Source organism: Apodemus sylvaticus, chromosome 19, assembly GCF_947179515.1.
Source record: "Apodemus sylvaticus chromosome 19, mApoSyl1.1, whole genome shotgun sequence".
In the NCBI taxonomy this organism is placed as follows: domain Eukaryota; kingdom Metazoa; phylum Chordata; class Mammalia; order Rodentia; family Muridae; genus Apodemus; species Apodemus sylvaticus.
The window spans coordinates 4,151,260-4,289,425 of NC_067490.1; the positions used below are offsets into that span (position 1 = coordinate 4,151,260).

The 138,166-nt window shown below is 56.1% G+C and overlaps 5 protein-coding genes across 5 annotated transcripts in view; 2 read left to right on the forward strand and 3 right to left on the reverse strand.

Annotated features, from left to right (window-relative positions):
- Positions 1 to 2,842: 2,842 nt before the first annotated feature.
- Bak1 (BCL2 antagonist/killer 1) lies at positions 2,843 to 11,208 on the reverse strand. Its single transcript, XM_052163495.1, has 6 exons — positions 11,110 to 11,208; positions 7,955 to 8,055; positions 5,377 to 5,512; positions 4,985 to 5,128; positions 3,563 to 3,743; positions 2,843 to 3,462 (listed from the first exon to the last, which is right to left on the reverse strand). Exons 2-6 carry the CDS (start codon positions 8,016 to 8,018, stop codon positions 3,355 to 3,357), a joined length of 633 nt encoding a protein of 210 aa, XP_052019455.1. The 5' UTR covers positions 8,019 to 8,055; positions 11,110 to 11,208; the 3' UTR covers positions 2,843 to 3,354.
- A 1,064-nt stretch (positions 11,209 to 12,272) lies between these two features.
- LOC127669492 (gametogenetin-binding protein 1) lies at positions 12,273 to 18,747 on the forward strand. The gene is made up of 6 exons (XM_052163496.1): positions 12,273 to 12,760; positions 13,666 to 13,790; positions 15,386 to 15,480; positions 15,582 to 15,798; positions 17,018 to 17,157; positions 18,481 to 18,747. The coding sequence occupies exons 1-6, from the start codon at positions 12,273 to 12,275 to the stop codon at positions 18,532 to 18,534; spliced, it is 1,119 nt and encodes a 372-aa protein (XP_052019456.1). The 3' UTR covers positions 18,535 to 18,747.
- A 21,188-nt stretch (positions 18,748 to 39,935) lies between these two features.
- On the forward strand, positions 39,936 to 104,799 carry Itpr3 (inositol 1,4,5-trisphosphate receptor type 3). Its single transcript, XM_052164615.1, has 59 exons — positions 39,936 to 40,011; positions 40,699 to 41,046; positions 56,090 to 56,160; positions 64,922 to 65,043; positions 66,521 to 66,607; positions 68,544 to 68,702; positions 68,896 to 68,994; positions 69,277 to 69,360; positions 70,977 to 71,123; positions 71,259 to 71,354; positions 71,585 to 71,635; positions 71,808 to 71,950; positions 73,467 to 73,566; positions 73,644 to 73,804; positions 74,032 to 74,173; positions 75,339 to 75,500; positions 77,101 to 77,273; positions 77,779 to 77,898; positions 78,434 to 78,616; positions 80,264 to 80,515; positions 80,598 to 80,742; positions 81,260 to 81,401; positions 81,835 to 82,034; positions 84,114 to 84,243; positions 84,618 to 84,675; positions 85,847 to 86,012; positions 87,107 to 87,268; positions 87,346 to 87,420; positions 87,758 to 87,883; positions 89,153 to 89,275; positions 89,677 to 89,877; positions 90,537 to 90,788; positions 90,929 to 91,054; positions 91,136 to 91,261; positions 93,171 to 93,291; positions 93,533 to 93,723; positions 93,894 to 94,042; positions 94,135 to 94,243; positions 94,365 to 94,455; positions 94,552 to 94,721; positions 96,330 to 96,504; positions 96,612 to 96,793; positions 96,904 to 97,104; positions 97,256 to 97,366; positions 97,718 to 97,813; positions 97,909 to 98,010; positions 98,093 to 98,179; positions 98,562 to 98,672; positions 98,755 to 98,947; positions 99,037 to 99,162; positions 99,528 to 99,700; positions 100,007 to 100,171; positions 100,549 to 100,741; positions 101,097 to 101,201; positions 101,282 to 101,409; positions 101,937 to 102,102; positions 102,523 to 102,683; positions 103,495 to 103,656; positions 104,048 to 104,799. The coding sequence occupies exons 2-59, from the start codon at positions 40,958 to 40,960 to the stop codon at positions 104,114 to 104,116; spliced, it is 8,010 nt and encodes a 2,669-aa protein (XP_052020575.1). The 5' UTR covers positions 39,936 to 40,011; positions 40,699 to 40,957; the 3' UTR covers positions 104,117 to 104,799.
- A 983-nt stretch (positions 104,800 to 105,782) lies between these two features.
- LOC127669911 (ubiquinol-cytochrome-c reductase complex assembly factor 2) lies at positions 105,783 to 117,576 on the reverse strand. Its single transcript, XM_052164156.1, has 4 exons — positions 117,412 to 117,576; positions 108,920 to 108,994; positions 108,246 to 108,315; positions 105,783 to 105,958 (listed from the first exon to the last, which is right to left on the reverse strand). The coding sequence occupies exons 1-4, from the start codon at positions 117,547 to 117,549 to the stop codon at positions 105,831 to 105,833; spliced, it is 411 nt and encodes a 136-aa protein (XP_052020116.1). The 5' UTR covers positions 117,550 to 117,576; the 3' UTR covers positions 105,783 to 105,830.
- Positions 117,577 to 128,307: 10,731 nt separating this feature from the next.
- Ip6k3 (inositol hexakisphosphate kinase 3) overlaps positions 128,308 to 138,166 on the reverse strand; it is an 11,748-nt gene continuing 1,889 nt past the window's right edge. Inside the window, exons 2-5 of the mRNA XM_052163509.1 lie at positions 134,531 to 134,729; positions 133,331 to 133,506; positions 132,004 to 132,179; positions 128,308 to 129,612 (exon numbers count right to left, since the gene is read on the reverse strand). Coding sequence (XP_052019469.1) covers positions 129,187 to 129,612; positions 132,004 to 132,179; positions 133,331 to 133,506; positions 134,531 to 134,729 — 977 coding nt within the window. The 3' untranslated portion in view covers positions 128,308 to 129,186. The remainder of the gene's footprint in view (positions 129,613 to 132,003; positions 132,180 to 133,330; positions 133,507 to 134,530; positions 134,730 to 138,166) is intronic.

Below are 138,166 nucleotides of genomic sequence, written 5' to 3' on the forward strand. Positions count from 1 at the left end.
GGATTTCTGAGTTCAAGGCCAGCCTGGTCTACAGAGTGAGTTCCAGGACAGCCAGGGCTACACAGAGAAACCCTGTCTCAAAAAAAAATCCTTTCCCCAAATTACTCAGTGTCGGCTATGTCCCACCTACTACTGTATATACTGAGATGTAGAGGATTCCTCCTGTCCAAGGACTGGACAGGTAAAGAGCTAGATACTAATGCGAGTCCTGGGGGGTGAGAGTCCCTGCGTCTTTCTTTTCTTTTCTTTCTTTCTTTTCTTTTCTTTTCTTTTTTTTTTTTTTTTTTTTTTTTTTTTTTTTTTTGTTGTTGTTGTTGTTGGTTTTGGTTTTTTTGAGACAGGGTTTCTCTGTGTAGCCCTGGCTGTCCCGGAACTCACTCTGTAGACCAGGCTGGCCTCATCTACAGGCTGGCCCTCCCAAGTGCTGGAATTAAAGGCCTGCGTCGCCACTGTCCAGCGGGAAGACGTTTTCTAATGAAACTGTGAAACTGTTGGGACAGATACCTAATGACATAAAATGTGCTTTTTTTTTTTTTTTTTTTTTTTAAAGACGGGGTCTCAACGTAGCTCAGGCTGATCTCAAACTCGCTATGTAGCCTCGCTATGAAATCCAGATGTATCTGGCACAAAGAAGGTACAATTTCAGGAGACCCACAAATGTTGAAGCGTAGGAGTTCGTGCTCCCGATTTAACCGCGGCACCTGCAGGGTCCATCTGCGCCCAGCAGCCTCTCAGCCTATTCCTTACTGGGCTCTTAATTTCTCACCCTCTGGTTTGGGCAGCTCTGGAAAGTAACTGGGGGTCAGGTTTGGGGCAACCTCCTCTTGTTAGGTGTGGAGGGGACCAGAGAAGTCAAAGCGCAAACCTGAGGCTCACCTTCCTTTGATTTCCAAACCGGAGAATGGCTAGAATAATTTAGCTCCTAAGCCCCGCCCACAAAGGGGGACGCACGCGCGTGTGTGAAGTGAAGCCTTGCCGACCATGTTGGACTCGGGCAGCCCTCTCGCCTTCTGTCTGTCGCCTCAGCGGGGAAGACCAGAGAGTTGCCTCGACATTCTGTCCAACTAAATCCGTGGCGGGCATGTGCTCGCGAGGCCGGCGACCCTCTCCTCCTGCTTTCAGGTAAAACCTCGAGCCAGTAACCTTGTGGAGAGTTCTAGCTCAATGTTCTTTGCTACCCGTAATGTGATTCTAAAAAGGCACCTGCCTTTCTGGAAGGTGGGAGTTATCGCACCCACCCGTCACATATCGTTCCAACATTAAAAAAAAAAAAAGTTCTCAGTATACACCCTGGTACACGGCGCCTCAAGTGTCAGCTTTGAGCTCGGCGTGGCGGTTCCATACATTCGTCCAGTCCCCAAGTACCGTGGGCACACTGAAGGCAGGGAGAGCTCAGAGCTAACCCAGGCCAGTGAAGGTGCAGCTTCATCAGACCTCTTGGACTGACTGGTCATGTGACGGCTGGGGAGGGTGTCAGAAACACAAACGGGGTGCCCAGGACTGAAGGGAAAAGGAATCTTTATGAATTTGGGAACATTTCAACGCCCCCAGTTTGTTATTTTTATCCCCCTCTGGCTGCCTCTCTGTAGGGGCATCCATGCAACATCAGAACTCCTAGGATCAAAAAAGCCCAGCGTGTGTGTGTGTGTGTGTGTGTGTGTCTGTGGGGACATGGGGAACCTGGAACTGGAACATTATGTCCCAGGCAAGAGTGTGAAAAGGGCCTTAAGGGCTGGTGTGGGCTGTGGCTCCTGTAGAGAGGTAGCTACGGGGGCCCCTGGAGTGGTGCACCTCCCTGCTCAGCTCCCCGGCCAAGGGGTCCCTGGCTTTCCTTGCTGTGGGAAGTCACCTGGACTACAAAGAAATAAGAAAGCTGTGGGCAAAGGCCTGGGCTTGATTTCCACCCCATGTCAATGACTTACACACACACACACACACACACACACACACACACACACACAGAGTGGTATGTGTGACCCCATCAAACATGCACAGAAAAAAAAAGGGGTGAAGAGCCAGCCGGTGGGGTTGTCACAAAGGGTTGCCTGGGGTTTGTCCTGGTTTTCCAACCATCTACAGCTTCATACCCTAGGATCTTGCGATCTCGGCATGAGGACGTAGGTAATGTACTATGGAGTCGGATTACACCGGTGAGTCCGGCTTCCCACAGTCTAGCATACGAGAGGTAGTGGAGTGTAAAGATGCCAGGTGAGGTGTTGGGGGCATTGCACAGTTTATTTCCAGACACAGAGGGGGAGGTGGGGGAATCCATCTGCCCCCCCTCCCCCTGCTACATTTGGCTTAATTCAAACTTCTCAACCCTCACCCCTACGTTGTGCAAGACAGAGAAAAACACCCCCCCACCCCACCCAAAGGAGGACCTAGGCAGACAAGGAACATATGGGTGATGGTGGGGTTCAAGTATTCACAGGTTGCAGGGGTGGGGGTCACACGGCACCCAGATCCACAGTTGCTTCTGCTGGTGTAGTTCTCTAGCGGGGAGTGAATGCCCGCCCCTTCCCGTCATAGAGACCGAGTCTGGGGCTCTGCAGTCCGTCTAGAAGGCCTCCTCCCCAGCAGGCAGGCTCACCTGAGGGCCCTGGGGACAGGGTGAGGGTCTTCCCCTACCCACTCAGTTGGAGCAGGGGTCAGGAGGGGACACAGGTTTGGAGGACCTTGATGGACGTGTTCAAACAGCTGTGGTCCGAACTCTCACCTCTGCCCTCACTCTGGGCCTGGCGGAATCCCTGAGAGTCCAGCCGCCAAGGCATAATGGATCAGAATGGACTGGGGAAGGGGACAGCAGGGGGAGGGGGAATAGAGGTGGGGAAGGGGAAGATGAGGTGGGTGTGGGGCCGGAGTAGGTCATGCAATCTCCTACAGCGGCTCCTATCCCTGGGAGCTGCTGTATGGAGGGCCGGGATAGCGCTTAGCTTCCTTCTCAAGCTCTGACCTTCCAAAGTAGCAGGAGTCCTGGGAACACAGGTCAGAACCACCGGTCCCCACGGCTCTCAATGTTCTGACTTTGGGCACAGTGGGAGAGAAAGGGTGGATTGCACCCAAAGGGTAGTACAAAAACAAAGCTAGCTTTCTGGGAAATAGTGGCCCAGCCTCTGGGGGAGGGGGGGCAGGGTATCAGTCAGGGCAGGGTTCTGTAGCACCATGCAGTGTTGGGGTAGTCATGCTGCCTCGATGGTCCCTGGGCAGTGGCTCTCCGAAGCAGGGGTGCCTGTTTGCTAAAGCGCCTTCGCCCTCAGAGGAAGGAGGGGGACCGTTGGGGGGGGGCGGGGTAGGGAGAGGTTTAGTCCAGGCAGGCATGTGGCTGGGGGGCCCCAGAGGGGCTCCCCCCGGGAGTCATGATCTGAAGAATCTGTGTACCACGAATTGGCCCAACAGAACCACACCAAAAATCACCATCATTCCGTAGAGGATGGGGTCTCTACGCAAATTCAGGGCTGCCACCTGTCAAGAAAAAAAAAAAAAACCAAAACCAAACCGGTGGGTTATAGTGTCCGGGCGGGGGGCGCCGCAGCAGGGGGATGTCCCAAGCCCAGGCACTCACCCAACCGCCTCTCTGCGCGATCCATCTGGCAATGTAATGGTGCAGTATGATATCAGCCAAAAAGCAGGTCACCTGGCCCAGGAAGCCAGTCAGACCGCGCTGGTAGACATACAGGGCCAGACGGTATCCAAAGCCCAGGAGAGCCACCACACGGCCCCAGCTGATGCCGCTCTTAAAGAGGCTGTGGGCCAAGAGTTTCATCAATCACGGAGAGCCTGCCTTGGGGACCCCGTCCTGCCCTTCCTCCTCCACCCGACGACCTCCAGCCCATCCCCCCCCCCCCCAAGATGGGAAGCTACACGACTGAGCTGCCAGTCCGGTTCAGAAAGTCTGCCTTGGCCTGGCTGCCCATCAGGAAGAGCCTGGCTTTCTAGAAAGGAGACAGCTGGGAGGGAGAGGAGCTGCCACTGGTACAGGGGGGTGGGGGTGGGGCAGAGAGGGAAGAGGGAGCAGATAGGTGACAGGGCGATTACCTGTGCAAGCTGCTGCTGGCCTGGCAGCCCGAGGGACAGCAGAGAGAAAAGGACAGAAGAGATTACGACAGATCCTGAAATCGCAGGGGCACGGGTGGGGCCTGAGAGCAGGGGCGGGGCCCGAGAGCAGGGGCGGGGCCTGAGAGCAGGGGCGGGGCCTGAGGGCAGGGGCAGGATGCGCCACCTGCTTCTTCTACTGCCACCTTTAGATCTAGCCTGTCTCTGACTCCCTAGTGTAAGGAAAAGGACGGTGCTGGGCGGCACATGCCTATGACGGTGGCACTTGGGAGGCCGAAGCAGGATGATCAAGAGTTCAGGGCCAGCCTGGGCTACATGAGACCCTGTGGGGCTGGAGAGGTGGTTAACAGCACTGGCTGTATTCCAGAGGACCTGGCTCTGACTCCCAGCACCCACAAGGTGGCTCACAACTGTCTGTAAACTCCAACCCCAGAGGCCGCCCTCTGGCCCCTTCAGGCACCAGGCACACAAGTTGGTGCGCACACATACACGCAGGCTAAACACTCATGCATGTAAGATAAAGACCAAGCAGCAGAACTCAAGCCAGATCGGGTGTGGCGTCAAAGCGGGAACGCTGATTCCGGGTCCTTTCCTGTTCCCTAGGTTTCACTGTGGTGGCCTGTGACCAGCTGGGATGAACCGGAATCAGATGACCTCTTAGATGCCTTCCAGTTGCGATTGGGCTGACAGAAGTTGATGGCCCAACCCTCTTCAATAAGTCCCAGCCTGGCTGCCAGGCTCCCGGAACATCCCCACCCCAGGGCGCTCGTCATTGCCACTAGAGTTCCTGAGAGATCCCGGCTCGTGTGCAGAAGAGGGTGAGTGAGGACCAGAGCGGGACAGGAGGGGATCATGTGAGAGTTTACCCTGACACTGCTCCCCAGCCAGTGAGCCCGTTTCTCGTACGCGGGGTTGAGTGATGGGCTGGTACCTGGAGGCGATCTTGGTGAAGAGTTCGTAGGCATTCCCGGCCGTGGGCTGAAGCTGTTCCAGTAAATTCTGGAACTCTGTGTCGTAGCGCCGGTTAATGTCGTCTCCTATGAGAGCAAGCTGCCGACCCACCTGACCCAAGACGCTGTAGGGACGAGCATCAGTCAGGGAGCCGGAAGTCTGCACTGGGAACCGCAGCTGGGGCAGAGAGCCCCGCCCCTGGGGTGGGGCAGACTTTTACCCTAGCCCCATCTGAAGGTCCCTGGCAGAGTTATAGACAAGACAAAGGGCAGGCTTGCACTGCAGATGGGGCCCCCACTCCGAGAAGCCAGGCTGAAGGGAGGCAGTGACCCACAGGGCTCCCAGGACCCGCGCCCCAAGGCCGGCACTTACCTGTTGGGTTCCAGGGACAAGTTGTCCATCTCGGGGTTGGCGGGGGCGGCCGCCCCCTGGGTCTCTTGTTCCTGCTGGTGGAGGTAAAAAACGTAGCTTCGAAAGACCTCCTCGGTGTCCTGGGCAACCTGCTGTTCTGCAGATCGGAGCTGGGAGTCAGCAAGGGTGGGCTGTCCCCAGCACCCTCCATGGTCACATACCCCCACCCCACTCCCCCTCTCCCCGTGAGAGCATTCAGCACCTCCTGAGAGTTAGTCCTGGCACGTGGGTGAGCTCCAGCCTGCAGACGGGGAAATTGAGGCACGGGTGGCTGGGTCATGTATACAGGGGTCAGGTCTGGGTGTGTTTGCCAGACTGAGGGAGGGAGGCCTTCTTCACAGTGACCACACCTTCCAGTGCCCTCCCCCACTGTCCGTCCACCCCAATGCTTGTGGGTAAGTACATGCATCCATCCCACTGTTGGCTGTTTTCCCCATTATCAGCACCCAACTGCCCGGCTGTCCAGGAATCCTCCAGGGCATCAGCACCAGACTGGGGCCTTCTGGGGTTTGTGCCTTGTGCCGCCCGGGGGTGGGGTGGGGGGGTGGGGGGTGGGGAGCTGGAAAACTGGGACCTGGCAGGGGACCTAGTCGCACAAGGCCCCCTGTGGTCTCTGCCCACTCTCGAGTCCACTTTTTGGAAGAGCCTGCTGCAGAATGTTAGCCCAGACTGGGCTGTGATGGGAGCTCTGGTGTCTTTAGACCCCCCAGTCACGCTCTATGGGTGCTTGTGTCCTAATCCCAGGTGTGGGGTAGGGGGCCATGTCAGACTGTCCACAGCATCTGACTGTGACGGTCTCCTGCTCTAACGGGACGTGGTTTGTGCCAGCAAAGATCTTGAATTTTGGGGACTCTGGAGAGCCCTGAGGGCCTGTGGCAGCTGCGGCTGGTTCATTGCGTTGTTCTCCCTGGACTGCTGGATATTCTGAGGACCAAGATTGCCCTTTCCCCAAGGAACTCAAAGACCCTACCAGCAGGAAGTGCTCCATTTTGTTGGCTGAAAGAGGTCTGTGCCCCCTTTCCTGTCTAACCTTCTTTCTCTCCTACCTAATGTTGGAGGTTTGGAAGGAGTTAGGGTAGAAAGGGACGTAGCCCTCTGTAGGTTACTTCAAACTGATTAGGGTCAGTGGTTTCCTTGGGGCAGGTCCGGTCTTCCTTGATAGAATATCCAGCAGTCCAATGATAGCAGCAAGGGGGGACCGGCAGTCACCGCCACCGCCACCGCTGCAGGCCTTCTCGGAACGCTCAGATTTATAACCTCTCCAGAGTCCCCAGAACTAAACTATCTGCAGCTGGCAAAAATCACATCTCCCCAGAGTTCAAGACGATCCTAGTTAGCAGCTAGGGACCCGAAATGAAGCAGCCACATATGCCACACCTGGGATTAAAATGAAAACATATTCATATAACATAACTTTTAAAAGATGAATTTCAGGGCTGGTGAGATGGCTCAGCGGTTAAGAGCACTGACTGCTCTCCTGAAGGTCCTGAGTTCAAATCCCAGCACCCACATGGTGGTTCACAACCATCTGTAATGAGATCTGACTCCCTCTTCTGGGGAGTCTGAGGACAGCTGCAGTGTACTTATATACATAAAACAAATACATAATTCTTTAAAAAATTGATTTCAAGATTTATGTTCCTATGAGTACTCTATTTGCATGTATGCCTTCATGACAGAAGAGAACATCAGATCCCATTACAGATGTTTGTGAGTCACCATGTGGTTGCTGGGATTTGAACTCTGGACCTCTGAAAGAGCAGCCAGTGCCCTTAACCGCTGAGCCATCTCTCTAACCCACATAAATGGGTTTTAAAGAAACAGAAATCTCACTGCAGGGCTCCTGAGCTGTCCTGGGTGGGACGTGGCCCGAAGTCCTGGGAGTGCAGGAAATGGGAAGTGCCAAGCTGAAATTGGGGAGCCTTTGCCCAAAGAGATCAGTCAAAGGAGAATGGTTTGTTTTTTACTGTTTTGAGACAAGGTCTTGCTGTGTAGCCTTGGCCAGCCCGGAGCTCGATAGGTAGACCAGGCTGGCCTCAGATTCACAGAGATCCTCCTGCCTTTGCCTCCCTGGTGCTGGGAATAAAGGTGTGCACCCGCAAGCCCTGTAGGGATGGGCGGTTGTTCTGAGGCGGGGGTTCAGTTTGCCTAGGCTGACCTGGGGGGACTGCAGACATGAGCTACCACACCTAGCTCACACAGACCTGTGCTATGAACCCCAAGTCCAGGGACCACCCTGGCCTCTCTGCCCAACCGCTCGAGAGAAGAGGAAGGTCAGCCATTGCACTTCCCCTCCTGACTGTGGGGAGCCAGGTCACTTCCTCCTGTCTTCCACTGCAGGGATGCGGCAGCCGGGTGGGCAGCCGGACGGGGTCCTTCTGCCTCCTGCCTCCTTCCCTCCCTCCCTCCGCCTGCCCCTGTGCCCCGAGAAGGCTCAACACTTCACACACACACATGCACGCACGCGCACACACACCCCAGACCCATGCTCCTCAGAGTCTTGTGCTTACGAGGTGCTAAGGGGCAGGAGGACCCTTACCAGAAGGGGACGGGGACTCATCGCAGTCGTCCTTTGGAGGACCTGGTCCTTGTCCAGATGCCATTTTTCAGGTCTTGGTGGAGAGTACTGTCACTTGTCACCTGCAGACAGGTGAGAGAAAGCAGAGGTGAGGCAGGGGGTGGTGACGTATGACTTTAACCCCAGCACTCGGGACGCAGAGGCAGGCAGAACTCTTCATTTGGAAGCCAGCCTCGTCTACACAGTGAATTGCAGAGAGGACAGCCAAGGCTATACAGTGAGACTCTGTCTCAAGGAGAAAAAAATGGAGACTGACCCCAGAGCATTGCTCTGGTCACTGTGGAGCAGGGCACCCCGCTTCCTCAACTGCCTGGAAGACCGTGCAATCCTCTAGGACTGAAGTTCTGCCCCCTTGAGGGCCTGGTGGTATCTCTTGGGAGCAATTTGAATCCAGCACTTGGTTGCACTCCTCCAGGGGAAACACGAGGACCATCGAGGCAGCCTAGCAGCCGGGTGAGGTCAAGGCCCTGAGGAGGCTGTGGCTGTACAGACCTCCGGTCACGCTTTTCCAGTCACTCCCTAACAGCAACGTAGAGCTGCTCTCAGAGATTGGTGTGTATACGTGTGTGTGTGTGTGTGTGTATACATGTGTGTGTGTATATGTGTGTATACGTGTGTGTATACATGTGTGTATACATGTGTATGTGTGTGTATACGTGTGTCTGTGTATGTGTATACGTGTGTGTATACGTGTGTGTATATGTGTGTGTACGTGTGTATGTGTGTGTATACGTATGTGTATGTGTGCATACGTGTGTGTACATGTGTGTATAAGTAGTGTGTCTGTATGTGTATACGTGTGTGTGTGTGTGTGTGTGTGTGTGTGTGTGGTGTGTCCTTCCTGGGGTTTCTGAGACCGCCTGTCCCTTCCTCAGCCTGCTATCTCCCAGACATGAAGGTCTTCCTCCAGGGTCTACCTCCCCATAACTGGTAGGACATGCATGTTTTCCAACAGGGCCTTTGGGCAGCAAACTCTACCACGGACTCTGGCCATGTAGGAGAACTTTGCTGTGTGTTGTGTTGAAAATGCCCATTCCTGGATGGATGGGATGGGATACGGTTTGACTCTAGGGTTTGGGAGTCAGAGAATCCTGGAAGTCTGCTCTATATCTGGAGTCCCAGGCTAGCCAAGGCTATGTAGTGAGACCTGGTCTCAAAAAAAGAAAAGAAGGAAAGAAAGAAAAAAAAGAAAAGTCCCATACCCCAGGGGCAGCCTGTGCTGTGGTGCCTGGTTTACAGATCGGAAAAACAGAAGCAGAAGGAGATGGACACCTGGGCCACGTGGCCAGAGAGAGACGTTTGTCTTGCAGAGTTATTGTTTTGTTTTTAACATATATATTAAACACACACTCACACATATATGTAGCGTGTGTGTGTGTCACTTGTCCCCTGCAGACAGGTGAGAGAAAGCAGAGGTGAGGCAGGGGGTGGTGACGTATGATTTTAATCCCAGCACTTGGGAGGCAGAGGCAGGCAAAACTCTTCAGTTGGAACCCAGCCTGGTCTACACAGTGAATTGCAGAGAGGACAGCCAAGGATATACAGTGAGACTCTGTCTAAAGGAGAAAAAAATGGAGCCAGGCCCGAGTGTTGTCCTGGTCACATAAAATGTGTGTGAAGGTCAGGGGCCAGTTGGTGAGTTTTTGGGAGTGGGTTCTCTCCTTCCACCACGTGGGTTCCAGGGATAGAACCTGCGCTGTCACACTTGGCCGCAAGCTCCTTTACCTGCTGAGCTATCTCACTGGCCCAGATTTCTTTTTCTTTTTGACACAGAGTCCCAGGGCATCTCTCTCTCAGATCACTGGTTAGAAGTGAGCTGGGGTCTCAGTCCTCCATGGCACCCCACTGTTGCTGCACACCGTGTGTCGATCACACCGTGTGCCAGATCACACCATCCACTTTGGTGCTAGCTGTCTTCTTTTGGCTACTGGTTTATTTATCTATCTACCTACTTATCTATCATTTATTCATTTCAGACAGGTTCTCTCTAGGCAGCCCCAGGAAAGGCTTGTATCCCCGATCCTCCTGACTCAGGGATTGGCTAGCTGGGGTTAGGGGTGCTCTCTGCCACGCTGTGCCACCACGCCCAAGCCGTGCCACCACGCCCAAGCCTGTTTTCCTCTTTGACCTGTCTCAGAGTACAGTTAGTTCCTGAGGCAGGATCTTTCACTTTCAGTTTGCACCCTTCAGAGTCCCCCCCTTTCTCAGCTGCCTCTGTCACCCCAGGAAGCACTTCATCGCTGGCTGGGGACGGTGGGTTTTTAAAAGTTACTCAGGCGGGCACTCTCTGAAAAGGGGTGGGGGCCTGGCTCCCCTTCACCTCTCGTGGATGGAGACAGGGTGAACAGACCTTCCTGTCTTCCCTCAGGGCCGGGCCTCCTGAAGACAACCCTCTGCTTCACGTAGTCTGCCCAACGGCTCCTTCCGGGATTGGGTGCTCTTCCTGATACCCTGTAATCCCAGGCCAGCAGGGCCAGGGGACACTGACTCCATCCAGATCTCTCCATAATAATAATAATAATAATAATAATAATAATAATAATAATAACAATACTAATGTTTTAAAACCAACCTGGAGGCTTACTGTTGGAGAGCAGGTTGAGTCTCAGAAAAGCCCCCCCCCCTCATCCCCCCCACCCCCCCCCACCCCCCGCAGCCTGTGCTGCCCTGGGCCACCTGGCCCCCATCCAAGTGGCCTTGACTTCCCATTACTACTGGCTGGGCCCAGGATGGTCCTCACATCCAACTATTAGGCTGTACTTAGACTCGTTCTTGGGAGGGCAGGGGAGCACGTCCTGGGACAGCAGGGGGTATCAACTGTACAGTTTCTGTCTCCGTTCACATGACCTTGACCCTCCCCTCCTTCCAGATAAATAAAGTCCCAGTTGCCTGGCATCCAGGGCCCCCAGAGCCTGGACAAGAAGGGACATTCTGATGCATAGCCGGAGGCCCTGTTTGGCTCATGCCTTCAGCTTGCCTGCCTTTAAGGATCAGCCAAGGAAGCCACCTCCAGGGCTCCCTCGTCAACGGGGTGCACGGGGTGCTTTCTGCCCCACCCTGGGCCGGAGTTGCCGGGGATTAGGGAGATGGGGATTGGCACTGGCTGCAGGGCGTACCTGAATGACTCTGCTCCAGATGTGGGCTGGCTCAGCCGTCCGAAGACAAAAGATCCCGAAGGGCTGCTGCTGGCTGCTTCCAGGGGCGAGGCTTCAGGCCTGCCTGGCAGGAACTGGGATCAGTGAATCCATGGTGCTGGATGCCGCCTCGCCTCGGGTCGCCTCTTGGCCCAGGAAACCTCGCGACTTTGTGACCATAGAGGAGCTGGCAGCTCCCGGCAGTGATGAGCGCCCCCTAGAGGACGTTCTTGGTGGCCGCCGGATGCAGACGCACAGGGAGGCTGCTGCCTCTCCGGAGGGAGGTCCTCCGCCAGGCCTGGAAGCGGCGGCTCTGCGGCCTCCCTGCCTGCCCTGTCCCGGCAACGGGAGACGCTTTCTGTTCTCGGCCTTTCCCGTCTCTGATTCCGGGGCCTCCTCTTCCATCTTCTCCTTCTAGCGAAAAGCAAACCAACAACCAACAACAAGAACCAGGATGGAGCGGAGGCTGGCAGAGCCGGCCCGCAGTCCCAGCCTTCAAGAGGCTGAGGCAGGAGGATTGTGAAATAGAGGCCAGCCTGTGCTACATAACACCGTGAAAGAGAGGAGGAGGAAGAAGAGGAGAAGGAGGAGAAGAGAGGAGGAAGAGGAGGAGGGTGGTGGGCTCAGAATTTGCGCTGTCCTAGGTCCCTACAAGCCGCCAGGCTTCAGGAAACTGATCTCACACCCAGAATAAACAGGAGTTTATGGAAAGGAACGAGCGAGGGAACTCGTGTTTTCAGCGTCTACACACACACACACACACACACACACACACAGAGACAGACACACACACACACACACACACACACACACACACACACACGCACACACCAGCCTCTCTATCTGCCCTCAGCCAGGCTTCCAAGGCCTGTGCGTGCTGCTGGGTCCCGTCTCACCATTCCTCAGTCTCTGGCCTTCCTCCGAGACCCGCAGAGCTGGACCCTGGCTGGCTCCTCATGCCCGGTCTCCTGCTCCCAGCAGCAGGCCCCCCACCCCCACCCCAGGCTCCAGTTACCCTCCCCCACCCACCCCCACCCCCTCGTTGCCTTCTAGAACTCCTGGAAGTTTCCAACTGGAGGTTTCTACTAGCAGTTGGTCCTGGGCTGGCTGCCATGACTTCTCCCTGAGTCCGGGTCCCTCTCAGGATGGCAGCCCCAGCTCGGACCCCTCGCTCACGGATCTTAGGCTGTTCCTCCATGTTGCGCTTTCTCCGAAGCCTGGTGGGGAGTAAGGGAGGTTCTAAGAGCACGAACAAACCCCTGACCAGGAGCCAGCCCAGCTCCTCACGGGAGCAAGATGTTGTCTCCCCAAAGATGGGCCGCCAGGGAGGTCGTGGGAGGAAGGAGCCCCGGCCCAGGGTCAACTCGGCAGCCTCCTCTAACGGGAGGAGGGAGCCCCCGCCCAGGGTCCTCTCTGCAGCTCCCTCCAACCCGCGGCGCGATGCCTTTGAGCTGAGCACAGGGGACACAGGGTCCCAGACCCTCACCTCCAAGGAGGCCCTGAAGCCCAGGGCCCAGGGTGTTGAGGTAACATCAGTTCCCACCAGAGGAACCTGGGAGGTTCTGGAGTACCTGCCGGAGAAGAAAGGAGAGGAGGAAGAGCCAGCAGGGGGGATCCCCGGGGCCTCAGACAGGTGAGCAAGCGGCTGGGGTAGCCTGATCTAGACAGAGCACAAAGAGGATACAGGCATGAGGGCCGTGAGTGGAAGCCCATGGCTGCACAGGGGCCCTGAATAGTGAAAGCCGTGAGGGACGCCAAGGGAGGGAAGGGTCAGCAGGTAGGGCTGTGTGAGGGGAGGCTGAAGGGTAGAGTCAGCACCACAGAGGGAGCTGAGGTGTGGCTCAGGGGTGGAGCACCGCCTTTTCCAGGCCCTGGGTTTAGTCCCCAGCACAACAAAAACAACCAACCAGGCAGTGGTGGCACACACCGTTAGTCCCGGGACTCAGGAGGCAGAGGCAAGCAGATCTCTGCTTTGAGGCTAGCCTGGTCTACCGACCCAGTTCTAAGTCAGCCAGGGCTATACAGGGGGGAATTCCTGTCTTGAAAACAAACAAACAAACAAAAAACTCACTCAAACAAACAAACAAAACCCCACAGCCGGGCAGTCCTGTAATCCCAGCACTCAGGAGTCAGAGGCAGGTGGATCTCTGAGTTCAAGGCTATCCTGGTCTATAGAGTGAGTTCCAGGACAGAGAAACCCTGTCTCAAAAACAAAGCAAACAACAACAACAAAAACAAAACAAAGTATACTAAAGATGAGGAAGGGGTGCAGTAGAGTCTGGACAGAAGTGTGCTCCAGCCTGCACCCCTTCTTTTCTGCATGGCTTTCTCTCCCACTGGTCTTAGCAGCCTGCTCCCTGTGCAGGAGGTGCCTAGCTCCCCACGTCCTAAGTCCCCAGATGTGGTAGGAAAACCCCTCGGTTAGATCCCCCAGGGCATAGAGCTGGTCCATGGAGAGACTCAGGGTGCAACGGGCTTGGCCACATCAGTGGGAGTCCCCCGACCTGTCCCCACACCTGACTGTAGCTCTGGGTTTAGGGAGCACTTTGGCCAGGCCCTGGAGGCAGAGCCAGGATGCCTGCAGTGGACTCCAGGCCCGCTGGCGCTCACCCCTGGGGCCTTCAACAAGGATGAAGAGGATGAACACTGCCTAATTGAGTTTGGTAAGGATGCAGGTGGGAGGGGCAGAGGGGAGCGGAAATGGATTCCTCTCCTCTAGGACTTGGGGGGGGGGGGCGGAGAGCCCAGCGGGGCTGGAGACAGAACCTGCTGTTGGAACCCCACTTGTTCCACGTCGCGTCACGTGACGGTGGAGCATTACTGAGCATCCCTGCCCACTCTCCTCACCCACAAAATGGAACCGGACGGCATTGGCCCCTGAGGCGCCTTACAAAGATCAGTGAGGTGTCAAGGGCTAGACCATGGCTGAGCACACAGTAGGGCCTGGCGCACAGTAGGCATCGGGTCGCGCGGAGCGGAGCCCTGTCCGGCGGCTCACTCCAGCACTTGGAGGGAGGCAAGGGGGCTGAGTTCAGGGTCAGCCCAGCTGCTCCGAGGCGCCGAGCTGCAGGAGGTGTGAGCACACCGTGAGCTGCAGGAGGTGTGAGCACACTGTGAGCTGCAGGAGGTGTGAGCACACCGTGAGCCCCTGGAGTGCTTTATTTACTGCGTTTAAACAAAAAACAAAAACCTGTTTCTAGTTGTAGTGTGACCCAGCCGTAGCACACATCTTTAATCCCTCAGCCTGGGAGATAGACAGCCCCTTAGTACACACCTTGAACCCAAACGATGATGGTAAAGTGAGTTTGTAGAAGGAAGCAGACATGTTTGAAAGCGATGTCTAATTGAGTGGCAGACGAAGTGACGAATTGGAGAGATATTTGACAGAACAGGATATGCCCAACTCTCACAAGAAGAGACAGGAAAGGGAGGCTACGTAAGAGGGGAGGAGAGAGACAGAGAGAGGAGGCCGTTTTAACTGGGAGAGTTGTGCAGAGACAGGTTGAAGAGAGAACATGTCAGACAGAAGTGAGGACAGGCAGACCAGAGAATGAGGAGGAGCCAGAAGGTTCGAACACGCTGCCAACGTTAGGAAAAGGCCAGGCAGAGTCACCCAGGAGAAGCCGAGAGAAGTCAGATCGAACCAGTCTTCTTGGAGAGGAGGAGGAATTAGAGCCAGAACAGCTGAGTTGAACCAACCAGCCAGAGCTCAGAAAGGACTAGAAAGGGTGAGGTTGCTCATCAGCAAGTCTCAGGGGCTGAGAACATTCTAGGCCTAGATTAGAACATACGGAATCCAGACGCTTCCAGGACCAGGCCTAGGTTAGCTAGCGATGGAGGCAGTGAGCCTCGGAGGTGACAATTACATCAGAAGAATAAAAGTTACTTTTACTGCGATACACTTCACTCTACAAGTAAAATAGTATCAATAACAAAGCTAAGTGTAGCAGCGCACATCTGGGATCCCAGGGGGCGGAGGCCGGGAGGTCAGGAGTTCAAGGCCAGCCTTGAATGAGGTGTCTGGAGAACACAGAAGAGCAAATCAAAAAGTAAGAAGACCAGGGGACACCACGGGTCTTTAGGTAAAGGACATGACTGCCAGGCTCGAGCCCTAACTCGACGAGGTGTGTGTGTGGGGGGGTGAGAACCCCCGTACACACACCCAGGCCGTGGTATGTGCCGTTCCCCTCCCCCTCCCTCTGAGACAGGCGCCCATCAACTTGCGGCCAGCCTCACTGAGAGGTCACTCCCTTCACAGGAGACCTCAGGCTGTCCTCTTGCAAGGCGGGGTCCACCCCGTGGAACTATCTCCTTGGCCTGTACAAGCAGCTCCAGAAGTCAGCCATGGCCAAGGTCAGTGGGGCCGGGTCCCCTCCCCCACCGTTTCCTGGTTTTGGGGAGGAAGGGGACACAGACCTAGAGTCCCGATCCCACCCCACCCACCCCCTGCACAGGCTCAGAGACCAGCCGCGCCTCCGTTTGCTCTCAAGGATGGCTTGCCCCAGGAGGAGAAAGAGGAGGAAGAAAGAGAAGAAGCGGTGGATGAGAGCAGCCTCAAGTGGTGTGCCCCGCGCGCCCCCGGCGACGAAAGCAGCCTCAAGTGGTGTGCCCCGCGCGCCTCCACCTACCAGTCGCCGCTGCAGAAGACATTTAGGTCCACAGACACAGTGGGTAAGTGCGTCGAGCCACAGGAAGCCCGGCTTCGGCCGGCGGCTCAGGGAAGAAATGCGAGCACTGACCACCAGGTGGCAGCAGAAGACGCACGCTGACTGGCTTTTGACCGGCTGGTCTGATGACCTCCGCAACTAGAGGGGACCCAGTGTGGACCGCTCAAGCACCCCCCACCCCGGCCCCCACCCCAACCCCACCCAGCTCCAAGCAGAGAACCAAGGCTTCTGACTGCTGGGGGCGAGGGTGCCCTCCAGACTGGTTTTTGCTTTGCTTTAGCATCAGACAGTAGCAGTCGGCTCCTTAGGCCTGGAGAGGTGGCGAGGCCTCCGCAGAGAGGACCCGAGTTCAGTTCCCAGCACCCGTGTTGGGTTTCTCCACACTGCCTGTGACTTCAGCTTCAGACCATCCGACACCCTCTTCTGGCTTTTGTAGGCAGCTGAGCAGATACACACGTTAGAAGAAAAAAAAAAACCAGTATAAACAATAATAGCAAAAATACCCCCAAAATACTGTTTATGTTTATACAGCCATGACTGGGACCATTCTTTTAGAAACGTGAACTGACACTTCTGCAGTGGCTGCCATTAAGAACTCCACTGACAGCATGGGAACTGAAGCCCAGATCACACAGCCACCAATGACAGAGCTGGGACTCCAGCTGAGGCGGTTGGTGGCAGGGCCTTCCCATGGACGTCCTGGGCTCTGCCTGCCCCACACTCTGGAAATGCCGGGGTGGAAAACTCCATCTGTCTGACCACTCAGTCCCGTCGGCCGCGCGGCCTCATTTGCCCACACACCAGCCAGCTGACCCGGGAATGCCTAGTCCTCGGTGCCTGAACCTCGGTGCCTGAACCTCCTTCAGCTCTGAGGACACAGCGTACTGGAGGTGGCACCAGGTCCCACACTGTCCTCGCCTTTAGACTCTGATCCCAAGCTTAGGGGTCTGCCCATGCTTTTGGCCAGCAGGCCGGCAGGAAAGGGTTGTGCGACACCCCCCAACCCCCATTCATGGCCAAATAACTTGTTTGGGAGCCTCATGGAGTTTAGGGTCTGAGGGATCTGTTTTTTTTATTGTTTTAGACACGGTCACTAAGTTGTCTGACTAATCCTGAACTTGTGATCCTCCTGATGGCCTGTGGGTGCCGGAGGCGATGTGTGAGAAACGGCAGAGACCAAGTACCCGTCCCCACGGCCCACAGCCCATCTCTTTGCCTTGAAGGTTTCGTGGAGTCGGAGCTGAAGAAGATTCTGGCAGTGCAACGAGAGGCTCGCCTCTGGAAGGTGGGCAGCACCGAGGGCCGGGAACTGCTGACCCAGCCAGACATAACGCTGGAGGAGGCTGGCATGGTGGACGGCCAGGTATGCCCGACATAGACGCACACACAGACAGGCAGACACACACACACACACACACACAGGAACCAGTATTGTCCCTGTTTTGTTTTTGGTTTGTTGAGATGGGTTTGCATGTAGCCCAGGCTAGCCTCACTTATGTAGCTCAGGCTGGCCTTGGGCTTCTGCCCCCTCCTATCTCTACCCTCCCTGACAGGGAGATTTGTCAGGATGGGCTAGCACACAAGAATGTGGCTCTCCTTCTGTTCTCTCTCATTCACACCAAAGCCTGCAGACACACAGACACAGGCTCTGGGGGAGGGACCCCCAGATCATCCCATGCCAGTTCAGCCAGTTCAGAGGTGCTTTCCCTCCATTGTGGTTCACAGAAGGGCAGAGCCAGGGCTCACAACCAGAGTTTAGCCAGGCCTTCCTGCTGTGTCACGTTGACTTGGTTGGGTCTTGGCTGGGCAGCGGGGACTCCACAGCGCTGGGATGCAGTGGCTTGACTCCGCCAGGCAGTCACACCTGCTGGGCTGAGGATGTACTAGACCTGCCCACACCATGCCCGTGCCCCAGGAGCCCGATGCCCCACATCCCTAGCCACGGAACCCGTGTGGGCATTTAATTTTCCCTTCATACTGAGGGGCTCCAACCCCGGGACCTGTTCTCCTCCAGGACCTTGTGAGCCTGCCTGTCCTTGACATCCTGGGCACAGGTCGGGTCGTGGGCTAGCACTGACAGCCAGGAAACTGGGGAGTTTCTGGATAGTACATGCCCTGCCCCCGGCTGCTCTTTGGGGGCCAAAGCTGCATCCTCAAAGCCTCCTGTAGCTTTCAGAGTCCCGTGTCTCCCCACACATCCTCCTCCTCGGCCCTTAGGACCACATGCTAAGGGCGACAGAACCCGCTGCTCAGCTTTTGGGGAGTGCCAGGGCCCTGGGGGGTGTTCATTGAGGCAGCCATAGGTCCATCCAGATAGAAGAAAGTCTGCAGAATCACCACCCCTCCCTCTCCCTCCCCTACCCCGTACCCCCACCCCCCTCACCCCCACCCCACCTCCACACACCTCCCCCCTGCCACGCCTGGGACAGAGGCAAAGGGAAAGAAAGGGAGGAACCAACTGTTAGGGCCTCAGGCTTCCAAGGACCCAGGTTGAAGGAGAAGTGTCCGTGTGTCATGGGGGTAGTGGGCTCAGTCTCGGGGAACCTGGGCCAGCTCTGGGGTGGTGGGGAAGGTCTGGGAAAGGTGGTGCTGGGGTGGGGCAGGGGTGGAGATGTGGGGAGACTAGGTGGGGCAGTTCCGGGAGGCAGAGCAGGTAATGTCTTCTCTCACCCGTGTCTGCCCACAGCATCTGCTCCTGGAGGAAATGGACGAGATGGGCAACTGGCCCCCTCCGGAGTGAGGCCCGTGCTGGCAGGAGCCCACCGCGCCCACACCCCTGGGACCCCAGTCCTGCCCGTGCCTCATCCTGGGACACGTGCCCGGAGTCCCTGGGGCCCTGGGGTTGGGGATGAGCGAGCGGCATCCTGTGTGCGCGGTGGGCCGGCCCAGCACCGTCCTTACCCGTCAGACTCTCGCAGATGATGTTATTAATAAAAGCTTAGTTTGACATTCACCTCCTGGGCCGTCTGTCCCGGACCGTGTCCCCTCCCTCACTCCTGGAGCGAGCCAGATTATTGGGGTCTCCAGCCCCCAATGTGTGCCCACAGAGCAGCTGGGCTCCAGGGAAGGCAGGAGGGATGGATTAGGCTAACCCGGGGGGTGCTGCAAGCCAGGCCAGCCAGGGGGAGAGTTCCCAGGCTGCACTGTGTCCTCCCCAGGAGGATCCGGGAATTCTCCGGGACAGGAAGCTCCTGCCCAGGCAGCCCAGGGACAAAGCCAGGAAAGGGGCCCTGAACTGTGGGGACCAGGGAGGGCTGCAGGGGGCCGGTGAGGAAGGGTTCCCTGAAGTTGGCATGTGTTCCAGTGTGCCTTTCTGTTGCTGTGATAAAACACCGGCCAAAAGCAAGCCAGAGAGGAGAGGGCTTATTTCGTCTCACGGCTTACAGTTAGTTGGCGGTGGAGAGAAGTAAGGGCCGGAACTCAAGGCGAGAACTGAAGCAGGGGCCGTGGAGGGCAAGCCGGTCATGGAGGGCAGCGCCTGCTGGTTTCTCTCCTCTGGCTTGTCAGCCACCTTTTTCTCTTTTTAAGATTTAAGTGCTGGAGGGATGGCTCAGTGGTTAAGAGCACTGATTGCTCTTCCAGAGGCCCTGAGTTCAAATCCCAGCAACCACATGGTGGCTCTCAACTATCTGTGATGGGATCTGATGCCCTCTTCTGGAGTGTCTGAAGACAGCTACAGTGTACTCACATATAACAAACTTTTAAGATTTAAAGTGTGTGTGTGTGTGTGTGTGTGTAGGTGCATGTGTGAATGTGTGTGCGTGTGCACTTGTGTGTGTGTGTGTGTGTGTGCACTTGTGTGTGTGTGTGTGTGTATGTGCATGTGTTAAGTTCAGGTGACCTCAGCATCCAGAAGAGTGGAACAGACGCTACAGACAATTGTAAGGGCCCGATGTGGCGGCGGAGGCTGGGAACTAAACTCCCCGCAGCAGCAGGAATATGGATGGGCTCCGCAGCCCCTCGGCTATCATTCTGTGTACTACAGGCCCACCTGCCCAAGGATAGCACTGCCCACCCACGATGGGCGGGGGGGGGGGGGCAAGGAGGCTGGCACTGGTTAGCAATCTAGAGAATGACAAACACACCCACGGGCTAATCTGATGGAGGCAATTTTTGCATTAACGCCCCCTCCCCAGGTGTGTCAGATTGACAGCCGAAGATGTGACCGCTTGGGACAACAGCTCCTGGACTAGATGCTGGGTTCCCCGGTCATGGCTGGGTAACTCAGAAATCCCAGGTAGGGGAGGTTACAGGGGTGACGTGGGTGTAGAGGCATAAATCCAGGAAACTTGGGTATGGAGGGGGTCTTCAGCCTGGTTTCCTGGGGCACCGGGAAGTAGTGTGGTCCCGGAGGTCTCTGTGATGATCTCGGCAGAGTCTGTTCCTCTCCTGGACCTGGACTCTGAGCCTCCCTGAAGGCATGGGGAGAGCTTGTCTTGTGCCACCCACATATCCCACCTTCGACTGGCCGGAGAGCTTGCAGCTCAGCATGGAGATCTGGGGTGGCGGGGGGTTTCAGTCAGGCCGGTCCCCCTCCCCCTCCCAGGCTCTGCTGCTGAGTTCTGGGATTACAGGAGTGCCACCATGCCAGTCTTGGCCACGTGGGAAAACGGCAGTGGCCAATCGCAGTGGTGGCAGCCCACTGTTTGCTGATGCCTAGTGGTGGTGGGGCCACAACCTCGGGGTGGTAGAACCCTGCAGAACTCACTATAGACCCGCCTAGCTCACTGAAGGTGGGCTCCCCATCTATCCCCCCCACCCCCACGCTGTCACTGTGGGGGGATGTAGGGGATGGTTGGAGACAACTAGGGATGCTTGGGGGTGGGGTGGGGTGGGGTGGGGAGGCAGCAGGAGCTCTCCCCAAGGCTTTGGCCAGGCCCTGCGGAGGCCTTGACTCAGAGTCTAGAGCTGGAGGCTGGTGGAGGGCCAGCCGCACTGAGTCAGCCAGGAGGCCTGCCTTGTGACCGACCGACCGCATGACTCACCTGTGCCCAGAGTGCTCTGCGAATCACTTCCTTCAAGTCGGGGCGCTGCTGGGAAGGGTGAGGCAGGGTTCTTAGGGATGTATAGACCCCTCCTCCCCCAGAGGCCGAAGGCTTGGTTCAGTGTGCGGACCCTCAGCCGTTAGCTCATTCCTCTCTTCCGTGTCTGTGGGCTAGCTTCACGGCTCAACCTACGTCAGGATTCCTGTGAACCAGAGACTGAGGGGAAGGGATCTGGGTGCTGGTGCTGTCGGTGTGTGTGTGTGTGTGTTGGTGCAGACATGAGGCCTCTCCCCAGCCTGGGGGGCGGGGTGGGCTCCAGGGCTGGCTTCTGAGGGAGGCCTGGTTTGGCACACATCCTAAACAAGGAGCTTCTGTGGAGGAGCGAGTCCCCGGCAGTGCGTGGAAGCCCGCAGACATCCCGGGTCCAATCCGGAGACCAGGAGCATCTCCACGCTGGTTGTGACAGCCTGGAGGCCTTTAGGTATCACGTCACGCCAGGTCTGAACTCCCCTCTGCGGTGCCCAGCACACCAGGCAGGGTGCAACCTCCAGTTTGTCACTGTGACCAACGGGGCTGTTAGGGGCAGAGAGTGCTGGGCCCATCAGACTAGGTCTCTGCTATCTCTGTGTGTCTGCCTGTGCTTGTCTGCGGCAGGGCAGGGCGGCAGGGTGGGCGGCGTGTCTCACGAATCATCACACGTCTGTGCTGTGGAGGTGGAAGGTAATGAAAGCAGCTCCAGGCCACCCCTTGGCCTGGTCGGGACGTTAGCGCAGGCCTCAGCTGGGGTACTTGGGAGCTAGGGCCTGGCAGGTAGGCAGGACCTCCAGGTGAGCTGCTGCCCCGGGGCTCTGCCGGCCAGGGCAGGGGAGTGAGCGGCCACCTGCAGAATCCTCTCCAGCTGGAGAGGAGGAGGAAGTGAGGATGGGGGGGTGGGGTGACAGGACAGGACACATCGGGCTGGAAGCCACTCCCAGAGTAACAACTCACGTGACTGCAGACCAGCCCCACCCCCACCCCTGACTGAATCCGTGTTGTGTTTGTAGGTGTGAAATGGGAAAAACCACAGACTCCTCATGGCTGGCCAAAAACCTGATCCTGTGCGCTCACAGATCACCCTTAAACGAGAGAGCTTGCCTCCCGTGCACGTGGCCCTGAGTTCGGGCCCAAGCACAGCTGGTGCTGGGATACCCTGGGGGACGGAAGCCTGAGGGTCAGAAGTTCAAGGTCACTCTTGGAAAGCTAGAGAATTGAGGCTGCCCTGGGCTCCCTGAGATCCTGACTCCAAAATGAAAAACTTTCAAAATGAAAACAAAAACAAGACCAAACCAGAATGGCAGTAAGTTCTAGAAGGAACCTCAGGGCAAAACCATTAATAATCACTGGCACCCCAGCCCTGTTTAAGCCCTGAGAAATGGTACAAGACTCAGCTCAAGGTCTTCCATCTTTGGCTGGGCTTGGGGCAGCACACCTGTAAACCCAGGAGTTGGAGCCAGCCTGGGCTGCCTGTCACCCTCTCCCTGTCCTGCTCCAGATGAGTTTGGTTTCCCTCTGAAGGCGTGTGCTGCTAGGGATGCCCCTGGGCTGTAGCCCCTCCGCCCTGTGAAATGATCTAGTGCCCTGAGTGGTGCCCCTGCCCGGCAGAGCGTGGACCCCCGCCAAGCCTGGCTCATGGGCACCCAGTGCCGGAGAGCGGTGGGAGGGTGCAGGCCACACAGCAGCTGTGGAGGAGCAAGTGCACCCACCCGCACCACCGAGGCCACCCAACCGTGCAAGTTTCTGCTTGGAGCTTCCGGTGAACACAGCCCGTTAATGGATTGCAGGAGCTCCTGTCTGCTAATGAAGTTCCAGTCAGAGTCCTGAGCCAGTCAGGGGGGAGGGGCTGTCCAGGAGGAGGCAGCAGGAGCCATGACTGGGAAGGTGGGGAGCAGGGGCCCATCCAGAGGCCTGAAGGTGAGGCCTCTGCACCCAGAGCCATTTTCCCCTCCTTGGATGCGATGGCCTTGAAATGATGTTCTTCTGCCTCTGCCTCCCAGACGCTGGGTCAGCGGGCAGGCAGGTCTCCCCAGTCAGTTCCCTCAGGTGACAGGGCCTTGTATGGCCACCTCAGAGTCTGGACAGGGCCCTCAGTCACTCCAAACTCCTCTCACTACCCATGGAGCTGGCCGGCTCAGCCCAGCATCCTCCGCTCTGGGGCGTCCAGCCTTCACTCCAGTGAGGTCAGGGTAACACAGGTTCCCTATTCTTGCTGTGCATGAAGTCCCCCGGGGTCCAGGCAGGCTCCAGGGCTATCGGGCTGTTTCCATGGTACCCTGGCAGGATGAGTGGGTGGTCCCAGGGGGCCTTCTGGGATAGGTGTGAAGTGGGGGGCACCAGAGAGTGAGTCTGTCTCGCTGACCACTTGGCTAGCCTACTCACAGCTGCATCCAAACTTTACAGCAGCGCTGCCCGTGCCAACCTAAGTGACTCAGCTGGCATCTTCCGGGCGGCAGGAGCTGTGGAGGGATGTCCGTCAGGGAGACTGGCAGGGTGAGAGGCGCAGTGCAGAGGCAGCAGCCTGGCCAGGTGCAGTCTAATCCCGCAGTGAGGAGGGGAGGGGAGAGGAGGAGGGTTGAGAGTTCAAGGTCATGGGCTGAGTGAGTCTCAAAGCTCCTACTGTGTGAGGGGGTTGAAGTACCCCCCCACCCCCCGCCCGAGCTCCAGGAGGCCAGCTGCCCCTGTAGATCGGCTGTGCGACAACCGTGGTCTTCACTTGCCCTAGACTTCAGTTTCCTGTCTCTCTCATGTTACTAGAGACCTCCACGCACACCAGAGCAGAGAGTGGTGGCTCACACACAGGCTCTGTGGTAACCAGAGACCTCTGTTTGCATAGCAACCCTCTGTCCAGAGCCCTGGCCCCCCGTTGTCCCTGTCACCAGAGTATGCCAAAGGCTGGCGAGGCCCCTGCCTCTTCCTGGGTCTTCAACCCCATCTCTGGTGGTTCTTGCCTGGTCCTGGGCATACACACGGGGATTCTCGGACCACATTTAGCCCACTCCTGCCCCTACCCCAGGGCCTTTGCACCTGCTGTTCATTCTCCTCCCTTGGAGGATCTGTGCAACTCCCAGAGATCTCTGAAGTTTCTGCTCTGCATCCTCCCTCCTTCCCTACTCCCCCCTCTTCCCCCTCTCCCCCCTCTCCTTCCTCTTGGTGGTGCCAGGGAAGGAACTCAGGATCTTACGCATGCTAGAGCAGTGGTCTGCCTGAGTATACTGCCTTGAGGTGGGGGTATTTTTCAGTTTTTCTTTTTTTCTTTTCCTTTAAAAACCACTCTACATAAAGAAAAGAAAGCCCCTGCTCCTCTTCACATTACGTTAGAGGCAGTGTCACACTGTGGGGCCCTGGCTGGCCCATAATCTACTCTGTGGCCCAGGCTAGCCTCGAAGTTGCGGCGATCCTGTGTGCTGAGGCGTCAGGCACAAGCCACCCTGCCGTCTGTTATTTTCTGTTCTTGTGTTTTGCCTGGCCTGGCTGTATTTGATCACTGTCGTCTCCTAAGTGACGGCTACTGTCTGTCTCGGTTGGAGCCTCAGCTTCCAGGGATCATACATTACCTGTTTTAACTGCTGTGGTTTCTGAGCCTAGAACCAGGTTATCTGACACAGGCAACATGTCTGTCTGTCTGTCTGTCTGTCTGTCTGCCTCTCCCCTCCTCCTCACCTTCTTCCTCCTCCTCCTCCTTTTTGAGACAGAGTCTTTCTGTAACTCTGACTGGCCTGGAACTTGCCATATAGACCAGGCCGGCCTCAGATACACAGCCATCCGCCTGCCTCTACCTCCCTAGTGAGTGCTGGGATTAAAGACACACACTACTACCCCCAGACAAGTTGGTCTTGGACCTTGGCCTGACTGGATGGATGGATGGATGGATGGATGGTGGATGGATGGTGGATGGTGGGTGGGTGGATGGTGGATGGTGGATGGATGGATGGATGGTGGGTGGGTGGATGGATGGATGGATGGTGGGTGGGTGGGTGGATGGATGGTGGATGTATGGATGGTGGATAGTGGGTGGGTAGATGAACAGGTGGATGGTGGATGGTGGATGGTGGGTGGGTGGGTGGATGGATGGATGGTGGATGGATGGATGGATGGTGGATGGATGGATGGATGGTGGGTGGGTGGATGGTGGATGGTGGATGGTGGATGGATGGATGGTGGGTGGGTGGGTGGATGGTGGATGGTGGGTGGGTGGATGGATGGTGGATGGTGGGTGGGTGGATGGATGGTGGATGGTGGGTGGGTGGGTGGATGGTGGATGGTGGGTGGGTGGGTGGATGGTGGATGGGTGGATGGTGGGTGGGTGGGTGGATGGTGGATGGTGGATGGTGGGTGGATGGTGGGTGGGTGGGTGGATGGTGGGTGGGTGGATGGATGGTGGATGGTGGGTGGGTGGGTGGATGGTGGGTGGGTGGGTGGATGGTGGGTGGGTGGATGGATGGTGGATGGTGGATGGTGGGTCGATGGTGGATGGTGGGTGGATGGTGGATGGTGGATGGTGGATGGATGGATGGTGGGTGGGTGGGTGGATGGTGGATGGTGGGTGGGTGGGTGGATGGTGGGTGGGTGGGTGGATGGTGGGTGGGTGGATGGATGGTGGATGGTGGATGGTGGGTGGGTGGGTGGATGGTGGATGGTGGATGCTGGGTGGGTGGTGGATGGTGGATGGTGGATGGTGGGTGGGTGGGTGGATGGTGGATGGTGGGTGGATGGTGGGTGGGTGGATGGATGGTGGGTGGATGGTGGATGGATGGATGGTGGATGGTGGGTGGATGGATGGATGGTGGATGGGTGGATGGATGGATGGTGGATGGTGGATGGTGGATGGTGGATGGTGGATGGATGGATGGATGGATGGTGGATGGTGGGTGGGTGGTGGATGGTGGATGGTGGATGGATGGATGGATGGTGGATGGGTGGATGGATGGTGGATGGTGGATGGTGGATGGATGGATGGATGGATGGTGGATGGTGGATGGTGGATGGTGGATGGATGGATGGATGGATGGTGGATGGTGGATGGTGGGTGGGTGGTGGATGGTGGATGGTGGATGGTGGATGGATGGATGGATGGATGGTGGATGGTGGGTGGGTGGTGGATGGTGGATGGTGGATGGTGGATGGATGGATGGATGGATGGTGGATGGTGGGTGGGTGGGTGGTGGATGGATGGTGGGTGGGTGGGTGGGTGGATGGTGGGTGGTGGGTGGGTGGATGGTGGGTGGTGGGTGGGTGGATGGTGGGTGGTGGATGGTGGGTGGTGGGTGGGTGGATGGTGGGTGGTGGATGGTGGGTGGTGGGTGGTGGGCACATGAGCGGAGGACGGTTGGTAGGCGGAGGGGCGGGACATGAGAAAACATCATGCGTGGAGAGAGGAAGTGAAAGTGTAAGAGAAGGAAGCCAGAACGGGTTCATGGGGTTCATGGCGCAGGGCACAGAGTCATGCCCTTCCCAGGCCCTTCTGCCCTGATCTCCCACGTCCCTCGCTGGGCTCTGCCCTGCTTACCCTGGCCATGGCCGCTCCAGCCGGGCAGGGGAGCAGGCCTGAACAGAGTAGCTCTTCCTCTCGGATATGGAATAACACAGCTCCCATCTGCAGCTGAAGGACAGGCTGAACCCCTGCTCGGGAAGTGCCTGAGGGCTTGGGTGGACTTTGGGAGTGGCCACTGGGCTGCAGGCACTTGGCGCTTGCAGCCCGGCCATAGCCTGTCTGGAGGTCTGCACAGAGGTGGGCAGGGCGGGGCGGGGCGGGGCGGGGCAGGTACAGACTCACCCCAGGCTCCCTGCCCCAGGCTCCTCAGAGCGTGCCAGTGGTAGCCAGCTGGGCCTTCACTGGGTTTCCTTGTCCCTGCTCCCTGTGGCTGGCCACGTGCCACCAAGAAGCTGTCCGCATCTAACGGCTCTGTCGCTCTGAGTCTGAGAGCGAGCGAGAAGGTGCCAGCCTCCCCCACAGGCCTAGTCTCTAGTTCAGCACTTTCAGGAACTGAGGCCCTCACTGTCTCCAGTGAGAGGTGTCAGCCATGATGGCTCTAAAACCCAGCTCCTAAGTGAGATGTGGTGACCCACAGCACTGGGAGGCTGAGGCAGAAGTTCCGGGCCAGCCTGAGAGAGAGAGAGAGAGAGAGAGAGAGAGAGAGAGAGAGAGAGAGAGAGAGAGAGAGAACACACACCACACACACCACACACCTTCCTCTCTGACATCTTTGGTCCCCAGAGATTGGTCTGTGTCTCTTTCTGCTCTGTGGACAGAGTGTTTCTCTAGCTAGCAGGCACGAAGCCCTGGGTTGAATCTGCAACCGTCAAGGCTGGAGCCTCATGGTGCTGGTGCACGCCGGCAACTCCAGTGCCCAGAAAGAGGAAGAGGAGGAGGAGGAGGAGGAGGAGGAGGAGGAGGAGGCTGGAGAGTCAGAAGTTCATGGGCTATATGAGATCCTGTCTCAAAAAATATCAGCCGCCCTGAGCTTCTAAAGCTGCGGGAGCTAAGCAGGCTTTAGGCTCCATTCAGCCCAGGCCAGAGCCACCAGCCAGCGGCAGGCACAGCCACGGTGCATACCCAGCACAACTGTGCCTGTAGGCTGGCTCTGGTCCTCACTGGCTGCTGATCATGTGACACACAAGACTCCCTAGCAAGAAGTACCCTGGCAGGACCTTCCAGACCTCCTGATGTACAGAAGTTTGTGCAAAAATGAGTTGGTGGTCTCACACGATTAAGTTCCGCATATTCATTATGCAGTAGTCGCCAGGGGAACATGGCCCCCAACACACTCTGGAATCCCCCATTCCCACCTTGTCTGCCAGTTAGAATCACTCCTGGGCGGGACCCAAAGCCAGGAAGACAGGGAGCTGGTAGGCCACTCCTTCAGGGCAGCAGGACGTTCTGAGCTCACCCTGAGGCAGGGGGTAAGCCACCTCTGAGCCAGCCGGCAACTGTGGGATTCCAGCTAACAGGGGGCTGCGACGCGGAGGCCACTGGGGGGAGGGCACCACCTCTCTCTCTCTTGCCCCATCTGTGACAGCCATCTGTGAAAGGCTTTGCTCTAGCTCTGGTAGAGTGGCTGGGTACAACCATCAGGCCCAGGAGTGGCTGAACTCCAGAAGCAGAAGCAGGCTTCAAGCAGATCACAGGTGCCTCTTCCTCCCCTATCTCAATTGTGTGTGTGTGTGTGTGTGTGTGTGTGTGGGCGCGCGTGCTCTTGTGTTCTAAGACAGGGTCTCACATAGCCCAGGTTGGTCTTAAATTTACTACATAACCAAGGGTGATCTTGATCCTCTGATGCTGGTTACTGATCTGCTTCTGTCTACCAGGAAGTCCTCCCTGTTGTCTGCCCCCTTTGACTGCTATGCTCTATCCACGGTGACAGAACTATTGTAGTGGACTCTAGAGTCTCGTGGAGCCAGGGCATAGTTGGTCCAGCATGTGACCCACAGACTGGCACCCGGAGAGAAGCACCTGGACGCAGAGAGGCCCCGAGCTGAGGGTGGAGGAGGCTGCCTGGGCCCCTCTGGGAAGATGGAGACAAAGTAGAGATCTAGCTGTTGAGGGATGAGCTGGGAACACAGATCTTGGTGGGGTTCATGTTCTGAATATTTGGGGCTCCCCTCAATCACCATGAGGACAAAGTCCTCTGTCAGCTGCCCTCCTGGGGCCTGACTTAGGAGACCCTATAGATCAATGTTTCTCGACCCGTGGGCCATGATCTCCTTGGAGCTAAAGACCTTTCTATAGGCGTCATTCATCAGACATCCTGCGTATCAGATACTTACGTTATAACTCACAACAGCAAAATTGCAGTTATGAAGTAGCAATGAAAATAATTTTTTTTTGTTTTTTTTTTGGATTTGGTTTTTGTGAGACAGGGTTTCTCTGTGTAGCCCTGGCTGTCCTGGAACTCAGAAATCCACCTGCCTCTGCCTCCCAGAGTGCTGGGATTACAGGCGTGCGCCACCACTGCCTGACAATGAAAATAATTTTATGGTGGGGGGGGTCACCACAACATGAGGAGCTGTATCAGAGGGTCACCCTATTAGGAAGGCTGAACCCACAGATATAGTTCGAAGCAAGTCTGGGCTACAGGAGACCCCATTTCAAGTAAGAAAGAGAACAGACCCTGCTTGCCGAAGGCCAGCATCAAGACAGGACTGAGGCTGAGGGTCACAGTGAGCCGGACACTTCAGGAAGAGAGACTCCAGTCTCAGCTCAGAGGGTGGTTCCAGTGTCCTCTGGACTACCTAATCTTTCGACTCCAGGTTGAGGGGTACAGTGCTCTGTGGGAACCCTCTCTGTCCCCTAAGAATCTACTTTTAAGGCCTCAAGGAGGCTGGCCACCTAGGATGATCTATTCCGGAGACCCTGCGATTCTGAGCTCTTCCGTTCGCTGTAGTTGGGTGACACTGTCAGTCAGGCTGGGCATGTGGGACAAATGATTAAGTGGAGCGTGCTAGAGGAAGAAGCCAGGAGACCTGCACTGGCCATTGGCCCAGCACTTCACAGAAACCTTCTAGAATCTTCCCTGCCTCGGGGCTTCCTCGCTCTGCGCAGGACAGGCTGGGATTAAAGTCCCCAGGCTGGCACTGACCCAGGGCAGGCAAGCAAGAGGATAAGGACCCTGCAGGCTTCTCCACCCCTGGGTGGGACAATCTGATTCCCCACAGCCTGAGCGCTACCAGCCAACAGGGCGAGTCCTGGGGCCCCACTGGGCCTGAGCTTCTCAAGGTCTCCAGCATAAACCATTCCCCAAGACACAGCCTGAGAGTCTGATTTGGGGGAATTTGAATGAGGTGAGATCCCAGTTTCTCACTCTGAGACTCCCAACAGACTAACCACTAATCTCTCTGGGCTGGGTTTTCCTCACCGGCCAAAAGCAATCTCAGTGGTGCCAGACGCGGATTCAGGAAGTCCCTATGGATTTGGCACGGAGATCGCTCTCCCAGGGTTGGGAACTTCTGTGAGGTACTGTGCGGGTGTCCACACCTTTGACCTTGTCAAAACCCATGGAACTGACCACACGGGAAACATTGCCAGAGGCATCGGCTTGTCAGTCATAGTGAGCTGTCAGTCAGTCACGGCAAATGCACCACCACGAGAGGCTGCAGTAGATCCGACCTTGGGAGCACCACATTACGACCCCCCGGACCCTGGGATAGCTTCATGTAGCCCAGGCTGGCCTCCAGTTCACTATGTAGCCAAGGATCGCCTTGGATTCTGATCCTCTTGCCTCTATGTCCCCAGTCCTTGGATTGCAGGCATCACCCACCCAGTGGAACCTTAAAATGTTCTAAAAACAAAGTCCAGGCAAGGCTTTGGAGGCCCGGAACCCCGCACTTAGGAGGAGGCACAGAGGCGGGAGGATCGGAAGACACAGGTCATCCTCGGCTACATGGTAAGTTTGAGGCTGAGGCAAGCCTGGGTTATGTACAACCCTAGCTCAACAACAACAAAGATAAAAAACAAATCCCTTTTATTTTTTATTTTTGTTTTATTGTTTTGGAAACGGAATCTGAGCTGGGTGGTGGCACACGCCTTTAATCTCAGCACTGTGGAGGCAGAGGCAGGCAGATCTCTGTGAGTCCAGCCTGGTTCACAAAGCGAGTTCTAGGATGGACAGTGCTGCATAGTAAGACCCTGTCTCAATCAAACAAAAACCCCAAGATGTTTATGGTACATGCATGGGTGTTTGCGTGTCTGTATGGCTGTGTACCATGAGCACGCAGTTCCCTCGGAGGCCAGAAGAGGGCGCTAGCTCTACCTGGAACCGGCATTGTATGCAGCTGTGTATGGCCCATGGTTTTAAATGCTTTGCCTGCTCCCTGGCCCTAGCCCTGTTGGACCACGAAGCCTCTCTCAACTCCCCTTTAGCTCCAATGCTTTCTCCTTTCAGCTTCGCTTTTGGAGTTTTCCACTCCTTCCCGCCCCAGGATCTTTGTACAAGGCATTTGCCCTGTCTGGCTTGTCCGTTAAAGCCCTGGCTTCTCCCGGAAGCCTCAGCCTCTCCCTGCCCATCCCCTATAGCTCGGGCCTCTCTGGGAGCTCCAGTCACATGTCACCACACCCACCGGTACGTCCAGGGCGCACAGTAAAACTGCATGCAATTTAGGGGAGTGACCCGGATCTGCACCAGAACCCCAATTCCAAGAGGGTGTGTGCTCACAGGGTCCCAGGGCGCTCGGCACTTCCTTGAGTGGCCAGCACACATTGCAGCCCCCGCCTCCCACAAGAGTCTTAGCTCCGGTAGTCCGAAGTTGGGGTTATTTTCTCTAGCCAGAGAGCCCCTTCCTGAGAAGGGTTCATCAACTCTTCAGGCCTGAGGTCTGGCAAGGCAGCCCGCGGCTCCCAGATCCCCAGAGATCTTACAGCTCCTGGTGTCTGGCTGGAGTCAGGCTGCACTTTACCGGGCCTTGCAGGGAAGTCTCCTGTTCTTCTCATGAAGGCCTGGGAGCTGGATGGGGGTGTGGGAGGGAGAGGCCGGCTGTTCTCCATCTGGCCCGAGGCCGCCTCTGCTGCCCCAGGACAAGGGCCCCAGTGTCTGCCCAGCTCCTGGACAAACAGCAGGCCTTTCTCTCCCTGTCTCCACTAAGAGTGCCTGGGCTGTGACCCGTTCCTGCCCCCTTAGGAGGGCACGGCACACCCTCCTCCTGTGCCCCTCCCCCCACTTATAAAGGATCTAGAAACAGGCCAGTCAGCTTGGTGTGGGAGAGGGCCTGTTGAGTGGATGACCACGCATGTTTTAACAGTTTTCAGGCCAGGCCAGGCAATCTGGGCAAGGCCGACTTGAATGCTTCCTGCCTGCCTGCCAAGGTAGGTGTGGGCGCAGCTGGAGGCCAGAGCCAATCCCAGGTAGACTTGGCATCAGTGTTTTGCCTCCTGTCAATCAAGGTCTGCTCCTGCCCAGCCAGGCCCTGGGAAGTTCTCCAGGTAGTTTTCCTTTACTACAAATGTCCAAGGCCCAGGACCCTTGTCTTCTCTGAGTCCTTGGAATGAGGCACAGAGACCCGGACATACCCAGGGACGCCTGTGAGACCCCTCCCCTGGGAGCTCCCTCCAAGCCCATCCGGGTATCCAGGCTGAGGGTAACCAGAACTGCCATCCCATCCACTCCCCAATTCAGACACGTGACTCAAGGCGTCAACATCTCAGCCTAGATTCCCGACATCCTTGCCAGCCTGTGATGCTTGTCACCAGCATCATTATTGAGTGATCGAGGGGATTTGGGGCCTGGTTTGTGGAGCTCTTGATAAAGTTGAAAAAGTTTCCTGTGGTCAAAAGCCCCAGCCTCATTCATCAGTACAACCCAAATTCCACGACTAGATTGTGTTTTTAAAAATGTAAGAGCCTGGTGGTGGTGGCACACGCCTGTAATCCCAGTACTCTGGGAGGCAGAGGCAGGCGGATTCCTGAGTTCAAGGCCTGCCTGGGCTACAGAGTGAGTTCCAGGACAGCCAGGGCTACACAGAGAAACCCTTGTCTCGGAAAAAACAAAACAAAACAAAACAAAACAAAAAAGGGTGTTTGTGTGTGTTTGGTATTTGGTGTGCATCTGCATGTATGTGTGATTCATGTACATGTGTATTTGAGTATGTGTGTGTTTTGTGTGCATGTATATATTGTAAATATTTGCATGCACATATGTATTTGTATATTTGTGTGCATGTGTGTGTTTGTGTATATGTGTATATCTGTATTTGTGCACATGTGTGTGTATACTTATGTGTTTATATATACATGTGTGCATTTGTGCACATGTGTGCATGCATGTGTACACGTATATACATACATGTAAACACACATGTAAACACATATGAAAACACATGTGTTTATGTGTGCATGTGCTTGTGTGTACATGTATGTGCATGTGTACATGTATGCATGCACGTATGTGCACATATATGTAAACACATATATATGTTTATGTGTGCATATACATGCCAGAGGCTGAGTCAGGTGTCTTTCTGCATTGCTCTGGAGACTTGATCTTTCCCGATCATGGAGCTCGTTGATTAACAGATTGCCTGACAGATCCTCCTGTTGCCCACCGAGGCCAGGGTTACAGGCTCACACCCCTGAGCCCAGCTGTCTGTGGGGGCTGGGTCCTCACATGCACTTGAAACCTCTCTGCCGTCTCCCCAGCCCCATTTATTTCCTCTTCCCTTTTCTTTTGATTTGTTTTGAACAAGCTCTTGCTATGTAGCCCTGGCCTGTAATTAATAACTAATTTTGCTTATTCATTTGCTCATGTGTGTATGGGGGGAGGGGAAGGAGCACCAGTGTGTCACACCATGCATGTGGAGGTCAGAGGTCAGCATACAGGAGCTGATGTGTCTCCTTCCACCGTGTGGGTTCTGGGGTGGGGCGCTCCGGGGATAGGCAGGCTTGGTGAGCCATCTTGGAGACCCTGTCATTTCTTTCAGACAGGGTCTTGGTGTGTCACCCCGGCTGGACTCTGCGTTGTGGTTCCTCTGCCTCCACTGCTGTAATTACAGGCGTGAGCCGCCACACCCAGCGGACAGAGTGCCGACGGCCCCAATCTGTAGAACAATGGCCTCCACTAGACTCTTGTATGACTCTCCAGACCCACTGCCCACACCTGTGCACTCCCTTTGACCTCCGACCTCTCCCCACACCACAGCGGGCTGTGCTGGGAGGGTGGCGGGGGGCGGAGTTACCCAGCTCCCCTTGGGCTGTCTGCAGTCTGTGCCAGGTGGGAGGCTGGAGGGCCGGAAGAGAAAGATGTGGGGGTGTTTGTTCCCTGTCTGCCACACCCAGCTTGGCAGTGGCCTGGCTCTTGGGATCCTCTCCCTTGGGAGGTTGGTGGCCTTTCGGTGGCACCCCGGCTCCAGGGCACCCCGCCATGTTGGTTACCCCTTCACCATGTCTGTGCCTCTCTTGAATCAGTCCTGGGCACGTGTGGCCGCTGATTAGTGACACTATTGTTTCCCTGGGGACACTGAGACACGGAAAAGGCTTTTCTTTACAGCAGTGCGTGGCTGCCACTGCTGCTGTGATCTGACAACAGGCGTGGCTTGCACTGTGTCTGAGATGGGCTATGCATGGGAAAGTTCAGGGTCAGGCATTGTGCGGGACAGCCTGGCATAGGGGCGGCCTGATTTGGGGCCTTTAGAACCAGAGTCTCAAAAGGCCCCCTGATGGGGAAGGGTGGGGTGGGGCTGTCTTCAACACCAACAGCCAGTCCCAGCCCTCGGTCTCTTACCTCTTAAGTTCCTGGAACCACAGCTTGTGGTCCCATCTTCCGAGTTCCCGTGCATCAGGAAGGTGGTCACCCACCGTCTGCAAGAAATAGATACTTCAGTGAGGGCATGGGGTTATGGGAAACGCAAGCCTTCCCGAGACACTGAGCGTGGATTTCCATGTGTGGGTAAGGGCACGAGTGAAAGTGCCCTGCACAAGGGAGCGGGCGGGCTCCCCGGGATCCTGCACACCCTCCACTGTGGCTCCCTGCTGTGGGTGGGGTGCCCGACCAAGGCAGCTGATGACATAGGGAAGGAATTCTCTGGGAACCCAGCGGGCCTGCACTGGCACCCCACCCACGGGGGTGACCCAGCTGGTGGCTGCCACTTTGAGTCAGCCAGGGCTGGGCCCCGCCCCCTTCCTGGTTTCGCCCATCCTGGTCCCGCCCCCTCCAGGCTCCTCCCCTCTCCTGACGCAGCAGTCAGGAATAGAAGAGACCCTTGAGAACAGTCTGTCATCTGTCCCAAAGCACGACTGTGTGGGTGGTGGTGGCATGTTCTCAACCGTCCCAGTTGCAATCAGAGGGGCCCCCGAGGGACAAGCCAGACCATGGTGACACCTGGGGTGGTGGCAGTGCTGTGAAACCTATTTCCTGGGAGGACCCTGGATCTCGGATTCTGCTCTTACAGTCCCACACAGCAGAGCCGGGGCAGGTCTCCGGGAGTGTGTGTGGGTTGAGGGGACACTGGTCCGGGCTTCCAGACTGACCCCTCGATACCACTGTCCTCTTCAGAACTCAGGGAATAGTCTGAGCCCCTCTCCCACACCTCCTCATCTCAGCCTGTATGGGAGGTGGGCCGCCTGCAGGGTCTGCCTGTGGGCACTCTTTGGTGTGAACTTTTTTTGAACACTCTTTTTGAACCTTTGGAAGTAAGCTCTGCACTCACATCATGTGGAATTAAAAAGAAAAAGAAAGAAAGATGATATAAAATTGCTGGATTGGTAACTGTAGGCCTGCAGTCTCAAAGGTTCCAGAATCGTATTCGAGAAGGGTCATAGGTTCAAGGTCTGCCTGGGCTCTAGACCGGGGTTAAGGGTTAGCCTGGGCAACACAATGGAGATCCTGTCTCACAATATGAAGTTTTAAAAGACAGCTAGAGGGTAGCACAGAGTCAGGGCGTTCACCTGTCATGCCTGAAGCCTTGGGCTTCTATCCTCAGTACCAAAGTCTGGCTTCTGGGAATTCCATTTGTGGATCCCAACAGCATCAGCCGTCCTCTGCCTGCTTCCTGGGAGAGATTCTCTTGGGAGATGGGACTGTCAACAGGTACTAGGAGACACCCAGCCATTGAGGATGGGCCTGGGCCAGGCTGACCTGTTTCTTGCAGGGTGAGGGTGGGTAGGGGGTGGGGGTGGAGGTGGGGGCTGTGCAGGGTAATGCCTTTCCTGGGTCTGAAGTTGGTCCCAGCCTGATGGCCACCCAGAAGAGCTGGGCTGCCATTCCCCCATCCCCCACTCTTCTGGAATCTCCGGCAGTTCCTCCCCCAGCTGGGGCTCCCAGCTCCCGGTGGGGAGTTGGTGTCAGGGTTAATTCATGTCCTTTCTGGTTCAGTTCCACTTAAATTCACTAAACCTTTCTGTGAGCCTGGCCCAAGGACAGAGTGAGGCAGACAAGCCGTACTCCCTCTGGAGCCTCAGGGTCTCCTGTGGAAGCAGAAAGGAGCCACCACTACAGCCCACGTGGTCTCTGACAGTGGGAGAATGGAGTCGGTAAAAACAGGGCCGGTCACAGTGCTGGTGAGGATGTTCCCTCAGCAGAGCAGGCACAGACCTCCGAGGCCAGCGGAGGCCTGTCATCCATTAAAGCAAATCTACCTTCTCTCTCTCCCTCCCTTAATTTCCTTTTAGAGTTGTTTACTTTCGTGTACGAGTATTTTGTACATGGGTATGCTCGGATGTGGACCATGTGCGCCTGGGACCTGAGAAGATCAGAATCTGGCATCAGATTCCCAAGCTCGAGTTACGGACGGTTGATGTTGTGTAGGACGTCCTCAAGCCAGCGACCTCCGTCACAGGGAGTTCTGCTGGGCCTGCTGACTCTACATTTCCTTACTGAGGGGAAGACTGTGGCATTCTCTCTTGAGTATCCAGCTGGGTGGGTGGGGGGGGCACCTCAGTCTACACTGGCAGTTGTTAACTTTCCTAATGCTGTGACCCTTCAAGACAGTGCTTCACGTTGTGGTGACCCCCGACTATAAAATTATTTTTTGTCGCTGTTTCTTAACTATAATCTTGCTACTCTTATGAATCACAATGTAACTATCAGAGATTATCCGATATGTGACCCCCTAAGGGGGTCGTGACCCCACGGCTGGAGAACTGCAGATCTAAGCACCTCACAGGAAAGCTATCCACTCTGCTGAGTACTTCTCTTGGGCCTGCTTTGAGGTCACCTGTGCTCTGTCCCAAAGGCTGAAAGACTCATTGGTTCCCCTGGGTGAATTTTGGTAGACTGGAATCTCTGATACTGATTTTTGAGACAGGATCTTTACTCTACAGCCCAGGCTGGCCCAGAACTCATAGGTGTCCTTGTCTTTGCCCCAAGAATGTTGGGTGGAGGTGTGTGCCCTGTGGCTCTCCTGGACTCTGGCTTTCCCCGTCTTTCTTGAGACAGTGTCTCTGGAGGCCTCGGCTGGTCTTGGGCTTCCTCAGTAGCTGAGGAACTTCTGACCTCCCGCCTCTACCTCCTGTGTGTGGAGATTACACCAAGGCTGGGTGACGTGCTGCGGGGATGGGACCCCGGGCTCCGTGCCCGATAGGCAAGCGCTCTGTTGATTGAGCTACATCCCTGACCCTATTCATGGGCTCTGCATTGGGCCTGAGCATGCTTCCTCTTGAAGGCCAACTGGGTATCTGCAGAGGACACAAGAATGGGAAGGGAGAGACAGTGGCCCCGCCCACTGGGCTGGGTTCTGCAGACCCTGTCCTGTGGGCAGCAGGGAGCTAGCCATTCATCAGAGAGCTTCAAGCTGCAGGGCCACAGGCTGAACCGTCTGGAGTCCATCTGCTCTTTCTTTCTTTCTTTCTTTCTTTCTTTCTTTCTTTCTTTCTTTCTTTCTTTCTTTCTTTCTTTCAAATTTATTTATTTATTTTATGTATGTGAGTACACTGTAGCTGTCCTGCCTTCAGACACACCAGAAGAGGGCACCAGATCCCATTACGGATGGTTGTGAGCCACCATGTGGTTGCTGGGAATTGAACTCAGGACCTTCGGAAAGCAGTCAGTGCTCTTAACCACTGAGCTATCTCTCCAGCCCCCTGTTTTTTCTTTAAAGAGGGTTCTTGGTAGGGAGCTAGGTTCTCAGGTGGTTAGCACACCCTACCACTCAACTGCACACCGACCCCACCATCTGTTGCATTAAAAAAAAAAAAAAAACCTGACTGAACTTTTCTTTAAACCAGCACCACCTCAGATTTCCATAAAGAGCTCATAGTGGAGCTGGCTTGGCAGGACCAGGTGCCTGGTCTGAGCCCTGGGGTGCTCCTGTGGAAACAGCCTCGTGTTCCAGAATTCCTAGAGGCAGTGGGCGAGGCAGGAGCCTGGCAATGGATCTCGCTCTTTGGACTTCTCAGTGGGATGAGGTTTGCTCCCTGCCGCTGAGTTTTCCTGGTTGACAGAGACATGGAGGCTCAGAGCATCCAGGCCCGGAGTGCAGGGTCGTCCTCCGCCTGGCTCTGAGACAGTGGCTGAGTGTGGCCACACAGAAGGACCAGGCAGCCAGCGGCAGTGGCTGGAGTCTGGAGTAGTCGCCAGAGAGCCACTGTTCAACCTTTGGCTTTTTATCCTCCAAGCTCAGGGAAGGAGAAATAGGCAGGTTTGATCAGATACCGGTGAGGAGCAGAGGCCCTGCACATAGTAGGCGTCTTAATTACTCTTCTCTTACTGTGAATGTGTGTTTTCCCTCTGGAACTCCAGGGAAAAAGGAGAGGCTGGAGGATCTGTCCTGGGGCCTGGCCCTTCCCAAGATGCCGCGGTCTGAGAACCTGCGTCAGGAGCCCTGACTGTCTCACACACTGGAGAGACTGGAACCTGGTGGGTGACTGGACCGTATGGTGTTGCTTCTCAGGGCTGTGGTCATCACTTTTTGGGAGAGTCCACTAGATAAGGTTTTTTTTTTTCCTTTTCCTTTTTCTTTTTCTTTTCGAGACAATGTAGCCCTGGCTGTTCTGGAACTCTCTCTGTAGACCAGGCTGGCCTCGAACTCAGAGATGTGCCTACCTGAATGCTAGGATTAAAGGCATGTACCACTGCTTGGCCAGATTGGTTTTTTTTTTTTTTTCCTTTTAAGTGGTAGTTTACAGTTTATTGGATGCATGTGCCGTGTCGTTTTTTTGACAACTGGACACAGCCAGAGTCATCTGGGAATAGGACCCTCGGTTGGGAAGATGCCTCAATCAGACTGGCGGTGGGCAAGCCTGTGGCGCATGCTCTTAATTCCTGGCAGATGTGAGAAGGCTCCAGAACACTGTGGGCAATGCCACCCTGGGGAGGTGGCAAAAAGAAAGCAGGCTGAGCAAGCCAGTAAGCAGCTTCCTCCTCGGTCTTGGTCTTCGCTTCTGGTCCTGCTCCAGGTCCCTGCCTTGGCGTCTCGTGATCACCTGGGACCCGAAAGCCCAACGAGTCCCTTCCTCCTCAGGCGCTTCTGGATAATGGGTGTTCTGTCACAGCAACAGAAAGCAAACTCGGGGACACACACACACACACATGCACACACGCACACATACATGCACACATGCACACACGGAACCGTGGGTTCCTTGCCCATCAAGGCATAAACGGGGCATGGCAGAACATGCAGGAAGATCACCACTGTGGAAGTCTTGACTGCATGGGACATTGATCTTTGTGTGTGTGTGTGTGTGTGTGTGTGTGTGTGTGTGTTTTAAAGCCACCTAGTAAAGACAAGCATTCAAAGCATTGTAAAAATACTGTTATATATATATGAAGGTGTGAGGCTTGGGCCAGATGTAGAATTTGTGTGACCGTGGGCACTAGTGACTCGGACATCCTGGAGTTCGTACCTTTATCCAAGTTCTTGGGGTCTTTATGAACTTTGGTTTATTTGCTTATGTGGAGTTACAGATGGTTGTGAGCTGCCATGTGGGTGCTGGGAATCAAATCCCTGTTCTCCGGAAGAGAAGCCAGTGCTCTTAACTGCAGAGCCATCTCATCAGGCCCTGTTTTTATCTTTTTGATTAATTAACTTTTTATTTTATGTGCATTGGTGTTTTTTGCCTGCATGTATGACTGGGTGAGACCCTCAGACCCCCTGGAACTAGAGTTACAGACAGTTGCGAGTTGCTGTGTGGTTGCTGGGAATTGAACCTGGATCCTCTGGAAGAGCAGGCAGTGCTCTTAACCACTGAACCATCTGTCCAGCCCAGTTTTCTTTTTATTTGAGGCAGGCTCTTGTGTGCCCTAGGTGAGCCTCGAACTTACTTACTATGTGGCTTGTCTTTAACTCCTCGTCCTCCTGCCTCTACTTCCCCATTAAAGGCTTGGCTAACCACTCCCATCAGTTCTAAGGGTCTTGGTAAAAATCCCACGCACTCAAGAATTTTCTCGGTGCAGGTCGGCAGCTGTCTGACGGCTGGCGGCTGTCTCCACCCCTCCTGGGTTTCTTCCTGCTTCTGTCTCCAGTCCCCTCCTCCTTTTCTCCCAGGGACAAACGCCCCCATTCCCGCCCCTCAGGAAATAAGGGAGGGGAGGGGGAGGGGGAGGAGGGAGCAAACGTGACCGAAGGGGGGCTGGTGGTGACGGGGGTGGGGGGGGGGGCATTCTTATCTCAGGAGTTCAAACCAAAGCACTAGGAAGCAAACGCCCAGCCTCCGTGGCGCAGAACAGAAAGTAGTCAACTTGACGTTGAGTCTGAGGGCCGAACTGAACTTCGTGAACAAGGGCCCGCCTCGGGAACTTGTTTCAGTGGGCGCTGGGGTGCACCATTAACTAGAGGTAATGCTCTCCCCCTCCCGGTATTATTTATTTTAAAGCAAAGACAGAAGGAGCCAAGAGAAAATGGAGCCAATTCCTTCTGGAGAGGGAGAGGCTGAACTGATTCGGAAGTTGGATCTCTTTGTACACAGGAATGTGGGGAGAGAGAAAGAAAAAAAAAACCCAATAACAACAATAAAAAACCCAAACCCACCCCCATTGCTTCATTTCTCCTCCAAGTCCAAGCACTTTCTATTGTGCAATGAAAGGACTTTTCATGTTGAGAGAAATGAATCCTGATTTGCAACGCTAAGGGCTTGAGCGCGCATCCAGGCGCAAGACGGTTCTCAGCTGGGCGCGGTTGCCGCAGGGTGACCGTGGCCAAGTCCCCGGTGTGTTCAGCCACGCGTGGGCCGCAGGCTTGGCGAGCTGGGGATCTCGGAGGGTGGAGAGCCCCGAAGTGTAGCGCGGAGCCGGTGGACAGCCGTCTAGAGAGCGCGCTAGAGCCCGGGGGTCATCTGGTGGCACGCTGGGTACTTTTGGGGGTGCAGGCGTGCACGCGCGCGCGGTGTAGCAGAGGCCAAGCCCCGGGCGCGGGTGCACGTGGGAGCCGCGGCGGGGGCGGGGTGGGGTGTGGTCTCCCCGCCTCCCAGGCGGGATTTGCATGTGTGTGGCGGCCCCAGACTTCCTGCTCTTTCCCGGCTGCAGGTACGCGCGGGCCGGGCCGGGCTGGAGGGCTGCGGGCGCGCAGAGACGCGGGCACCTCCTCACCCGGACCCCGGCCGCGCCGCGCCTCCTCGCTCTCCAGTGGCAGCTAGCCTACCCCGGCCGTCCCAATCGTACGGGTCGGCGGGCTGCGAGGTGGCACTGCGCCCCTCTCCGCCCAGCGCGCCTTAGTCCTCTGCACCGAGCCTGGCAGCTCGCTCCTGGGCGACCTTGCCGCCTCGAGCCCAGGAGGGCCGAAGCCATGAATGAAATGTCCAGCTTTCTTCACATCGGGGACATTGTGTCCCTGTACGCCGAGGGCTCCGTCAATGGCTTCATCAGCACTTTGGGGTGAGTGAGCTTAGGGCAAGGGGGGGGGGCATCGGGGCTATGCTACCAGCTGCTTGTCTCCCAATGTCCGTCCTCTGCCCCCGTGTTAGAGGCTTGCTTGGACAGCCCAGTCTCCAGAAGCGAGGGGTCGCTGGCTCCCCTCTCTTAGAGAAAGGAAGTGCTCTGTTTGCTCAGGTAGTAGTCGGGTGCCCCGGGGAGTTCCAGGAGGCGTCAGGGCCCACGAAGCCCGCCACTTCTGGCACACTCCTTTTCTTAACTCTTGGCTGAGGGGTTTGCACTTCCTCTGCAAGTGGTCCTCGGTTGGTGCAGGTGGCTGGGGCCTGAGTTGGAGAGGCCCTGGGTGTGCTTGTCTGGGATTGGGGGTAGGGTGCTAGGGTTGGCCCAGCCGGGAGCCTGGCACGCACCTCTGTAGCCCCATCTTGAATCGGCTTATTTATTTAATTATTTGGAGGGGTAGCATCTTTTCACCCTCCTTGTGCCCCATCCCCTCTTCAGTGTTTTCTTTACCCTCCCTGTCCAGGCAGCCCAGGTCCTGGCCAGCTGGCCCCCCTCTCGCTGCCCCCCCCCCCCCCGGTCAATTTCCTGTGTAGCTGCTCTGGCGCCCCTGGGTCCCTGGTCCCAGGTTCTCTAGAGCACTTTACAAACATTAATTAATTCTGGCTGTCACCCCCCGGGGTCCAGGCTGGATAAGCAGGGAATTGATTCCATCCCATGCTGGTGCCAGGCCTAGCTGGTAGACTTTAGAATCCCTGTATCTTATTCAGAGAGCCCCTGGGCACCTTGCTGCTGCAGGACTGGAGGGAGAGCATGGCAGGCTGGGATCTGGTCTTTTTGCACCATTTTTGGGTGGGTGAGGCGGTGGTGGCTAATGTTCTGTGGTCTCATCTTTTCAGAACTATCCAGCTGCCCAGAGGGTGACTCCTCTCTGGGGGGCTTTGGAAGTGTGTCAGGAATTCTCATTTCAAAGTTAGCCCTGCAGGTGGGAGGCTCCTGGCCGGCCCCTTGTTCTCTCCTCTCGGTGACTGGAATTCAGTGTGCGGCCAGTCGGGAGGAGAAACCTCGAGGGCCCCTCTGCCTGAGGAGGCTGAGATGGGAGTTCCAGCTTCCCCCTCTCCTCCCAGAATCCTTCAGGCTCTCCTACACACCTCAGGGTCAGATGGAGATTCCTACACACACACCTCCCCATCAGATTTCTCTTCCGAAGTTGCCCAGAGCAGAGGGGCGGAGCCACATCTGGGCCGCGTCTCTGCAGGCCTGGCTCAGAGCCCTGCCAGGGCCCTTCCTGGGGAGCTCCAGGGGAGCTGCGCAGTCGGCACTTCATGTGCCACTGTGGGACCCGGTGTGTGTTGGGGGGAGGGGCAAAGCCAAAGGTGGGAGTCCTGACACCCCCAACTCTGCAGATTCTTGGAAGAAATAGACACATTTTGTTGATGTGTCTGGCTCAGGGCTGGGCATGGGCTGGTTAAACACCTTGAGGTTGACAGAGCAAGGAAAGGATCTAAGGTCCCTTTCTCTGTATTCCCACAGCCTCCTTCATCTGGGTATCCCTCTGCGGTGCTCCGCTCCCCCCCCCCCTCTCTCTCTCTCTCTCTCTCTCTCTCTCTCTATATATATATATATATATATATATATATATATATATATATATATATATATGTAAGCACATACCATACACAGTTTACACAGTTGCTGTCTTCAGACACCAGAAGAGGGCATCAGATCCCATCACAGATGGTTGTGAGCCACCACGTGGTTGCTGGGAATTGAACTCAGGACCTCTGGAAGAACAGAACAGTCAGTGTGCTTAACAGCTGAGCCATCTCTCCAGCCCCTTCTCTCTTTTAAAAATTATTTCATGTGTACGCATGTTTTGCCGGCACGTATGTCTGTGTACTGTGTGGGCGCTCCATGGCTGGAGGGGCCAGAAAGCTCATTGGATCTCCTGAGACTGCAGTTATAGAAGGGTGTGAGCCACCGTGTGGGTGTCGGAGATGCACCCAGGTGCCATGTCTCCAGGTGCCCCCCTTCTCCCCCCTTCCTCCCCAGCCCCCCCCACCCCCCACCCCCGTTCTTAGGACACTTTCTTCCTCTTGGTCCTTCCTGCCCCAGGAGCTGCTACTTTCAGTCCACCTGGACCTCAGGGTAGGTCTCAGGGACATCTGAGAGCCCTCCACCCCAGGGTACCCCTTCCTGTGTACTTCCCCACCCACCCCGCCAATCCCCCAGAAAGCCTGGCCCCAGCGCAGGCCTTGGCCTCATCTCTGCTCACTTCATTCTCCCGTGCACCAGAAGCTCAGGTGCGTTTCCTGGAACCTCCCCCTGAGTCTCTTGTCTCTTTACCTTTGCTCCCCTGTGACTCCCTGAGTAAATCTGCCCCACCCCCTGAGACCTGGCCCCAAGTGGCCTCTTTTGAAAGAGCTGAGACCCTACCTTCCAGGGCAGAATTAATCCTGTTTTGTTTTGTTTTGTTTTGTTTTCTGTGACATTTCGAACTGTTCTCTGGTGCTCTCCTGGCTCCGTGGACTCCCTGTAGGCCCAGCTAATGCTGCACGCGGCGCAGGGTCGGTGCGCTCTGGGGACGTGTGGGCTTCCTGCTTCCAGCTTAGAGCCAGTGAAGAGGGATTGACAGCACTTTTACCATGTCCCCCAGGAACTTGTAGATCCTGTGGAGTGGGGTCTACAATCCCAGCACTTGGGAGGCAATGGTTGGTGGATTGAACGGCAGCCTCTGCTATATGAGGAATTGAAGGCTAGCCTGGGCTACAAAGTGCTTGTCTTCGGAAAAAAAACAAGGCAGACAAACAAACAAAAAGGTCAAGCTTGCTAGACACACAGACTGTAAGAGACTGCACACTCAGTCTGACTGAGCCAAGATCTCCATGATTCTGTTTCCTTTTCTGCGGAGCTGGGAGTGGAACCCAGGTTTGAGACAATGCGATCCGTACATACAGGTTCAGTTCCCGCGCACTGCCTCTGAGCTATACCCTCAGCCTTCGATGCTGCGTTGTAATGACAGTCCCAGGGCCAGGAGCATGGCTCTCTGAGTCTCTCTGCTCCTCTTACTCAAGTCTGTCTGCCCCCACCCATAACTCTGCTCCCGCAGCCTTTCCCGGGGCTCCTGGTGCCCAGGGTTGTGAACCCTGGGCCTGGTGTGATGGAGGGGCCTGGTCCGTCTCAGCGCCCAGTGTCTGGCATTCAGTTAGAGAATGTGTTGAAGACAGGCAGCCTTAGTGGGCAGGAGGCTGGCCCAGCTGGGGGTGGAAGGGGGCTCTGGTTGAGTTGGGAGGTGTAGCAGCTTGGGGTTTGGGGCCAGAGCACTTAAAGAGACAGCCTGTCAGAGCCGCCCGGGTAATTAGAGGTCCCAGGAAGATTGTATATTAACTGGGTTGGGAGGTTGGGAGGGGTCTGGGGAGTGGATCTAGCAGGCCCACACCTGTCCTTGGCAGGGAAGCGTGGCCACAGCTGGCCTCGCCCCTCACCCAGGTGGAGGCGTAAGAGGCCAGAGCTGGAGCCGCGGATGGGGAGGAAGAGGGGAGGGTTGAATGGTTCGCGGCCAGCTCTCCCTTACAGGAACTCAGGGAGGACCTGTTAGGTCCCATCTGGTTCCCTGGAGACCTTTTAGTGTCCCCAGAGTGGCTGCAGGCCCCCCAGGGATTGAGTTGGGGGTGCAGGTGAGCTAAATTGTGAAGAGGCATTTGTCAGGGAGACTTTGCTATGGGGCTCACTTTTGAGGGGATGTGCACCCCTGGACCTGGGTCACCCTACCGTGGGGTAGTCAGCACATAGGGTCAAGAGGGCCCTGGCCTCCTCCTGTAGCATTCACTGTCTTTTTGTCCATACCTAACATGTCTTGGGAGGAGGGGTGCTGAAGGAGAAGACCCTAAGTGTGGGGAGCCTCAGGTTCCCAGAGCCATGCCCCTGGCTCCCACTCCATCAGTAACTGAGTGTTTCCACAACTCTTACCTTCTCAGAGTAACTGCGTCCTGTCTTCCCCGCGCCCCCATGCTGGGACCAGGCCTCGGGCTCTGCCAGAGGAATCACATCTCTAGTACGTCCTGCGCATTCACACACACTCTTTTAAATCTTTTCAATTTAATGATTTAATTTAATTTAATGATTTAAAAGATGTAAATCATTAAATCTTTTTAAAGAAAGATTTAGTGCTGGGTGTAGTGGTGCATGCCTTTGATCCAAACAGCACTCAGGAGGCAGAGGCAGGTGAATCTCTGAGTTCATGACCAGCTTGGCCTACAGAGCAAGTGTCAGGACAGCCAGGACCACATAGTGAGACCCTGTCTTGGAAAAAAAGAAAGGTTCAATTGTTTGTGTGTGTGTGTGTGTGTGTGTGTGTGTGTGTGTGCATGTAAGTGCAGGTACTCATGGAGGCCAGAAGGGGGCGCTGGATCCCCTGGTGCTGGAGTTAGAGGTGACTCAGAACTCTTAAATGAGTGCTGTGAACTGAACTGGGGTCCTTTGTGAAGGCCGTACCTAGTTCTAACTGCTGAGCCCCCTCTGCAGCCCCATCCTGTACCTTCTCTAAGGTGCTCAAGCTGTACCTGCAAATGTCTTGGATGTACATATCCTAAAAATTTCTTATTAGCTAAGGACTTGCTAAAACAAGTAAACAAACAAAGCAAACACAGTGTAGTTCCCAGTTGGGTGTGTGGCCCAGGTCTGCCATCCCAGCTCCCCAGGAGCCCGAGACAGGAAGCTTGCGAGGTCAAGACCTGTCTGGGCCACAGAGTAAGTTCAAGGGCACCGAGGGGACTCTGTGAAGAGAGGGCTGGGGTCGGTCGGAGCTTGGTGGCCAAGCACTGGTGTGCTTGCTGAATGTAGCACTCAGTGCCCTGGGTCCGGCCTCCTGCACTGGACTGCGCCTCCCCGTTCTGTGGATAGAACTATTTTCTTATGACTTCTGGGGTTTGTTTTTGTTGTTGTTGTTGTTTTGTTTTTTTGTTTGTTTGTTTGTTTTCCGAGATAGAGTTTCTCTTGTGTAGTCCTGGCTGTCCTGGAACTCACTCTGTAGACCAGGCTGGCCTCGAACTCAGAAATCCGCCTGCCTCTGCCTCCCAAGTGCTGGGATTAAAGGTATGCACCACCACCGCCCGGCTTCTTAAGACTTCTGAAGTTACTTTTTTTTTTTTTAATGTACGTATGTATCATTGTTTTGGAAGCCTTTTCTGGGTTATGTCACTGAAGAGTGTAGCACAGGCGAGACCCCTCCTAGACTAGGCCGTCTGGCCTTTTGACGCAGCCTTGCTTTGTAACCCTGGCTGACTTCAGAACTGTGGCTCTTCCAGCCTCGGTGCCCCACAGGTTGGGATCACAGGTGTGCGCTGTCTTTCTCAGTCTCCTTACCGTGCACCCAGGGCTTGGGTTCCTAAGCAGGCTGGGAGAAGCCTGTCTGCTTGGTCGGCCTGAGTCATTCAGCAAACGTTCATGAAGTGCCTACTGGGTGCCAGGTCTGAGTTGTAGTGTGCTGCACCTGTGCAGCTTGGTAGGTCACTGGGTCCCTTTGAGGCTTAAGCAAGACCTTGTCGTCCCTGGAGGAGGGACGGTCCCTCCCCAGCTGCCTGCGGTCCTCAGGTATGTCTGAGATCTGCCCTGGCTTAATTGTGGCTTCATTGGATGGAGGCACTGTATTTGTGTTCGTTAGCCCTAGGCAGTGGGTTAGCCTTAGCTAATCCTGTGGGTTAGCCTTAGCTAATCCTGTGGGTTAGCCTTAGCTAATCCTGTGGGTTAGCCTTAGCTAATCCTGTGCTTGCAGACTCAGGTTTTGAAAAGTTTTATATATGTATATATATTTCCCGGAGGAAATACGAAACAGCTCAGATAATGCCTGTTGGCGGTGCTGCCGCGGCTGTGGAATGTCCTTTCTGGGCCACGGACCTCGTGAGCACGCACAGAAGCCTTTCCAGACAAACCAAGCTGAGTCCCGGTTTGTATCCTGTCTTGTGGACATGTCTGCCCTCTCCAGAGCTGACACCCCGTTGTGGTGGCACAGAGTCACATGGTAGCAGGCTCTGTGACTCATGAAAGCACTCCTGGTACCTGCCTGCTATGCGGGCTGCCTAGCAAACTTCAGATTTTGCCCCGAGCATCCTGAGGCTCCCATGTTCGGGCACCCGTTTCGCTGTCCAGATGGAGATCAAAGGGAAGGCCTGCTTTTTGCCCATCAGTTGGCTCCTAGGTTCGTGCTGTGCTTTTTGTCTGCTGGTGGAGGCAGGACTGTGCCACCGAGGGTCTGACCCAGTTCGTGTCACGTGTTTATGAGTGTTGTGCGGCTGGTGGGAGTGAGAGCCTCCGCCCTCTTGGTTGGGCGTGGTGCAGGTCCCATACAGCGGCACTTGGGTGTGATGTCCCCATGGGGTGACTCGAGCAGAGAGGGGGCCACATAGGGGTCTGCAGAGGACAGACCCATCTCAGCTTCTGCCTCAGGACTCTAGGGTCTCGGGCTGAATCCAGCCACTTGGCCTCGAAGAATCCTGCTTTAGTCTGCTGCCCACGCCGCCTTGCCCCACATTCTTGACCCCGTGTCCCCTCCCTAGCTTGGCCCGATGGGTGGTGGCTTGGGCTGGGGTGTGTGGAGAGAAGCAGGGTTGCAGGGTGGGGACAGACAGACGCACCAGCTCTGCTCTCAGCTTGGGGGCAGGTTTCTGGGTTTCGATAATCTTGTACACACAGCTGGGATCTCCGCGTGTCCGTCCACTTCTAGCCCTGCCCTCTCGAGTGCACAGCCCAGGGCCCCTCCCCAGGAGCAGGGGCTGCAGTGGGGAAGGGAGGGGCGGAGGCCCCCCAGCAGGCAGGCTGACTAGCCCAGAGCCAAGCTGCTCGGCGTTGGCACCAGACACCCGACACGACACTGAGAGCCTGGGCCATGAACCAGAGGAAGCCGCGGGAGAGGAGTCGGTGGGGCAGAATTGAGTCGACTGTTGCCCCTCGAGTGGCGGAGGGTGTTGGCTGAGTAGCACTCTCATTACTGAGGCTTGTCCTTGGGGTGACAGGACGGACTTACCGCCTGACGCCATCTGTACAGAGGCTTTCAGCCCGCAGGTGGGCAGAGCCGGAGGGGCGGCAAACACAAATCTCAGCCCCAGCTGCGGCAGGTGTCTATTTGATTAGCAAATCTTGTCCCTTGTCACTCGACCAGCTGGCCATCTGCCTTTCCTCCGGCCTCCGCGACAACCGGTCTCCAGGTGTCCAACGGGAGGCTCATGGATCAGAAGAGGGGAATCAAATATGTCTCGAGGTGACGATAGGGACGGGGACGGCTGTGGTTACAGACCTGTCAATCACTCCAGGCTCCGCTGACCCTTGAGGTCCTCACTAGCAGCTGAGAGTCACCTACCTTTCAGGAAAAGATACCTGTAGGCGGGACGGGGGACTGGGGCTCAGGTTGTTTTCGGCTAATCTGTGTTACAAGAGACCTTGTCCCAAAACAAAAAGCCCCAACTCCATCTGTGTATGTGTTTAATCCTGGCACTCAGGAGGCAGACACAGGTGGATTTGTGTGAGTTCCAGGCCAGCCAGGGCTATAATGGTGAGACCGTTTTTCAAAAGAAAGAAACGCGCTTACGTGTGCCCCAGTGCTGGGTCCTGGCAGCCTCCCGTATTCTCTTAGTCCAGTGACCTCATTGTGTCTTGGACTTCGTGGTCCCACATGGCCAGTGTTTGGCCTCTGAAGCCTTGTATCCAAACCCAGGGCCTGTGCACAGCTCCCGCTTTCCCACTTGATGGACTGGTCCTCAGCATCTATTTTGGGGTTCCGTGTCACTCAGTTTCCTTGAGAATTCTGAGGTAGTCGGGAGATGGGGTGCTGGGCCTGAAGTTCTGCCCTGCTGAGGATCCTCTCAGCCTCAGTTTCTGTGCAGATGGGGCAAGGGGAGCATTGCTTCTGAGTGTGGATCGCGGGCCTGGGGGGCTGGGACCTGAGGTGTGGGCAGCCTTCACAGAAGCCCTAAACACAGGCCCTGCGGCTAGCCTGCACTACATAGCCCAGGATAGAAGGATGGGGATCCTAGCAGGAGGAGCCCAAGGGAGGAACCAGCTTGCTCTAGAAAGCCATGATGTCTCCCCAAAATACTCAAGGAGTCTGCACCCCAAGACCTTGGCCTAAGAGAGGAAGCTGCACCCCAGGGCCTCTCCTGCCCAGTGATCCCTTCTTTCCTCTCCCACTGCCTGCCTGTCGTCTCTCTTCCCCTTGGTCCTTACAGATGTGTCTTTTGTGCCCGCAGCTGCCCCCCTGATCCTGAGCCGGGAGCCCAGGCCTTTGGGCAGAGCTCTCGGAGCTGGAACCCAGTCTGCTGGGCACAGCTCAGTCACCTTTGCTTCCCTCCCTGAGGCCAAGGACTTGTTGTTCTCTCTTGTCTCTGAGCTCCCGGAAGCTACAAGCTATGCTGCTATTGAATTCTGTATGTCCCATAGGCTGCCTGGCCCATCGGATGCCACAGGGCAGCTTCTTGGTACAGACAGGCATAGGTAAAGAAAGGGATGCTTTGGGGCTGGAGAGATGGCTCAGTGGTTAAGAGCACTGACTGCTCTTTCAAAGGTCTTGAGTTCAAATCCAGCAACCACATGGTTGCTCACAACCATCTGTAATGAGATCCAGCGCCCTCTTCTGGTATGTCTGAAGACAGGCACAGTGTGCTTACATATAATACACAAATCATTTAAAAGAAAAAAGAAAGGGATGCTTTTTGGGTAGAGGGGGGCAGGATGTTGCCTGAGATCCTAGCCAGTGAGCCCGAGTTCCTTTCCCAACATTCAGATCCTATCAGCAGGTGCGACCCTGACCTCCCCTGACCCCTCTAACTCCTCCCTCTAGTCTTAGATTGCCTACTGTTGGCAGTGGGCTTCCCCAGGGTCAGTGGTTGTGGAGGGCTAGCCTGTGCCTCAGGCTGAGGTCAGGAGACTTGGGCTGGGAACTCCCACTGTGCATACCCTCTCGTGTGCAGGACTGGTTATAGTTCTCTTTCCCGGGTCCACTGTGGATGGAGGGGGGTCTTGGAGGGCTTCCCTCTGTCCTGTGCTATTGGTGGCTGTACTGGTTGGCATGGCTTTGAGTCAGGTTCCCCAGAAGTCACTGCCCCGCCTTTATCTGGAGCCTTTCCTTCTCTCTATCTAATCTCCAGCCAGCTCCAACCCACCCCGCTGCCTTCCCCTTGGCTCTACCTGGGTCTCAAAGTCCACCATGCGCCATGTGGGCCTTGCAGGCCCTGGGTGCAGCCTTCCTCTCTTAGATCAAGGTCTTGGGGTGCAGACTCCTTGAGCATTCCAGGGGGAGACATCGTGGCTTTCTACAGCAAGCTGGTTCCTCCCTTGGGCTCTTCCTGCTAGGATCCCCATCCTTCTATCCTGGGCTATGTAGTGCAGGCTAGCAAAGGGCCTGTCTTTAGGGCTTCTGTGTGGCTGGGGCCTGGCGGACAGGTGTAGACCTGTCCCCTGGGCATTTAGCAGGGTGGGCATGAGCTCCCTGAGGGCAGATCACACCCAGTGCATCATGGATCTCAAAGAAGCTTTGCTGAGCCTGACCAGGTGTGTGTGTGTGTTTGTGTGATCATGTGTGTGTGATCATGTGTCTGACTAGCTGGGTGTTCCAGGTGGCTCCCACCTTTGGGTGAGGCTCTTCAGAGCAGATGAGGAGAACTGACCATAAGACCAGGATGCGGGGTGGGACCTCAGACAGAGGGATCCTAGTGGAAGGGTCTGACCTGAGAGGGGAGCAGAGCTGTGGAGTTACTAGGCTTGGGTTCTGTGCCAGGTGTGCACACGTGGCTGTCCACCTGGGAGAGGGCAGGGACGCTACACCCAGAGATGCGGTCCCACTGGGTGGGGAGGAGTGGGGGTGCCTCTGTGGGTTTCCACCCACCCCGGGCATCTGGCCTGGGCCCAGTGTTCTAGCCGTAGCAGCTGAGGCAGGCCGGGGCGAGGCCGCGCTCATCGCCCTTGGTGATAGTGGGCGGTAGGTCGTAGGGAGTTTCACTTTGCCACTGGGTGGGGTCTGTGGGACCAAGGCCCAGCTGGCAATCTGGGGACACTTTTCTAGGCTGTCGCCATAACTTACCTGTCTGGCGTCTTCAGGCCTGCTTCTGGTCCCCAGTTTCCCGTCAGTCCATCTGTCTGATAAGGGCTTTCCCATCATCTCCTAATGGCATCTCCCCCGCTCAGACCCCTCCTTCATCAGGTCAGGCTGCCTCACTTGTACTGCTCAGGAACAGTGGAAGTGAGGCTTGAGAGACCTGTTGGGGTACCCCGGATCCGTAAACACTATCAAGTAAAAGGGGGTGTGGCTAGAGTGGAGAGAGGGCTCAGCAGTGGTTAAGAGGGAGTGTTCCTTTTGTAGAGGATGGAGAACTGGAACTTAGTTTTCAGCATGAGTACAAGGAGGCTCACAACCCCCTCCAGGGCTTAATGCCCCCTATGGGTTGCACGGGCACCTGCACAGGTGACAAACGTGACATACACTTACACATACACGTGAGTTTATTATTACTCCCTCCCTCCCTCCCTCCCTCCCTCCCTTCCTTCCTTCCTTTGGTCATTCTTTTTCTTTTTCTTTTTTTTTTTAAATATTTTATTTATTTTATGTATATGACGTACACTGTAGCTATACAGATGGTTGTGAGCCACCATGTGGTTGCTGGGAATTGAACTCAGGACCTCTGCTTGTCCAGCCCAAAGGTTTATTTATTTATTATATGTAAGTATACTGTAGCTGTCTTCAGACACACCAGAAGAAGGCATCAGATCTCATTATAGATGGTTGTGAGCCACCATGTGGTTGCTGGGATTTGAACTCAGGACCTTTGCAAGAGCAGTCAGTGCTCTTAACCACTGAACCATCTCTCCAGCCCTCTTTTGGTTTTTTGGATTTGGTTTTTTGAAGACAGGGTTTCTCTGTATAGCCCTGGCTGTCCTGGAACTCACTCTGTAGACCAGGCTGGCCTTAGGCTCACAGAGATTCCCCTGCCCCTGCCTCCTGGGTGCTGGGATTAAGGTGTGTGCCACCACCGCCCGGCATTTTTATTAATTTTTTTAATGCTTATTTTCATGCATGTGGAGGGATGTGTTACCCACGTATGTCTGTGTAGCACTTACAGGCCTGGTGCCGGTGGAGGCCAGAAAAGGGCACTGAATACTTTGAGGTACAGATGGTCGTGAGCCACCACGTGGGAGCTGGGAATCAAACCTGGGTCCTCTGGAAGAGCAGCCACTGAGCCATCTCTTCAATGAATAAAATAAAGCTAAGAAAGAAAGAAAGAAAGAAAGAAAGAAAGAAAGAAAGAAAGAAAGAAAGAAAGAAACAAAGAAACAAAGAAACAAAGAAAGAAACAAACAAACAAAGAAACAAACAAAGAAACAAAGAAACAAACAAAGAAACAAAGAAACAAAGAAAAGAAAGTCAGTGGGGTCTCATCCTGAGACAGCCTCTAGGGTTTATTAGGTGGAGCCCAGTAGGGCGCTGCCGCCAGCTCCTCTGCCCCCCTTTTCTGTCTCCACACTCTTGGGGGCAGCTCTTCCATGGCCGCCATTGACCCTGTGTCCTGTAGTGCTAGGCTGCAGTTCTGGGCTGCTTCTCTTTGCACGTGTGTGGCTCTGTTCCTGTCTGGGCAGTGTCATGTGGCCTGCCTACTCTGAAGACCCTAGGCTCCGTGTGGCTATGGGTGTTAGAGGCTAAACCAGTGAGGACAGGAGCAGAGAGATCCCTGAATGGACCAGGCTGCCTTGTGTGGACCGGGCAAACATGTGTGTGTGTATTTGCATGGCCTGTAGGAGTGACCTGGAAAGGGTCTCGGGATGCCGGGCAGGGTCCTGGGTTTCACTGGGGAAAGGGGTCTCCAACCCTTCCTTCCCTCTGTTCCTACAAGGCCTTGTCTACCAGCCAAGAGTGGGCAGTGGGCCCAGAGTGCCTCTATATCCTCCTGTGTTCTGTGACTTCCACGTTTCCTGATGGCTCTGGCACCCTTGGCGGGGGTTTTTGTAGGCCCTGGTCAGTGTCCCTCCCCTCCCCCGGCGCAATGTCTGTATCCCCTCTTCTCTGGCTTTGCCGAGAGCCTGCCAGCTGCTCTGACTCACAGATGTCGATGTCGTACAGGAAATTCTATGCATTATTCAAGACCTCAGCGGCTCCTGCACACCTGGTCTGATAGACTGCGCTCTGACCTTTCCTGACTTAAATCCAGACAAAACCCGCCACCCTGGTACTACCGGCGGGACCAACAGGGATCTCTCTTGTTATTCTCCTCAGTGTGTGACTTGTCTTTTCAATGAGACTTTAACTCCCGAGTTGGGGACCCTGCCCTTCCATCTCATGTTCTTCTCTCGCCGCTGGTAGAATGGATTCTTTCACCTACTCAGTATGCGTTCTGTGTGGCCTGCTCTGCAGGTCTGGGCACAGGGGATGCGGAGGGTAAAGTACACGCCCCATCCCTGTGGAATCTACACATCGATCACCAGGCATCGAGCCGCCAGGTCGGAACCAGAACAAAGGAAGGCGGGGGCAGCCTGCCACGAAGCAGTGCAGATTATATTGTTTATTTATAGGGTAGCTCAGTATCATGTAGCCCAGGCTGGCCTCTATGTATCGAGGGATAGATAACCTTGAACTCCTGATCCTCCTGCCTCTACTTCCCAAGAAGAGGTGCGTGTCACCGAACCTGGCTATAGATGTAAAAGGATTGGGTGGTGGGCGTGGGTCCTTTGGGCTGAGACTTGCAGGAAGTGTGGGTACCTGGAAGCAGAGCATCCTAGGTGAGGAAGAGGCGGGGCGACGGTCCCTAGGAGATCCGAGAAGCAGCCCTCCCCCCAGGCTGCCGGGCTGGAGCCGGCCTGGAGAAAGTGAGAGGAGAAAGTGCGTCTGTGGAGGTGGGCACAGCTTAGGAAGCCGATCTCCTACCATGCCTGACCCGTGGATCCAGCTCAGGTGGCCAGGTGTGGCTGCAGTCACCTCTTCCCATTCATTCCATGGTTCTGGGGGATTCTGAGCAGACAGGGTTTCTCTGTGTAGCCCTGGCTGTCCTAGAACTCCCTCTGTAGACCAGGCTGGTCTGGAATTCAGAGATAGATCTACCTGCTTCTGCCTCTCAGGAGCTGGGATTTAAATCATGAGTCACCACGCCTAAACTTATACTTTTTTTTTCTAATCAATTTGTGATGTTGACAATGGGGCCCAGGACCTCTGTATGCTAAGCAGGTGCACCCCAAACCTTGATTTCTTTTGGTTTCTGTAGGGAGCAGGCTAGCTCGGTAGGAGGCAGGCAGTTGACAAGGCAGCTCCTGACGTTCAGTTGAGAGTGCAAGGGCCTGGTCTAGCCTGGTGCCAGAAATCATGAGTGAAGGCTAGATTCTTCTTTTGTTGTTGTCTGAGGCAGGGTCTCACACAGCCCAGGCTGACCCGAAATTCACTGTGTAGCAGAGGATGACCCGATTCTGACCCTCCTCCATCTACCCGAGTGCTGGGATGACTGTGCCCGGTTTGTTTCAGTGCTGGGTTGAACCCAGGCATACTGGGTAAAGACTCTCTGCCAACTGAGCTGTTTTAGCCAATGTGTTTGTAAGAGCGGGATTGTCACAGACTGGGATGGGAACTGTATGAGGACCGCTTGTGGAAGAGCGGGAGCCCAGCTGTGCTGATGTTCCTTCCAACCATTTGACTTGTGAAGAGAGCGTCCCTGGGACAGGAGTGTGGAAGTTACCAGAGAACCTTAGTAGCCCTTTGGGGCTGTTCATGGGGACAGAATGACTTGTGACAGGTGTGCAGATGGGGAGGGAGAAAGCTCGGGAGGCTGGGAGGTCAAGGAGCCTGTGGCACCTTCTCTGCCTGCCACTGTGGAGGTCTCTGAAGCACCTGCTAGCACTGGGCAGCCTGCCGTGGAAGTCCAGTCCTGTGATGTCAACCTTTCCAGACTCCTGCTCCCTGCTCAAAAAATGGGAACAGTAGCAAAGTGGTTTTAGAAAATTAAGTAGTGTATGCATTATCAGGCAGCCTTCTAGCTCCTCGGCGCCAGCCGGGTGGTCCGCATTCCAACCAAACTCCAGTACCATCTGCATGGAGTTAGTGCCAGATGACAATGACACAGGCCAAGAGCCCTACCTCCCACTCCGGGTGCCAGTCACCAGTCTCTGGCTTTTCTGATTGGCAGCTGTGAATTCAGGAACCCTGTAACATGATTCACATCGGAGACCTGCTACAGACTGCTCATAGAACTCAGCAGGACTCTTACTGTGGCCGATGAGACAACTTAGTTGGTAAAGGTGCTTCCCTGGAAGTTTCACACACACACACACACACACACACACACACACATACACACGGTTTGTGGCCACTGGGTACAGTGACCACATCTCAGAGATGTGAGTGCCCAGGATACTGGGATCAACTGGAGGCTTTGCAAGTATCCTGAGGTCACAGACAGTTTGTGGAGGTCACACCTCAAGGCCTTGTTAGCCAACACTAGGAGTGCGGAGTGCAGAAGTGGCATGGGCTTTGCCTTTTGCTTTGTGACTTCAGGCAAGTCATAAAGGGTTTATGTGCAGTTTTCTCCTTGGTAAAATGGTGCCAATGGCTGGTTCTTTGCTGGGAAGTTGGCGGGAATTCAGGAGCAGTTGCTACACAGGATTGAGCGTAGATCTGGTCTTCACAGTGGTTCACGATCGTCTGTCCCAGAGGCTGAGGTGGAGGAGGGCTCGAACCACGGATGGACAGAGAGATGGATGGGTAGATGGACCGAGGCATGTGGGTGGGTGGATACATGGAGGGGTAGGTGCAGGTATAGATGACTGATTGATTGATCGATGCCTGGGTGGATGTATGGGCAGATGGGTACTTGGATGGGTGGGGAAGGTGGGAATGGGGACAAAGACGGGACATCCTCCAGGGATGCAGGATTCAGTCCCCAGCCATGGCTAGAGGAAGGAATTTCAGACCCTAGCTTGGGTCCTGGTTGAGTCTGGGAAGAATGAGGTTTATTATCCCGTCTGTCTATCTGTCTGTCTGTCTGTTGTCTCTCTTCCCGCCCTCTAACCTGGCTGCTCTGTCTCCTAGGCTGGTGGATGACCGTTGTGTGGTGGAGCCTGCAGCCGGGGACCTGGACAACCCCCCCAAGAAGTTCCGAGGTAAGACCTCCATTCCGGTTGTGAGCGTCCCTCCTGAGCCCGGGGTCCCAGACCTCGGTTGGTTGACGCCAGTCTACCTGAGACCACCCTCTGTGGTCTGTGTTGGCCTGGGCCCCGACCGCATTGTCTTGGCGGCCTGGTACATTTCTGCTTTTCCGTCCAAGGCCACACCCCCTTCCCTGGCATACCCACTTCTGGCCAAGGGCCCAATCTTTCCTGAGTTCCCTGCCTCTCACGCTCACAGGGCTTTCTTTGTCTGCACGCCCCCCCCCCCCCCGCTCTCTCTGTCTCTCTGTGTCTCTCTCTCTGTCTCTCTGTCTCTGTCTCTCTGCCTCTATGTCTCCCTGTCTGTCTGTCTCTGTCTAAGGGAATAAAGCTGGGAAAGACAATTGCTCAGGCTTCAGGAAGCCCAAAGGAGCACTCGGCCCTGTGCCTCAGTTTCCCCATGTGTGAGGTGAAGGGACTGGACCTTTTAACTCTGAATATGCACCTGCCTCTGGCTGTGTGTGTGTGTGTGTGTGTGTGTGTATCCTCCTGGATAAAATTACCCCAGAGCCCAGGCATGGCTATGTCCTGTGACCCTCAAGTGTTGTCCCTCAAGGGGCCTCCTATCCTCCATGGAAGACGGCTCCGTAGCCCCCGCAGTGACAGGGTTGGATGCAGGGATAGCCTGGTTGTTCTTGGGCCAAGCAGGGGATTACCTACAAGGGCTGAGGCTGACATACGCCAGACAGCTGGTGCCTGGGCGTGGTGGCAGCAGGCAGGAACACGCCAGCATGACGCCACCAGGTCTGCAGAGCGGTTGCTCTTCTGGGACAGGCTAGTGGAAGACGTCATCAGCCTTACTGCTGGCCGGGGTGGGCTGCTTGCCACTGGGGCCCCTGGCCCGCAGAGGGCCCCACGGCAGTTCTTCTCCACGCGTGCTTCTACCCCTGGACCGCTGTGTCAGGGCTTCGTCTAAGTCGATGTCAGAAGGTGAGGTGTGCCTCGGCAGCCGTGTAGGCGTGAGCCTTGAGCCCCACCACCGCCGCCTTCCTCTGCCCCGTTACGGTTTCTGCATTGTCCACGCTCCCTGCTCCCTCCGCTCCGCCAGCCCCCTGCCCCGCAGAGTGGCCAGCCAGCCATCGCCTCCTCACAGCGGTCCCCTCTGCCCTGCCTGCCCTCACCCATCGTTACACTCAGCTCCCATCTCCGGCTTCCTCTGACTCCCTGGCTCCTGCTCCTTCTCTGTTTGCTTTTCTGCATCAGTCGAGCCCAGCACACTCTGCGTTCTGTGTAACTCGCCTCTCGTTCTCCCCCAAAGCCTCGTCTCTCTTGGACTTTTAGCTGGCTGAGTTCAGATTTTCTGTGTAGCCAAGATGGTTCTGAACATCTGATGCTTCCCAGTGCTGACATTTTTACCACCGTGTGTTTGTGTGTGTGTGTGAAACACCTGCTGGTCACAGTACACATGTGGAGGTTAGGGAATTTTTCTTTCCTGGCCTGGGGATTGAACTCCGGTCGGGCATGTGAGTTAAGCTCATCACCCGCTGAGCTACCCAGCCCCTGGCATTCTGGTTTGAGATTTGTGTCCCTTACCAGATGTTGACTCTGCCCAGGGCAGGATTTTAGTCTTTTTTGTGTTTCTGGTTTTATTGGCAATTTCTGCCTCCTAGCTCGTTGGGCAAGTGGGGAAGGGAAGGGGAGGAGAAGAGAGAGGGGAGGGTGGGAGGGGCAGGGAAAAACGAAGGTCCCCTGGGGTCCCTGGCTGCTGCCAGCACAGGGAGGGACTGTGTACACCGAGGTGTGTACCGTCAGCCTGTGGAGTGACTGGAAGGTGACGGAGAGGTGGGCGTGGTAGGGGAAGATATGCCCTTGGCTTCCAGTGGACAGTCTGGGGCCAGTTTTTGACAACAAAAAGGAAAAGGCCACTGAGAAGAACAAATACTCCTCTGCCTGGTACTCTTCCCATGCCTCCATCTCTCATTTCCCAAGACTTGGGAACAGGGACCCCGGAGAGCCTCTCGGCCTCACTAATTCAGTTTATACAGCGAAGTGTGACAGGGACCCAGGCTCCACTTGGTCCTGCTGAGGCCGGAAGGACGCTGGTCTCAGACAGGATCTGTCCTGTGCGGCTCCCAGAGGAGCATTAGAACTCGGGACCAGAGATGGAAGCAAGTTCCTGCCCGAGGCCCGCCATTTGTGGCTTTCCTTTAGCACCTCTGTGGTGTGTGTGTGTGTGTGAGAGAGAGAGAGAGAGAGAAAGAGGGGGGTGTCACAGCAGACATTTGGAAGTTGTCAGGTGGGTATCAGACTGTCCTGGGAACCCCAGGTGTTCTGCTCTCCTGTCTCCGGGTGCGCCCAGTCCCTGCCCACAGCTCACTGTCCTCCACGCCTTTTCAGCCCCCACCCGGGTACCTGCTGACTCCCGGGTTCTTCAGGCTGGGCCAGGAAAGCCCCGTGTGCTTTGGCTCCTTGTGTGTTCTCTCGGTTCTAGCTGTCGCTTGCATCTCCCCAAGCCTCAGCTTGTTGGGAATTCTTTCCAGACTTGGCAAGGGATGCCAGTCTGCTGGCGCTAGAGGGGCGTCCACAGCCCAGCCCCCCGACGGCCGCCCTGTGCTGCGGGTATTGATCCGCGTGGTACCCCCTTCCTTAGCCCTTCCCCTCTTCCTCCTGTGAGGGAGGGGACCGCAGTGTGTGTTGGGGGGACAGGCAGCCCTGCTTCAGGGGAAGCCCAGGGTTTTAGGCACAGACACTGGACCTGTGGGCTGCGGTCTTATTGCCCAGACCAGTGTGGGGAGGAGCATGCGCTGCCTTCCTCTGCTTCCATAGCTGGGTGCTCCTCCCTCAGTGTTCACCCCTGCTCCTCCAGAGTACTCCCCAAGCCCTTGTGGAGGTGCTCAGTGGAGGAGCACTTGCCTAGTGTGCAGGGAGCTGCGTCACACAAACAAACACAAACATACTTCAGAGCCGGGTGTGGTGACTCATGTCTGTAATTCCATTGGTCAGGTGGCTAAGACCAGTGGACCATGGGCTCCACACGCCTTTAATCCCAGCACTGAAGGCAGAGGTAGGCGGGGCTCCGATTTCCTGGTCTATGTAGCAAGTTCCAGACCTGCCAGAGCTGCACAATGACACCCTGTCTCAAAAACCAAACCAAACCAAAAAAACCAAAAAGGAGAAGGATCAAGAAAGACACCAGAAATAGTTTTTGGCTGCCGTGCGCGCGCGCGCGCACACACACACATACAGATAACACACATAGACATACAAATATACACATGCAGATACAGACACACACAGACATGCCGGAGACACATACAGATACACCGATACACACAGAAACATACAGACACACATGCAAACACACAGGTACAGATAAATACACAAAGACACACACAGACACAGAGACATATACAGACATACAAACACACATGTAGATACACAGACACACAGACATACAGATGATACACAGGCACACACGCAGGCACACAGATACACACACAGGTATACAAACATACATGCAGACACATGGACACAGATACACACATGCAGGAGTCACATACATACAGATACACCGATACACACACAAACATACAGACACACATGCAAACACACAGACACAGATAAATACACAAAGACACACACAAACACAGAGACATATACAGACATACAAACACACATGTAGATACCCAGACACATAGACACATACACAGACATACAGATACACAGGCACACAGAAACACACACAAGCATACAAACACACATGCAGACACATGGACACAGATACACACATGCAGAGGCATACACAGACACACACACAGGCATACAAACACACATACAGACACACATGAGGACACAGAGACCCAGATATACATGCACAGACACATAGACATACAGAAATACATACAGACACAAAAACACACACATGCAGACAGACACACAGACATACATGCAGACATACACACCACACACACACACACACACACACACACGCACAGACACAAACATAGACATATACACAGATGAGCATACATGCAGACACACATACACACACACACACACACACACACACAAGTTGGTTCTGTTATTCAGGGCCCTGGTTTAAAGTGCTTGCCATTCTGACCTAGGGGCAGAGCACAGTTTTGACCTGTGTTACAGAGAAACCTCTGTGTAGACTCATTGGCCTGCCCTGCTGTCCTGCCTGTGTCTGGACCCTAATTACTGTATAGCATCCATTGCGAATCTGCGCACTGCCTTACCTCTGGGTGGTGCTGAGGTCAGTTCCCATTCACGTCTGCTGGGCTCATGTGCAGGTTTCTTTGCTAAGTTCCCATGAGAGGTTTTACTCAATGGGAACAAGACTCCTCTTTCCTGGGAAATGACCCTGAAGTTTTCCAATGGGGGCGGCCACCTTAGTACCCCACGGACTCGTGCATGGGTGAGGAGTTTTGAACCAGTTCTGTGGACTCTTATTTTGAGCTAAGGTCTCCCACACTGACCTGGACCTTGCAGGCTTCCAGCCTCCTCCTCCCTCGTGCTCAGGTCACAGGCGTGCGACCAACGTGTTTGGTTGCCTGGGGTGGCTCAGTACCAGTGTAGTTCCTTCACCCCACCAGTAGAGGGCACACTCTCATGGAGTGTGATATTGTATTCTGCCTGCTACGGGCAGTTTGTGGAAGCCCTGACACATGGAGCCACCTCCCAGAACCCCACATCTGGAGAGCTGCTTGCCTGGCATTTGTGAGGCCTTGGGTTCAATTCCTAAAAGTTCAGCCCCTCCTCTTAAATACTTATTTTATTATTACTGTTATTGGCTTATTTATTTAATTTTTATGAGACAGAGTCTCATTATGTAGTCTTGACTGGCCTGGAACTTTCTACGTAAACCAGGCTGGCTTTAACTCGCAGAGATCACGGGCATCTGCAGAGTGCTGGGGTTTAAAGAGTGTGCTTCTGATGGATTCCTTTTTGTCTATGAGGCAAAAACTCCTCCATGCTTGTCTGTGTGTGCAGTCCCCATGGCGGCCAGCAGGGGGCATTGGAGCATCTGGAACTGGAGTTAGAGAGTGACCTAGATTTTCCGCAAGAACAGCCAGAGCTCTTAACTGCTGAGCCATCTCTCCAGGCCCCATTTCCCCTTTTTCATTTAAAAATTCTTCGTGTGTGCGTGTCCCATTTTGTGGGGAAAATGATGTGAATATTAGTGTTTTTAAAATTCCAATTCCATGGTTTTAATTATTTAGAAAAAAATTACTTATTTTTAATTATGGTAAAATATACTTAACAAAACAATCTCCATTGCTGGGGATTGGAAAGATGGCTCTGCAGTTAGGAGCACTGGCTGTTCTACAGAGGACTGGATTTCGCGTCTGGGACCTTGCACGGCCTGTAATTTCAGCTCCGGGGACCTGCGCTCTCTCCTGGCCTCTGCGGGCACCTGTAGTCATGCGCACAGTCCATACCATGCTTAAAAGTAAAAAAGACACCTCTTAAAGAAAACAGAAAGATCTACTCTGTGTCACACAGACACACACACACACACACACACACACACATGATCAGGGTGGCCTTGAACCCCTGATCTTTCATTCCCACTCCGACTTACCCATTCTGAAGCACTCAGTTCTGTGGTGTTCCACGGTCCTCCTGCAGCCATGGCTTTGCAGGGGGCTGTCACCCACCTCCTCCGTCTGCTTTTTAGGAACTTCCTGTCAGTGGAAACTGTGTGTCCTTTTGTGCCTTGTCTGTGTCATTTGGGGTAATGTCCTTGAGGTACATCCATGTCCTGTGTGTGGTGAGGGTCAGGTGTGTCTCTGTCTGTCTGTGTGTCTGTCTGTCTCATTCTTGTCTGTTTCCAGACAGGGCCTAATTCTGTATTCTCGCAGAGGACCAGAGTTCAGTTCCCTCGTCAGACAGCTCACATTGGGATCCGACAGCCCCTTCCTGCCTCAGGCACCTGCACCCACATGTGTACCACACCCCCACAACACAACACACGTAATTGAAAATGAAGTCTTACAAAACTAAGTTGGGTAGACAGTGGGAGGCTGGGGAATAGCTCCGTGAGGAGAGGCGTTTACCACCAGCCCCGACAACAGGGGTCCTGAGGATGAAGTGGGGCCTCAGTATCCGGGAAGCAGGGGGACAGACAGACACCAGCTGCGTCCTAAGGGATGAGGCCTCATATATGTGGGGTGCATCTCAGTAGAAGGGCCACCTGCATGCTGGGGGTGGGCGGGAGGTGGGCTTGGCACGGGGCCATGGAGGCTTCTCTGCTTAAGGAATCCATGGTTACCCTCCCTCCCCCTCCTCATCCTCCTCCTCCTCCTCCTCCCTCCACCCGCACCTCTCCCCTCCCCCTCCTCCCCTTCCTCCTCCTCGTCCTCCTCCTTGTCCTCCTCCTCGTCCTCCTCCTTCTCCCTCCACCCGCACCTCTCCCCTCCCCCTCCTCCTCTTCCTCCCCCTTTCTCTCCTCCTCCCCTCCTTTTCCACACCGCTCCCCCTTCTCTTCTTCCTCCTTCTCTCCCCTTCACTTCCTCCTCCCCCTCCTCCCCCTCCTCCTCCTCCTCCTCCTCCTCCTCCATGAAACTAGCCTTTCTGGACGTCCCCCCTCAATAGTTCCGGCACCTCTGCACCCCATAGCCTGATGGGAGAACGTATCTGTTTTAGATTCTCAGGGCCTGATAGCCAGCTCTGACCTGAGAGAGGGCCATGACCTTAGGGAGAACAGGATGGGTCTGTAGGAGGAGGGAGGACCCTGTCCTGGTGACTTCTTCCTGTCCCCTGGCCCCATGCCCTGCGCTTTCCCGACACAAATCTTCTGTTGCCCCCAGAGTCTGTAGTCTGATGATCAGCGGTCCTCCCTCCCCCAGGCCATGACTCTTCCCGTGTTGGGGTGCTCCCCGGGCCCAGGCTGCCTGCTCTCTCTCTCACACCTGCTCATGCGCGCAGCCTGTCAGCCCCGGAGAGCATCCGTCCCTTCCATCAGACTTTAGGCCTTTCCAACTGAGGCCTCCTTTGGCTAAACAGAAATTCAGGATACTGTTTCCTGGAGTTTGGGCTTACAAAAGTCACAAGCTTTTATTTTATTTTTATTTTTATTTTTTTTAAAAAAGATTTATTTATTTTATGTATATGAGCAGGCTGTCCCTGACACACCAGAAGAGGTCCCATCACAGATGGTTGTGAGTCACCATGTGGTTGCTGGGAATTGATCTCTTGACCTTTGGAAAGGCAGCCAGTGCTCTTAACCACTGAGTCATCTCTCCAGTGTGTCTCCAGTCATTTTTCCCCCAGTGTGTCTACACTTAGAGATGTATTTCTGATATGATTGTGTGATCATTTCTCAAATAAGGAAGCTGCACACAAAAAATACCAGTTAGAGTCCTCATGAGGCCAAATGAGGAAAATCAGCCAGATACTCAAAAACGCCACAAGGAGATGGATTGGCAAAGAGAATGAAATTTACAATCCCAGAAAGACAGAAGAGAAATGGGAAATACCAAGATAATATATAAATATTCTAAGAATTAATAACATGTAAATGGTTTAAACTCACTTAGACATTAGTAATCAGTAAAATGAAAAAAATTTATAATATTTTTTTATGAAGCCCCAACTACTATCATGATGCAAAATATGATGTTTATGTGAAAGTTGCTTAGACTATGATCATATGGTTAGGTTTACAGTGAATAGCTGAAATTTCATCGTATGTCGTGGTTATATTTTATTATCGATTTTCTTAGGTTAGGAAAGACCTAGAGATTAGTGCAGCATCCTTCTGAGTACACTTGTATCTCTCTAGTCAGCAGATTTATCTCTGGAAGAGTCACAGGAGCCTGGCAGTAGCAGTTGGCAACTGTGGGAAGGATGACTTAGTAGAAAAAATGTATAACTCGGATCATGCTTTGGGGATGTATCTGTAAGACTTCTCATATGAATGACCGGTATTTTGTTTCTTGGTCAAAATGAGAATTTTGGTAGCAGTGTGTGTTTCTGGACCCCGAGTTCGTCCTGACCGCAGTCCAGGGCCTGAGAGGCGTACCTTGTTGAGCCGGGGTCCCCGGGAGTGCTGGTGTCTGTCTATAGGGCGGCGGTGGGAGACACTGGAGGCCAGCGGTCCAGAAGAGAAGGGGAGCCGGGTCTAGCCTTACGGTTGGATGTCTCAGTCATCCGGGAGATGACGACAAACCAGGGAAGCGGGCGGCTGTTAAGGGATAAGGCAGGTGTGAACAACTGTCCACACCGCAAAAGCTTGCTCGATGGCACGGAGTGAGGCCAAGAGCCTCTGGTAACCTCGCTAGAGGGAGAAGGGTGTCTGTCCTCCCTGAGGTGACACCTTCTCTTCTACCCTGTTCCCCGAGACCCCAGTGTGTGTGTGTGCACGTGTGTGTGTCTTTGCACGTGCGTGGTACCAGGTGTCCTTTCTTATCACTTTCTATCCTTTGAGGCAGAGGCTCTTTTTCTGTTTCAGCTCAGCTGAAAGGCCTGAGGCCCACTATTCCATTCCCCTCAGGGCTGGGGTAACCGTGTTGTGTGGATGCCCCCCCCCTTGCCCTCTTTGTTACACGGATGCCGAGTTGCATGTCACACGATGACTTAGCAACTGTCACACTCCTGCGTGCTGAGCCATCTCTTCAGCCCCGAGGCATCAGTGGCTACCCTTTTCTGTCCCCTACCACCTAGTGGCAGGAGGCTGGGAGAGGTGGGGACACCGGGGTTCTGCCAGGAAGCCCTGAGCTCTGACTGGGCTCTTATCTCTTGCCTTCCTACCTAGACTGCCTCTTCAAAGTGTGCCCCATGAACCGCTACTCTGCACAGAAACAGTACTGGAAAGCCAAGCAGACTAAACAGGACAAAGAGAAGATCGCCGACGTGGTGTTGCTGCAGAAGCTGCAGGTATTTGGGCGCACAGTAGGGCCTCTGGGCGCACAGTAGGGTCTCTGCTCGGCAGTGCAACTGGCAGCCTCGTGTACATCACAGGGGTCTCGAGGACGCTAATTGGTGAGGTTGCTGTAAAAGGCCACGAGTTGGGACAAACAGGAAGAGAAGTGCCCATCTAGGAACCCTGAGGCTGTACAAATCCTTCCTGCCACTTACAAGAAGGGCATAGCCCTGAGTCAGCACATATGACTCAACAATTAGATTTGAGCAACCCAAACAGCCGCTCGGACCGTCTAGTCTCTCTTGGAAGCGTGTCTCCAGGGAACTTAATTTGAGAACCGTGGGTCTAACCTTAGCTACCATTTGCTTTATAGACCCGGAACTCAGAGGTCCCTGACTCCCCTCTGCCCACACTGTGTCTGGAGTCCAGCTAAGGCAGCCCCTAGGTCTTTGACTCCTTTTGTGTTTCTTGGTCACGTGTATAGGGCTGAGGTGCTGGGCCTGCTGAGGGGCCACGGCTCCTGTGGGTGGAGACTCAGCTCACATCCTGAGTCTCCCCTAACAGCGCTCAGGTCCAGCCCTGGTCTTGACATCGGCAGTGGGAAGCTTGGACCAGGGTCAGCAGCTTGTATATGCCTCTGAGCCCCTTGCCCTGAGGGCGTGGGACTAAAATAGGGTCTGGGTGGATCCCTCCCTGTGGCTGTGGCCTGTCTGTGGAGGGAGGGCTGGAAGGGCGGCCCGAGCTCTGGTCTTGGTGGGGCTGTCCCTCAGGCTGAGCTGAGGGCTCACGTCTGAGCCCCAGGGTCAGAGCCCCATACTGTAGCTTTGTGAAGGGTTGTGCAGTGTATGCGCGGCCCTGCGGCAGCCTCTGTAGCCCTCTCTGACTTGGTTTACCCTAGGCCTGGTTTTAGCACTGAGGGGGAGGGAGGGCAGACACCACTGTCTCAGGGTGTGCCTGCCTGATGGAGGAGGCCTTTCCTCAGGGAGGGTCTGGGTGGAGGGCAGATTAAAGAGGCTCCCCTAAGGTAATGGGGCCCGCCTGAGCCCGTCATCAGGAGGGGAAAGGTGGGGATCTCTGGAGTGGGTGGGGGGAGGAGTGGGAAGGGGCCTTTGTCAAGCTTAGCCTGAAGTGGAGGTGCCTGGAGAATGGGGGTTGGGGGTGAGGAGCACGTTCAGGTTTAGGTTGCTGTGTCAGAGGCACGAGGGTCGAGGAAGGGGCCCCCAGGTTGGGGTGCGCTGTCCGGCACTGGCTGCCCTCTGCATTCCAAGTCTCAAGCATTGCTTTAGTGGGAGGGATTTTGCCCACCCCTGGAGGGCCTCCAGGTTGCAGCACCTGAGACAGGTCCGAGGTGAGTATGAGCCTTGGTGCGTGTGTGTGCATGCACACACATGTACGCATGTACATGGCATGTGTGTGTGCACACGTGTGTATGTGTGTACATGGCGTCGTCTCCCTCTGGAGCAGCTTCTGAGCTGCCTTGTGTGTCTGCAGCACGCAGCCCAGATGGAGCAGAAGCAAAACGACACAGAGAACAAGAAGGTGCACGGGGACGTGGTGAAGTACGGCAGCGTGATCCAGGTGTGGCACGCTCCCTGCCTGCGTGTGCATGCGTGTGCGTGCGTGTGTGCGCATGTCTGTGTGTGTGCATGTGTGTGTCTGTGTCTGCTTGTGTGTATGCATGTACATGTGCATGTGTGTACGTTCATGCATGTGTGTGCATGTATATATGCATATGCACACGTATGTGTGTGCTGTTGTGTGCACACGTGTGTGTGTGCTGTTTGTGTCTGTGTGTGCATGCATGTGTTTGTGTGTGTCTGTGTATGTGTCTATCTCTATGTGTGTGTCTGTGTGTATGTCTGTGTGCATGTGTGTATGTGTACATGAGTGTGTATGTGTGTGCATATATGTGTGCATGTGTATATGTGTGTGCATGCATATGTCTATGTGTCTGTGTGTGTGTCTGTGTGTGGATGTGTATATGTGTGTGTGTGTACTTGTGCATGTGGGTACCTGTATGTATATGCATGCATGTGTGTGTGTGTGTGTGTGCGATTTGTTTGTGTCTGTGTGTGTATCTGTGCATGTGCATATGTGTGTGTACATGTGTGTCTCTGTGCATGTGTGTGTATGCATGTGTGTCTGTGTGTGCATGTGTATATGCCTACATGTGAGTGTGTCTGTACGTGCTTGTGCATGTGTGTATGTGTGTGTGTGTGTGATATGTGTATCTCCAACTGCAATTCTGTACTGTGCTCAGGGGAGTGTTTGTAGCTCAGGGGTCACGAGCACATGTGGAACTAGGTTCTCATCTCAAAGTGTGGCCCTGCCATTCCTGAAGGGCTGTGACCTCAGACACATTCGTTAACTCTTGCCTCATCTACTCCATGTGTAACCACCCAGCGGGGACTGGGGACCCAAGTTAGATTTGCAGCAGCTTACAAGTACCTGTAAGTCGAGTTCCAGGGATCGAATGCCCCCTTCTGGCTGCTGTGGGTACTGCATGCACATGGTAGCTAACACATCCATGCATGCAGGAAAAACCTTTGAACACATAAAGTGAAAATACATAAATCTTAAAGCCGCCAGCAATCGTGTTTGCTAGATCAGGATTGACGGAGGCGCTGTGGGAATGAAGGCAGACAGGCACCTTCAGAAGCAGAATTGCCGTTTTAAAAAGAACAACCGAAGTCTTTGAGGAAGGAGACTGTGCATGTGGTGTGCTGTGGTGTGCTTGGGCTTTACTGGGTCCGTTCCCCTTGGAGAAACCTCTCGGAGATAGTCCCCCCTCTGATTAGAAGCTTCTGGACCCCACAGCCCCCCAGCGCTATCAATGGCGTCAAGCCCGCCTAAGGCTTTAACCCTTCATGGCTTGCCCTGGGGATTGTTGTTGTAAGAGTCTCCCGGGGCTGGGGATGCAGCTCATTCGGCAGAGGGCTCGCCTGGTGTGAGCAAAGCACCAGGCTATCCCTCACATCCCGTAAACGGGGCACGGGTGCTCGCCTGTGATCCCAGCGCTCAGCACGTGCGGGGAGGAGGGTGAGAAGTCTCAGGTCATCCTGCACTACGTTTGGGGAGAAGATGACAGCAGCTAAGGCATAATTTGCGTTTTTCCGCGGAGGTTTGGGATGAGCCGGGTCCTGTGCATGCTTGGCAGGTCGTCTCCCGCTGAGCCGCACCTTGACCTGGCATGCGGTGTTAAGACTGTTTCTGTGTGACAAGGTGTGCATGCTTGTGGTTGTTTGTGTCACTGTGTATCCGCCTGTGATGACATGCCTGACACCCCGTGTGACCAAGGGCCCAGCGTCGTCCTCCCCCTCCCCCTCCCCTCTTTCCCCTCTTCCTCCCCCCTCCTTTTCCCCCTCCTCCTTCCCCCTCCTCCCCCTCTTCTTCCTCCTCTCCCTCCCCTTCCCCTCCTCCCCCTCCTTCCCCCTCCTCCTCCCCCTCCCCCTCTCCACTAAGGGCCTGGCCTCTCAGGCCTGGTGACCTCACTCCAGCCCCACCTGTGCCTCAGCTTCTGCACATGAAGAGCAACAAATACTTGACGGTGAACAAGCGGCTGCCGGCCCTGCTGGAGAAGAACGCCATGCGGGTGACGCTGGACGCCACGGGCAACGAGGGCTCCTGGCTCTTCATCCAGCCCTTCTGGAAGCTTCGGAGCAACGGAGATAATGTGAGCACAGAGGGACCGGGCGGAGCTGCGGACCACACTCCAGACGGACTGACTGACTGACTGACTGACGGACACAGAGCAGAGGGACTGACTGACTGACTGACTGACTGACAGACGCAGAGCAGAGGGGGAGGACCCTGGTGGGAAACGTGCCTCTGGTCTCACCTTACCTTGCCCCTGCTGCCCCCCAAAGGTGGTCGTGGGGGACAAGGTGGTCCTGAATCCTGTCAATGCCGGGCAGCCCTTACACGCCAGCAACTATGAGCTTAGTGATAATGCAGGCTGCAAGGAGGTGAGTGGGGTCCGGCGTGTCCTGAGGCTGGGGGTTGGCCACTAGTCTCTGCCTCGGCTGCTGCAGCCCAGGGCCCTGAGCCTCAGTTTCCCAACCTTGCCCCCTCCTCGGGGCGGGGTGTTTGATTTGATCTTTACCCCACTGCCTGGCTGCCGCAAGGGCCCGGCCTCACCCCGCCTGGGATGGCTTCCCCTTTCGCCCTCCCCTCCTTGGCCTTCCGCATCGTCCACTGTAGGCGACTGTCTCTGCCAGCTGTGCCACCAGCCTGCATGCCCCCTACAGGTCAACTCTGTCAACTGCAACACCAGCTGGAAGATCAATTTATTCATGCAGTTCCGAGACCACCTGGAGGAGGTGCTGAAGGGGGTGAGTCCGGCGCCCCTCCCCACGGCCCCTTCCTCTTCCTGGGGATGACTGCCTGGCTCTGCACCCTTTCAGCCTTCCTACCCCCAGGAAGTCCCCCCAGGCCCCCCCTTTGCTGTCTGGTTTTTGTTCTGTGGGTCCCACGTCGGTGCGGTGCCCTGAGCTGTGGCAGGGAGAGGCTGCTCCTGCCTGCCGTCAGGGGTTAGTGCCTCTTCTCTGTCCCCCACGGGCCAGTGTGTGCACTGGGAGAGGAGGAGGGGCTGGGGAAACAGCTTGCTACACCCACAGTGAATAAATGCTGAGTGGGGGGGATGTTTGTGAAACCTAAAAGCCAGGTTTCTGATGGAGAGAGAGGAGGTTAGGGGTGGGGTAGGGTGTGAGGCCCTCCAGTTGGACTAGTCTGGGGATCTGTGAGGATGCCAGGCCTCAAAGCAGGTTCCTTGAGAAGGGCGCCTTGCCCAGAGCCCCGGGCACGCTGTTGGCTTCTTCCAGGCTGTGTCCACGGCTGCCACCCTCGTCCCTCTGATGGTCCCGGCTCTCCCCATCAGCCCAAATTGCTCAAATGCTTCCCCTCTCTGTCCACTGAGCCTTCTCATGGTCCAGGCGTCGGCCAGAGCCCCCTCCCCAAAGCCTCCCTGTGGCGCATTCCAGTCCTCGGGCTCAGCTCCGTGTCGTGCCCACTGCAGCTTCTGGCGAGGCTGTCACGGAGCCGGGGTTAGAGTCCAGGCAAGCTAAAGCAAGGCCTTCTCGTCAAAGCCCCTCTGCGTCTTACTCTGCACTGCACGCCCAGCGTCCCTGGGTTCCGCTGTACGCACAGGCACAGGCAGATGCAGTCTGTGTACGGACGCCCGATCACTTCCGCCTCTACCTGACAAGTGTGTCTAGAGCCAGGTTCAGTGCGGGAAGCCAGTGCTGCTAGGTGATCCTGGGGTGGGGGCCATGCTTGAGAACCTGCTGAGTGGCAGCCACAGAGGGAGGGACTCAGGAACTGACCCTGTGACTGAGGCAGGGGCGCGCCCACTCGTCCTGGTTGCGTGGCTCCAGGCAGGAGGCCGGCCATCTCTGCTGAGGCTGTAAAGTGTGCGACTTCGTTAAACCCGTGATAGGGTTCTTTCCGTTTTCTAGAAGAGACAGCTGAGGCTCAGGAACGTTAGGGACTTTTACAAGCCTCTCGCTGCTTGTAAGGCCCGGGCCAGGAGTCAGATTCAAGGTTTTCTAAGGCCTGGAGGTGAACAAGCGTGGCTACTGCCCTTCGGCCACGGTGGGGAGTGAAGGAGATGGTGTGGGGGTTCCCAGTGACCGGCGGAAGCGGCTGGGGAAGGGGTGGCCCAGCGCTGGGAGGCTAAGAGGGAGCCGCCTTCCGGGACTGGCATCAGAGGAATTTGGAAGTAGGTAAGGGACCGAGGTGCCCGGTGGGTTGGACTGGGGGAAGCTGAGGTAGAGGGCGGTCCAGTACCGGGCTGCCCTGTGGCCGGAGGCGTCCCACTCTCCGCTCACCTCCCTGGAAAAGCAAGAGGAGTCCTGCTGGCCACATCTGAGGGACTGGGCAGCGCTCAGGGTCCCCGAGCCTGAAGGCGTGGCTGTGAGCGGCTGACTCCAAGTCCTAACCCCGCCCTCAGGGAGACGTGGTGCGGCTGTTCCACGCAGAGCAGGAGAAGTTCCTGACCTGTGACGAGTACAGGGGCAAGCTGCAGGTGTTCCTGCGGACCACGCTCCGGCAGTCCGCCACCTCGGCCACCAGCTCCAACGCGCTCTGGGAGGTGGAGGTGAGACACCCCAGCATCCTGGAGGATGGAGAGCCCTCCCTTCCTTCCCCTCGTCCCTCTTAGCCGAGTGGGCGGGACCCCCACGGGTCACCGCCCAGGGCCCCTCTTCTCCACCTCACTCTGGCGCGCCCCCAGGTGGTCCACCACGACCCCTGCCGCGGGGGAGCCGGACACTGGAACGGCCTGTACAGGTTCAAGCACCTGGCCACGGGCAACTATCTGGCTGCTGAGGTGAGTGGGGGTGCACGTGGCATCTGCGTGTGCGGGGGACACAGCTTCCCTGTACGTGCTTGCTCACGCATGGGCACAGGAAGAAGGGGGTTCTCCTGGGAGCCATGTGGACTTTGGGCCCGATGTAGGCACCTTGCTGGGAAATACCTTCTGGGGTGACTCTGTGTCTGGTAGGGGGTGCTGATCGTGTCTAGTAACCACCCCCCCCCCCACCTTGTACGCCTGTTCAGGAAAACCCCAGCTACAAGGGTGACGTCTCGGATCCTAAGGCAGCAGGACCGGTAAGGACCAGAGCAAAATGGCTAGAGAGGGATGGGGGTGGGGAGGTAGTGGTGTGGAGACCCGAGGGGAGACCAAGGAACTGGGGAAAAGGTGGGCTGGAGGGAGGAGGTTGCTCTGGTGGGGCCTGAGAGGAAGGGCTGGGCCTTGCCTGACCTGGTGTTCTCATCCCAGGGGGCCCAGAGCCGCACAGGCCGCAGGAACGCAGGCGAGAAGATCAAGTACCGTCTGGTGGCTGTCCCACACGGGAATGACATCGCATCTCTCTTCGAGCTGGACCCCACCACGCTGCAGAAAACCGACTCCTTCGTGCCCCGGTGGGTGTGTGCCGCCCGCCCGAGGCCATGTGTCTCTGGGGCCCCTGGGAGCCACAGTTCTGAGCCCCATTTGCAGCTGGCCTGTGTGCAGGACCGGCCTGTGGGCTGCCCCCAGGTCTTCCTCATGCGTAGCATACAGATGTTCCTTAGGTCCAGCTGGGTGCTCCAGCGCAAGGTGTGTGCGTTTGTCTGCAGCCAGGCAGCCTGGAGGAGCCAGACACTGTCTGGGGAGGTCAGATTCCCATGCCTGTAAGGCCCCACCAACCCCGAGAACGTAGGTTGTCCTGTGCAGAGGTTTCCCGAGGCTGGTGCTGCAGCTTGGTTGGTCGAGTGCTCGGCTGGCCAGCACGAAGGTCCAGGTTCCATATCTATCCATATATAAGCCAGGGAGGTGGCTTGTGCCTGCAATTCCAGCTCGCAGGAAGTGGAGGCAGGAGATTATCTTCCACTGCAGAGTGAGCAGGAAGCCAGCCGGGCCTCCAGGAGACCTTGTCTTTATATATTAAGAAATAAACGAAAGGCAATATAGCAGGGATGCGGAGATGATTCTGCAAAAGTATGAGGGCCAGAGTCTGGGTCTTCAAATCCACTCGACAGCGAGGCAGGAGGGAGGCCTGCCTCCTAGCATGACACTGGGCATCTTTGTGGCCAGCATGGCTATTTAGACGCTGCAAAGTGTTGAGTTCCCAGTTCAGCAGACACCCCGCCTCTCTGTAGAAGGAGGAGGGCGATGGAGGGAATGACCCAATGCCAGCCTCCAGCCATGAGCACACACATGCACTCAAATCTGTCCACCCTTGTACACGTGGGAACACATACACACACACACACACACACACACACACACACACACACGTGCATGCCTCATAACAAAATTGTGTGTCATCCAGGCCTTAGTGTCTTCTATCCGTGAGACCTCAGGTCCCTGCCTCCACCACCCACTTCAATCTGTCATCTGTAGATAGGAACATCAAGTGTCTGTCACTAGGATTCCTGGCAATTAATGAACTGTTAGCCCCTTGTCTGTCTTTTTTGTTTGTTTTTGTTTTGTTTTTCGAGACAGGGTTTCTCTGTGTAGCCCTGGCTGTCCTGGAACTCACTCTGTAGACCAGGCTGGCCTCAAACTCAGAAATCCGCCTGCCTCTGCCTCCCAAGTGCTGGGATTAAAGGCGTGTGCCACCACTGCCTGGCAAGTCCCTTGTCTCTTTCTTACCTGACACTCTTGGGGGGTTGCTTTGTCTAGGTAAATTCTTGCCCCACGTTCACATTAGTTTAAGGGTACACCAAGGTCTGTGTGCCTTGAGAGCGTAGCAGCAGGGACGGGGGGGGGGGGTGGGGTGGGGGGGAGGGGGGCCCATTCTCGGTGCCCGCACTGTGAGGTGTGGGGTGCAGAGGAAACGGATGCTGCTGGGGCATGGTGAGCAGAGCAGCTGCGGTCCACGGCACCCTGGCACACCCTGACACACCCTGACACACCCTGGCTCACCCTGGCTCACGGGCTGGTCCGCTCACCTAGGAACTCGTACGTGCGCCTGCGGCACCTCTGTACCAACACCTGGATCCAGAGTACCAACGCGCCCATCGACGTGGAGGAGGAGCGGCCCATCCGGCTCATGGTGCGGGCCCTGGTGCGTGGGGCTGGGGCCTGGACCGGAGCCTGTTCCTGGCGCTGTGCTGACCCTTGTCTCTGCAGCTGGGCACGTGCCCCACCAAGGAGGACAAGGAGGCCTTTGCCATTGTGTCGGTCCCCGTGTCAGAGATCCGTGACCTGGACTTTGCCAACGATGCCAGCACCATGCTGGCCAGCGCTGTGGAGAAACTCAATGAGGGCTTCATCAGCCAGAATGACCGCAGGTGCGCCATGGTGGGGTGGGGCTGTGGGCAGTGTGGGGTCCAGGGGAGGGGGCAGGCTGTGGGGCGTTTCCTAAGAGCAGCGTGGGAGAGCCTGTGAGGAGGGGGCTCATGCGGGGCTGGCAGCAGGGTCAGAGCGCGAGTCTGTTTGCCAGTGTGAGCACATGCTGGCCGGGCCCCCCTGGGAGCTGCCCCTCAGTACCTCATGCTTCTGTTGCTGCCTTCGCCAGGTTTGTCATCCAGCTGTTGGAGGATTTGGTGTTTTTTGTCAGCGATGTTCCCAATAATGGGCAGAATGTCTTGGACATCATGGTCACCAAGCCCAACAGAGAGCGGCAGAAGCTGATGCGGGAGCAGAACATACTGAAGCAGGTGTGTGCGCTCCTCAGGGGCTCACGGCTCTCCAGAGGGGCTCACGGCTCTCCAGAGGGGCTCACAGCTCTCCAGAGGGGCTCACAGCTCTCCAGAGGGGCTCACGGCTCTCCAGAGGGGCTCAGGGCTCTCCAGAGGGGCTCAGGGCTCTCCAGAGGGGCTCACGGCTCTCCAGAGGGGCTCAGGGCTCTCCAGAGGGGCTCAGGGCTCTCCAGAGGGGCTCACGGCTCTCCAGAGGGGCTCAGGGCTCTCCAGAGGGGCTCACGGCTCTCCAGAGGGGCTCACAGCTCTCCAGAGGGGCTCAGGGCTCTCCAGAGGGGCTCACGGCTCTCCAGAGGGGCTCACGGCTCTCCAGAGGGGCTCAGGGCTCTCCAGAGGGGCTCACGGCTCTCCAGAGGGGCTCACAGGCTCTCCTCAGGGGCTCACGGCTCTCCAGCGGGGATCATGGTTCTCCAGTGGGGCTCATGGCGCTCCAGACGGGATCATGGGGGGCTGAGACCTCTTACTGAAGGGGTAGTATGTGTGTGTGTGTGTGGGGGGGTCTCAGTAGGAGAGCATCTTACTGGAATCTTCCAGGTAGGGTCTGGGGTCAGGCTAGGTTAGAGTGCCTGCTTAGAACACGTCAGTAAAGAGCTGGGGGCATGGATCTTTGGTAAATGCCTGCCTAGAATGTTCCAGCAGGGGTCTGGGAATATGGCTCAGTGATAGATGCTAGAATTGACCAATGAGGAGCACTGGCTGTGGATCAGGGGTAGAAACCGGGGTAGAGACCTTGCCTAGATCCAGCCACTGGTAGAGGGAGGGATTTGACTCTGCTAGAGCACGTGAGACCCACGAGGAGCCAAGGATGTAGATCAGGAACAGAGCGCTTGCTTCAACGCATCCAAGGCACGGGCGAGGCGCTGTCCCTCGCACTGGAGGAAAAATATCTGAGCCGTGGCTTACGCACCCGAGAGGAATCGGCTCATCCTGACCTCCCCTCCTGCAGGAGAATGGTGGTCCTCATGGAGGAGGAGGACCTTGGGGGGCAGAAGCCCGCAGAGGCTGGAGGCCCGCTGAGCAGGACGCTCTGGGCTTCTGTGAAGGGAAGCTGTGGGGTCAGGGCTCCCGGGATGACAAGGGCAGGCAGGATGGGGGAGTCCCTCTCACTCTCTACACCCCTCAGATCTTTGGCATCCTGAAGGCTCCATTCCGTGACAAGGGGGGTGAAGGACCACTGGTGCGGCTGGAGGAACTGTCTGACCAGAAGAACGCCCCCTACCAGTACATGTTCCGCCTCTGCTACCGGGTGCTGCGGCACTCTCAGGAGGATTACCGCAAGAACCAGGTAGGCACTGGGTGGTCCCTGCAGTCCCTCCTCAGCAGGGGCCCCTGCGGGCACAGAGGCTGGCAGCCAGGCACCGTTAGGCACCGGGTACAGGAGAGTACCAGATGGTGGGGCTGGTTTCTGGGGTGCACAGAGCCGGCTCTGGGCTCTGATGTTAACCTTCTTAAAATACTGCTTTTTTTCTCTTGTCGCCTTTTGGTTTACTGAGACTGTGTGTCTCACTGTGTAGACCAGGCTGGCCTGGAACTCACTACGTAAACCACGGAGAGATCCACCTGCCTCTGCCTCCCGAGTGCTGGGATTAAAGGTGTGCCAGCCACCTCCTTGAGTAAAATTCATGTGTGAACCAAGTTTTCAGTATTTATTTTGTGACATTTAGCCAGTCTTGCTAGGCAGACAAGGCCCTGGTAGGGGCAGATCACAGCTTAGAAACCCTGTAAGGTGAAGCCACTCGCTCACCAGCCCTGGCAGCTGCCTCTGCCTCTGCCCTGATATGGGCTTCTCAAGGCTATTTTCTCTCCAGGGTAGACTCCTCTCCCAGGCTCACAAAATAACTGAACACGGGACAGAAGCCTGGCCTCACAGCCTTAACTGTGCCCCTCTTTAGCTCAGATTCTGTCCTGGATGAATGCTCGGTTCAACCACCTATTCCATTGTTATTTTGGTTTTTCAAAACAGGGTTTCTCTGTGTAGTCCTGGCTGTCAAGGATCTCACTCTGTAGACCAGGCTGGCCTGAACTCAGAAATGGCCTGCCTCTGCCTCCCAAATGCTGGGATTAAAGGCGTGTAGCACTACCACCCAGCTCCACCTATTCTGTTATTAAAGAGACCAGCAATGGTGAAAAGCAGAGAAATAGGAGAGGAAGGAGAGAGAGAGAGAGAGAGAGAGAGAGAGAGAGAGAGATTGAGATTGATTTATTGAGTGTGGCCTCGTTAGTAAGAAAGACAGCAGATAATGGGGTTTAGTGACCCCAAGTCTGTCTCTGGGTACCGACCTGTGCTCTACATTTAAACAGATGAGAGACTGGGACACAGGGCCAGAGCTGAAGCATCCCGGGGTCTCAGCCCAGGTCCCACAATAGATTACAAGACCATGTGGTTCAGGGTGTAGCCTTTGCCATCTAGATGATTGCTCTTATCTTGGGGGACCTGGTCCTGCAGGTGCACTTGCTTGGGGACCCTTTCGGACCTGTCACAAAGATGGGTCAGTCCTGGTGTCCCTGCCTGGATTGCAGGATGGCTCCAGAGGCTAAGAGGTTAGGTGGGGGAGGGGCAAGCAAGTCTGAGCCACAGCAGAGACAGATGAGGCTGGCTAGGGGTGTGGCTCAGTTGGTAGACGCACCACAACCCCCTGGGTGCATTCCCAGTGCCATCTAACCTGGGCATGGGTGGTAAATGCCTGTAATCCCAGCACCCTTAGAGTAGGGGGCAGGAGGATCAGATGTCATCTCAGCTCTGCAGGAGACAGACTGGGAATGAAGGCAGCAACACCAGGTTCAGTTAGTTAGCACTGTGTTGGTCCTGGTGTGGGGTCAAGGCTCCGCCCCTTGTCCACGGCCCACCCCCGTGACTCCACCCACCCGCATCTGCCCGCCCCCAGGAGCACATAGCCAAGCAGTTTGGGATGATGCAGTCCCAGATTGGCTACGACATCCTGGCTGAAGACACCATCACTGCCCTGCTGCACAACAACCGGAAGCTGCTGGAGAAGCACATCACCAAGACGGAGGTGGAGACCTTTGTCAGCCTCGTGCGCAAGAACAGGGAGCCCAGGTGCCCACCATGCGCACCCTGCCTGCCTCCCTGCTGCTGCTGCGGCCTTCCAGCCTCTGGCGATGGCTTGGTTTTGAGACGGGTCTCTCTGTCCAATCCTGGAACTCGCTCTGAAAACCAGGCTGGTCTCAAACTCACAGGTTCCCCTGCCTCTGCCTCCCGAGTGCTGGGGTTAAAGGCGTACGCTACTGTGCTGGGTTTCTGACGCTGATTGTTAACTGCATGGTGTATCGCTGCCTCTCCGGTGCTTGGGGAGCGGGGTGTGTGTGTGTCTCAAATTTAGCTCCATGTAGTCATAATAGATGCAGATTTCCATACACATGGAGAACCCCAGGCCCCCCCTGACTGAGCCGGTGCCTCCTCTGACCCCCGACGCCATCTGTTCTTTACCCTGACCCACGGAGGTGTCACGAACTGCCTACCGCCCCGGACATCTGGGAAGGAGTGTGGGTGAGGCTTCTGGTGCAGGGTCTGAGTCTCTTGTGGGCCCTGTTGACCCGCCCAGATTCCTGGACTACCTCTCCGACCTGTGTGTGTCCAACCGCATCGCCATCCCTGTTACCCAAGAGCTGATTTGCAAATGCGTGCTGGACCCTAAGAACAGTGACATTCTTATCCAGACCGAGTGAGTACCAGCGCCATCCCCGGGAGTGGGGGTCCCCGGGGCTCAGGTTAGCACTGGCATTCTTGTTCTTTGTAGATATGAGTGTAGTGCCTGTGGTGCTTTGGGGGTGGGGTGGGGTGGGATGGGGTGGGGTGGGATGGGGTGGGGTGGGGTGGGGTGGAGTTGGGGTGGGGTGGGTGGAGTTGGGGTAGGGTGGGGTGGGGTGGAGGTGGGGTGGGGTGGAGTTGGGGTGGAGTGGGTGGGGTGGGGTGGAGTTGGGGTGGGGTGGGTGGAGTTGGGGTGGGGTGGGGTGGAGTTGGGGTGGGGTGGGGTGGAGGTGGGGTGGGGTGGAGTTGGGGTGGAGTGGGTGGGGTGGGGTGGAGTTGGGGTGGGGTGGGTGGAGTTGGGGTGGAGTTGGGGTGGGGGCGCTGAGGGAAGCAGTTTAGAGACCCGGGCTGTGCTCGTCCCAGCCCTGGGTTGGACATAGTTGGACCTTCTCGAGTGAGCACGGGGGTTCCGCGTGGCCAGACGCCCCTGACGGCGCTGCCGTCCTCAGGCTGCGGCCGGTGAAGGAGATGGCTCAGTCTCACGAGTACCTCAGCATCGAGTACTCAGAGGAGGAGGTGTGGCTCACGTGGACGGACAGGAACAATGAGCATCAGGAGAAGAGTGTGAGGCAGCTGGCCCAGGAGGCGAGGGCTGGCAACGCGCACGACGAGAACGTGCTCAGCTACTACAGGTGCCCTGCCCCTCCCCCTCCCAAAAGTCCCAGTGCTGGCAGGGGCCTCCTGCTCCTTGTCCTCATACTTGCGTGTGTGCGCGCGCGTGCGTACGTGTGTATGTGTGTGTGTGTGTGTGTATGTGTGCACGTGTGTGTGTGTTTGCACGTACACATGCATATGTATGTATGTATGTGGGTGCATGCATGCATGCACACGTGTGCATGTATATACGTGGGTGCATGCATGTAGGTATATGCGTGTATGTTCATGCATGTTGTGTGCACACATATGTATGCATGTATTTGTATGTGCATATATGTGCCATGACTCAGGGTTCTCTTTTTTCCCCCACTGTGTGGTTTACCAGGGCTTTGGCGGCAAGCACCCTTTACTGGTTGAGTCATTTGACTCTGTGTGTGTGTGTGTGTGTGTGTGTGTATGTGTGTTTGGATTTGCTTTTTTCAAGACAGGGTTTCTCTGTGTAGCCCTGGCTGTTCTGGAACTCACTCTGTAGACCAGGCTGGCCTTGAACTCAGAAATCCGCCTGCCTCTGCCTCCCAAGTGCTGGAATTACAGGCGTGCGCCACCACCGCCTAGCCTGTTTATTTTTTATCTACTTTTTCCTGTGTGGATGTTTCCCGTGTGTATCTACATCTGTGACCCATGTGCATACCCTGGGACTGGCGTTACAGTTGCGAGCCGTCACGTGGGCGCTCGGACTTGAACCTGGGTGCTCTGCAAGAGCAGCTTAACCAGGGAGCCCTCTCTCCAGCCCCTTCCTTTTTTGAGATAAGATCTCTCTGTGTAGACTTGACTGCCCGCTAAGTCACGGCAGTGCTGCGGCCCCTGCAGGGGTCTGGGGTCATCACACCTGGCCTCTTTGTTTTACGTTTTCTTTTTGTTTTGGTTTAGTTTGGTTTTTGGTGTTTTTGAGACAGGGTTTCTTCGTGTAGCCCTGGCTGTCCCAGAACTCACCGTGTAGACCAGTCTGGCCTCGAACTCATAGGGATCCCCCTGCCTCTGCCCCCCAATTGCTGGGATTAAAGGAGTGTGCCGCCACTGCCTGGCTTATTTGTTTTTGAGACAGCATCTCATTCTTTAGCCCAGGCTAGTCTTGAACTCAAGGTGATCCTCCTGCCTCATCCTTCCAAGGGCTGGGATTATAGGTGTGGGTGACATGTGCTGCATGGATTGTACAGAAAGCTCTCGCTAACCACAAGCTGTGCTCCGCGCATCTCTCTCACCTCACAGCCACCCGGGGAAGTAGGTCACACTGTCCCCTGCAAAGCTGGGACCAGCACGGAGTGGAAGCTGCCTGGTGTCTCAGGGCTGAGCTACCGTGCCACCCAGGGTGGCCTGGCTCCAGGGCCCTGCCGGGGAATGGGGTGTGCGGAGGGGGCCTGATGTCACTCCCAGCGAAGCCTCTGTTATCTCTCATCTGAGCCTCTCGCGGGCTCTTCCCTCCCTCCCAGCCGCCCGCCCGCTTCCTGTAAGGACCTGTCCCAGCTCAGCCAGAAAATACCTGCCCTCCTTTTCCAGGAGGGGCCACGTCCTCTCTGTGAAGCGTTGGTCCTTTGCCACCTGGTGGAGTCTTCACCAGGGCCACGCTGGTCACCTCCTGCCTCTGCCCCAACTGCTGTCCTCTGACCCGGCGCTCCCCGCAGGTACCAGCTGAAGCTGTTTGCCCGCATGTGCCTGGACCGCCAGTACCTGGCGATCGACGAGATCTCCAAGCAGCTGGGCGTCGAGCTGCTTTTCCTGTGCATGGCGGACGAGATGCTGCCCTTTGACCTCCGTGCCTCGTTCTGCCATCTGATGCTACATGTGCATGTGGACCGCGACCCCCAGGAGCTGGTGACCCCCGTCAAGTTCGCCCGCCTCTGGACAGAAATCCCCACGGCTATCACCATCAAAGAGTGAGTCTGGAGGGTGGGCGGGTGGGCGGGGCGGGCAGGGGCGGGGCACGGGGAACCTCATGTCTCCTGCTTCCATCTCTAGCTATGATTCCAATCTCAACGCCTCCCGAGATGACAAGAAAAACAAGTTTGCCAGCACCATGGAGTTCGTGGAAGATTACCTTAACAACGTGGTCAGCGAGGCTGTGCCCTTCGCCAACGATGAGAAGAACATACTCACCTTTGAGGTGGGCTGTGGATCCTCGGGGGTGGGCGGGAGCGGGGCCGTGGTCCTCCCCCTCCCCACATCCCCACTGGACCTTGGTGATCAGGGATGGATTGAAGGATCCACGATCCCCTATTTCTGGTGTCTTAAGCCCAGTTATCCTTCAGATAGCTGAGGTCTCCCCCCAATGAATGCCCTCCCCCCATTCAGTGCTTGGCTGAATCCACCCATCAACCAGGGTCCTGCCTTCATCCTGGTTTTCTCTGACCCATTTGGACCCGAACAGAGCCACAGTCTCCCACTGAACAATCATGACCTTAAAAACCATGACCGCACCAAGTACACTGGTCTAACCCCACAAAGCCACAAATCTGTGTTGGCCCTCCCTCTGCCCCCCAAACCAAGCCAATGTGTGCAGTAGCCACACACATCCCACTACCACGTTTACCCCTCACAGCCACGCCTCCGCGTAGGTCAGCTCCACCCACTCACCTCCCTTGGCCCCACCCACTCACCACCCTGGCCCCGCCCCTCCACAGGTGGTCAGCCTGGCGCACAATCTCATCTACTTCGGGTTCTACAGCTTCAGCGAGCTGCTGCGGCTCACGCGCACACTGCTGGGCATCATTGACTGCATCCAGGCACCTGCAGCCATGCTGCAGGCCTACGAGGAGCCTGGCGGTGAGTGAGGCTTGGCCGCCCACTCAGTTCCCTCCCGGTACCCCCAGGGCTCCCTGCTTCCCGGCCCTGCCTCAGCCCCCTCCATCGCGGTAGCTCAGGGGCTGGGAAACTCTGGGGTCCGGCTTGGCTTTGAGGATAATGTGACCAAGCACAATGACTGTGAGAGAGCTGTCAGCCCAGCCCGCGGGGGTCTGCGCAGGGCCCCCCAGTCCCTTATGCGGCTCCCCACAGAGGATTTGCTCATCTCTGCACACTCCTGCTGCCTCTGCCTTTGGTCCGTTGTCCCGCCCCCCCCCCCCCCCACGCTTGGTGTAAAGCTCGCCTCCCCCTGCAGGCCTGCCTGGGTTAGCCCTGTCCCTTCTTAGCAGTTGCCTCCCAGTGGTCAGAGATTGGGAACCCTGCTGTCCGGTGACCCCACTTTTATGGCCCACAGGCAAGAATGTGCGGAGGTCTATCCAGGGGGTGGGGCACATGATGTCCACCATGGTGCTGAGCCGCAAGCAGTCTGTATTTGGTACCTCCAGCCTGCCTGCTGGAGTGGGTGTCCCCGAGCAGCTGGACAGAAGCAAATTTGAGGACAATGAACACACCGTGGTGATGGAGACCAAGCTGAAGATCCTGGAGATCCTGCAGGTGCTGGGCAGGTGGGTGGGAGGTGTGGGGTGGGGGCGGGTCACAGGGTCACAGCTGGCGATCTTGGAGATCCTGCAGGTGCTGGGCAGGTGGGTGGGAGGTGTGGGGTGGGGGCGGGTCACAGAGTCACAGCTGGCGATCCTGGAGATCCTGCAGGTGCTGGGCAGGTGGGTGGGAGGTGTGGGGTGGGGGAGGGTCACTGGGTCACAGCTGGCGATCCTGGAGATCCTGCAGGTGCTGGGCAGGTGGGTGGGAGGTATGGGGTGGGGGAGGGTCACTGGGTCACAGCTGGCGATCCTGGAGATCCTGCAGGTGCTGGGCAGGTGGGTGGGAGGTGTGGGGTGGGGGCAGGTCACAGGGTCACAGCTGGCGATCTTGGAGATCCTGCAGGTGCTGGGCAGGTGGGTGGGAGGTGTGGGGTGGGGGAGGGTCACTGGGTCACAGCTGGCGATCCTGGAGATCCTGCAGGTGCTGGGCAGGTGGGTGGGAGGTCCCGGGGTGGGGGGGCCACAGGGTCACAGCTGGCGATCCTGGAGACACTGCAGGTGCTAGACAGGTGGGAGGGAGGTCCCAAGGCAGGGGTCACAGGGTCACAGCTCAAGATCCTGCAGACACTGGGCAGATGGCTGGGAGGTCCAGGGTGGGGGTTCTCAGGGCCACAGCTAAAGATCCTGGAGATCCTGCAGACACTAGGCAGGTGGCTGGGAGGTCCAGGGTGGGGGTTTTCAGTGTCACAGCTGAAGTTCCTGGAGATCCTGCAGGTATTGGGCAGGTTGATGTGAGGTCCAGGGTGGGTGATCCCAGGGTCACAACTGAAGATCCTAGAGATTCTGCAGGTGCTGGTCAGGTGGGTGAGAGGTCCTGGGGTCGGAGTAACAGGGTCACAACTCAAGATCCTGCAGGTGCTGATCAGGTGGGTGGGAGGTCCTGGGGCAGGGGTCACAGGGTCACAGCTCAAGATCCTGCAGGTGCTGGTCAGGTGGGTGGGAGGTTCTGAGGCAGGGGTCACAGGGTCACAACTCAAGATCCTGCAGGTGCTAGTCAGGTGGGTGGGAGGTCCTGGGGTAGGGGTCACAGGGTCACAGCTCAAGATCCTGCAGGTGCTGGTCAGGTGGGTGGGAGGTCCTGGGGCAGGGGTCACAGGGTCACAGCTTGAGAGCCTATAAATCCTGCAGGTGCTGGGCAGGTGGATGGGAGGTTCCAGGGTGGGGGTCACAGGGTCACAGCTGAAGATTCTGGAGATCCTGCAGGTTCTGGGCAGGTGGGTGGGAGGTCTGGTGTAGGGGATCTCAGGCTCACAGCTTGAGATCCTGGAGATACTGCAGGTTCTGGGCAGGTTGGTGGGAGGCTCTGGGGTGGGGGTCACAGGGTCACAGCTTGAGATCCTGGAGATCCTGCAGGTGTTGGGAAGGTTGCTGGGAGGTCCTGAGGTGGGTGTCAAAAGGTCACAGGGCTTTGCCAGGTTATCCAGCCCAGCCGTCATGGTTCTTGGGCCAGCACCACTGACACTCCTACGCAGACATGCTGCTTCCTGGAGAGGGATTAATGGGGGAGGGGGAGTCCTGAAGAGGGATGCTGTCCTTATAACCAGAGGGCATGAAGGTGACAGAGTGACCATAGGGAAGTCAGAGGTGGGGCTTCTGTCCCGTGAAGATAGAGGTTAGTTATGGGCATCCCTATACCCTGGGTCTCGGCACCTCAGTTTTCCCTCCCGGAGAGGGCTGTTGGCAGGGTAGCGGGAAGGACAGGTTGGCCTTCTGACCTGGGAGGTCTGTGCATTTCCTGTTACTGTCTAGCCTGGGTGTATTGGTGGTGGTGGTGGTGGTGGTGGTGGTGGTGGTGTGTGTGTGTGTGTGTGCGCGCGCGCGTGCGCGCGGGGCTCACTGCCTCATGCTGAGGAGGCACCAGCCACTATCTCTGGGCCAGGAGCTGGGGGGAGAAAGGGCTGCCTGTTCTGTTCAGATGCCTTCAAGTGTCCCGAGTGGCCGAGTCTACAGCCCATCTGGGGTTCCTTCGCCCATGCTGGAGCTGCAGGGCTCCTGCTGGAGACCGGTCTTCACGTCACCTCTGTCTGTCTAGTTCATCCTGAACGTGCGCCTAGACTACCGCATCTCCTACCTGTTGTCGGTCTTCAAGAAGGAGTTTGTGGAGGTGTTTCCTATGCAGGACAGCGGGGCGGACGGCACAGCACCTGCCTTCGATTCCTCCAGTGAGCCTTGGTCCCTAGCATCTCCTACTGCCACCGCTCCGCTGCCCCAACCTGTCCTTTTTCACACCCGGAAGGCATGTCCATTGTCTCCCTGGTCACCACCACGAGGAGCGGGGCGGGGGCCCTTCCTAAACGGGGAGTGGGGTCCATGGGGAAGCCGGGACTTGAGTGAGCTCACATCCCACCCGGAGCCGGCCAGGGCCTGGCTGCCCCGGCTGCTGGCCTCCCTGCCCTGCCCCTCTCAGCCTGGCAGCTCTGTGCCCTCACAAAGGCGGGGCAGGTGGAGGAGCTGCAGGAGCATGCAGGGCTGGCTTGGGCATCCTCTGCTTGGGTGTCTGGCTACCCCATCTCTCTCTCACTCTTGCTTCCCACAGCTGCCAACATGAACCTGGACCGCATCGGGGAGCAGGCAGAGGCCATGTTTGGAGTAGGGTGAGGCGGGCTCCTGCTCGGGCTTGGGGCGGCTGTCAACACAAGGCTCATGCCCGTTCTCTGGACAACCTGGGATTCCTGAAGCTGAAGGCTGGCTGTCCCTCCACTGTGTCCCCCAGAGGCCCCTCACCAACCACATGCACTGACCCTTCCCAGCCCTCACGGTATAGGGTAAATCCAGATGCTAGTTCTTCTGGCAATTCCCCCACCTTTGGGCAGGGCAGCTGTGCCCCTGTCTCACAGCAGGGGAGATGGAAGAGGACGGCATGGTGCCCTTCCCCCACCAGCCCTCTGTGCCAAGTGGAGGCGGCCTCTCTGCTTCTGCCATTGAGTACCCAGCCTTCCTGGGTATCTAGCACACCCAGTGGGTCTCTCTCAGCACCCCATTGTGAATTCATGACATAGGGGAGGGGCTGGGGATGTAGGTCAGTGGGGATATAGGTCAGTTGCCAGTAGACTGCGCATCTAGCATTCATGAGTCCTGGGTTCGATTCCCCAGAGCCTCAGAAGCCAGATGTGGCTTTGACACCTGCCACTCCAACACTCAGGAGGTGGAGGCAGAAAGGTCAGAGTTTGAGGGCACCTCTCATTCAGTACATAGAGATCTCGAGGCTACCTGGGCTGCATGAGATATTGTCTCAAAAATAAGCCAGAACAGGGACGTCCTGAATAGATCTCATAAGGTAAAAGCCCACAAACTCACAAGGGAAACAACGCATTGAAATAGCTATCAAACCCCTGAAGAAAATCAATCAGAAGTAACAGCTACAAACCAGGGCTCTTCATTAGCACGTTAGATGGCAGCTGTGGGGTGGGTGTGATTAGCATCCCGACTCCGGCTAGTGGCAAGCATACACAGCACTTCACAATTTTCACTGACAAGCCTGAGTTGGTGTGTGAGCGTGTCTGGCTTTTACTGGCAACAGCCCCCAGGCTCCGAGGTATCCCCTCACTGAAGGAACAAGTGTCTTCCCATCTCACATGAAGGGGTCCTGCATCAGGGGCTTGGTTGAGGGCTATCCCGAGGACCCCCAGAGGGCCCGGGGCATGGGTGGCTCTACACACGCCTGAGCCCGTGGGAGCCCGGGTGTGGTTCTGCCGCAATGGCGGCGGTGGGTCCCCCACCCCACTCACTGGCTCCCGCATGTGCCCGCCCCACCCGTGCTGACAGGAAGACCAACAGCATGCTGGAAGTGGATGACGAGGGCGGCCGCATGTTCCTGCGAGTGCTGCTGCACCTGACCATGCACGACTACCCACCTCTGGTCTCCGGCGCCCTGCAGCTGCTCTTCAAACACTTCAGCCAGCGCCAGGAGGCCATGCACACTTTCAAGCAGGTGGGAGGGGCCCCGGGGCACTCAGCTTGGCAGGGATGGTGGGCCCCACTTAAGGACACCTTGGTGGGGGTGGGGGGGATCTAAGGGCGCCTTCGGCACCTCCCGGCCTGGCTCTCTTCTTACACTGTGGATGACACAGTGGTCAGCTCTGCGCGGCCGTCGCTCGCCATTCCGTGCCAGGTCTGGTCTGGCTCGCAGGTGTCTTCACGGTGGCGCCATGTCTCCTTGACCTGAGATGCCTGATGATCAGGGCTGGCATTTAGCAAGTGCCCATGATGCACTGGGCCTTGCCACCAGCTTGCATTGCTTCCCCAGAATTCCCCAGCTCCCTCAGTATGTGACACCACTCGCAGGCCCTGTGGGAGGAAGACATGAGGGCCAGGCTGTGGGAGGAGGGGAGAGGGAGGAGGGAGAGAGGGAGGATGGAAGAGAGGGAGGATGGAAGAGGGAAGGAGGGGGACAGGGAGGATGGAAGAGGGGAGGAGGGGGAGAGGGAGGATGGAAGAGGGGAGGAGGGGGACAGGGAGGATGGAAGAGGGGAGGATGGAAGAGGGGAGGAGGGGGAGAGGGAGGATAGAAGAGCGGAGTGGAGGGAGGAGGGGGAGAGAGAGGAGGGGGAGAGGGAGGATGGAAGAGGGGAGGAGGGCAAGAGGGAGGATGGAAGAAGGGAGTGGAGGGAGGAGGGGGACAAGGAGGATGGAAGAGAGGAGAGGAGGGGGAGAGAGAAGAGGGGGAGAGGGAGGATGGGAGAGGGGAGGAGGGGGAGAGGGAAGAGGCACTCCATGTAGGCCCTACTCCTTAGAGTTAAGGTCCCTCCTTCACTCAGGGTCCAGTGTCCCTCCCATGCTTTCCCTGCCTGTTCGGCATCTGAGTGGACCAGGCAGGTGGCAGAGTGTGCCATGAGTCCGAGACCGCAGCGGGTGACAGCTCAGGGCTGGAGTACAGGGAGGGCTTCCTGGAGGAAGGGGCGGTGAATAGTGTGTGATACTTGGGTAGGGGTTCTGGTCTAGGGAGGGCGGGCACTGCAGTTCCCCGAGTGACTGCAGACCTGGGGGAATGTGTGTCCCCTGACCCGGTCCGCCCTCCCCGAGCAGGTCCAGCTGCTCATCTCAGCCCAGGACGTGGAGAACTACAAGGTAATCAAGTCAGAGCTGGACCGACTGCGAACGATGGTGGAGAAGTCGGAGCTGTGGGTGGACAAGAAAGGCAGCATCAAGGGCGAGGAGGGCGAGGCGGGCAGCAAGGAGAAAAAGGAGGTGAGTGGCTTCTGGGAGCCAAGCGGGGTGGCCCGAGTTGTGGGCGCCTGGGTGACTCTGTCCTTCTGCGTCCTCAGCGGCCCTCGGACGAGGAGGGATTTCTGCAGCCGCATGGGGAGAAAAGCAGCGAGAATTACCAGATTGTCAAAGGCGTGAGTGGCAGGGGGTGGGAGGGGGAGGGGTGAGGACCTGACCCAGTTGGGCTCCCAGCGGCCTGGCTTCCCCAGCTCCTCGCTCTGGGCGCTGCAGCCGGGCATGGCCCAGCTTTCTGGCATGTTCCCGGCAGCCCCACGGAGGCCCTGACAGAGTTATTTTAAAGCTGAGGGGTTTAATGAGATTCCACTTGACGGCCATGTTGCGTCCCTCTTGATGGGCGGGATGGGATTTTGTCCGGTCCCAGTGGGATGTGGGCGTGGCTGGCCAGGAGAGAGAGGCCCAGGGGACCTGAGGAGGAGGCGTGAGCTCCCATCCGTCCCCTCTCCCCTGCAGATCCTGGAGAGGCTGAACAAGATGTGTGGGGTCGGGGAGCAGATGCGGAAGAAGCAACAGCGGCTGCTGAAGAACATGGACGCCCACAAGGTCATGCTGGACCTGCTGCAGATCCCCTACGACAAGGTGACCCGGCGTCATCTGCACCCACCTCCCCTTTTGAGCCCACTTCGGTTGCACCCCAGTCTTTCACACACACACACACACACACACACACACACACACACACACGACCTCTTTCTCCGATTGATTTGGCTTGAGTCGCATTTGCTGTAATTCTGTCTCTCTCTCTCTCTCTCATGGTGGTGCTGGGCATCGAACCCAGAGCCCTGCTCACGCAAAGCAAACATTCTTAGACTGAACCCAGCCTCAGTCTCCTTAACCAGGACCCCAGCGTCCTCTCCCTGGTCCGGGCTAACATTGCCTTTCAGCACCATCTGGGCCCGCGGTTTTCAACATGAAGGTCGTGATCTCTTTGGAGTAGAACAAGCCCTTTCATGGTTCACCCGAGATCATCAGAAAACACAGATATTTACATCAAGGTTCACAGCAGGCTAAACTGCAGTTGGGAAGTGTCCGTGAAGTCACCACAGCACGAGGAGCATCTCAGGGAGGGGAACCCAGATTCTGACCTTTGACCCTGAGCTCCTTATCCCGGTGGATCATGACATGCCCTGTCCCTGACAGACACCCTGTCCTTCGTCCCTTAGATCCCCTCACTCCATTCCGCCTCTCTCAACCTTTGACCCTAAGTCCCTCACCTCGGCTGACCTTTTCTCTCTCTCTTTTTTTTTGGATGTTTGTGTGTGTCTGCACATGCACAGGGTTCAGAAGAGGGAGTCAGACTGGAGATAGACCTGAGAGGTGCTCAGGAGACCCTGGGTCCTGTGCAGGGGCCATATGCGCTCTTAACTGCTGGGAGTTGCTTCAAGGCACTTAGATGATTTTTTAAAATTAATTTGAGTGTGTGTGCCCATGCGTGTGTACATGTGTGGGTGTGTATACACGCCCGTGCGTGTGTACATGTGTGGGTGTGTATACACGCCCGTGCGTCTGTACATGTGTGGGTGTGTATACACGCCCGTGCGTCTGTACATGTGTGGGTATGTATATACGCCAGTGCGTCTGTACATGTGTGGGTATGTATATACACCCATGTGTCTGTACATGTGTGGGTGTATATACACGCCCGTGTGTCTGTACATGTGTGGGTGTGTATACACGCCCGTGCGTCTGTACATGTGTGGGTGTATATATACACCCGTGTGTCTGTACATGTGTGGGTGTGTATATACGCCCATGTGTCTGTACATGTGTGGGTGTGTATACACACACCCAGGCCTGTCCCCAGGCCCGTCCCTCCCTGGTGGCCCAGCAGCCTCTCTCTGCTCACAGGGTGACAACAAGATGCTGGAGATCCTGCGCTACACACACCAGTTCCTGCAGAAGTTCTGTGCTGGGAACCCCGGCAACCAGGCTCTACTGCACAAGCACCTGCAACTCTTCCTCACGCCTGGGGTGAGGCGCACTGGGCGGAGCCCCGATGGCCCTCTCCTGATGGGCCTCCCTCTCTGATGCCCTCCCCCCTCTCTGATGCCCTCCTCTCTCTCTGATGTCCCCCCCTCTCTGATGCCCTCCTCCATCTCTGATGCCCTCCCCTCTCTCGTGCCCTCCCCTCTCTCTGATGCCCTCCCTCTCTCTCGTGCCCTCCCCTCTCTCGTGCCCTCCCCTCTCTCGTGCCCTCCCCTCTCTCGTGCCCTCCCCTCTCTCTGATGCCCTCCCCTCTCTCTGATGCCCTCCCCTCTCTCTCGTGCCCTCCCCTCTCTCGTGCCCTCCCCTCTCTCGTGCCCTCCCCTCTCTCTGATGCCCTCCCCTCTCTCGTGCCCTCCCCTCTGATGCCCCCCACCCCGCCCACACAGCTCCTGGAGGCTGAGACCATGCAGCACATTTTCCTCAACAACTACCAGCTGTGCTCCGAGATCAGCGAGCCAGTGCTGCAGCACTTTGTGCACCTGCTGGCCACGCATGGGCGCCACGTGCAGTACCTGGACTTCCTGCACACCGTCATCAAGGCTGAGGGCAAGTACGTGAAGAAGTGCCAGGACATGATCATGACCGAGGTGAGGGCCGCCTGGGCCCCAGGGATCTGGGTGGTGGGGCCCAGGGAGAGCTCAGGGAGGGGGAAAGCCAGTAGAACTCGGGATGCAGGGCTCCAGGGACTGGTCAGGGCTACGAGAACCTGGGTCTTCTAGGCCTGGTACACAGGGGGAACGCACAAATGTCTGTTTGCACCAAGCACTGAGAATGCAGTGAGCCTTGGTCACAGTCTGGAGGTCTGTTCCCGGGAGCACCTCTCAGAGGGCTGGGGGAGGGCGGGGCAGGCAGTGATGTCAGCGAGAGCTACAGCTGTCACCCTGGCTGAAGTCAGGCATGATGACCATCTACAGCTCTAGGTTCAAGGGCTCTGATGCCCTCTTCTGACCTCTGTGGGTACTGCACACATGCCATGAACAGCCGTACATGCAAACAAAACACCCAGACTCATAAAATCAAAACCAATCATTAAAAAAAGAGTTCAAGGTTATCCTCAGCTACATAGTAATTTTGAGGCTAGCCTGAGCTATATGGATCTCTGTTTCAGAAACCCCAAACTTTAAACATGAGTATCAGGTCATAGCTGGGGGGTCATGGTCTCAGCTTTTCCTGACAAGCCTGGGCGAGAGGTGGTGCCTGTGGCTCTTGGACGAGGGCTCTGACTCCTGCCCGCCTCCCGTCACAGCTGACCAATGCAGGTGACGACGTGGTGGTGTTCTACAATGACAAGGCCTCCCTGGCCCATCTGCTGGACATGATGAAGGCAGCCCGAGATGGCGTGGAGGACCACAGCCCGCTCATGTACCACATCTCCCTGGTGGACTTGCTAGCAGCCTGTGCGGAGGGCAAGAATGTCTACACAGAGATCAAGTGCACGTCCCTGCTGCCTCTAGAGGACGTGGTGTCTGTGGTCACCCACGAGGACTGCATCACGGAGGTGTGTGGCTCGGGCCTGGAGAAGGCTGTGGTGTCGCCTTGTGGAGGGGACAGGCAGAGTCACAGTGGGGAAGACAACAGGTTAAGAGGGGAGAGGCCCGCAGGCCCTGTTGACATACCTCTTCTGTGCCCGCGGCCCAGGTTAAAATGGCGTATGTGAACTTTGTGAACCATTGCTACGTAGATACGGAGGTGGAAATGAAGGAGATCTACACCAGCAACCACATCTGGACGCTCTTTGAGAACTTCACCCTAGACATGGCTCTGGTCTGTCCTGGGCACCAGGGTGGGCTTTCGGGGTGGAGGGAAGACCCGCAGATCTCCCTGTACGATTCTCCTCCTCCGTAGGTCTGTAACAAGCGGGAGAAGCGCCTGTCGGACCCCACCCTTGAGAAGTACGTGCTCACCGTGGTGCTGGACACCATCAGTGCCTTCTTCAGCTCCCCGTTTTCAGAGAACAGCACGTCCCTACAGGTGAGCCGCCCGTAAGGTCTCGAGCAGGGCCACTTTAGCTGGCTCACGTGGTGAAGTGCTCCCGACGCAGCAGAACACCGCTGTTAGTATCTGCTGGGTAACACACAGTGGAGCGCAGTGGGAATGATACAAAGTAACCGGTCAGAGACAGGTCGAGAGTCTGGGGGCGGGGCTCACAGGAGAGCAGTCCATCCTTGCCGCAGGAGCACGGGTGGCTGGCTGGGACACTTCATCCACAGTCAGACACAGAGCAGTGACACTGCTGGTACTCGGCTCACTTCCTGCTTTTTTATCCATGCTGGGGCTCCTGCCCAGGGACAGGTTCAGTGTCTGTTCAAGATGGGTCTTCTATCTTTCCGGAAACACCCTCATAGACACACCCCGCACTGACTTAGGTCCCATTGGATTGACAAGATTAACAAAGGAATCCCTCTCTTACCTATCAGGTGTGCCAGCCCTGCGTGGTGAGGTGGGTGTGGCTGCTGCCTGAACGGCAGAGCCATGATGTGAGGACACGCATGCCCACACTTTGCAGAGCCTTGCAGCACCTGCCTTGTACTGCTCTCAGGTGCTGGGCGGGCAGCAGCCCTGTGACTCGCTGGTATCACCACAGGGGCCTGACTCTGGTCTCTGAGAGCCAGGCCTGAGATATTTTTCAGCCTTAACTAGAGATCCAAGTCTCTTTGAGGAAGGCCCGAGGCGCTGCCTAAGTTATAAATAGAGAAGATGGAAAAGAAACCAAAGGCCATGCTCCCTGGATGCTGGGGCCAGCGCTGGCACCAGGCTAACTCTGAGAAGAGTAATAGTTAGGCACACCTGGCATGGCGGTGCATGCCTTGATCCCAGCACTCCAGAGGTAGAGGGAGGTGGATCTCTGTGAGGCCAAGGCTAGCCTGATCTACAAAGCCAGAGCCACAAAGTAAGACAGTGAGGGTCCCTCTCCAAAAAGGGAGGGGAAAACAAGCTTAGATCTAGGAAGGGTGAGTTGTTTTGATATACATTTGAGACAAGGGGACTGAAAATTTTTATCTGTGGCTGGGCACGGTAATCTCAGTCATGAAGAGGCAGAGGCAGATGAGTCTCTCTGAGTTCAAGGCCAGCCTGTTTCAAAAAATAATAATAATAATAATTGATTTCCCAGCCTCAGACTGGATAAAGTAGAATTTGGAATAAACCTTTAAAATGTATTATTATATGTGCATGTATAGTGTGTGTGAGTGGATGGAGGTCAGGACACAATGTTGTGGAGTCCTACCCTTCCCTGCATTCTAGAAACCGAACCAAGATTGCCTGGCCTATGAGACACGCACTTTTATGTTACGCTAGCTCACTGGCTTGAAGTCTGCCTTTCTTCTCATTTTTTGTTTGGTTTTAAATTGTACTTTATTATTTTGATGTTTTGAGACTGGGTCTCACTCGGTCAGTCTGGCTGGCCAGGGGCCTGGGGCTCACTGAGGTCTGCTTGCCTCTGCCTCCTGAGAGCAGGGACTTACAGATGTGCGCCACCATGTGTGTGGGTGCCTGCGGAGGGAAGAAGAGGGTCCTGGGTCTCCTGCAGCTGGGGTAAAGCACGCCTCGTGTCAGACATGGGTGCTAGGAACTGAACTCGGGCCCTCCGAAGGAGCAGCCAGTGCTCTTAAACTCCAAGCCAGACTTTGGGTTCTCAAACTGTGTAAACACACCTTTCCCACATCATCCTAAAGGAAGGAAAAGGTGATTACCATGGCGGTGAGCCCAGGCTAGGGTGGTGAGCCCAGGCTAGGGATGTGTACAGTCAGGGGAGGTTGGTCACTGCTAAAACTGGTGACTTTCTATCTGGACCAAAGGCTACTGTGGTAGTGAGGGCCCTGGGCCTGGGCCCCCTGGCTGGGGAGGCTGAGCTGCCTCTGGGGTTCTGTGTCTCCCGCAGACGCATCAGACGATTGTGGTCCAGCTGCTGCAGTCCACCACACGGCTGCTCGAGTGTCCTTGGCTGCAGCAGCAGCACAAGGGCTCCGTGGAGGCCTGTGTCCGCACCCTCGCCATGGTGGGTGAGTGAAGAACCGTGTGGACTCGCCCGTGCCGCCTGCAGGGAGCACCAGCCCCACCACTACCACCCTATTCCCGAGCCCGAGCATCTCTCGGGGTGGCTGTCTGTCCTTCCCGGTGTCTCATTTCCTTTTGCTGACTGCAAGCGATCAGGCCTCAGGGGATGCGGGGATCCCTGTGTGCCCGTCCCCCTGGGTCTGCCTGCCTCTTCCCTGCGCGGGACCAGCCTGCCCTCTCTCGCAGCCAAGAGTCGAGCCATCTTGCTGCCGATGGACCTGGATGCCCACATGAGCGCTCTGCTCAGCAGTGGGGGCAGCTGCTCAGCCGCCGCCCAGCGCAGCGCTGCCAACTACAAGACGGCCACCAGGACCTTCCCCCGGGTCATCCCCACCGCCAACCAGTGGGACTACAAGAACATCATTGAGAAGTTACAGGTGGGCGTGGCTGCCCAGCCCCTAGGAAAGGCCCGCTCTGACCGAGGTGGCGGTGGGGTTGGGAGAGAGTGGCTGTCCCACCCCATCGGACACTGTTTAGTGTTGAGTGGGTGGGATATAGTCACGCCCTGGTCATCTTGGGCCAGGTGGTGACCTTGCCCTCCCCCCAGGACATCATCACGGCCCTGGAAGAGCGGCTGAAGCCTCTGGTGCAGGCTGAGCTCTCGGTGCTGGTGGACATGCTGCACTGGCCCGAGCTGCTCTTTCTCGAGGGCAGTGAGGCCTACCAGCGCTGTGAGAGCGGGGGCTTCCTGTCCAAGTGAGCTGGGAAGCCGTGGGGACCCGGGTCTGGGCAGGGCGCCCCGTGTCAGCGGTGAGTGTGGACCCCCTAAGCCTCTGCTGCTGCTCCAGGCTCATCCGGCACACCAAAGGTCTCATGGAGTCCGAGGAGAAGCTGTGCGTGAAGGTGCTGCGGACGCTGCAGCAGATGCTGCTGAAGAAGAGCAAGTACGGGGACCGGGTGAGTGCCAGGGCGTGGCCGGGCCAGAGCGGGGTGGGGGTGGCAGAGCGGGGTGGGGGTGGGGGGGTGGGGGTGGTGTTGGGGGGACCTGGCTCACCAAGAGCCTCTCTTACCCTTCCAGGGCAACCAGCTTCGGAAGATGCTGCTGCAGAATTACCTCCAGAACCGAAAGTCCGGCCCCCGGGGCGAGCTCACCGACCCCACAGGCTCTGGTCAGTGCCACGGCCCCACCCTGCCCCGCCCCGCCCCGCCCCGCATGGCTGCCTCTTGCTTCAAACCACTGTCTGTCATATGCGCTTCTCCCCAAGGCCTGGATCAGGACTGGTCCGCCATCGCAGCCACACAGTGCCGGCTGGACAAGGAGGGGGCCACCAAGTTGGTGTGTGATCTCATCACCAGCACCAAGAACGAGAAGATCTTCCAGGAGAGCATCGGCCTGGCCATCCGTCTGCTGGACGGGGGCAACACTGAGATCCAGGTGCGGGGGCGGGGCAGGGCGGGGCTCAGGGCAGCACCCTGAGCTGCAGGAGCTCGGGAGGAGCTCGGGAGGTGCCGGGGCGGACCATGGGCGATTCCACATTGCGAACCTGTGCCCGTGCGCGTGGCCCTGTGCCTGCCCTCTACCCTCTGTCCTGTCCCCCTAGGACAGGCATTTCAGAGTCTGAAATTCCTTGCCTTCTCTCCTCCATTATTCCAAAGCCCCAACTCCTCTAATTCCCATTCATTCATTCACTCACTAATTCTGTTTGTTCATTCATTCACTCATTCATTAATTCTGTTCACTCATTCATTTATTCACTCATTCACTCATTGATTCACTCACTCATTCCTCCATTCACATTTCTCAATCAGCACTCAACACCAAACTGTCGCTGGCAATGATGTAGGCAGCAAGCATTCAGCTCTGAAAAGAGACATAATCTGTGTTCTACCGAGGCCTGTGTTTTGTAAGGGACATAGAGTGTAGATGCATTGTTGAAATTGGGATCTAGGACAGGAGATAAGGAAGGTGGCACGTGAGTTAAGAGGAGCCACAGGCTGGCCTCGTGCCTTGGGCTTGCGTCTCAGTCACTCAAGATGCTGGGTCAGGGGTGGGGGTTGGGGATCCCAGGTTCAAGGCTTGCCTGGACTACAGAGCAGTGTCAAGGCCAGCCAGCCTGGGTACTGTCACTCAGCCTTGTCTTAGTAAAAAGAGAGAAGAGGGGGTGGGGCAGGCCTTTAATCTCAGCATTTGGGAAGCAGAGGCAGGTGGATCTCTGTGAGTTGGAGGCCCGCCTGCTATCACATGGTGTTTCAGGACAGCCAGAACCATGAAAAAAGACTCTATCTCAAAACAAACAAAAACAACAACAAAGCAAAACAAAAATGATTAAGAAAAAAAAAAAACCCCGTGCCTGGTGGTGGACGCAGTGCTGGTGGTGGGCGCGGTGCTGGTGGTGGACACAGTGCTGGTGGTGGGTGTGGTGGCACTGGCCTGGCATTCCCCATAGCCGAGGCTTCACCCCTGCAGGGAGGGGTGGCAAACACAATGGGCAAGCCTAGGCGACAGGGGCGTAGGCCAGGGTGATGCTGGAGCTGTGTTGGAAGAGCGTGCAGCACGGCTGTGAAGGGGCTGGGGGTGGAGGGCCTGGGGTCTTGGGCAGCAGGCTCTCGGTGGCTTCCTGGCGCTGAGCGCCTGAGGCTCTTCCTTGGAGGGAGATGGAGCCGCTGAAGGCTTCATGCAGAGGGAAGACAGGACTTAGGTTTCCGAGGGAGCCCGCTGGCTGCAGTGTGGAGCAGGCACTGGAGCTGGGGGTGGCAGGGCCTGGGCAGAGGCAGCACCGGCCCTCCTCCCCCGCAGCATCGTGGTCATGGCCGGCAGCCTTTCCGGTTAACCGCTGGGCCTTGAAGCCCATCTCTAGCCCCACTCGGCATATGTGTCTCCCAGAATTCCTCTGCACTGAGTGTTGTTCTCAAACTCCAACCGGGGCCACGATGACCTAAATTCCTGACCCTCCGGCTGCCACCTCCTAGGGCTAGCCTGACACCCAGAACCAGGCACAGGGCACGGCGCTGAGGCCGCTCTCCACATCCTGTCCTTTTCCAGAAGTCTTTCTACAACCTGATGACGAGTGACAAGAAGTCAGAGCGCTTCTTCAAGGTGCTGCATGACCGCATGAAGCGCGCGCAGCAGGAGACCAAGTCCACAGTGGCTGTCAACATGAATGACCTGGGCAGCCAGCCTCGAGAGGACCGCGAGCCGGCAGAGCCTGCCACCAAAGGTGTAGCTCCGGGCAGACGTGGGGTCTCAGGACAGGGCATACAGGGCGAGGGGGTCTCGCATGGGCGGGGAGAGGCTGCCACAGCCTTATCGAGGCTTGCCCCACAGGCCGTGTGTCCTCCTTCTCCATGCCCAGCTCCTCCCGTTATTCGCTGGGCCCCGGCTTGCACCGGGGGCACGACGTGGGCGAGCGGGCGCAGAACAACGAGATGGGGACCTCGGTGCTCATCATGCGCCCCATCCTGCGCTTCCTGCAGCTGCTGTGTGAGAACCACAACCGTGACCTGCAGGTGAGCGGACGCCTGGACACCGCCTCTGCAGCTGGCAGCCCTGACTGCCGCTGGGCAGGGCCCGCTGGGACTGATGCCCTCCTCGTGGTGGGCGTGTCTGTGCTCCACAGAACTTCCTGCGCTGTCAGAACAACAAGACCAACTACAACCTGGTGTGTGAGACCCTGCAGTTCCTGGACATCATGTGCGGCAGCACCACGGGGGGCCTGGGGCTCCTGGGGCTCTACATCAACGAGGACAATGTGGGCCTGGTCATCCAGACCTTGGAGACCCTCACGGAGTACTGCCAGGGCCCGTGCCACGAGAACCAGGTGAGTGGGTGGGGCGGGGCGTGCTCGCGGGGGCGCTGAGTGGGTGGGGGCGGAGCGTGCTTGGGGGGGGCGCTGAGAGGGTGGGGCCGGGGCTGCGGGGGCGGGGCTGTGGGACCACCTTGACTGACAGGTGTCCTGCCACCCCCATCAGACCTGCATCGTGACTCACGAGTCCAACGGCATTGACATTATCACGGCGCTGATCCTCAACGACATCAGCCCGCTTTGCAAGTACCGCATGGATCTGGTGCTGCAGCTCAAGGTGCGGCCTGGCAGCGCGTGCTCGGGCAGTGCCCGAGAGATGTGTGTGCACGTGTGGGTGACAGGGCACTTGGTGTGTGTGGTGCCATGCTGTGCCATATGCAATGGTGCCTCTCCGGTGCATGTGTGTTTGGTGAGATGTGCAGGTTGCACTGGCCACACGGGACACAGGTGTGAGGCCATCCCCCTCTTCTTGCACCCCCTGAAGACTCCCCGTGTGTGTTGGTGGGTGAGGCCGGCCTGTGGGGGTAACACACGGGATGCTTCTCAGCACAGCAGAGCCTTGAGGAGGTGGGAGGGTCACAGTGGGGGCCCTCAGACCTGGCTTGCGTCCTGCACCCCCTCCACCCAGGACAATGCCTCCAAGCTGCTCCTGGCCCTGATGGAGAGTCGCCACGACAGCGAGAACGCAGAGCGCATCCTCATCAGCCTTCGGCCTCAGGAGCTGGTGAGGACGGGCTGGGGGCCGGCCCACTGGCTGGGACTGAGTACAGAGACGGTGGTCAGGGTGTGACGGCAAATGCTGTCCCCCTTCCCCTGCAGGTGGACGTGATCAAGAAGGCCTACCTGCAGGAGGAGGAGAGGGAGAATTCAGAGGTGAGCCCACGAGAAGTGGGCCACAACATCTACATCCTGGCGCTGCAGGTACCCGTGTGCCCGAGGCCCTGCCCCTCGGTGGCCGCGCCCTGAGGCAGTGCCCACAGCTCTCCCGTCCTGTCTTCTGCAGCTTTCCAGACACAACAAGCAGCTGCAGCACCTGCTGAAGCCAGTGAAGCGCATCCAGGAGGAGGAGGCCGAGGGCATCTCTTCCATGGTACGCAGGGCTGAGAGTCCGGGGGTAGAGTTGGATGTGGAGGAGCAGCTGGGACCTGAGGGCGGGAATGGGGATCCGTGGGGATCCAGGATGAGCAGGGAGCAGACGGAGACAGAAAGCTGCTGTCCCGTGAGGCCAGCCTGGAGCGAGTGAGCTGGGACCTGAGCCACAAGCTGGGCCTGGGGCGGGGTTGCAGCAGGACTGGGGTGGAGAGGCCGAACCTGGCAGAGAAACAAAAGCAAGACCTCCCTGGATCTGGAGCAGGGCTGGAAAGGGCACCAGCTCCTCTGTTCTGCTTGGGTGGGCTTGGTCTGGGCTGGCTGAGTCTGGATGGCTGTGGGGCTGACCCAGTGTGTGCCCCTCCCTCCACCCCGCCCCCCAGCTCAGCCTCAACAACAAGCAGTTGTCCCAGATGCTCAAGTCCTCGGCCCCTGCCCAGGAGGAGGAGGAGGACCCGCTGGCATACTATGAGAACCACACCTCGCAGATTGAGGTGAGGTGGGAGGCACTGGGTGTGAGCTGGGGGTCGCTGAGGGCCTTGGCCCCGGTGACCAGGTGTCGCCCGGGCCAATCAGATTGTGCGGCAAGACCGAAGCATGGAGCAGATTGTGTTCCCGGTGCCTGCCATCTGCCAGTTCCTGACAGAGGAGACCAAGCACCGGCTCTTCACCACCACGGAGCAGGACGAGCAGGGCAGCAAAGTGAGCGACTTCTTCGACCAGTCCTCCTTCCTGCACAACGAGATGGAGTGGCAGCGCCGGCTTCGCAGTGAGGACCAGTGGGCGCCTCCTCCCCTTCCCAGGGCTCCCGTGGGCAGAGGGTCGTCGGGGACCCCTCATGCCACGCTGTGCCCCCAGGCATGCCGCTCATCTACTGGTTCTCCCGCCGCATGACGCTGTGGGGCAGCATCTCCTTCAACCTGGCGGTGTTCATCAACATCATCATTGCCTTCTTCTACCCCTACGTGGAGGGCGCATCCACAGGTGAGGCCGCCGCCCACCCACGCACAGTTGGGGGGAGACACCCCTGCACTGCCCTGGGGGCTCAGCAGTGGGGGTTGAGGGACAGGCACACTCTGGCCCCATGGGAGACTGTGTGTGTGTGTGTGTGTGTGTGTGTGTGTGTATGCATGCACATGCATATATGCGCCAGACACTTGTGATGTTTGCAGCCAGCAGCTGGCAGGGTGCAGCAGGTACAACAGATCCCTAAGGCTCCTGGGGAAGGGAGATGGGGTGGGGGAGGCTCTGGAACTCACACTGGGGCCGTGTGAGCTTGAGTCTCATGTCCACGCCTGCGCTCGCGTGTGCTGGGCCCCCTCTCACGCCCACCCACTCGCTGCCCCCAGGCGTGCTGGGCTCCCCTCTCATCTCCCTGCTCTTCTGGATCCTCATCTGCTTCTCCATCGCCGCACTGTTCACCAAGCGCTACAGCGTCCGTCCCCTCATCGTGGCGCTGATCCTTCGGTCCATCTACTACCTGGGCATTGGGCCCACGCTCAACATCCTGGGTGCTCTCAATGTGAGTGCCCTGCGGCCACTCTGCTCACCTCCCAGTCCCTCCCACTCTCGGTCCCAGCTCCTTGTCCGTCAGAGGCTGAGCCTGTTCCATGCTCCTCCCGCCCACCGAGGTCCGCCAGGACTCTACAGAAAGGGGCTGCCTCAGAGATGGAAAGAAGTCTTTTCCTAACCAGGAGCTGCAAGGCTGGGGCCTTTTCTGCTCTGAGTGAGATCAGTACCACTCAATCCCCTGTGCTGGACTGGCAGGCCTGAGGGTCAGGATGGAAGATGGGGTGCTGACCTCCACGCCCCCCCCCTTTCTACCCAGCTGACCAACAAGATCGTGTTTGTGGTGAGCTTCGTGGGCAACCGTGGCACCTTCATCCGTGGCTACAAGGCCATGGTCATGGACATGGAGTTCCTGTACCACGTGGGCTACATCCTGACAAGTGTCCTGGGCCTCTTTGCACACGAGCTCTTCTACAGCATCCTGGTGAGCCTGGGGCGGGGCTGGGCCCGCGGGCTTTCCAACCCTAGTCTTCCGAGAGCCTCCATCTCTCCGGTAGAGAGGGATTGGCCAGACCAGGCCGCCCGAACACTCACGGGTAACTGCAAGTAGGTTTCTTATCCGTCCTATGCCTCGTGACGGACGACTCCATGTCCTTGAAGCACAGGGTGACAGGAGCTAGTATGATGAACACTTGGCTGGGAGTGGCCACTCCCGGGACTCCTGTCGCACCTCTCCTGGCCTGAGAACCGGGTTCTCCTAGAAGCCTCCCTGCTTGCCCCACTGTGGCCCGAGCGCTATGTCTCCCATTGGCAGAGCCCGTGGGAGTCGCGGCCCGGCTCACGGACGTGCTGTCCTTGCAGCTTTTTGACCTCATCTACCGTGAGGAGACACTATTTAATGTCATCAAGAGTGTGACCCGCAACGGCCGCTCCATCCTGCTCACCGCCCTGCTGGCCCTCATCCTAGTCTACCTCTTCTCCATCGTGGGCTTCCTCTTCCTCAAGGACGACTTCATCCTGGAGGTGGACCGGCTGCCTGGGAACCACTCCAGAGGTCTCCGGGGCTTCCTTTCTGGGGTGGGGTGGGGGGTGACAATGGATACGCACAGGTGACTGGTGGCAGCACCAGGCAGGGCTCCCTGCCTTCCTCCTGTTGGGATTTTGGGGAGGTCTAGCCTACACCAACCTGCATCCCCATGCATGACTGCTAGCTCTCTGCAGGCGGGAGGGTAGGCAGAGCCTTGACAGCCTCTGGCCTCATCTGCGTCCGAGCTGCCCCGCCCAGTCACAGAGCCCCTCCTATCTGTGAGCCAGCAGGGCCAGGAGAGGCCTCCCAGGGCAGACTAGAGAGACGCTATGGTCAGACAGAGATTTGGGTCTCCTTGTGACCTTGCTGCTGTCATCTCCAGCCAGCACCCTGGGGATGCCACACGGAGCTGCCACATTTATGGGCACATGTAGTGGGGACAACATAGATTGTGTCTCTGAGGTCTCTGTGCCTGAGATCCTAGAAGGTAAGACTCTGGAGTCTGCAGGGTGGGGCGGGGTGGGGCAGGATGGACACCCCAGGTCTGAACATACTGATCACGCACAGAGGATGAGGAGCCGGACAGCACAGAGCGGGCCTGTGACACTCTACTTATGTGTATCGTCACTGTCATGAACCACGGACTGCGGAACGGTGGTGGAGTGGGCGACATCCTCCGCAAGCCCTCCAAAGATGTGAGCACCTTACCCCCTTCCTGTGAATGCTCCATACCCAGCCAGGTTCTGTGACACTGTCCAGAGCCACCAGCTTCCCACCCAGCGCACTGTAGGGTCACCACGGCAACCGGTCTTGGCTCTGAGAATTGGGAAGGTGCGGGCCATCAGCAGTCCGTGGCTTCCTCAGGCCAGAGGGAGGGCAGGGCGGAGCCTCAAGACTTGGCTTGGCAGCCCGCAGCCCTGTGTCCATCCACCCCCGGTTGCGTAGAAGTCATCTCTGGCTAGACCAAGGTTCTGGAATGTGTGGGGCTCAGCACCCTGACAGCCGATCCAGGAGCTTTGACTACGTGAAAGGGGGAAACAAGCCCTGTTTGTAGCAGGACTTGCCACACACGACAAACTTGTAAGGGCTTTCTCCGGGTCGGCCATTTCCAAATGTTAGCTCATGGCGTCTTTCTGGCCGACAGCTGGGGTCACTGTCGCCTCTAAGTCCCCATGTTCTCTCTTGGGTGACTCTGTCCTCACCACGTCCCCGTGCCCTGCAGGAGGCGCTCTTCCCAGCCAGGGTGGTGTATGACCTCCTGTTCTTCTTCATCGTCATCATCATCGTTCTGAACCTTATCTTTGGGGTGATCATCGACACCTTCGCCGACTTGCGCAGCGAGAAGCAGAAGAAAGAGGAAATCCTCAAGACCACGTGCTTCATCTGTGGTGAGGCTCACTTCCTCGCTCGGCTGCCTCCTCCTGCACAGCTGGAGGCTTCTAAGCCACGGCACCCGGTCCCACCCTTGCTGACCTGGCCTGCCCTGATCAGCAGGGCCCGAGAAGCCCCTGCTTCGAGCCCTCGGGCCTCCAGGAGAGGAACCTCAGGCCACTGTGGTTTCAGACTTGTGGTTTTAGTCCATTGCTCCTTCTGAACCTAGTCATGTCCTCGCCAGTAGCCAGGGCCCCAGGAGCAGCGCTCACTGCTGACCCAGCTAGACCTGTCAGCGCTGGGCACAGGCAGTCCTGCAGGAGGGCCGCAGCCGGGAACGGTGGGGTCTCCCCTGCTAGTGACCCAAATCACTCAGGGGAGCTGTTAGAAGCAGTCCCCGTGGTAGCCCTCAGTGGGGGCCCTCCTTCTGCCACCAGGTCTGGAGAGGGACAAGTTTGACAACAAGACAGTGTCCTTCGAGGAGCACATCAAACTGGAGCACAACATGTGGAACTACCTGTACTTCATCGTGCTGGTCCGAGTCAAGAACAAGACGGACTACACGGGCCCCGAGAGCTACGTGGCTCAGATGATCAAGGTGAGGTGCAGGCCGACCGACCAGGCTCACGCACGCACACCATCTGCCGGCCTTGGCCTGAGGGGCAGCTGGGGCCATCCCTCCTAGCCACCGCCCATGGGCCCACACTTCTGCGAGGAGAAAGCAAACTTGCAGTGCATCTGTCAGCCTGGAGAAGCATGGTGAACCACGCCCCTGAGCACAGCAGCAGGTTGGGGGCGGGGACGGGGGGTAGGGAGACACCCCCACCCCCTGGATGGATGCAGGGCCTCTTTTAGAATGCACAGCAAGGGACAACAGCTTCCTAAAGTCAGCATTGTCCCACTAAGAACGCCTGGAAAAGCTTAAAAATACCAGGCTTAGAAGGATTAAACGGAATCCTTCTAATTTGCAGTCGTGGTGACAGTGAGTTTGGTCTAGAGCGATTTAACTGTTGGTCTGGCAAGTCACAGCTGTGACAGACAGGGAAGCAGAGAACTGCTTGGCTCCTGACCCTCTCCTGCTCTTTCTCTACCCTGGGAAACACGGCTTTCCTTCTCTGGCAGTCAGATGCGCCCCCTCCCAGGCTGCCGTCTGGGTGACTCCTGCTCCCTGAGCAGGGCCATGTTCTTCTGCAGCAGCGGGAAGCAGGGAGCAAGGCTGGGCTTTGGCTTCTCTGCTCCGTGGCTGTGGCAGGGTGAGCAGATGGCTTCCTGGAGACAGGGCCACCTCACCACACAGCACGGAAGGCAGCCGGCCTGGGAGGACCCACGCCACACCCCCTGCCGGCCATCTGGTAAAGGGCGTGGCTCTCCTGAACCACGCCCCATCATTCCTCACCCCTCTGTTCCAGAACAAGAACCTGGACTGGTTCCCACGGATGCGCGCCATGTCCCTGGTGAGCGGTGAGGGCGAGGGCGAGCAGAACGAGATCCGCATCCTGCAGGAGAAGCTCGGCTCCACCATGAAGCTGGTGTCGCACCTCACAGCCCAGCTTAATGAGCTCAAGGAGCAGGTGTGTTCCCAGTCTCCGCATCCCGCGCTTCGGTACCATGCGGGGCAGGAGCCATCGAAGTCATAGGGAGCCCTGGTTCCGGCGGAGGCTTGCCCACCGATGGGCCTTACTGTAGCAGCCGGGAAGGGCCTCCAAGGCCTGCGGTGGGACCCTCTGCGTGTAGTGGCAGCAGCTACCCACTGCTGCTCCGCAGCCTGTGTAGATGCTGTGGTCTCCGACTGCTCCCAATCAAGGGTTTGACCTGCCAACTTAGGACAACCGGGGAGTTGGTGTGGGGGGTTGGTGCTGGCCCTCTGTCACCGGCTGAAGGGTGGCTGGCCCTTTGGGAGGAGGCAGACTTTCAGTGCCATGGAGAAGGGAGCCAGGCCATCTGACAACTTGTCTAACTCAGATGACGGAGCAGCGGAAACGGAGGCAACGCCTGGGCTTCGTGGATGTGCAGAACTGCGTGAGCCGCTGAGCAGAGCCACTGAGACCCACAGAGGGCCGCTGCCAGCAGCACTGCCCTTCCTTCAGGTCAGGCTGGCCCATCGCCCTCTGGAAGCCAGGTGCCCACCCCACCTCAGCTGGCAATCCTCCTCCCCAGGCCAGGCTCTGGCCGGCAGGAGTGCTGCAAAGCAGTCCTGCTTAGTACCCTTGAAGAGACTCGGTTTACCTTAGTGCCTTAGAGGATGCTAGGTCCTCCGGACTGCTGTCCCTTGAAGCAGTGACTGACATTGCTCAGTGGTCCTCACAGGTGGTTACAGGGCTGCCTCTCCCTCCAAGCACTACACGGGGCTGTCCTCTGCCCGCCACCCGACCCGCCCACCTGCCTGACTCAGCTCACTCAGCCTGCTGTTAGGGCTTTGATACTAACTTATTCCCAGGGGCCATCCCACCCTCCTGTGCCTGCAGTCCCCAGTGCCTGTGCCTGCTGGGGACAGTGTGGCCCTGTCCCAGTCCCCTCATGACTCAGGGTGGACCTCGCTCCCAGGACTGCTCTCTCCCAGGCTTTGGAGGCAAGCCTCACAAGCCAAGGGGCAGGACTGGGCTGTGTGAACGTGGCTTTTGACAGCTTCTCTTCTTTTTGGTGTAATGTTTTACATGTCCTGTGTCCTAGGGACTAATGTGTTAATTGCCTTAAATAAATTAATAGTCTCTGTACTGGCTGGTTTTGTGTGTCAACTTGACACAGGCTGGAGTTATCACGAAGAGGGGAGCTTCAGTAGGGGAAGTGCCTCCATGAGATCCAGCTGTGGGGCATTTTCTCAATTAGTGATCAAGGGGGAGGGCCCCTTGTGGGTGGTGCCACCTTTGGGCTGGTGCTCTTGGATTCTATAAGAGAGCAGGCTGAGTAAGCCAGTAAGGAACATCCCTCCATGGCCTCTGTATCAGCTCCTGCTTCCTGACCTGCTTGAGTTCCAGTCCTGACTTCCTTTGGTGATAGATAAACAGCAGTGTGGAAGTGTAAGCTGAATAAACCCTTTCCTCCCCAAACTTGCTTCTTGGTCATGATGTTTGTGCAGGAATAGAAACCCTGACTAAGACTCCAAGTGCATCGATGGGGTCATGCATCTCCTCCCGCACAGCTGGAGGCCACAGAGGCCACCACCTGCTGGCCAGCCTCCTCTTATGCGCAGGATGCTAAATGCTACCTACTGCACCCCAACACCTGCCAGGGCTCTGGTACCCTGCCGGGCTGGACTCCATGATTTCCAAGCCTTGGGCTTGATCCCTTTGCCCACCTGTAGGACTTCTGAGTAGGATTTGAGCACCTGATAAGTGAGGTTTAAGTCACAGTAAGGTGGCTGTGTATCTCACAACCCTCCACAGAATCTGCCCAGTGCCCCCCGCCACACTAAGTAAAGGCGTGGCTACAGCTTCCTGTCCGTCCGGTCACTTGGGTGTGTGCATGACTGTTGGGCTGGAGTAGCCCACGTGCTAGGGCCAGGCAGGATGCCCAGGCCTGTCACTGCTTCCACACCTGGCTGCTGCTCCAGCACAGACAGCAGGGGCTGAGAATCCCCGGGGGCCGCAGGGCCTGTATCCCTCGGCTGGCACGCCCTGGACAGTGTGCTGTACTGCACCCTGCTCAGGCTGAACACCGCCTCCCCCCAGGGCAGATGAGTGAGTTCCAAACCAGGAGGTGGGAGAAACTGGGCAGGTTTATTGCTGAGCGTCTGAAGGTCCCACGGTCAGGTCCGTGGGCGGGACAGCACCCGAGTCCAGGCTTTATGCTTCTCCTCCGGCCTCGTGGGTGCAAACTTCTCCTGCAGTTTCTTCCACATGCTCTTATTCATCTCTTGGAACTCCTCCAAAGTGTCTGCACGGGGAGAGACAACAGGCTGACGCCCCGCACACTTGCCCATGAGGACGGCTGCCCCCCGAAGAGCGTGCTCTGCTTTCTGCGTCCCAGGCAGTGGCTCTGCACTGTGAGAAGCAGTTAAGTCTCTGGTTAGTGCAGACGCGACTGATGGTGAGGGCACAAGCCCGAGGATTACCGCCCACGCCCTCAGCCCTGCGGGTGTGCGCTCCTGCCCCAGTCCACACATGCACCCAACAAGGACATGGCTGACTTCCTTCCCAACCTACTGCCCTCCTCAGCACTGCCAAGGCGTGCTCCTGTCCCCGCTCCATGTCCCCCACGGACCAAGAAATGGCCCCAACTTTGTTCTCAAGCTTGGCCTACATCAGGAGGAGCCAGGTAGACAGAGGCAAGGTCCTGGCTCTGGAAGCACATCAAAAGGAGGAGCTGTCAGCAGCGAGCAGCCCTGTAGGCTGGAGGGGAGGGAGGGGAGGGAGGGGAGGGAGGGGAGGGAGGGGAGGGAGGGGACACCCGCCCCACCCCAAGCAAATCCCTGAACCCTTGCACTCTTATGTTCATCTGTAAACCCGGAGAAGACCACAAACTTCCCAGGCTGGGTGTGTGGCAGCCAGGGTAGTATGTAGCTCTAGATGGGGAGAAAGGTTAGCGCAGCTCCCGGTGGTGGCGGGGTGCGTGTGCAGAGAGCCAAGAACCACACATGAGCCAGGCGGTGGCAGTGGCACACGCCATTAATCGCAGCACTTGGGTAGAGGCATGGGTCTCTAAGTTCAAGAGCAGCCTGGTCTAGAGCGAGTTCCAGGTGGCTGGGCGGTTCCCCTGGAGCTGCCCTGTGTCAGCTTTCTCGTCTCTTCACCAAGGCAGGCCGGCATGGCCCTACCCCGATGACTGACAATCATGGCTACATGTCCACAGGGCACAGGGCATCTCCTAGCAGACTTCTCATATAACCCCAGATATTAAATGCAGACACTGTCACAATACCGCTTAGCTTTTAGGCCCACTTTGACACAAGCACTGGCTGTAACTACTGTTTATGGCGGTGGATCCACACCAGCCTGGAACACACACCATGGGGCTGCCACAGCAGTGCCGCCCACCCTGGGACTTTCCACATTCCCACACCAGGGTGACACAGGACAGCTGCTTTCCTCTACACTAAGGCCCAAAGGCTGGGGCACACTGCAGGCCTGGCTGCTCCTCGGGTGTGGCGAGCCTTACTTGGGAGGAACTGGCTTCACACAATTGCAATAAAAGCGCGAGGAAGCCTGCTGTGCACACATTGTTGGAGTTTCCGGGCTGACTGGAAGCCAGACCAACAGTCTCCACGCTCCCTGCTGCCCGCCCAGAGGCTTCCTGAGGTCTGACAGAGGGGCAAAGACAAGATGGTGGGAAGCATAGTCTGTGCTGAGCCCCCTCCCAGACACCATCACTGCTGCTCATGCATGCGCAGGGGTGTGGGAGTAAATCATGTGTCAGAGAGACAGACACCTGCCTGCCACACAGCTAAAGACCTGTCCCCCTGAGAGTCAACGCTGACACAGCAGATGACATTACCAGGCTCCCATCTGCCCAGAAGGGCAAGAATTCTAGAAGGTTGAATCTTCACATCTTCCCGGCTGAGAGGAAGAAGAAATTTCTAGAGTACCAGACAGCCAGCGTTCAGGGCCCCACCTTCCCAGAAAAGGTTAGCCTATTTTTATATACAATATCCTTGACAATAAAAATAGCACTTTTCCAGTGCTACCTGCTCTGACCCTCTCAGAGACAACAGTGAGGGAAGTGAGGGTGGCTGGCAAGGGCTTCCTTCCCACCAGCTGGCTTCCAGCCAGGACGCCCCAACAGACCTCGTTAGACACATATCAAACCTGCAGACCACACCTCCTGGGACAGATAACTCATAGGCGGATATCCCCATACTCATTCACTGAATGGCTTTTTGTTTTAATTAAAAGCCTCATTGTTTACAAAGCCCCCTTAGGACTATAAAAATAAAATTATTTTCCTTCCAAACTGAATCCAATGACTTCCAATTTGGCTAATATGTTCCCAGCCACCAGCCTTGAATGAAAAGCACTAAAGATGATTTTGTTTTCTAAATAATGCCTTTGACCTTTTCCGTATTCTGTTGGCTCAAGCACAGGAGCCCTGTGTCTTCAGGATCTCCTCTGGGCTACTCAAGGCTTTCTATCATGCCAAACTGTCTGATTAGGCAGGCCTCTAACCTGCGGGTTAAAGCCCCAACCAGGGAGGGCAGCCTCGTGCGCCCGCCCGCCCGCCTTCATACCTGTGGACAGGATCAGCTTGTATTCTTCCACCGACAGGCCACTGAAGCTGGTGTCTCTGGGGCGAGGGTACTGGCACAGGGGCAGGAGAGAAAGGACACATTAGTTCCTCCTCTGGCTGCCTGCAGTTTACCAGGTGCTGAGGCCTGAGACCCGACAATGAAGGGACAGCGCCACCTGGAGGCCAGGCCTCACAGGAGCCTCGCCTGTGGAGATCTTAGCAGGCCCAGGACTCCCTGGTGGAGCCCACACTGTCCCTTCGGCCCAGGACCTCTTCCATTTGGCCCTGTCTATCTGTGGGGCTCCTGACATATTTTTCAAGTCTGGGAAAAACTACACTCCGAGGAATTTGACAGTAATCACGCTAGGCTGAGGAGGAGTGGGCCTTGGTGACAGGGCCATCCTAGTACTCCATCTTTATCAGGCTGTGGCAGCAGTTCCATCACGGAGTGAGAACTATGAGGAGCGTGCTGGCACACGCAAGCATGGCTTGCATTCAGGGCCCTCTAAAGGCCTCTGCCCGGCACCACTGTTGGCCAGCAGAAACCCAGCTGAAAGTACTGTGTTATATCGCAAAGTCACAAAACACAATTTTTTACAAACGCTATAATCAGGTTCCCCGTTCTGATTGGTCCTCCCCTCAGAGGCTGGGGTACAAAGGCCTGCGCCCACTCACCTTGTGCTTGTAGTAGTTTGAATGCAGCCGTGCTAAGCTCTCGTACATCTGATCACAGGCCTCTGGCTCTGCAACCTGAAAGACAGCGTGTCCCGGGGACGTGAGCGGAGGAGGCGGCCCACGCTGCACCTATAGCTCAAGGGAGGCCTAGGCTATGCGCACAATGTCTTCAGAGAGGAGGGCACTGCTGTCCCCGAGGGAGGGAAGGAAACCTCCCTGTAGCTCCCAGAAGAAAAGTGGATGAAAAGCCCCTCCTCACCCGCCCGCCCCCCAACTGCAGGATCCCTGAGCCATCAACAAACAAAAGCGTTCTTTGCACCTCGGGAACCCACTCCAGGTGTGGGTAGGAAAGAAATGCTGGGGGGCAGTGTGGGCTCCAGAAAGCAGCTCAAGTGATGGCAGGGAGGAAGGCCCTCCCAGGGAAAGGGTCCCTGTAAATGAGGAGGGGTCGCAGGGCGCTGCTGTGGCACCAGGGCAGCCTGGTGAGGGGAGGGAGCTCCCTCCCCTCCATCTCTGCTGAGAAGGGAGAGAGCCGACCCGGGTGCAGGGCGCTTGGGCAGGGCGGAGTGTGAAGTCAGCTGGGCCACATAGAGAGCTCCAGCAACCCAGGCCTAGAGCGGAGACATGGCTTGAGAGGAAAGGACGCCATGTTGTAAATTAGATGAACTAAGCAGGACCAAGACCAGGACGGAAGCCCAGAGCCAGCACACAGAGCTGCGGGAAGCCAGGGTCCTGTCCCTCAGCCCTTTCCTCTTTAACCCTCCCTTCCTCTGCCCTTGCCGGTTGTCCGTGAGCCTTCTTACGCCCCTCTGTCAGGACTTCTGAAGGCCCCCAGAACAAAACTCTCTTTTATAGTTTTTGCAGAATTCAAATGTTGGCTTTTTTCTTCCCTGACTTAAATCCTTTCTCGGAGAGTGAGCATATAAATAAATCAGGAGCTAAGCATCTCCGCAAGGCAGCCCTCTTCTGCCTGTGTCAAATGAGGTCCCAGCTCTCCACCGACACAGCCCCAGCCCTGCTTTCCGTCTACAGATGCACCCCTGCTCAAGGTCGGCAGGGGCTGTCCAGGAGACCACCAGGAGAGGGGGCTGTGGGTGACAGACACTAGTAAGCTAGATAAGAAAGACATGAAAACAGGAAGAGGCACAGGGCTGGCATCTCCCTGACAGAGGCCAGCAGGACAGGGTAGTGGCCGGCCGTGTCCTCCAAGGAGGGAGTGCTTCCTTTGGGGGGGTGGGCGCAGTCAGGGTCTCTGCAGTCCTGGAACTTGCTGTGTAGACCAGGCTGGCACTAAAGTTACAGAGCTCCTCCGGCCCGCCTTCTGAACCCTGGGATTAAGGCGTGCTATCGTGCCTGCCAACACACTGCTTCCTGAGCAAGCGTGGGGAACAGCCATGCAGAGCACACAGACCCCAGGCTCCTGGCCTTGCACGGACCGCACATCTCCACTCAGATGCCAGGACACGGGCTCCCACTCCTAACTGCAGTGCTGGGCATGTGGGACAGGGGGATCCTTGTGGCTCACTGGCTGGCCTGCCTAGCCCACTAAGAGCCCTCGGGGCAGAGAGAGAACCTGTCTTTAAAAAAAGGAGGTGGGGGGAACAAAAGGGTGGCCAGTATTTGAGGACTGACAGCAGAAGCTGCCCTCTGCATGTGCACACGCAGATGTGCATCTCTGCAAGCGTACATGCACACACAGTCCCACATGTGCAGCTGCACTCACACACAGCCTTGGTGTGAACAGTGGCCTCACAGGAAGCAGGCCCTCTGTGGCTGCAAGGGACAGTAGGGCAGCTGCCTGGATGGGGTCCTGGCTGCAAGCTGGTGGGTGACTCCAGCCCTCTGCCTGCTCAGGTCCGCATCCCTCTGAGGAATATCTGATTGCGTGCCTGCTGAGCTTCTCAATGTTCTCGTGACCATTCAGGACAACTAATGCTAATACAATGCCACTGTCTAACAAGCCGTGCCCACATTCCAGTCCTGGGCACTGTCTGGGGAAACCCTCACATGGCAGAGCACCACCCACCGTGGTGCACTGCCCTGTGCCACGGCCACCTTTTGTCCTTTGCCTTGTTCTGTTTCCATCTTTCACACACTGCCACTTTATAGGCTTACTGTGAACCTGACTTTAAAGCAAGTGACAATAAGCCCCCACCCCTGAGGGCAGCCCCCACCCCTGAGGGCAGCCCCCACCTCTGAGGGCATCCCCCACCCCTGAGGGCAGCCCCCACCCCTGAGGGCATCCCCCACCCCTGAGAGCAGCCCCCACCTCTGAGGGCATCCCCCACCCCTGAGGGCAGCCCCCACCCCTGAGAGCAGCCCCCACTCCTGAGGGCAGCCCCCACCCATGAGGGCATCCCCCACCCCTGAGGGCAGCCCCCACCCCTGAGAGCAGCCCCCACCTCTGAGGGTAGCCCCCACCCCTGAGGGCATCCCCCACCCCCGAGAGCAGCCCCCACCTCTGAGGCAGTGTGAAGTTGAAGGAGGTGGCATGGCCGCTCCTGGGCAGGCACATCAGGTAACAGCCAGCGTGTGCTGCAATGATTAGTACAGTGCTGGGGCCTACATTTCAGTACAAACAGGGAAGAGAGCACTGCTCAGACCAACACAGAGCACACAGGGTGTGCAATGTGCTGTGGCCTGCACAGGGGAGCCAGGGGAGACTGGAGAAACATCCCAGCAGACACCAGCCGAACACAGCCCAGGGAATGCGGCCAGGAAGGACCCAAGGCCTGTGCAGAGTGGCCAGTGCCACTCAGGTAGGAGTATTACTGGGGGTGGGGGCAATGCAGTGAGAACTGGACCTGACCTGGACACCTCTGGGCAGCCGGTAAGCATCCCATGGTCAGGCAGGCAGGGGCCTCTGCCAAAGGCTGTTCTCATGGCTGCTCATCTGTACCTACCCCTCCCACCAGCAGGCCGCCATCCTAGTGCACAGCAGGGGCAGCCTGCCCGCAAGCAGCCCTGAGTCCCAGTGGTCCCCCTACAGGGGCATGGACAGCATGAGCAGGGAGGACAGGGCCACCCTTACAACTGTAAGAGTGCAAAACTGAGGTGACCCTGGCAACCTCCACCTCTTCAGTGCCCCCTGTACTTCAGTGTTCACAGAGCTTTGTGGTAGGGATGGTAGCACAGGTCTATCATTTCAGAACTCAGGAAGTAGGAGGGTGGTGAGTTCAAGGCCAGCCTCAGATAACACAAAGCAAAATTAGTTGTCATCTAATTTCCCACTAGGTCAGGTGTTTACAAAGGCTGTAAAGCAGCCCCGAGGCGGTGAAGGGAGTTTGCAACAGGCCAATTTCTAGCAAATTCTTACTAAGGAAAGACAGCAAGCAACAAGACCCATTTCAGGATCCGTGTCCTATCTAGCTCCAGCTCAGCAATTGAAGATTGGTGCTGTTTGCTACTTCACTGCTCCCAGTGAGACCCCTGCCTTGAGCGCTAAGCCTTGTCCTGTGCCCACCTACCACTCACCCTCATTCACAGGCTAGCACAAATACTCTGGGACCCGGGACACCAGCGTTTCTCATGAAATCTATGGGTTATAGCAAAGACTCCTACATGCAAAGCTTTAAATTACCTGGACTCGCACCTAATGAGATTAAAGACATTTGGGACAAAGAGCCGCGCATGGGCGTTATGAAAAATTCAACGCTGTTCCCCACACGTGAATGAAAAGGAGGCTTGGAGACGAGCGCCCTTCACAGCTCCATCTCCTTCCCTCCGCAGTTTCCTGCTCAGCCGTCAGTAAATTTCTCTTTACCATATTAAACTTTTATTCATACAAATCTACATTGGTGCCGCAGGCACTGATTTTGATTTTCAAAATTGAATTTTGGGTGGTGACAGCAATTCGTACAGCGGCCCCTGTTCCAGTGACACAAGGGAAGCATACTGGGGAGGCCGCAGACAGCTCTGCTAATGAAGGTGGGGCTAGGGCTGGTCCAGGAGCTCTATCAGAAGGCTCCGTGACTGCATAATGGACTCTGACAGGACCACGCTGACTTGGAGCACATTCCTGTCAATGAAACTGGATGTCTATTTCTTGAGCACCTACTATGGAGAGTGCACCGCTAGAGAACTAGACTGTGAGGGACATAACGGTGCAGCCGGCAGTCAAGGAGGGGCCACGAAACGAGTGCCCTAAAACCAACCCTGCCTTGAGCTGTGTGGAGCTGAGGGGCAGGCAGGGCATGGCGGCCGGCACTGCAGATCTGAGCAGGACAGGTGTGGGCGTGAGGGTGGAGACAGACGGGTGGAGTAGACACCGTCCCTCACTGTCTGAGCTTCAGTAGTGTGGGACGGAGGGGCAGAGGACACAGGGCAAGCTGACCAGCATGTCAGGTCTCTGGTGTGTGGAGTACAGCGGCCCAAGGTCACTGGGCCTTCTGAAGGCGGAGGGCATGTGAGGGCCGGGTACTGAGGCAGGCTGGGAGGCCAGGACGCCTGGACACCAAGGGCTGGCGGGCACTCAGGGCCCGGAGTGGACAAAGTGGGGACCACTACTGGAAGCAGCCATTCACCCCTCTGAGAGGAGCAGCTGCACTTTTACACACACACACACACACACACACACACACATCCACACACCACAGCTCCCCACTCCAAGCCGATGGTAAAAACGACAATGACACTCAGTCCGTCCTAGACACCACTCTCCTCACACCCCATTTTTGTAGTGCCTGCAACATACAGAGTACACACTGTCCTTAGACCATGTCCCCAAAGTCTGAGTCACACTGAGATGCCTTCTCTGTGGCTGTCCCGCACCAGGCAGCCCCACGGAGGTGCTGAGACCAGGCTGCCCGAGCGACTACACTCGTCCTGGATCCTTTATGAGGAGATGTGGGCACTGGTCCTGGCTAGGAGCCCTGCAAGCTTGGAGTCTTTCTCTTGTGGCCATCACCTAACCCTCTGTAGGACACGACAGCCACAGCCCTGCGGCGCAGCGGGACAGGCAATCCCACCCCAGGCGGCAGCAGCATCTCCAGACCATCCGCACTCCCCGTGGCCTGAGCTGGCCAGGCTGGCCGGGCAGAGCTCTCTGCCAGCCACCCGCACCTGACAGCTCACTAGCGGATCCGCTCTGGCTGCAGTTAAGTCAATAAGCACAGCTGTTTGCCCTGCCCCCACCTCGAGATTCTTTTGTGAGACTCAAGGAGCAGCAGGGAGTGAGAACTCTTAAGAAAGCTGTATTCAGAGCAGAGCAGACCCACAGCCATGAACCTCAAAAGGCAACACCAAACACAAGGTGGTAGGGGTGTTCCCTGTGTTCCGGCTCCCCACTGCCACCCCTCCTGCTGGGGTTAGGGAGGCTGAGAGATGCCCCAGGCCAACCTCTGGCTTATACAGAGGCAGGGTTCCATGCTCAGGTCTGTAATCTGAATTATTAATTGGCCTCCAGCAAGCCTGGCCTTTCTATACTGGTGTCCCACCCGAACACCTTTCTTCTTGTTGCCCTGGAAGGTGGTGATGGGGTACAGAACACAAAGCTGGCCTTGAGTGGTTAATTCCTGCCACAACTGCTATGATCCAAAGGTCTGATCAGTGAGTCGAGGGAGGGAGGCCTTGGTGCTTACAGAAGAAAACTTAACAGGAGGTCTCTCAAGAGGACTGCTAACAGGGCACCTGCTGAGACCAGGCCCTGTGCAGACCAGGGCAGAGGCTGGGCTGTCCACTTGTCTCTTCCTGTCAAGGAACACGAGTAAACAAACGGTTTTACTTTTCTGATTTGATTGATTTCAATATCTGTAAAAATCAGGACAGTGATGGCTTCTTCACCTGGGGGCCCAAAGGCTGAAATCAGATGAGATGTGTCAGGTGTTCTGTGCACCTTGTATGGTGGATGCTAGGCCACAGGAAGCCAAGAGTCCAGGAGGATGCGGGTCTCGGGCAAGGCTGCTCAGCACAGCCGCCTCCCTCCCTCCAGGAGAGGTGGGGATCACAGCCATCAGCCACCCCCGGGTGGCATCCCGCCTTCTACTGTGGGTTTAATGAAGCGTCTCTCAGAGCCGCCTTCCCTTCTCAAGGTCTTTCCTAAGTGACCGGGGGTGGCAGAGGGAGTGACTCACACCCTGTTCTCCATCCCAGGCACAGACTGCTTCCTCCAAAAATTATCACCAAGATTTACTAAGCCCAAGCAGGCTCAATTTCAGGTGACATCAGGATGAGCTACGACAGAGGTCCTGAGTAATGTGCCACCACCACAACGTCCTGGTTCATTCCACCCAGAACAACACATCCATCAGCCAGTGGCGGAACCTCTGGAGAAGCTGACTTGCTTTGCAGCTGTGACTCAAGTCTGTGTGGGCCTCAGCTGATCAGAAACTGTGTCCCTAGGTGGTGACAAAGGGTGACAACTCCCCTCCCTGCTGGCTGTCTTACCTTAACAATCAAATACGCGAGCTCCAGTCTCTCCTCCTCCTCCTCCTCATCCTCCTCCTCCTCCAGGATCTAGCCTCTGGCTGCCCAACTCTAAGGTACTCGGGACTGAGGAGCGGACTGTGCCTGTGTCTGCAGTGCCTGGGATTGCACACAGGAGCCTCAAACCAAGGAGAGGACTGTACACGCGGGACAGTCTGCTCTCTCCTCGCCACCGCCCCCAGCAACTTTCACTACATCTGGAGACCATCAGCCTCACAAACCACAGCCGCCTTCTCTTGGGCCCTCACTTGGATGCTTTTGGCTACCAAGAACCGTATCAGGCATCGTGAGTCGGGGCAGGGGCTTCATCTCTAGTTGCAGGACACTCATCCTAGAAATTAGGGAGCACAGCCCTAGAAAGCCCATGGGGTTTGTCTCGTGATCCGTGAGGTATGGGTCAGGGAACACTGGCAGCACAGCGTGGGGACCCGGGCCAGACCCGCCACCCATGTGACAGTCAGCAGTGTAGTCATGAGGTGGCCACTGCGCCATCCCACTCACGAGGTGGGCTGGTTTAGCTGGCTCCTGCTCTGGCAGGTCGTGCTCCGTCTCACAGGTCACCTACCTGGTCTCCTGTGTGTGTGGGCATCTCACTGCTCACCTCTGACCTCTTGCCTAAGCCCTGCGCTCAACCAACCTCCTGCCTGCTTGGCATTCCACTTGGCAGCCGGTCTGCTTGGCATCTCAGTTTAAAGCCTCTAACATCAAACGTGCGCCGCACTTCCCACACCCCACCTGCTCCTCCGTCTAGTCTTTCCCGTTTGAGTAAATGGCACCCAGCTGCTCAGGCCAAAAAAAGAGAAGGGGGGAAATCTGGGCGCTCCTTGGTTCCTTCTCCTTCACCCCACATCCAGGACACCGTGCTGTTAATGTGACCCGCACGTCACAGACTGCCTTCTGTGACTTCTGTCTCCTGGGCCGTCACCCTCATCCAAACCACCGCCAGCATCTCTCTCGGGCTGCTACCACAGCAGGCTGCTCTGCAGCTCTGCTTCCCAATGCCACGGCACCAGAGTAACCTTTGAAAACCAGGGCACATCAGACCCCTGACTAAATGTCCCGGTGGCTTCTCACTGGCTTCCTGGTAAGACCTGACTTCTGACACAGGACTGGAGAGGTGGCTGGGCAGTTAAAAAGAACCTAGGTTGGATTCCTAGTACCAACACGGTGGCTCACACCCACGTGTAACTTCAGTTCCAGGGGATCCAATGCCCTCTTCTGGCCTCAGTGGGCACTGCACTAACACGGTACACAGACATAGCTGTTGGTAAAATTAAACAACAAAAACTGGATGGTGCTTGGCTCCTGCTTCCTTCAGCTTCAAATCTTTGCTCTGGACACGCCACTCACTCCCCACAGGCTTGGTTTCTTTTCTGTAATATGCCAGTCTGGTTTCCTCAACCTCCTGATGCCCTTCCCGAAGTGCGGTCGGCGGTCGCTGCCTTCCTGCCTCGGGTCCCACGTATGTGTACCTTCCTCAGGCAAGCCTCGGGAACCCGACTACTGTCACATTTGCCACGATCAGAGTCCTCACTGGCACTGCCTTATGCGACTATTTGTCCCTGTGTCCTGAATAAGAAGAATTCAAAGCCACAGGAGCAACACCCCATCTGATCCACTGCTGTCTCTCTGAAAGCTAACCTAGTTCTCCGCACGTGGCCGTGTTGCCAAGGGAACCTAAACCAGAGTGGGGCGAGAAGGTCGACAACTCACACAAGGGACCTGTGTGGAAGACCCAGGCAGTTTCACGCTGATGGAAGGCAGCGAGGCTTGGCTGGAGGTTTCTGGGGAAAGGCTGGGCTCACAAACACATGAACGATGTTATGGAAGAAACAACCCTGCCTTACAATTTGATTCTTTAGTGGACTCTGGGCCTCAGGGGCGCTTCACTGATCATTACACGGGGCAGACAAGGAAGAAAACTGGGCAGAAGGCGTCGCACTCCGCAGCTAACTGGAAGAAGGGTACCTCGCACACGTGCAGCCTGTCACAGAGGCCGACGCATGCGCAGAACCCCCACCCTTGCCGCCCATCGCTCCGACGTCCCCAACCTCCTCCCCTCCGGTCACCTGGGTGTTCTCTCCCTCCCGAAAGGCCTGCGCTACCCGCTGCCGCAGGTAAGCGCCCAAGTCCCGGCCCCGTTTGGTCTCGTCCACTGGCCATTCCTCACAGAGCTTAAGGAAACGCCGGTAGCGGAGAGCGGCCATTTTGGGCCCCGCTTGCCCCGCCCCTGGGGGAGGAGTCAAGACCGCAGAGAGCGCGTGCGCACCAAGGCTAGCGGGCCTCCCAGTGGACATGCGCAGTTCTGCCAACGGCTCGCTCCCCTCCAGGCAGCGGCGCTGCTCACCTTTTAGAGCGAGGTCTGAGCGCTTCGATTCTTCGTCCTGGAGCTCGCCCAGCTCCCAGGGGCAAAGCAGACGCGGTGTACCCTGGGGACAGCTTTGCTCTTCGTTTTCAATGACTTCACGAGCTCGAGACTAGAAAAGCTTCCCTAGAGACCTCTGCTGTTTTGGATAAGCGAAACATTTGCATGTAAATACAGGTTGTTATTGGATGGAGATGCGTTTGATCTTAATGTCTGGCGTGTACACGCACAGACACACACACACACACAGAGCTGCCCCGCTCCCACACTCATCACCCTGTACTTATCTCCACCTCACAGATCTCTGTTACAGGTCTTCAGCTATGTCTCCTCTCTCCAGCCTCCCGACCGCAATGTTCACCATGCGCACAGGTTTCCTAGGAAGTACCAACGTCGTTATTGAAGCCTGGAAATCTTTTTAAAAAAATTTTTTATAGTGAGTTTTCTTTATTCTAATATATATGAGTGCTTACCTGCACCAACACACATGCCAATTCTGGGGACCGAACCTGATTCTCTGCAAGTGCAATAAATGCTCTTAATAACCCGTTTCTCCAGTCCTAAGAATGCATGTTTTTATTGTGGCAAAATACAACATAAAATATATTGTCTTTTACAATTCTTTTATTTTTTATGTGTATGAATGTCTGCCTATGTGTATGCCTGGCCCCAAACGAACAAACCACCAGATCCCCTGGAATCACAGACAATTGTGGGCCACCATGAGCACTGGAAAGCAAGAGAGCAGGTCTTCTGCAAGCACAGCAGTAGCCCTTAACCACCGAGTCATCTCTTTAGGCCCACATGGACCATTTTAAGCAACAGGGTGCTTGTTAGGTGGTCCAGGTTGGCCTGGAATTGAGTTGAGATCCTCCAACCTTAACCACCTCCTAGGATTATATGTGTGTGTGTATGTATACACACACACATATATATATATATCACCAGTGAATTGCCTTTACCTGTGAGCCATCTTGCTGTGCGAATCCCCTTCCTCTTGATATGATATCAAGACTACACACACACACACACACACATATGTATGGGTACCATATTGGGGGTGTTTTCTTTTGAGATAGGGTTTCTCTGTGTAGCCCCCCCAGGTGTTCTGGAACTCACTCTGTAAATTAGTGCTGAATGAATGAATGAATGAACAAGGCCGCATTCCAACCTAGGTCTGTCAGACTCTAAAGCCTCTCGGTATTCATAATATGACTGGGGGGCAATTCCTGGGGTGGGGGGCAGTGTGCAGAACTTTCTGTCTGCCCAGCCCTTGCTGTGTAGCAGGTAGAGGAAGGGAGACCACAGGAGGAGGCAGCAGGCGAACTTTCCCTGGCACCTGGCACCTTGGCATCTTTCTCAACCTCTCACCACACTTGGACCTCAGGTGGGAGGAAAAACCATTCAGTGCCATCAAGTTCTTCTCCCTACAGCCTAAGACGGGCAATGGGTCTCCCCGTCTCTGAATCCCAGGTCACTCGTGGCCCTTGTGGTTTCCAGCTCACCCCGGACCTCAAGAAAGCCACCCAGCTTCGTGGCTAACAAGAGCTAAGGTGAGGAGGCCGTGATGGGGCTTGGGACATGATGGGGCGATCAGGGACGTTTTCTAGGGGCATGTCCCACCCCCAGGGCCTCACCTTGGCACGGCACCAAGATTGGCTATTGTCGACTCTGGAGCTGAGGAGAAGATCCCTGTTTAAACCACCCACCGTTCTGCTCAGATTAAACCCCGCCCCCTGCCTCCTTCCCACCTCCGCCCAAGGCCTGCCTCCTATTGCTGCAGAGCCGCCCCTGATCTTCCTCCCCCATTTCCCTCTACAGCTGGGTCATATTTCTTTCTCTGTATTCCACAGCGCTCACACAGCTAAGCTCTGCTTCAGGATGGGGGAAATGAGGAGAGAGCTCTCTGGTAATTTTGTCAGGAGAACACCAGAGATCACACACTAGCACAGGACATGTGGCTAGGCGGTATATGGGACCACCCTTTCCTTTTCTTCCCTGATTTCACTTTGACTTTATTAATCTGTTCTTATTTATCAGTATGGATGTTTTGGCTGCAGATACAATGTGTGTGCCTGGCGCATCCGATCCCTTAGAGAGTTACAGACGGTTGTGAGCGGCCATATGAATGCTAGGGATTCAAATTTGGGTCCTGTGTGGGTTTTGTTTTGTTTTGCTGGTGGTGGTAGGGGAGGGTCTCTCTGTATAGCCCTGGCCATCCTGGGACTTGCTATATAAACCCAACTGGCTTGGAACTCACAGAGATCTGCCTGCTCTTGCCCTGCCCCCCAGAGCTGGGTACTAAAGGCCACTATGCCCTGTCCCATCTCTTCTCCTGTCCCCATGTTTTGGTTATAGAGCCCAGGCTGGCCTCGAACTTGAGAACCCTCTGCTTCTGCCTCTGCCTCCCAAGTACAGCAAGATGAAGCTATGCAGCTGCCGGGGCATACAGTACAGGTTGCTAAAGTGTACACTGAGGCTGGCAAAAGAGCTCAGTAGGTAAAGGTGCCTACTGCCAGACCTGAGTTCAATTCCCGGGGCCCTCCCTGGCAGAGGAGAGAGCTGGCCCTGTAAGTTAGTTAAAGCAGCCAAGCCTAATGACCTGAGCGAGTTTCACCCCTGGATAGCTGTCCTCAAACTCACAGAGATCTGGCTGCCTCTTCCCCTGAATGCTGGGGTTTAAGGCACATGCTGCCAGGACTAGCTAACTTTTTTTTTTTTTTTTTTTTTTAGGTTATCAAGGATTTTAAAATAGTAACAGGTCAGGCAGTGTGGCACACACTTTTCATCCCAGCACTCAGGAGGCAGAGGCAGGTGGATCTCTGAGTTCGAGGCCAGCCTGGTCTACAAAGGGAGTTCCAGGGTAGCCAGGGCCACATGGAGAAACCCTGTCTTGAAAAAATAAAGATAAAGAAAACAGTAACAGGAGAGTGCCCAGCAAATGTGGGAGTGGTGGCTGTGACTATACAGGCCACACTGTCATGGGGCTCAGGGGACAGCTGAAGGCCCCTTCCCTGTGCATTGCATACAGTATAAGAAGTCAGGCAAGCACCAAGCAAACCCACGATAAAAATCCGCAGGCCATGGCACTATCTTCCTATTAACTTGTTTGAAGCACAAACTGATTTCATACCTGGTAAGTTCAGGAACCTTCAAGGTGGGTGTGGTAGTTTGAATAGGAATGGTCCCCATAGGCTCAGACATCTGGGTATTTAGTCAGCAGGTGTGAAACTGTTTGAAAGGATTAGAAGGATTAGGGGGTGTGGCCTTGCTGGAGGAAGTGCATCACTGGATTTTGAGGATTCAAAAGCCCAAGCCAGGCCTTGTCTCTGTCTCCCTGACGCCTGCAAATGGAGATGTGGACCTCTTAGATGTTTCTCTGGTACCATATCTGCCCATGTATCATCAAACTCCCTGACAGGATGATAATGGATTAACCTCTGCAATGGGGTCGCATCCACATGGATGGGATCCAACCCTGAGGGGTTGTTGTTGGCCCAGACCCGTATCACTCCAGGAAACCACCTGAAGATGGATAAGGCAGGCTGCCAGACAAAGGGGCAGCAGACACTTGAAGCAACTAACCTTGGGTGTTTCTGCCCTCTCCCCACCCCACCCCCACCTCCCTGTTGCTCTGAGATTCCTTTTTCCTTTGTTTGCTTTGTAGGAGGACCAGCCTAGGAGTCAGAACTTACCAGCAGTCATCCAGTCCACTTTCTCTTCCCACCATGTGGGTTCTATACATCAAACTGAGTTCCTTACGCCTGGCAGCAAATGCTTTTACCTTTGTTTCTTGTTCTGAGACAGAGTCTCATGTAGTCCAGGATGGCCTGGAAGTTACTATGTAGCTCAGGGTGACCTTGAAGTTCTGATCCATCTGCCTCTACCTCCCCAATGCTAGGATTACAGCACACACCACTGTGCCTGATTTATATAATTCTGGGGATCAAACCAGGGCCTCCTGCACGCCAGGACTAACTGAGTGACATACCCAGCCCTTGAGGTCTAGTTTCTTCATTTTAAAACAAGAATTGAGGGGTCTGGAGAGATGGCTCAGAGGTAAGAGCACTGACTGCTCTTCCAGAGGTCCTGAGTTCAAGTCCCAGCAATCGCATGGTGGCTCACGACCATCTATAGGAAGATCTGATGCCCTCTTCAGGCAGGCGGATGTATATGCAGTAGAGCACACATTAAATAAATAAGTGCAATTATAAAAAAATAAAATGAGAATTATTGGGAAGAGTGAGCTCAAGGTCAATCTTTGCTATACAGTGTTTGAGATCAGCATGGGTCAATAAATAAATAAATAGGTCTGGGGGGTGCAGCTAAGTCAATAGAATGCTAGTCAGCATGTTTGAGGCCTTGAGTTCCATCTTTAGCACAACATAAACTATGCCGGAAATCCATACCTTTAATTCCAGTATTTGGGAGGCAAAGGAAGGCTGGTCTCTGTGAGTTCAAGGCCAGTCTGGTCCACATAGTAAATTCCAGTCAGCCACAGGTAGGTAGTAATATCCCAGCTCAAAATAAGTAAATTAAGCACTCAGAAGGCAGAGGCAGGCAGATCTCTGTGAGTTTTAGGCCAGCCTGGTCCCTAGAGAGAGTTTCAGGACAGTAAGGCTATACAGAGAAACCTTATCTCAAAAAAACAAAATAAACCAAAAAGGGGGGGAATATTAATCAATAAATAAGATAAACTCAGCATAAATAAAGAAAATGGAAATTACATGGTAGATTAATGTACCATCTGGTCTCTGCACCAAACACTGCACGCAGATTAAATTTAAAGTTTCCATGATAGTTCAATTGCCCTCCTCCTTTTATGGGGTAGAAACTGAGGCAGAGAGGCTGAGGTGGCCAGGGTCACCAGCTGGGAAGTGGCAGAGTCCAGATTCGAGACCCTCCATCTTTGCAGAGGCTTTGGTCAGCACAGGCACGGAGTGGGCTTTTATCTATCACGTGAAAGAGCCCGAGATCCTCTTAACCTGTCTTACCTAGGGCCCCTCCCTTCCCCTCCGTGGGTGGGTGGCTGGTTTGAGCTGGATTCCGGGCTCAGTAGTTTGTCAATCACTCAGTGCTATTGGGGCACATTACCGGGAGCTGCCTGGGGTGCAGCTCAGTGACACCGGCCTCATGGGGAGATGATGACCATTTTAACACCCACCTGCTGGCTGTCACTGATTCAGGGCCGATGCAGCCCCCTGGCTCAGCAGAAAGCCCCACTGGGCCCACTCCTCCCAGCCTTTCAGAATGGGTACTTGGGGAGCCCTAATCGCTCTTTATAGAAACCAGGCATTAGCAAGGGAGGAGGGCCTGCGAGGGAGCACTGCCTGTGATTCCAAGGTATAATGATCCCAGTAATCTAGTCACCGAATCGCCCATTTAAATCGTGCGAAAGTAAAAATATCGTTTTGTAATGCTGGTGTTAATAATGTAAACATTAAAAGGGAATTAAATGCTTAGCTGTGATTTCCTCTTTCAGCCTAACCCACTGCAGGAGAGGGTTGGCTCCCACACGCAGAAGTATTACCCAGACCCTGCACAGATCTCAGAATAGTTGCCTCATGTCCCCAAGGAAAATGTGTTTGGCAGTGGACAGGCATCCTTAAACACACTTGGGTGGCCCAGGTAGGTTGGAGAGGCTGGGCATCTGGAGGTCCTAGACTCTGCCCGAGATATGTCGCCATCTGCCCCAAGAATCTACTGTCCTAAGCCCCTGACGGTGTCTCTGCAACAGCACCATCATTTGTCCCCTTGGGCTTCACAGACTGGGACACCGTCTGACGGGAGGCCCAGCACACGTTAAGGAGTCCCTCTCTGGATCTGTAACTGCCCTGGCACAATTGAGTGCAGGTCCCCTGCCAAGAGATCAGAGGCCGAGGGGACCCTGGAGCAGGAGCTGCAGGCAGTTGTGAGCCGTGCATACGGTACTAGGAATCAAACTTGGGTCCTCTACAAGAGCAGTACACACACACACACACACACACACACACACACGCACGCACGCACTGCACTGCTGAGCCACCTCTCCTGCTTCTGGGATGAGTTATTCTAGACTGACACTCCTCCCCTCCGTTTGGCAATCAGACAATTCAGACAATCTGCCCTAAGGAACAGGAGATTTCCCCCCAGAGTCTCAAGTTGGGAGGAAAAAGAGACAGAAGCCCGGACACTACTCAGAGGGGGAGCATGTCTCCTGGAAAGAGATTTCACACAGTCCTGACAGCTTGTCAGATCACCTTGTAGGAGAGACTGGAGCTGAGGCAGTGGTGTTCTGTGATAGGCAGGACCACACTGTGGCCAGGACTGCTTGGGTGCACATTCTCCTTGTGATCTGTTTAGGCCTAAACGTCGCATCAGGACCCCAGAGTTGATGGAGGGGAGGCCACTGGGTCTCTTTATTTGATCTGCTTCCCAATGGGGCCATTTTGACTAAATCTCTTTTCCCTGCTGCTCACTGTTACACCTCTGTTTAATTGGCCTATCGAGGGGAGCGGCAGAGGACCCAAGGGCTGCTAGGGCACAGGCTCCGCCCCTGGCAACTCTGGTCATGAAGTATGTGAAGTAAATGGTACTGAAGAGAAACTAGACTGCAGGTCAGCATCTCCTGGCTCCCCTCCCCTTCCCCTCCCTCTGATGGGGGGGGGAGCCTCATTTCAGGATGGCCTAGCCACAGAGAATGGAAGGAGCCTGGATGCAGAGCAGTGGGAGGCTGGGAGGCTGGGAGGCTGGGGTCCGGCTGGGGCCAGCATCCTGACAGCTCACTCAACATGCCAGCGCATCCCTCCGGTCTCCCCCTCTCTTCTCCCTCTTCTTGGCACCCCAGCACTCATTTTAGTGCCCTCCCCCCCCCCCATCTTCTGCTTTATGTTTCTGGCCACCGAGGACGCAGATTTAAATCAAAAGTAAGAGGTTTAGATCTCTCTGAAGAGCGGCTGAACTGTCTCGCCGGGACATTCCGTTCATTAGCCCGCAGCCTGCCCTTCCCCCGCAGCCCAGGCGCCCCGGCAGCCGGGAGAGCGCTGAGGCAGCCAGAGCACTGCCCAGAGGCCCAGAGCTCGCTGATGACATTGCATTATGAAAAAGCTGTAATAACGTCGCACTCCTCGGCCTCCTCTTTAATCACCCAGGGGACACCGGAGGGAGGGACAGAGTTGGGGGAAGGCTGTCTCTGAGACTGCCCTGCTCCCTGGTTGGCAACGCTGGAGAGGGAGGGGGAGAAGCCAGGTCGGAGGCAGGGTGCACCATGAGTTGGCATGACCTAGGTCTGCTCTTTGTGGCCAAGTTTGATCCCCCTTGTTAAGCAGTCATGCCTGCTGCCAAGATCATCCGGAGTGGCACACAGTGGCACCTAGGTGTCCAAGGCCTCTTCCTGCCAGCCACAGTTCTTCCCTAATCACACACAGCCTCAGGGTTTCAGGATGCTAGAGTGTATGGGACAGGGAGAGAGAAGTGGGGGGAAACACTCCCCAGTGTGGCTACTTGGGGGTCACCCACATTCCTGAGTATAATTCCTCAACCACGCTCTATAAATTAGCCCAATACACTCCTACATGCCCTAGGGTGAAGTCTGGTGGATCTTAACTTGGATTGTTGTCAGGAGGGGTAGATGTTGGTGGCTCCCAGAGGAGATATTCCTATAATGTTCTTCTGTTGTCACCTGTCTTTGGGACCATGTTAGGGTCTTATAGAAGTGGGTGGCCCTCAACATGTCTCTGAGTCTCTGAGGACCCAGACAGAGGAAGGGCCTCACAGAGGAAGGGTCAGCACCTGCCGTGCGGAGGTACTGTGGGCCCTGCCTTCTGTGAGGCCTGCTTGCCCTCCTGCATCTCCCTCCACGTGTCAGGTACCCTATCGACCTGATGGTGATGGAGGGAGAAGCAATTGTAAAGATAGCTCTCACCAAATCCATTCCTACCTCAGATAATTTTTTTCTCGTAGATGGAAATTTCTTGCTCATAACTCTAGAGACTGGAAGTCCAAGATCAAAGCGCTATCAGATTCTGTCTGCTGAAAGCTCATAAGCGATGCAACATATCCTCACAGGGAAGAGGGGCCGATCAAGCCCTACCCCAGGCTCCTCACTGTGTAGACAAGGATGACCTAAAACTTCTGCTCTTCCTGCCTTCCCCTCCAGATGCCGAGATGCGAGGTGTGCCACCTGCCTTTTCGTGTGACTGTGTGCCTGATGTGGGAGTCTGCCATGATGTACCTAGAGGTCAAAGGGCAATTCTGTACAGTCTGTTTTCTCCTTCCAGCTTTATGTAGGTTCTGGGGATCAAACTCGGGTCACCAGACTTTGCAGCAAGCCCCTTTACCCACTGAGCCAGCCCGTCAGACCCCTGTGACAGCCTTCCCTTTAAAGGCCCCACTCTTAAGAACCGGTACCCTGAGAATCTTGTTTCAACCAATGAATTTGGAGAGAAGACATTCAGACTCAAGCAGCCATTGAAAGAACATAAATAAGAAATGAAAAAGCAGGATTCATAGACCAGAAAAAAAGGGAGGAGAAGGAGGGAAAGGAGGCGGAGAGGGAGAACAAAGGAAAAACACAAGCTGGAAAGCCTTGATGGAAGGAAAGTCAGGGGCAGAGCCCGTGACTCACCCTCCTCCTGCCCTGCCCCTGTCAGCTCCTTGGCATCTAGGCAGCGCCTCAGAACTAGTCCTGCCCGTGGGGTGTGGGCGTGTCTGCGTGTCTTTCCTGCCGCAGCCTCACTTGCACCTGTCCACAGCAGCTGTCTGGACTGCGTGTGGAAGACTGTGGTGACTCAGGTTGGGAGGAGCCTGGGCCCCGATGACCTCGCAGGGGCTCCCCGCTGATCAGCGCCAGCTGGAAAGTTCCCCCCCCCCCCGCCCTCCCCTGATCAGCTTTGTGTATCACAATCTACTCTGACTAGAACCTGCTCTCAACTCAGAGGGCAGAAAGCCACTAGTGTGTGTGTGGGGGAGGGAGCTAGTGTTGGACTAATAATGGGCTCGGGTCTTCCCTTGTGCGCCCCAATGTTCTTGATACCCTTTGCTTCGTTTCCCCATGGTGCGCTTGCAATCAACCCGGGTGGAACGCCTACCCCATTCACCACCTTTGGGACCCCCGCTCGTTCTCCAGACGCATCTTAGCGGCTGCCTCCAGAACCAGGTCTCTCTGCTTCTGCAATTCCTGGTAACATCTGAACGGATGGCCCCGCCCCCACCCCAAACACAGGGAGGTCTCTGTGTGGGATCTCAACTGCCCTATGACCTCATCAAGTTCTTATGGATGCCCAGTGAGTTCACAAGTCCTTGTCTGGGTTTCTAAAAGCAAAGCCGGCTCTTTTTTTTTTTCTTTTACTGTGAACTACTTTCCCTTGGGAATGGAACTTAGTCTGGGCCTTCAATGTGTGCAGAGGAGGAGGAGCAAAAAGGAGAAGAGGAGGGAGAGGGAGAGGAGGAGGAAGAAGAGGAGGAGGGAGAAGAGGAGGGAGAGGAGGAGGAATCGGAGGGGAGCGGAGGGAGAGGAGGAGGAAGCGGAGGGAGAGGAGGAGGGAGAAGAGGAGGGAGAGGAGGAGGAAGAGGGGAGGAAGAGGGGAGGAGGAGGGGAGGAAGAGGAGGGAAGAAGGAGGAGGGGAGGAGGAGGAGGGCAGGGGGAGGAGGGGAGGAGGAGCACAGTGGGATGTTGTAAGAAGAGGGTGCTGTGTGGTAGTGCCCCTAGGAGCAGCAGGCCAGTCCCTCAGCTGAGAGAAGGTAGAGGGAAGAGCTGCTTGGGCAACTGTGGACTTGGCGGACAGAAGTGGTACTAGAGAAAGTAGCCTTCAGGGATCTTACTGTCATTGGCAAACAGAGTCATTCCAGAAGGGTTCCCATTTCCTGCCGCAGGCACAGTGCATGCAAATTAATGACATCATTACCTTAGCCAAAGCTAATTTGGAAAGCCAACCTGCTTTGAATTCCATGTCCTTTCCCTTTCTTTTTTGAGATAGACTCACTAGGTAGGCTTTGGCTAGCCTGGAACTCACTGTGTAGACCAGGCTGGCCAGACTTCACAGAGATCTACCTGCCTCTGCCTCCCTAGTGCTGGCATATACCACTGCACCGTGCCCAACTAAACAAAAGTTTCCTTTTTCCCTTCTGTCATAATGGATTTTTGGAAATATCATACTTATCATTAGAGTCCACCAGTACCTAAATTCTGGTCTCTAGGGGTCTCAAATGCTAGGCCTCTTCCTTCCCAGGCGCACTTGTAGACACATGCAATTTTGTTTTTCCCTGAGACAGGGTCTCAGATAGCCCGAGTTGGCCTGAAGCTCACTCTGTAGCCATAGATGACCTTGAACTCTGGCTCCTGCTGTCTCTTGGGGATGGCACTCACTCCTTGGAATCCTGGCAAGCAGGCTACCAACTGAGCTGCACTCTCCATCCACCTTCCTTGTCCTCACCCCATGCAAATGTTTCCCCAGGCCCATGGCTCCCCATGGGTTTCCTGAGGGACCATGGGAACCGGTGATCTGTTCTTGCTGTACACGCCAGCTTCTCATAAACTGGAAGCACCGGCAGCACAGTGATCAGAATAAACAAACAGAAAGGATATTAAGGCGCACCAGTAATCACTGGTGACCTCAGCAATTTTATTAACAAATTTATTTCCCTAATTGGGGAGCGCAGCGCAGCGCTGGGCTCCAGGGCATTGTAATAAGTTTCAGTGCTGCAGAAGAAGGAATTCATTAGACCCGTTTGCTCTGGTTTTCTATTTGCTTGCGTCCACCACACTTGTAAACATCATCCTGGGTTCCTGGTTTGGGTTCCAACACCCCCCACCCCAACGTGCACCCAAAATAATAAATAAACAGAAACAGAGAATACAGGCGAACACTATTGGCGCCTCTGTGAGTGCGCTCTGCCTCCTCTGGAAGCTGCGGCTCCAGGTCAGGGACATCACGTGGTCACAGTGTGGAAGACTGGCCTCTTCCACGAGGCTGCAGAGACCCTTCCCCTCACAGTTAGCTCGGGGTCACTCATCCCTGTCCCACCTGTGACCTAGGCTGGGGGAGGCGTTAGCTCTGTCTGCCTGGGAAGGCAGAAATCCACACAGGCAGAGTATTGTTCAAGGCCTCCTCCAGTCTTCTCCCTCGTGGGGGTTTTGGGGGTCGAGGACGCGGCCCGACAGCAAAGAAGCGGCCTGGAATGCAGGCACCCTGCAGCACCCCACCGGCCTCTGACCCAGGTCACACCCTCCTGTGCATGTGAGATGGTGCCATTTTGGCCACACACTCCAAGAGTTGCTGCACTTCGAAGGCTGCCCAGTGGTGGTGGGGGAGGGGGTGGCTGCCATGCAGATTTCTGTAATAATTGTCAACATCGCCTGCCACGCGTGGAGATGGCTTTTGAAGGTAGATACGGTTATTACAAGGACATCTACGGGGGACTCTAGACTACCTTTGCTTGGGTCCCTTGGCAAAAATCTGCAGCCCTGAAAAAAAAAAATCCCAGAAAGTTCCAAGAAGCCTCATTCGCCCTCTTGGATGTTCTGCAGAATCCCAATGAGGTTTTCCAGGCCAAAAATATAGCCAGGATCTGGTCCCTCGTAGGAGGTGTGCTCATTCCGGGAGCCCTTGTACGTCGTGTGCGCGAAGTCAATCATGCGGACATCGACTTTGGCAGGGTCGCCGGAAGTGCTGTCTTGGCTGGTCTGGGGAGGCTCCCCATCATAGATTATGAGGAGGGAGCTGGAGTAGAAGCGGTAGGAGCTCTGGCCCCTGATGACAGTGAGCAGCGCCTGCAGCCTGCACAGGATGGGCTCCAGGAGCTCGGTGCGGAGGCGGATCCCGTCGTGGAGGAACTGGGATAGGGCCTGCCTGAATCCCTCCACTGAGAGCTTCCTCCCATAGTACTTATCTTTGCAGAGAAAGCTCTTCTTATCGGCTTGATAAACCTTAGGTTGGAAAGGAGAGAGAGAGAGAAAAAAATATATATATATGAAGGACTGTAAACTTAAAAAAAAAAAAAAAAAGATGACGACGAGGACAAGAAAAGTGCCGTGGGGGTTGGGGGCACCACTCAGTTGACAGAGAGCTTCTCTAGCAAGGTCAGATCTCTGTGTGCGGTCCCCAGTGCTGTATAAACTGGGCCCAGTGGTGCAAGCTTGTAAAACCAGCATATGAAAGGCACAGGCAGGAGAATCAGAAGTTCAAGGTCATCCTGAGCTACACAGTGCGTTCATGGCCAGCCTGTGCTACGTGAGACAGTATCTAAAAACCAAACCAAACCAAAACTACCTGTTCGACAGCGGTAGCATAACAAGCCCCTATAACATATGAAGAGATGTCCAGGTAATTTAAGAAACAGTGGGCAAGATGCACAGGAGATGTTCTCTCACCACGCTCCAGGATGGTGTGTATATTTTCAAGCATTTTCTTTGCAGGTCCAGTCCCAACCTAGGCCCAAAGATCCTTCACCCACAGAGGTGACCCTCAGCGCACTGCTCTGAGGTTTGGACCTCCTCTCCAGTGAATTTCCGAGATCAACTTCCAAGTAGTGATTTAAATCTTGGCTTCTGGCCGCCTTCAGTTCAGATCTGAGCAAACCCTAGCTGGCAAGCTGCAGCCGGCATCTGAAATCAGGCGGCGGGCCTGGAGAGCCAGTTCCACGAGGTTCTCCTTCGACAAAGTTACCGAGTCTGTCTTCATAGCTTTTAAGCATTCAGGGACGGCTCTTCCACACAGGCGAACTGTTCCGAGGTAAAGACGACAGGCGAGCTCAGATACAGGTAGGGCCCACAGGCAGCCAGTACGGCTGCCGAGAGCCTGGGAAACAGAGAGGTCCTTAGCCTCCCTGTCCAGCAAATGGTCCTTTCTTCACTGCCTCTATTTCCTGCCCTTGGCAGGCCATTCTAAGGCAGCAGGCAGAAGACAGATGCTGATGAGGAGACCATGGTGGCCACACCCAGTCCAGACAGCTCAGGGGGCAACCGAGACTGAGTCAAAGCCTTCGGCTGCAACAGCAAGGGGCGGGGGGACTTGGCACCCGCAGACAGGGCTGCCTGTAACTGGCTAACCCTGTTTGAAGGCTGTCTTGCCTTCATATTACATAATGTGTTTGTTTTGTTTTTAATCAGACGGATATGATAAGCTTTTGGAAGGTTGAAGATGGGCTGCTAAATTAGCCTCTGCAAACACATGACAAGCATCACTTTTTAGATAAATCAGATCACTTGCAGAAGGCTGGAGGTCCGCAGAGAGCTTCCTTCCCCTCCACAAATCATCCCATTCTGTTCTCTCGAGGATTGCATTCCAAGCCTTCCCAGGGACATCTGTGCAATGAATTTATGGACTCAACTTTCAGCTTCAAGGGGTGGCAGTTTCAATTAAGGAAAGCTATAACGTTTGCCGTCAAAGCGGAGTCTGGTTTTGTATTGAGTAGACAGGCTGTTGGGGGGGATGGGCTGGAGTCCTGCCTGCTTCCCAATAGCCATGCCATGGTCTTGTAAAAACAGAGATGGAGAGGTGTGGGACCCAGGCAGTAAGGGAACAAGCAACCCTGCGACTCGAATCAGTGGCTTCTGACCTTCCCACTGGTTAACCTGACCAAGCAGCAAAAAAGAAGCAGAAAGGCTGAAGGTAGACGGCAGAATTGCTAACAGGGATTCACAAGAGCCGGTTACTACAGCACATCGGAAGGGGACAGGGCTGAGCGCCGTCACGCAGTGTGGGATAAGTAAGCCATCAGGTATATTTTCTCAGCTCTTCTCCAACCCTGCCCCCACACTGTCATTAGAAGTCCCTCCCAACGAGGGGAGGGCCCTCAGGACCACTACACGAAGTTTTAACTGCCCAAGACAGTGAGATTGAGTTTTGGACTATCCTCAAGGGTCCTCTGTAAAAACAAAAAAACAAAACAAAACAAAAACAACAACAACAACAAAAAACCAGTGTGTGGGCTGGGAATGCAGCTCAGCTGTAAGACTGCTCCCTCTGCCAAGGCTCTGAGTTCCATCCCAGCACCACGAATAAGGTCAACACCTGCGATCTCAACCCTCAGGAGGTGGGCTCAGAAGACCAGGAATCCAAGGTCAGCTCTGGCCATATAAGGAGTCTGAAGACAAGTTGGAATGCTTGAGATCCTGCCTCAGAACAAACACCGCCGCCCACCGCAACCTCGCATCTCAGACTGAGACTATGTATTTCCTTGCTTGAAAAGCATCCTTCGGCCTCCTATATTTCTCCCTTACGGTAACAGGCTCTGCGGGGAGGGAGGGTATGGGTAGCAGGCATCCAGACCTGAGGGTGCCTGCCTCTGACCCCTGCAGCCAGCCCTCCACACCTACCTGCATGCCACAGATGCGCACACCCAGGCAGGCCGACGTACTCTGTTCGCACTTCTTCATGTGACGGGCCTTCTTCTCCTCTGACGCATCGTCCCCGTGCTGCCGGGTGCCCATCTTCAGATCCAAGATGCAGGGCTGCTTGTACTGCGACACCACGTTTTCCAACAGCAAGAACCCTGGATGCGCTAGGTCAAGGAGCGCTCTGGGGTCACTGGTCAGGGCAACTGAGGCTGCTGGAGCGGTGCCCATACCTTCTTCCCGTTTCCCACCCCACCCATGAGCCTGGCTATTAAGGATGCGAGATATTCACCGGCAGCCCGCTTTAATAAGTCCATTTATTTAAGGGGAGTTTATAAGAACTCCCGTTTCCCACCATTTTTGCTCTGAGGTTGAAATTTAAATGCAGGCATGAAATCCCTGGCAGGCCATGCCCAATTTACATTTTACGGCAGAAAATCATAGGGCTGGGACCTTTGAATGGGCCTGCACCTTCTGGGACAAGGAGTTGATGCTCGCCTCGAGAAAAGTTGCAGGAATATTAATTTCGGCGGGGTAATTATCCTTCAAAAGCTTCTTAGGGATTAGGGCGGCAGATATGTCATAGTAAATACGGGAAGAGCAGCCACCAGTTTGTTTTCTCGAGAAATACTCAGAGGGTGGAGGGGCCTAAACTATGGGGTGGGGGTGGGTAGTTAGGAGAGAGTGGAGGGGTGGGGAGGGATGGGAGGGGTAGCAGGCATTTTTGTTGTAGGGAAAGGTCTGCCTCCCCTTAGGGTTTCTCCACAGTTCACGGGCTGCAGGCAAAATCTGAAGGAGGAAGATGTTGCGATGGAGTGAGGACACGGAGAGACTTCCTCCTGTCCTAGCCCTAGCAAAGGGTTCTCCTCTCTGTCTCCGGCCCCATCTCTCCTATACTGTCCAAGTGCCAGAGACATGCAAGCCAGGGTCCAGCTTAGCTACCAGTGGGAAGTCCCCCACCTCCCCTCACCCTGCTGAGTTTTCTTTTGAAGGGAATCTGATTTCTTCAAGACCCTGGGCTTGTGGGTTCAAACCTTCAGATCACCCCAGGTCTGTTTCTCCTGTGAGTGTGTGTGAGCGTGCATGTGTCTGTGTATGTGTGGCCATGTGTGTATGTGTATGTGCATGTATGTGCCTATGCATTTGTGTATGTGTGTGCGTGTGTCTGTGTGTCCATGTGTGTGCGTGCATGTGTGTGTCTGTGTGTGCACGTGTGTGCTCGATCTGTCCATCTATTGCTCCCTCTCTGTCCTCTTCTGCTCACACCTGTCCTAGGGGTTGTGTGCAGGTTCCAGGGTGGGAAGGATACGGTGCCGCTTGTCCTCTGGGTACTGGGAGCACAGACGGGTCATGTGGGCTTGGTGACAGTGCAGGCCCCATGGGTTAAAACCCATTCTCTCCACCTGGCTCCCTTCTGCACTTTCCACCAGTGGGGAGGCCTGGGTACTGAGGTGGCAGTCGGACCTCAGAAGCACCTTGGCTGCACTGTAGACAGAGAGAAGCATTTGAAGACAGCTGGTCAGCAGTGGCCAGAGGACAGAAGGCTGGCTGTGACTCATCGTTTGGGCTCCCTGGCCTGGCCTCTGACAAAAGCCACCCACACCACCGCATAGACTCTCTCCAAGCCACTAGAGACACCACAGGGTCCTGAGTGCCTCCACGCCTAAACTGGGTACCCAACAACAGATCCCGCCAGGTCTAGGCCCCTTCAGGGCTTCTCTTAGATGTGATGTCCCCAAGGGCTGGGGTGACTTAGGTCCACTCTTGCTATCGAGGTGACAAAGGGAAGGGATGTCGAGCACGCCTGGACCTTGAGGGTGAGGGTCAGACGTCTGGACTCATGCCCTGGTGTGTGATGTGTCCCTGAGACCTCACAGTGCCTTATAGAGCCTGCTCTGCATCTTGGCCCAGCTGTGAAGGGACAGCTTTGCTGCTGACCAAGAACTTAATTAGATCCGAGGCTCTTTGGGGAAGAGCAACATCGTTACTGTATCAGCTCCTGCCCCCAGGGACTCTGGGAAAGGTCAGCGGACAGTAGCGGTGGCTTCCAAGATCTCTCTGAGGTCCTTGGGCCCCTGGGGCTGTTTTGTCTCCTGGGACTCACTCTCCCCGGCTCTTCCCCATGATATGCTAAAAGCTGACTTCCAAGAGAAATTAGCCACACTTCCTCTCGGTAAACTATTCCAAGGTTTTCGTCTGCACAGTCTCCCCCAGAGACCTGCACGGTCTCAGTGAAGCAGGTATTTAATTAAACCAAGTAGGTACCAGAGTTCTGCTCCGGAGCACACGCCGCCCTGCATGTGTGTTAGCTTCCAGTCCATCCTCCCCCAAGAAGGGCCAACCCAGACCTTCTGCAACAGCCTTTATCTGAATTTCTCAGTTTTGAGACGCTAACCCCCACGCTAACCCCCACGCTAACCCCCACGTGGAGTGGTTGGCCTTGGGCACAGTGTGGTGCGTGCTGAGGGACAATCACCTAGATCCCTGTCCCTCCCTCGGTGGTCCTCACCTCTCCTTCAGTGAGCAAGCCAGCTGGGCGAGGGGGCGGGGGCTGCTCTCGCTGCTGGCGGTCTGCTGAAGTGTCTGCCAGAGAGCTACCGCTCTGGACTCCGAAGAGACCTGGAAAGGCTCCAGGTTCTCCTTCAGCGGGTTGGCAACCAGGCCGAGATGGCCTCTGCTGTCTCTCCGGAGATGCACTGTGATGGTACCTGCAGGACACAGGAGGGAGGGAAGAGTATGCTGGGTCATGGGTCATGGGTCATGCATGGGTCATGGGTCATCACTGTTGAGTTTGGGAGCCCCAGCAGTTTCCTTCTCTCCCTCGCTCCTCTCTCAAGGAAGAGTCAAGACTAGGGTGGCTCTGTCTGAACCTGACCGAGTCCCTGAATATGTCCCCAGTGCCTTCCCTGGAGCTTGCAGAAAGCAGCCTTGGGGTTGTTTCTTCACCCCACCTCTCATACTTTCTACGTTGTTCTAGAATTAGATTCACACCTTCAAGTTTGCTCACACACACCTTCCTGGTCACACCAGGACCAACAATCCATCCACGGAAAAGCTGGGATACCTCAGAGCTGGTCCTTCATGAGGGCGCCTCCACGCCTCCAGGGGGCGCCAATGAAGGGAAGCCTGGCCCAGCCCTTCCCATTGCTCTCTGCCTCCTCAGCCATCTCTATCCTCTCTTCTGTCTTCTGGAGAGCCTTCCTGAGGCAGCTGCGGGACTCGGGCTTCTGCCGTACATCAGACAGCCTTCCCTCTGCCTTTGCCATCGTCGCTGGCTGTATATTATAGCGTATGGGATTCGGGATAGGAGGAAATTCTAGATCAGTGATTCCCAACCTGTGGGTTGTGACCCCTTTGGCTCCCATCTCAGGGTGACTCGACAGTCAACTATACCTAGCCCAGTTCTGTCCTCTCAGATTCCTGGCGGCCTAATTCTGCAGCTGGGGAGAGAGGGACATTCAGTTCTCTCAGAGTCCTGAAAACTCAGCCCCTCCTCCACCCCTCCCAGGCCCGGTGTCCTGAAGACGTGACAGCATAGTAAATAACGATGTTGGTGTGTTTATCGGAACACGTCCGTCCGTCAAGTCCGTTCATTCTGTGCCTGGGGAGTGGCCAGTTAGGGACGTTTCCTCCTCTCTCCTACTGACCCAGGACTAGCATGGGTTGCCTTTCACTTGTGATTTTGAAATTGCAGCACATCCATAAGCTGTTGGTGGTGTGGTGTGGGGGTGGGGGTGGAGTCTGAGCCAAGGTCACACAACGGTGTGTGACAAGCCACCTGACACGCCTGCTGAGGAAAGGGCATGTTATTTCCCAGGACTCCGTGGAACAGTCTGACACAATCAGGCTGTGTTTACCCACGCGTGCATGTGGGACGCTCCTGCTGTGTTCCCAGAAACACTGGCTCTGGCTGCTCTGTTCTGTGGAGGGGACAGAGACGCCACAAGCCGTCAGGAGAGCACTGTCGTCTCAGAGGGCTGGGGCATGGCCTTAGCATTTCTAGCTAAGTCCTTGGGCAGGAGGTGTTTGTTCTAGGGAGGGAGAACCTCCCAGCTCGCAACATGAGACAGAGGGTGAGCCCTAGCCACCCCTGTGCCTGTCCTTGAGGGACTTCCTGCCCTTCAGATGCTTATCTGGCCCAGGAAGCGCCACTAGCCCAAAGCAATGTCTTTTAGGGTCTTTTAAAGTTCACATCCCATCTGGCAGCCCGTGGCCTTTTCTACTTGAGGCCCTATGGTGACATGGCTGCCAGAAAATACAGTTCTTGGCAGCTTGTGCCCAGGAGGCCTCCCTGGAGAGACAAGAAATGTGACCTTCCCCGCTGCTCCAGGCTCCGGCCCTGTCTGAGCTCATCGGTTCCGAGCGCCTGCGTCAAGGCCGGGGAGAGGAGGAGCAAATAACCCAGACTAATATAACCCAAAAGTCATTTCCACTTCTCAGACAGCCAGAGCTAGCTCGGCCCCGCGGCTGTCTCTCTGTCTCTGGTGGGCTCGTCGTCCGCTGTCCGGCTGTCTCCCAGCTCCTGTGACCCCCCTCTCTCCTCTCTCCCCCAGACGGGGCTCAGCACAGCACTTGGAGCTGGCCCATTGAGATCCCCCTTGTGAACTGTGCCGAGTCACGTGCCTGCCCTTGACCCAGAAGAAGGCAGACCCTCTGGTGCTTGGGGTTGCGTGCGGTCAGAAGCCATGGCGTCTGTGGGTCTCAGACCTGGAGGCCTGAGATCTGTGGCTGAAGCCCTACCGGGAGCCTCAGGGCTTGCCCCAGCCCGGCCCATGCTTCTCAGCCCGAGAGCGTGCCAGCTGGGCAGAGACAGTGCTAACTGCCACGATTGGCATGCCCGGAGCATCACAGTGATTTTGGTTTGACCAAACAGCTTCCTGAGTCCTGGCAGAGACTGTATCATGTGTTTATTTTAAGCTTATGAGAACATTCACTGCCACCATCTGCAATATGAATCTGGCCAAACCCTCCACCAACCAAGCCCGAGCGCCTGTCCTCAGTCACCCAGGGCTGACTGAGAGGCAAGGGACACAGCCTCAAGATGGTCACACTAGGAGTCCAGCTAAGGTCTAGAGAAAGCTGCAGGAACACAGCACTTTAGAATGCCATCCCAGCCCAAATTTTCCCTGATGCCCCCCGTCGGGGAAGGCATTAGGAAGGGCTCCGAGGCATGTAGTAGCCATTTTAGAAAGGGCCCCACCTTTCTGTGGAAGCTATTTCTAATGCAGAAGCAGAAGGTTATCTGTCCGGCTGACATGATGTTTTGTCCGAGTACTTCTGAGACAGTCTGTCTCCTCCCTCCTGGGGCTAGATGGACCCTGAAATGGCTACCCTGGGTATCTCAGTGGAGTGGGTGGGCGGGGACAAGAACTCACTGGGCTAGACCTCAGGGCTTCACATCCTGGGCCCGCCTCTCGGCTAGGGCAGCCCCGGGCAAGCTGACTTTCCTCATCTGTGTCTCTGGAGTTATGAAGGCACCGGCTTCTGTGAGGAATTATGAGACTCATGGAAACCAGGGTGTGGAAGCCTCTTGCAGTGGTCCAGAGTGAGTACAGGGACTGGCCACTACAACTTATTGATTAAGGCCAGCCACCTCCATTACTGGTCCCGGCTCTAGTCCGAGTATCCATGAATGAGCGGGAGTTCCCTGCTGGGTTCTGGGCCTCCTCTAGGGTCTCCCCACATTGCTTGGATCATGCTCCAGCTCTGTTTCATCAAAGCCTGGCTTTGGGGTGCTACCAAACCCTCTCAGGCTGGCAGGTAGTCATCCATTTTCCTAGGGAGTCAGGAGGTTCCCGGCTCCGGCCGTTCCCCACTGTGTTTAGAAACACCTACAACATCCCAAAGGCAAGGCTGACCTAGACCCTGTGGTGTGGACCGTCCATTTAGCTACAGCCTTCAGCTCGAGGTGCAGATGGCGTCCCTCAGTGCAGGAGAGTCTGACCTAAACTTCCCTGCTTCGTGATGATGGCAGGGGAATGTATCCAGGGGGTGGCCATCCTTTGATTTCTCAGTTTTGGTCTTTTCCTAGGCATACCATGCATTAAGCTAGGGTATGAGGAAGACTCCATCTATTAAACACATTTTTAAATTTATGATATTTTTAACTTACAATGACTATTTCTGGCTATAGGCCTTTTTTTCT

Excerpts from the sequence above, each read along its gene's own strand:
- Bak1 (XM_052163495.1), bottom strand. The coding sequence starts at position 8,018 with ATGGCATCTGGACAAGGACCAGGTCCTCCAAAGGACGACTGCGATGAG. Across the intron at positions 5,129-5,376 it reads TTGTCCCTGGAACCCAACAG|CGTCTTGGGTCAGGTGGGTC; the intron begins GTAAGTGCCGGC and ends TCGTCCCTACAG. Across the intron at positions 3,463-3,562 it reads TCGCGCAGAGAGGCGGTTGG|GTGGCAGCCCTGAATTTGCG; the intron begins GTGAGTGCCTGG and ends TTTTCTTGACAG.
- LOC127669492 (XM_052163496.1), top strand. The coding sequence starts at position 12,273 with ATGGCAGCCCCAGCTCGGACCCCTCGCTCACGGATCTTAGGCTGTTCC. Across the intron at positions 12,761-13,665 it reads ATCCCCGGGGCCTCAGACAG|GGAGCACTTTGGCCAGGCCC; the intron begins GTGAGCAAGCGG and ends CTCTGGGTTTAG. Across the intron at positions 17,158-18,480 it reads CTGGCATGGTGGACGGCCAG|CATCTGCTCCTGGAGGAAAT; the intron begins GTATGCCCGACA and ends GTCTGCCCACAG.
- Itpr3 (XM_052164615.1), top strand. The coding sequence starts at position 40,958 with ATGAATGAAATGTCCAGCTTTCTTCACATCGGGGACATTGTGTCCCTG. Across the intron at positions 71,951-73,466 it reads ACCGACTCCTTCGTGCCCCG|GAACTCGTACGTGCGCCTGC; the intron begins GTGGGTGTGTGC and ends CCGCTCACCTAG. Across the intron at positions 101,410-101,936 it reads TCCGCAAGCCCTCCAAAGAT|GAGGCGCTCTTCCCAGCCAG; the intron begins GTGAGCACCTTA and ends CGTGCCCTGCAG.
- LOC127669911 (XM_052164156.1), bottom strand. The coding sequence starts at position 117,549 with ATGGCCGCTCTCCGCTACCGGCGTTTCCTTAAGCTCTGTGAGGAATGG. Across the intron at positions 108,995-117,411 it reads GGGAGGGAGAGAACACCCAG|GTTGCAGAGCCAGAGGCCTG; the intron begins GTGACCGGAGGG and ends GCTGTCTTTCAG. Across the intron at positions 105,959-108,245 it reads CAAGCTGATCCTGTCCACAG|ACACTTTGGAGGAGTTCCAA; the intron begins GTATGAAGGCGG and ends CTCCCCGTGCAG.